Source organism: Canis lupus, chromosome 20 (assembly GCF_048164855.1).
Source record: "Canis lupus baileyi chromosome 20, mCanLup2.hap1, whole genome shotgun sequence".
NCBI lineage: Eukaryota > Metazoa > Chordata > Mammalia > Carnivora > Canidae > Canis > Canis lupus.
This window is the reverse complement of record NC_132857.1, coordinates 26,692,105-26,836,283: the sequence shown is the minus strand read 5'-3', so window position 1 is coordinate 26,836,283 and position 144,179 is coordinate 26,692,105. Positions and strand designations below refer to the sequence as shown.

The 144,179-nt window shown below is 38.8% G+C and overlaps 1 long non-coding RNA gene across 2 annotated transcripts; it reads left to right on the top strand.

The window, feature by feature from the left end:
* Nucleotides 1-36,701: 36,701 nt before the first annotated feature.
* LOC140612075 (uncharacterized) lies at nt 36,702-108,962 on the top strand. Of its 2 annotated transcripts, none has more exons than XR_012013390.1 (4): nt 36,702-36,780; nt 57,592-57,664; nt 99,133-99,442; nt 108,610-108,962. It is a non-coding gene; the product is annotated as an uncharacterized lncRNA (long non-coding RNA). The 2 variants fall into 2 exon arrangements; XR_012013391.1 differs by lacking the exon at nt 108,610-108,962 and adding an exon at nt 100,581-100,791.
* Nucleotides 108,963-144,179: the final 35,217 nt, after the last annotated feature.

Below are 144,179 nucleotides of genomic sequence, written 5' to 3'. Positions count from 1 at the left end.
CAAATTCAGAACACTTGCATGATACAAGATCAACATACCAAAATCAGTTGTATTTCTATATGTTAGCAATGAATAATCCAAAAATGAGATTAAGAATATAATCTTATTTATCACTGCATCAGAAAGGGTATTTAGGGATAAATGAAATGAAAGTATTACAAGACTTGCATGTTGGGGATCCCTGGGTGGCTCAGTGGTTTAGCACCTGTCTTCGGCCCAGGGCATGATCCTAGAGTCATGGTATGGAGTCCCACATCAGGCTCCCCGTGTGTAGCCTGCTTCTTCCTCTGCCTGTGTCTCTGCCTCTCTCTCTCTCTGTGTCTCTCATGAATGAATAAATAAAGTCTTTAAAAAAAAGACTTGCATGTTGAAAACTCCAAAATGCTGTTGAAAAAAATTAAAGAAGATCCAAATAAATTAAATGAAAAACATCCCATGTTCCTGGATCACAACATTTAATATTATTTAGATGGCAGTACTCCCTGAATTAATCTATGGATTCTACTCATTTCCTAACAAAATCTCTGCCCGATTTTTTTAACAGAAATTGACAAAGTGTTTCTAAAATTCATACATAACTGTGAGGGGCACAGAATAAGAAAAAATTTCAAAAAAGAACACAAGAACACACACCTCCTAACTTCAGAATTTACTACAAAACTAGAGTAATGATGATAGTCTGGTGTGACATAAGAAAAAACATAAAGATTGACAAATTACATGAATAAATCCTTACATTTATGGTCAATAGATTTTTGACAAAGAGCACCAACAATTCAATGGGGAAAATGATAGTCTTTTCTACAAATGGTACTGAGGCAATTGGGTACCTAATTGTGAATTCAAAGGAATATAGTTGGAGCCCTTCTTCACACCTTACTTAAAAATCACCTAACTCTGGGAAATGAACAAGGGGTAGTGGAAGGGAAGTGGGTGGGGGGTTGGGGTGACTGGGTGATGGGCAATGAGGGGGGCACTTGGCGGGATGAGCACTGGGTATTATGCTATATGTTGGCAAATTGAACTCCATTAAAAAAATTAAAAAAACAAAACAAAAAAGTTAGCTCATGGAACTAAATGTAGGAGCTAACAATAAAATTCTTAAAGAAATCATGAATAGATATTTGTCACCTTGGTTTAGGCAATGTATCTTTAGTCTGGATATCAAAAGCAGGAAGAAAAAGGGAAAAAATAGATAAATTGTACTTCATCAAAATTAAAACTTTTTGGATATTAAAGGACAGAAGTAAAGTGAAAAGACAATCTACAGAATGTGAGTATTTGATAAAAATTTAACATCCAGAATATATAACAAACTCTTATAACTTAACAATAGATGAAAACAACTCAATTTAAAAGTGGGCTTGAACAGACATTTCTCCATAAAAGATATACAAATGACCAGCAAGCACATGAAATGACATTCAACATCTTTGGCATTAAGAAAGTACTATTTGTCTCAGTCTGTTGAGTGGCTGCTTCTGGCTTGAGTCATGATCTCAGGGTTCTGGAATTGAGCCCCACATAGGACTCTCTGCTCAGCAGTGAGTCTGCTTCTCCCTCCTCCTCTGTCATCTCTCTTGCTTTCAAGTAAATAAATGAAATCTTTAAAAAATGCAAATCAAAACCACAATAAGATACTCCACATCCATCATTATGGCTATAATTTAAAATAAATGGAAAATAACAAGTGTTGGTAAAGGATGTGGAAAATCAGGTGGCTTTAGACATTCCTAGTGGGGATACAAAATGATGCAGTTACTGTGGAAAACAATTCGGCAGTTCTCCAAGAAGGTAAATAAAATTACCATGGGATCAACAATTTCCCAATATATTCAAGAGATATAAAAACCTTTGTTCATACACACACAAACACTCACACACACACACACACACACACACAAAACTCTTGCATGGCTTTTCATGGCACCATTATTCATAACAGCCAGAATGTCAAAACAACCCAAATGTCCATCAACTGATAGATAAATAAAAATGCTATATCCCTACAATGGATTAATGAAGCTCTGACACCCAGATAAATACGGATGAACCTTGAGAACATTATGTTCAGTGGATGAAGCCAGTCACAAAGTACTACATACTATATGATTTTATAGACATGAGATGTTCAAAATAGGCCAGTCTATAGAGCCAGAAAGTACACTGCTTTTTGCCTAGGGATAGGGAAATTTGGAAGTGACTACCAATGGATTTCTTTTTGGAATGATGGAAATAAACTGTGGTGAGGTTGCACACCTCTGTAGATGCACTAAACACCACTGAAGTGTACATTTATCTAGGTGCATTGTATAGTATGTAAATTACAGATCAATGAAGCTGTTAGAAAGAAAAGGAAGGGAGAGGGGAAAAGAAGAGAAAGGGAAGGGAAAGGAGAGGGAGTGAAAACAAAGGGCTCTTGGGTTGATGCTTAGAAATGTACCCCAATGCCTACCTTTAACACCCCCTGTTGACTTGCAATGACCATTCCTCTTTGCCTTCTCACCACCTGAATAGATGGATATGTGAAGAAAATCAGAGTGCCCTTCATGTGCAAGAGCAACATTGGTGACATTACATTTCAGGACGCATTTGCAAAGCCATTAATTTAAGTCAGCCTGGTGCCCTCTGGGAGCCCCCCTGGGTTCCTAAAGGCAGCCCTGCTCTGATTTTCAACTCTCTCTAGTGCCTTAATATTTCCTCTCTCCTGATTGGCACACACCTAACCAAGCTCATCCCAGTCAGTGTTTAGTTTTTACTTTTACATTTTAGTAGCAAAGACATTTGTTATATTTTAACAAATCCCTGGGTGACACAATGTGGAACTTTACTGATGATGTTATAAATTTAAGTATATGAACTGTAGAAACAGGATGACTTTTCTCATAATAAAACATGTTTGATATTGAAAAAGACACGTTAATTTCATGGTTTAACTAGTACCTATTTCAGTAATGTTTTTGTGAAGGAAAATTATGTTGTTATGAGTGAAGCTATGTTACCAGCGAATACTAATTTTCCCAAATCCTGGTTTAATTAGGTAGCTTTATTATAATATCATTTTAGTCTTTCTGTCCTCATTTTACATACAATATTATTTACAGTACAGGCACACCAGCTTGCTAAAGAGACACTTTTCAGCTGTCTTTTGGAGGCAATTAGGGAATATCTTTGGGGCAATGGTCATGTTTAGTTACTCAATTATAATCCTTGCCAGTTTAAGCATTTTACCAAATGGTTTTTTAATGTTTTTGAAGTATTACTTTATTTTTTAAAAAATATTCTGACCATCAAATATAGAATGCTTCATCACAAATATAGAATGCTTCATCATACAGGATATTGTTGTTTTGAAAATGCTTTCACATTCATAGTTCATTTCATTCCTTGTTTGAGGGCCTCCAGGGTGGTGGCCGGGCATGGACTGGGCTCTCATACCTGGGCCCTTCTTTCCCTTGCCTCATCTGACTCTTCAGCCTGGCTGACCACTTGAGCTGCCTTCTCCCTACCATCCTGCTGGGCTATGGCTGAGAAGGACTCCAAACTGGGGAGCCACGTGAGCTAAGTCACTTTGAAGAAGACAGTAATTATAAAATAATTTGCAATATCCAATGCCTAAATTGGGACTCTGACAATTTTATTTCCTTCCTTCTTTCCTCTCTTCCTCCCACCAACAAATACATTTTGAGCAGCTGTGCTGTGTTAGGCAGAGTGCTGTGTGCTGGGGAAATTGCCTGGCTCATCTGCTTTAGACTAGTCTCAGCTTTGGGGCAGGCACCCTGCCATAGGCCAGGTGCCAGCTCACTCAGCAAGAGCCTTGGCTCCTGTAGCTTCCCTCCAGTATAGGCTGTACAGCCACTTGTCCTGCTCTGTCCTAACCTTGGGGCTTGCTGTGAGCCTTGATTGTGACCTTTGATCCCTTCACTCATGGAATCCCTTACTTGGGCTTCAGCCCCACCTGCACCTCCAGCCATGCTTGGTGCAACTATGGCCCTGTCTAGCCCCACTGTGGCCTCTCTGAGGGTGGTCCTTCCCTGACAATGCTTTCTGATCACCTGCATCACTTATTAAAATAGCATGTTCCTGGGCTCCAGGTCATACCTAAACAATCAAGACATCTCTAGGTGAAAACTATGAATCTACGTTTTTCGTAAGCTCAGCAGGTACATTACAGTTTCAGAACCACTGGCTTAGACAGGAAAGAAAAAATACAAAAACAAATAGGAAAACTACTTATAAGTCTGTTATAAGAAATATATGGCTTAGGGAACTATACTTTATATAGCACCTGTATATCCTGGTGCTTGAGAAATCTGCACTCATTTAATCCTCAAAGTATCCCTGGGAGGGGGGGAGATGGATTATACCTGCACACTGTTAAAATGTGTTGTACTGGAAGCCACTGTTAGCCATGGTTCCTAATAGGGGTTCAGGGTAGCCTACAAAACACTGAAGAAAGCAAAGATGATCCTGCAGGGCTACCACACTGCTGCCTGCCTGGGAGATAGGGGACCTGGCATGGTGAGCAGCTCAGCTTTGGGAGTCTCCATCCAGGGTTTCAGGTCTCTCCTGGCTACTGAAATTGCAAAACTGGGATAACATTAACAATGTTAATGCGCTGTAAAATTATGAGCCTGTAATGGCTGGCTTTTCATCTTCTTGCTGGATTTTATTATAGCAGTAACAAGAGCAATTCCATTTAAAAGACTCTTGTCAGGTAACAGTTACAGTAGGTTATAAGTCGGAATGGGAAACAATCTCTATTTTGTACACATTTGGAGTAGCCAGGGGAAGAAATGAGCATCAGGAAATAAAGCTCACTGGTATTGCACCCATGAAATAAAGGTGGATATGAACAGGGGATCAGCTAACTAAGGAGGCAAATAACATGACTCTGTTGAGTCACCCGTCAGCAGAACACAAAATGGGCTTTTTAAAAAAAGCTTGTATTTATTTATTCATGAGAGACATACAGAGAGAGGCAGAGAAATAGGTAGAGGGAGAAGCAGGCTCCCTCTAGGGAGCCTGTTGCCGGGCTGGATCCCAGGACCCCAGGATCACAACGTGTGCCCAAGGCAGACGCTCAATCACTGAGCTACCCAGGTGCCCCCAAAATGAGCTTTTAAGAGGAATTTGGCATTGTAATTTTTGTTACACAAAAATTTCACCTAACACTGGGGCATAGCAGTTGCCAGTCCTGTTAGAAAAGCAAAATTGGCACTAGTAATTTTAAGTAGTCAGGATAGTACCCTTATCTTGAAAGGGGGAAAGGGATTTTCACCACCAAGCAAACAACGAAATAATTTTGTGGAGGTATCTTAGCAGGAGGGATGGTGTCATATTCCTGGAACTTTCTATTGCCTGGCTGATACATAATACCTGTATTCCTTGTGACATGCCATAGCTTTTCTTGATGGCAGTCAACAACCAGTGGCAGCAGCCCTGTGGCTACTTTTACCTTTTGCCTCATTTGCTAGGGACTGGAAGACTGGTTTTATCCTGTGATTATAGTGGGCCATAGCCAAACCTCAGTGAGTGGCAGTCTTGCATGCAAGAGCCATTCATAAGAGCCATATACAGATAACTTGGTCACAGTCTTTGGGGTCAAGCTTATCTTTCAGAAGAGCCTGGGTCACTAATTTCCTTTCTCACCTGCCTGTAGAAGGTTGGTGTCAAGATCCACTGTGTTAGAAGATAATGCAGTATCTGAGACTGTGTCTGGGCTTAATTGAGATAATACTGGAATCGTAAAAAATGCCTGGTTTACGTGATAAACAACAAATTCTGAGTACTATTATTAGAGAGAAGCCATATCATAAAATCTCACCCAAACATTATAAAGAAATTAACTTCAACAGTAAAAACCAGGACAAATTTAGTCAGCAATGCAACCCAGGGAAATCATGCACTTCAAAGTTGTAGCAAGAAAGGAAATGGAAGATTCTGGCACAGTGTGGCTTTCTGTATAACCAAAGCTCTCCCAGGAATTATTGCTAGTGTTTTTCTTTTTAAGTGTTGAACATAGGGAAATATATGATTAAACTATACATCTGTTTAATTATCATGAGCAAGCCATTAATAATAATGTTTGCAAATAGTTTATAACAACATGAAAATGCTAACTTTAGTATGGGACTCAAAATTATATATGCAACATTATTCAAATTTTGATAAGTTAAAAACTATATATTGAAAACCCTGAGAGAAAATAGATTAAGATTATTTTTTAAAATAAACTTTCAAGAACATTTTAGAATAGTTTTAGATTCAGAAAAATGTGCAAAGATACTACACTTTCCATATATCTCACCCAAATTCCATGGTACATTTGTCACAGCTAATGCATCTATATAACACTGTTTTTAAGTGGAGAAGATAACTCAAAATCTCTTGTGGCAGAGTAGTCTATTTTACTTTTGCATGAATTCCACAGGTCTGGTCTTCATTGTTTTGTCAAGTGTAGTTATGTGTCCCATTACAGGATGACCAAGCATCAAGTAGAAATGCAAAAGTTGCATTTTGGTAGTTGAAGGCCCTTCCTAAGGCACAAGAATTATCCTGTGTGCTGGGACCAGCTAAATAAACTTGGACCCCATAGAAAACTTTTTCAGACTCATAGAAGTTGGAGTAGAGTAAATTGGCAGGTTTGTCTTCCTCCCCACCCCCCCCCCACCCCCCGCCCCCCGCCCCGGATTGATTTCAGAGACGGGAAGAGCTCCAGCTTGCCCTTGCAGGAGCTAGGCACAAATGAGGCCAGACCCTCAGTCTAATGGTCCCAGGTGGCCTCAACTCCTGGCCATGTTCAAGATGGTCATTAGAGTGCTACTGCCTTTTAATCTGCTTTGCTAGAAAATGAGACTTTTAGTCTTGGCTTCACAGTAGACACAGATATAGAGGAGTACAGAAATGCCAAGGAGCTAGAATCAGGGGCCTTGAGTTGGTACAAGATAAGTATGAAGCTAATGAAATGAATAATGTTGGACTTGAAATTTATTTCATAGAACTGAGACAGAAAGAGTTTGCAATTTATTCTCTGGCTCACTCATCAAAATGTTTAATTAGGTACTATGTGCTTGGAACCACACAAGAATGGCTTTTAAAGTCAAATTAGCTATGGCCCTTCTCTTACATTGAATAATTTGGAAGTCTGTCCACATTTGATCAAATTTTTTAAAGTCTCACTTTCTTGGTGGAGATACATCCTAAAACTCCCCTTCTGATATATTTGGAATCTATCCTACAGACATGTTCTAAATAAAGGCTGAAATAGATAAAGGCCTTACACTATAGTAAGTAATCTAGGAGGCAGGGGTATTGTTTGAAGGAGTACTACCTTTCCAAGCCAAGTGTGGTAATAATCATGACCAGGAAAACCCATCTAGAAAAATAATGTCTTCTCTGTTTTTTCAACCTGACTTCTAAAGGCCAAATGTGGCCAAATGTGGCCTTTGCTTCATCCTTAATTTCTGGGCTGGCCATAGGAAATCTAAACAGGCCTGACAGTCTAGACTGCAGCTCAGGCTTTGTACCCAACAAATGCACAGTTAAGGGAAAGTCTAATTTGATGCTGACTCATGGATTTTGCCAGGAAAACTATGACTTAGCACCCCACGGGGTCCTCGCCTGCTGGGGACCTGCTGGGGACCTGAGGCATGATGCAGTGATGACTGATCTGCCCAAGGGAGGAGAGAGATGCAGAACATGGGTATTTAAAGAGTATAGAGGGACACCTGGGTGGCCTAGTGGTTGAGTGTCTGCCTTTGGCTCGGGGCCTGATCCTGGAGTCCTGGGATTGAGTCCCACCTTGGGCTCCCTGCATGGAGCCTGCTTCTCCCTCTGCCTACGTCTCTACCTATGTCTCTTATGAATAAATAAATAAATAAACTCTTTAAAAGAAAATAAAGAAAGAGAGTTTAGGAATAAGTTTTGAAAAGTAGGTGAGATCACCAGAAATGATCATGGTTTTATAGAACAAAAATACCAATATGTTTTGCATAGACGTATTGAAATCTAGGAAGGATTGTTGGCCAGAGAAAAGTAAGAATGTAACATATTCATCTTAGTAGTGGTAATGATGGTCATCAACCAACCGTAGCCCACATGCCCCAAGTGCCTGGAATGAGCCAGGCTCATTGTTAGTGTTTCCCATGCATGCATTATCTTGTTGAATTGGTGCAGCTAGTCTGTGATATAGGAATTATAAGCTAGGTCTCCTGGTGGAGGCTGTGTGTTAAGCACACAGAGGTAAAAGTTGTCTTGCCCAAAGTCATCTGTCTTACTCCAAAGTCTCTGTTTCTGAACATTGCATTCATTCATCCATCCATCATTCATCTGTCATCTGTCATCTGTCCATCTACCATTTATCCATCCAGCCAGCCAGCCATCCATCCACATCCACATGTGGAAGGCTGGCAGTATCAGCTGAAAGTGAGCACTAGATGTTTCAGAGTCACTTCTGGGAGCCTCCTGCTTAGCTAGATGATGAAATGGGGCCCAGAAGACCATGATATGGGAAAAGCTTAAGTAGGAGATGAATTATTTCTTGAGATAAATATGAGACTATTTAGAACTTGTCACAGGATATGGGTAAAGGTTATTTCCTCTCTGTAAAGGATTTAAAACTAGATTTTCACCTCATTTGACTAAGTAATATTTTTATCCAACCAAGAGCAAAGAAATGAATGAAAGGAACATTTTATGTTCTGTCTCAGTGCTAAGATTCAGGTTTTTTTTTTTTTTTTTCCTGAGAGTGGCTTAGAATATCTATAGGAGGTAATAGGAGGATTGTTTTTCCTATTTTATTCCTCATTTGGGGCAAAGGAGAAGATGGCTTAGAACAGTGAAACGGTGTAATCTAATGAACCAAATACATTTTAGGTATCACAAAATGCCATCACTTTTCAAATAACTACATCAAGACATCCAATTTAAAAATATGTATCTAAGCACAAGTTTCATTCCAAAAGAACTTTTTTTATAGCCAACTTATAAACTCCTGCAGCAGTGATACCTAATAAAACTGCCAGCAGACCTTTAACTATAGTGGCACAAATGTTGCCCCTGCAATAAAGTGAATGAAAGCATCGTCAAGTCTATCTTTTTACATATACTTTGATGTCCTCAGTCTGTAAGAGGACAGAGGACTTCTTATATTTGTGGAGTCCCTAGAGTTATAAAAACATTTACAAATATATGGCTGTGTACAGAGTATCCCAAATGAAATACTTTTACTCCACAATTCAGTCCTGGCTGGTAACAGAGAGATCAGGGCATACCAAGCCTCTGCATTATTTATTATGGATGTTGCTGCTCTTATAAAAGTGTTAACCATATTAGAAAGCATCTGAGTGGAAAAACTGATTATTTTGTTATTTTGTGCCTTTGTTACATGGCATTCTTCATGTTGGTTATCTGAGACATTTCATGCTGTTAGCAAAGACTATTTTTCCATGTTGACAAGACTTCTGTACAGCTAGATAGTAATCTTATTAAACATTATGAAGCTGGCTTCATTAAAAAGGGGGTAAGCATTCCATTAAACATCCATAGTGGCCTCCCTCATACTGGGTGTTCAGTCTCTGTACAGAATCACATTCTATCATGATAATAGATCAGGCAGATAAATATGAGGATCCAGAAGAAGAGGTGTGCAGTGAACTGATAGGGATGCCAAGAGGAGATGAAGTTGACAGGAAATTCTACCATGGCAAAAATTTGATAGTGGATTTTGTTCTCAGGGCTGGAAAAACCTAATATGTCTTGAGGTCTACCAGACCAGGAAGTAGGTTTGTTTATTCAGCCTAAACTAGAGGGTACATTTGAAGAAAGACTCCAAACTGTAATTAAGAAGGGTAGTTAAGTTCATACCTAGGAATGTTGGATCCTGCACCAGAGGAAGGCAAGGCAAGCCCCTGGACAGGATGTAGATCTTTGAACACCAAGAGCACCAGGCTGGGTGAGGTCCATCTTCAGAGCATTGGGGAAGATGTTCAGGATAAGTCCTGAGAAGAGGAAAAGGAGAATGAAGGCTAGCTCCAATGGGTGCTGATTTGAGGTGAATGTGGCCTGTAGTATACAGTTCATTGGAAACTTCTGCCTCTCCTCATAGTGCAACCTGCCCCACACGTGGGCTCAACTCCAGTAGAAGCTGAAGTGTGTACCTGAGGTCTAAGTAAGAACATCACTGCTGCCCTTGCCAGTGGGCATTCCTGCCCCCTGGACTGTGGTCACTTGGAAGGAAAGACTGTGCATTGCATGTCGGTTTCTCAGTAATTGAGCAAAGCATCTGTCACAGAGTAAGTACTCTTCAGTTGCTGAAACACTAAATAATAAAGTATCTAATGCTATAGAGGCTCAATTACTTCTTGATTTATCCTAAGTTCCTAAAGGGTAGGGATGTCCCTTCTCTTTTGTTCCTAGCATATCATCTAAACATATTTGTATTTGTATATACATGAATGAATACATTTATAAATTAATGAAACTTAAAATGTCTCCCAATGCACATTAAGCTCCTTGAAGCTTCCTTTATATTTGGCCCATTACCTAGCATAATGATGACCCACATATAAGGATTTAGTAAATATTGGCTGAGTGGAGGGAGGAGAAATACTGCATAAGTACTGCAAATACTGACAAATACTGCATAAGTTTATTTTCTGCATTAGGCCTTCTGTTTTTTAAGTTTTTATTTAAACTCCAGCTAGTTAACATACAGCAATATTAATAACTAATAAACTAATATTAATAACTAATAAACTAATATTAGTTTCAGGTGTACAATTTAGTGATTCAACACTTCCATGCAACACTCAGTGCTCATCATGACAAGTGCACTCCTCAATCCCCAACACCTGTTTAACCCATCTCCCCACCCCTCTACCCCTTTGGTAACTATTAGTTTGTTCTCTATAGTTAAGAATCTGTTTCTTGATTTGTCTCTCTCCTCCCTCTTTTTTTGTCCCCCTCTGCTCATCTGTTTTGTTTCTTAAATCCCACATGGGGCAGCCCCGGTAGCTCAGCGGTTTGGTGCCACCTTCAGCCCAGGGTGTGATCCTGGGGACCCAGGATCGAGTCCCACGTCAGGCCCCCTGCATGGAGCCTGCTTCTCCCTCTGCCTGCGTCTCTGCCTTGCTCTCCCTCTCTCTGTATCTGTCACGAATAAATAAATAAAATCTTTTTAAAAATTCCACATGGGAGTGAAATCATAAAGTATTTGTCTCTGACTGGCTTATTTTGCTTAGCATAATATTCTCTAACTCCATACACATTGTTGCAAATATCAAGATTTTTTTTCCCCTGGCTGAGTAATATTCCATTGTGTGTGTCTCTGTGTGTGTTTGTGTGTGTGTACACACAATCACTTCTTCTTTATCCATTCATCAGTCAATGGACATTTAGGCTTTTTCTATGACTTGGCTATTGTAGGTAATGTTGCTGTGAACATCGGAATGCATGTATCTCTTTGAATTAGTATTTTTGTGTTTGGGTAAGTACCTAGTAATGCAATGGATGAATTATAGGGAAGTTCTATTTTTAACTTTTTGAGGAAACTCCATACTATTTTCCATAGTGGCTGTACCAATTTGCATTCCCACCAACAGGGCAAGAGGGTTCCCATTTCTCTACAGCCTTGACAACAACTGTTGTTTCTTGTATTGTTGAGTTTAGACATTCTAATGGGCGTGAGGTAATATGTCATTGTAGTTTTGATTTGTATATCCCTAATGGTAAATGATGTTGAGCATCTTTTCCTCTGCTGTTGGCCATCTGTCTTCTATGCCCTCTTTGAAATATGTCTATTCATGTCTTCTGCCAGTTTTAATTGGATTATTCACTTTAGGGGGTTTGAATTTTATAAGTTCTTTTTTATTATTATTTTAAATTGTTTTTATAAGTTCTTTATGTATTTCGAATACCAGCCCTTTATCAGATATATTCTTTGCAAATATATTCTCCCATTCCATAGATTGCCTTTTAGTTGTGTTGATCATTTCTTTTGCTGTACAGAAGAAGCTATTTATTTTGATGTAGTCCCAATAGCTTATTTTTGCTTTTGTTTCCCTTGTCTCAGGAGATGTATTTAGAAAGAAGTTCCTACAGCTGATGTAACAGAAATTACTGCCTATGTTGTTTTCTAGGATTTCTGAGATTTCAATTCTCACATTCGGTGTTTAACCCACTTTGAATTTGTTTTTGTGCGTGGTGTAAGACATTGATTTCTTTAAACCTGGTCAGTGACTTAGACCATTCATTTAACTTTCTGGATAAGGGTATAAAATAAGATCCTGGAGGAACCCAGAGCTTAAGAAGAGTATAGTAGAGCTTCTAAAATAAAAATGGGAAGACTCCAGGATTCATGTTGGGTGATGTCTTGTCTTCACACTGGTTAACATCCATCCCGAAGCCTTATACTTGACTGCGAGCATCGGGGTTTGATGCTTAGGACAATATCCACACCTCAGAGATATATATGGTTGAGAAATGGCAGCATATGTAAAAAGCCCAGGCCACAGAGCCAGGAGCCTGGGATTTGATCCTAGCCTCATGACCTCAGGTAAAGTCCTTTAACCCTGTGAGCCTTAGATTCCTCACATGAGAAATAGGATGGCAATTCTTACCTTGTTTGTGTATGAAAATTGGCAGTAACATATTCAATTCCTTACATGCAGTTGATATTCAATAATTGGTAACTAGAAAAGTTGATTTATGATTTTGTGAAGTTTTTATCTAGAGTAAATTATTTCTTTTTCATGATTTGCAGAAGGAAATTAGAAATGCATTATCATTTCAGAAGTTCAAAACATACACCAAAGTGTATGTTTCCTTCTCCACTACTCCAGTATGAATTTACCCTAAATGTGTCTAGATTGGCATTAATTACATAAATGCAATATGTGTGTGTGATTTATAAATAGGGTTGTTCTTCACGTATTGTTTTACCTATTTCTTATTTCAATCAAGAATCAGTTGGAAATCACTCTAAGACACATCTTTATAATGGTTGTGTGGTATTACCAGTATGGAATGATCATATTTCATAAACTACTGTCCAGTATTGAAGATAATTTAGGTTGTTTGTAGGATACTGAAGTGAACATCCTTGCACATGCCACTCTGAGCCTCTATGAAGACATTTCCCTAACAGATACAATGGCTTCCCAGTTTACTGGGTCCAAACATCTTCATGTCACAAGGGCAATCTGCCTCCTTAGCTTTGCTGTGCCTAGCTTCACGTAAGGGTTTATCCTCCATGCACAGTTCTTTCTTTATAAACAATGGAGTCAGCTGACATGAATTTTAGTACTAGTTGAACAATTTATGCACCCTTCCAGGCTTGGTTTTAATCATAGTCCATTTTTAATGGACTATGTCTTAAAGCAGTTTTCATTTTACCTCAAAATTAAGTGGAAGGTACAGAGATGTCCCATATACCTCTTCCCCCTATACATGCAGAGTCTTCCTGTTATCAATGCATTTTACCACAGTGAGACATCTGTTACAATTGATGACCTACATGAACACATCATTATCACTGACAGTCCATAGTTTATATTACAGTTCACTCTTGGTGTTGTACATTCTATTGATTTGGACAAATGTATCCAGCATGGCTTCAATTATTTTTAAAATGAGAGGCTCAATGGGAAATAAAAAAAGTGGATTGAAGTTTTTCTCCTTAGAGACACATTAACACCTTTCTGTTGACTCTGCTTCTGGTTTTCTGCTTAAAGGCAGTGCTGCAAAAGGAAATTTCAGGGGTATTTCTCAGAAGGATGCTCATGACAGGAATGAGCATGTCTTGGAGATGAATCTGTGCAGGTGTCTGTGTGGGCACTGAGTGGGCCACCAAGCAGGATGCTCTGCCTGGAAATGTGGCTGCTTTGGAAATTAAACGTAATGGACTCAATAGTCACTTTGCACCTACCATATGGCTGGCTTCATAGTAGGTTCTTGATGTATTATGAGAGCAGGAAACAAATACCTCAAAATCAAGAACTAGGATGTGTGAGTGTGTGTGTGTGTGTGTATTTATGTGTGTATGTGTGTATATGTGTGTGTTGGTGTATGAGTATATATATGTGTATGGACATGTGTGTGTATGTTTAGTTGCATATATGTATGTGCATATTAGTGTAAATATGTATACACCTGTATGTGTGGGCATATACACGTTAAGTGTGGGCATGTATATATGTCTATATCTAAGATGAATGTGGGTATGCATGATATCTGTATATGTGTGCCTGTGTATGTGTGTATGTGCATGTGAGTGTGTTTGGAGATTGACATCTGTCTCAAAGGCCACCATTACAGTAGTAGGTATCACCATGGAAGGAAGATTCTAGTGGAAGAGAGGAATGTTATCATGTGGGTTCCAGGGGTGATAAAAAAAAAAGGGTCCTGTTGGATGTTGGGCCTGGGGAGCCAGACAAGGGTGGGAACATAAGGCTTTCAGGTTGAGGAGGCAGTTGGGCACTCCTGTGGGAGGAATGGTGAAATGGGCACCCAGATCTGAGCTCCATAGAGTGACAGTGTCTCTTTAAGCCTGAGCTTTCCCTTAGGACAAATGAAATCACAAGATTATCTAGTATGAAACCAAATGATAAAAACACAAGTGTTTTGTGAACTGTAAAGTACTGTATAACATAGTTATTAGACAAATTCAAATGGAAGGCAGTGGGTTAGAGGTCAGGGCAGGGTGAGAGGAGAGTGGAATTGGGTTAAGCAAGGCATAGGATAGACTCTGATTCTAGACACAGTTGGCCTCAGGGGTCTGGTCTCGGTGGCCACCCTGGCTGATCAGCAAGCACCAGCCCTGGAGGTACAGGGATGAGTTAGATCTAGTGTGGAATACAGAGGTGAAAATACAACATCCATGTTGTAGGTCTCCACAGGGAAGCTGAGGAAAGGTATTGAGATCAAGCTGGGGCAGGTATGATTCCCTAGGGAAGGCTGTACTTCCACTAGGGCTTAAAGGGCAGCTAGATATAAATCCCCAGGCAAATTAGAGGGAGCGCCAGGGCTGGGGGTTGAGTAGCAGGAACAATCACATGATATCTGGCAAAGATGTGGGTAAACCCTGAGCCCCCTCAAGCAGCCATGGGCTTCCTGTATTCCCAGCTTCTGCACACCCAGCACCCAGCACAGCTTCTTCTGTATTAACATTCAGTGAGTATTGCCAGATATTCACATCTGCCAATGAGGGCTTAGAGATGAGCTCCGGCTGAGGTCTGTCATCCAAGTTCTCTTGTCAGCATCTAACCATGATTCTTTTGCATCCCTATTCTCTGCAGGTGTGGGAAAAGTATCAGTTAGGCTGCCAGGTACTCACAAGACAGAACAGTTGTAGCTTTGTCCTTGGAGGGCTGTGGTTCATTCTCTGCTCTTATGAGTCTCCATGATAGAAGTGTCAAGTTGGCAAAGAAAAAACAAAAATTATTGTTGCACTTATTCTTCAAAGAAGCAAATCTTCAAAACCCTGTCTGAAAAAAAAATGTTTGCTATGCCAATTTCCTTATTTATTTTTATTCCAGATAAAATGTTCCAAAAGAGCACATAGTTCAATTGATGATACTCAGTTGAAGACAGAACAGATTATATTTATTTTAATACATACAAAATGAGTTATATTTCATTTGTCAGTCATTTGCTATTTCCTTCTTTTTCAGATAATTTATTTTTGAGAATAATCACCATTGGTATCTAGTGACATTGATATAGCTGGTAAGATGAGTACACACACACACACACACACACACACATACCTTCCTAAGCAGCCAGCTGAAAGCTTACAAGTCAGTCAAAGATCTGAATGTATACCAAGATCTTGCATCTTTATTTATAGCTTAGATAGTTAGATAGATAGATAGATATAGATAGATAGATAGATAGAGTAGGGAGGGAGGGAGGGAGAGAGAGAGAATTTTAAGTTTCCACAGGTTTTTTTTTAAGATTTTATTTATTTATTCATGAGAGATGGGGAGAGAGAGAGACAGAGACAGAGAGGCAGATATAGGCAGATATAGGCAGAGGGAGAAGCAGGCTCCATTCAGGGACCCCAATGTGGGACTCGATCCCGGAACTCCAGGATCACAACCTGAGCCGACGTCTGATGCTCAACCGCTTAACCACCCAGGCGTCCCATTTTCCACAGGCTTTTAAAGCTATCCACATTCCAGTAAGGAATAGACTGATGAGTACACTTACCCTCCAGGCAGCCTTGACTCAGAGGCAGTGTACTCAATGCTTGACACCATCTGAGTTTGAATTCTGGCCCTGTCATTTGTTGGTTATGTCACCTTGGGCAAATTACTCTGAGTTTCCATTATCTCATGTGCAATTAAAAAAAATGGAAGAAGTTGCTTTCTAAGGTTGGCATGTACTAATGTCCATGTTCTGATTCATTCCAAATTTGTTATGTATCCTTGAGGAGACTTTTGTGTCTCTCTGATGACATACTCAATTTGTAAATATAGTACAAATATATGAGGGAATTTAAATTTGTAAAAAGGGTTAATCATTTATAGAAATTTAATCTGAAAACCCTATGAATGAATGCACAGTTAATGAATAAATATATTAATAAAAACAAAAAAATTACACAGTACGTTAGTCACTGCTTCCTTCATGTAACCTTCTCATTAGTCAATTCATCTGTAAAGAGCTCATTGTTGTTCAAATTTGAATAAAGTCATTGAGCACTGGTAAGAAATGCTTTCAATTACATAATTTCACATCATTCTCTCAACAGCCCAGGTCTGGTCACTGAGTAACTGCCTAAACTGTACACTGTGATATTTGGTCAAATAGGAGGTGTAGTTATCTAGGAATGAAACATATTTCCTTCAGTGTGTTTTAATTTGGCTTTGAGGGTATCCTGAAGGAATAAACCTACCTGTTGGTCAGTAACCTACCTGTTACCATCTTTCTTCCCTTTTGAACTCTAACCCAAGGGCAAGTCTGACATAGGAAAAGATGAGGTAGAGTCCCTAGGGGTCAGTAGGGGCTGACTACTGTCTGAAAGGGACTTTGGTGGGAAGATTGAAAGCCTCAGAACATTCTTCCTGGTATTATCACCCATGGTTTATTATGTGGCTCCATGTTGTGTCAGGAATTTAGAGATATTATCCAAAATAATTTTGATGTGAGCCTGCAATAAAGATACTGTCACCCCATGTGCCAGTGAAGAAAGACTGCCCAGAGTTTAGGTCACTTGGTCATTTGTTGGGCATGGTCAAGGAGGTGGCAGAGATCTGTGTCAGCATAGCTATCTCCAGAGCCTGGCTCCTCCTCCTCCTCCTCCTCCTCCTCCTCCTCCTCCTCCTCTTCCTCCTCCACCTTCTTCTTCTTCTTCTTCTTCTTCTTCTTCTTCTTCTTCTTCTTCTTCTTCTTCTTCAAGTGTGACATAACAATTTTATTTTAAAATGACAATATTTGGATCCCTGGGTGGCGCAGCAGTTTGGCACCTGCCTTTGGCTCAGGGCATGATCCTGGAGACCCGGGATCGAATCCCACGTCGGGCTCCCGGTGCATGGAGCCCGCTTCTCTCTCTGTCTGTGTCTCTGCCTCTCTCTCTCTCTCTGTGACTATCATAAATAAATAAATAAAATTTAAAAAAAATATTAAAAAAATAAAAAAATAAAAAAATAAAAAAATAAATAAATAAAATAAAATGACAATATTTGCAATGCATATGGAATTATATCTGTTGCAATTATTTAAACATAGAGTAAAAAAAAAATTCCCCTTCTCAATTGATAAAGACGAGTGATTGCAGTTTTTCAAAAATCTTTTAGGGAAAACCCAAACCAAAACTTTTGATGAGTATCTGTGAATCTTGCTTATATCTGCCCATAAGGGAAGGGCTGCTAAAAATTGTTTCAAAAGACAAAATTTTCATTTTCAAACATCAAGAATCTTGATTATACATTCAAATAGATTAATATCTCTTTGCTGAGTTTTTTTTTTATTGGTGTTCAATTTGCCAACATATAGAATAACACCCAGTGCTCATCCCATCAAGTGCCCCCCTCAGTGCCTGTCATCCAGTCACCCCCACCCCCTGCCCTCCTCCCTTTCTACCACCCCTTGTTCGTTTCCCAGGGTTAGGAGTCTCTCATGTTCTAGCTCCCTTTCTGATATTTTCTTATTCCTTCTCCCTCCAGCTTACAGTGCTTTCATGTCTTCCACTGTTATGCCTCTGGCTTTTTACCCTTTGGGAATTTAGCTGAGCTCAGAGGCCTCACTTCCTGGTTGGCCTATACACTTCAGGAAGGCCCAAGGACAGACTGTCATTAGAATGAGTGTTCAGCTCCCCCACAGTACCATCTTTGGATGGAGCCCATGCATGTACACATGCTCAAGATGAGATGTATGAGAAACATATTACCCGTTCTGAAACATAATCACCTCACCCTTGGGTAGTCCTTGAGAGTTAGTAAAGCACTTGTGTGTATATTTCACATTTCATCCCTATCACTGCTCCAGAAGGTGGGCATTCTAATTCCATGTCCAGACTGAAGCAGTGCCAGACCTAGGGGGTCAGGCCACAGGAGTGGAGGGCACAGGAGTGGAGGCTCAACCATGTTATACATCTTTGAACCAGATGTCAAGCTCTTTCCTCCCACTAGGATTCCTTCTCCTGCCCCCAGTGTCATGAGGGGCACAGTGAACATTCATTCCAAGACCACAGAGTGAGTAAGGGGTAATGTCTCAGCTAAGGCCAAGTCTCCTGACACTTTATGTTAACTTTAAACCATAAATTCGAATATTACTAGAGATTGAGTTCTATACCAGGCTGTACCACAGCCTGGGACACAGAGAAAGAGCCACAGGCAATGGCCAGAAGAGTGCTGAGGGTCGATGTTCTGGACTCTCAGGTCCCACACTCTGGCCATCTATTTAATATTTCAGGATCTCCACCTTCAAGAGGAGAGTGAAGCTGTTGTGATAAGCAATTGAGGTGATATATGTGAAGTGGCTGGTGGGGGGCCTGGGTCCAAGCAAGTCTTAGTACATTGCCTACTATTGTCCCTGCTCTGACTTGCCCTAGACTCCCTGAAAGGCCCTCCCTGCCATCAGCACATTCATGTTTTTTTCGGCCATGTGTGTTTTTTTGTAATTGCCTTTTTTATTATGAGGACACACTGTATTCATCTGGATTGGACATGGGTGTTCTGCAGTTCCCTGTATTCATCCACTGTCAGAGCATCTGTTAAGGTGGTGACCACCCAAGGGAGCTGAACAGGCCTCCTGAGGCCAGATTAGGAAGCTGAGAGTATGTGCACAGATGTAGTTGCAGCAATATTCGTGTGGTACCAAGGTTGTCTCCACACCATCCACAGGAGGTGGTGCTCTATGCTCCTCTGAAGAATCATCACAATGACACCCACAGTAAGGTCTTACAGGTGCTTAATTGCTGCAACAGTCTGGCATGGTTGCTAAACACCCTGGCAAGGACCCATATTTCTATTTTTCCTCTGAGCCCTTCTGATTTCTTGGTGCTTTAGTCCTTTGGTCTCTGTTTCCCTCTCAGATTTACAGACTATTTGCTGATTAGATGGATTCTCCTAGGCTCCGCAGATCATTAGTGATCCTGGAGGAAGCTTCCCTTCCCGTCCTCCAGCCTGTTTGGCCTGGCAGCTGTGGGTGCTGATTGAAAAACCATAATGGAATGTGTGGCTTATAATTTGGGATGCTGCAGTAAGAGAAAGACTTTTTGTCTGTTTTTAGGTTCATTACTCTTTCCTTTTATGATGGATATCTTTAACCCGTATGAGCAGCAAATATAAGTCTCCTGTTCAAAGTCACTATCCTCATGATAATCAGTTGTGCAAACTTCCTATGATTTTATACTTCTTTTTGTTTCCCTTTGACCTGAAAAAAAAATTCCCCAAATTTAATTAGACTTCAACTCTACTGCATCCATTATCAAGCAGTTTGTAATTTTCTGGATACTCACCTATTGCTCTTCCATAGATGATCCCCAAATCCTTGGGTCTGTTTCCAGTCTCTATTGAAATACAGATGCCAACAACTGTCCACTAACATCAATATATCACACTCACTGTATTCCAAACCAACTTGCTTCTGAGGCTCCCCATTCCTCCAGGAAGAATCCTCTTCTCCAGTAGAGGTTGCTGAGGCTCCTTCCATTCTTCCTCCCATGTCCAATAAGTTATCAATTCCAGGTTTATTTCTTCACAACCTCTTTTCCATCCCCATCACAGATATTCTGACTTTATATTTAGGTCACTGAAGTAGCCTAAGGAAGAATCTTGAGTCATACAAGCTCAAACCAGAGGTTTGTTGGCTTGCTGTTGGCCTTTTTGAACCCTCTCACAGCTTCCCTGAGGGTTATTTTCAAAATTCATTACACTTGTCATATTGTTCCCTTGCAAAATTCTTTCGTGGCTCTCTTTGGTTCATGGATTTAAATTCCAAACCCTCACTCTGGTATGCAAGACATATTACAATTTACTACAAACTCCTCCAACAATATTGTTCAAAGACTTCCAAAAGAATAGTCCATTCTACCTTTCCCAACATATCAACAGTTCTTCAGCTTTGCAACTTTCATGTATTCATCAAATAATTATCAGTCCAATGCTCACTCCCAAGAACTGTGTTAGGTCTTTTGTTTGTTTGTTTTATTTTGGTTTTGTTTTTATTTAAATTCAGTTACCCAACATATAGTTCATCATTAGTTTCAGATGTAGTTTTCAATAATTCATCAGTTGCCTATATATGTTAGGTCTTGCTGGTGACCCCACCTCCTCTCCCCGAGAAACTCATTCACTCACTTATGGTGTTTCTGCATCAGGGTGGCCTCCCCTCTCTTTTGTGGTACCCTTCTCTTGAAACTCTGCAGTGAGACAGGGTGTGCCTGACCCTGTGGAAAACATTTCCCAATATATACGGAGCACTTTGAAGATGCTTTTGCCCTTTCAGCAAGGGATCCCACATTTGGGTAATCTAAAGATGTCATTCAAACTTCAGAGAAATAGTGTTTTCTTAAAAAGTTAGTTTATTTATTTATTTATTCATTCATTTATTATTTAATCTCATGCATACACAAGAGATAGAGAGCACATGACCAGGAGGATGGGCAGAGGGAGAGGGAAAAATAATCTCGAGCAGACTCTGCTGAGAATGGAGCCTGACACAGGGCTTGATCTCACAATTCTGAGATCATCACCTGAGTTGAAACCAAGAGTTTGATGCTCAATGGACTGAGCCACCCAGTTTCCCAAGAGGAATAGTTTTTGTGCAAAGATCCACATTGTTACCTTATTTACCAGCCTTATTCAAAATATTGAAAACATGGAAATAGAATAAATAATAGAAAAAGACGCATATGACTTAATAACTTGATGTCATCAATAACAGAAGATTTCATACACTTTGAAGAATATTGCACATCTGTTCAATTTCTAAGTATAAAAGTTTCTGATACTATAAAGAAATGCCTATCATAAATTATTTGAAAAAATCATACTGAAATCACATATATGTGTATTTATTCAAAAAATTTGTGTTTATTTTGTATATACCATGCATTCTTAAAATTTATGTTTGCATTTAAAAAATTCTAAGTGTTTAACACATAATTTTTAAGTTATATATAGCAAATAAAGACTAAGAGTAAATACATTAAAATATTATCAGTGATTTTCTCTAAAATGTGGATTATGGATGATTTTTTGTTCACTTTTTGTGTCTTCCAAAATTTCATTGGATATATATAGCAACCATGCATTATTTTCACAATGACTTGTAGTTTTTAGCCAAGTCTGTGTGTGCTTTAACATCCAGAAGAAGCTCCATCCTGGCCACACATCAGTGTTAGGTCACAACACAAATGTGTGTCTCTTCCTGTGAACCACAGTAACACTCATTACCTTTGTCATGAGCTGAGCCTACCTATGATATCATCTACTTTATTTGTTTGGTTGATGACTCTTCTCCCCAAGAAAGTTGTGAGTGAAGGAGAGCAGAATATGCAGACCCAAAATGTGCCACTAGGGCATATGGATTATTTTGAACTGAAGATAGTCAAGTCCCAAGAGACTCAGGAATAGGTTTTTATTTGTGTGTGTGTGTGTGTGTGTGTGTGTGTGTGTTTGTGTGTGATTCCCTTACCTTCCCCTTAACTAGCTAAAATAATTTTATAGTGAGACTGTATCAGGAAAAGATTTATTATCAGAGGTATTTTTTTTACATCAGAGCAATTTCTCTGCATAGCAGGGCAAACATTTGTTTACCAGACATTTGCTCTCCTCATTTTCCAGTGAACTGTGGTCCTCCCCTTTGATGGCCAAGAACCCCACACCTTTCTCCCTTCTCCTCAGCTCAGAGTGGCAGATAAGCCTCAACTGTTTGATTGCCTGAGAGCCTCAGATCTTTGGAGCATAGAAAATTCTATTTGCTTTTTTTTCTCTTGTCAATTGGTCTTATGTCAATTTAATTATTAGACCAGCCAAAGAAGCTAGAAGCAAAGAAGGGAAAAGTTTTTCTCGCTTACATGAACAAACAAGGAGCATGGTTTAGATATCACAGTGCTTCTTGAACATCTAACCAATTGTCTTGTAGAAAAAAAAGTCTTGGGTAAATAAATTGTGTTAATAAACATTAATACCCTTTAGTATTACATTACATTACATTACATTACATTACAGTATAATGTATAATATAGAGTATAATAGCCTTATATTACATTACAAGAGCCACATGAATAGCAAGTCACTCTTCAATTTGAAATTAATAAATGATAACAAAGCAAGCTCTTATCAGGTGGCTGTTTACATAGATATATCTAGGAAGGGAAGGAAAACTATGGAGGAATAGTGTTGTTTAAGCACCTACTGTAGCAAGCATGCTGATGGCCACCTGATTTTTTGACTGTGTTGATTCTTCCCAACAGACCTATGGAGTAAGCCATTCTTTTCCCTGTTGAATAGGTGGGTAGATGGATGCTCAGAAGTGTAAGTTCACAATTAGTATCAGTGCTAGCTGGCTATTCAAGTTTAACTCACTCTCTTTCCATCAACTTTTCAGACAATAACATTGGGTTGCCACAGAAGCTTCCAGATACAGTAGGCTGTATTTCCTAACCCTTCTCCTTGTCCAGTCAGGCTTCTGGCCACTCAAGAGGATGCTAAGAATCAGGATGAGAAAATACAAGTTCTAGAGTGTACTAAGATCTCCTGTATTATTAACATTGTTGCTGTGGTTCTTTGAAACCATTGTTGAAAGTGAAGAAGACCACTCACAAGGGAACTGAATATTTATTCAGAGCTTGTAACAAAGCAAGGGAGTCAGCTTCCACCACTTGCAACTGGAAGAAACTCAATGACACTTTATAGCAGAAAGAGGGAAGACTTCAAATGTCCTCTGACTAGAGACTGCTGCCATGAGGAAGATCAGGTGGGCTAACCAGAAGCAGGGCATCCTATGGGATTGGTTGGTCCTGAGCTTGAGGCGGGGCCAAAAAAATAGGGAAATTGTAAGTTACTAATCAAGTTCTGAGTGCTCTGAACTACTTACTGCAGAGGTTGTGTATTAGAGTTCTATTTTCAAATATGGTCTGGCTATTGTCCGTCGGTGTATGCAGTCTGCCATCACTAAAATCTATAAATTAATGAAAGAACATAAATTAGTGAAAGGATAAACAGAGACTTCTTTCAGAAAGTAGGACATGAAATAGATCTTGAAACATACCACATTCAGGATGAGTGAAATCCTAGGCATATGTTTAAATATGCAGAAACAATTTGTAGTTATTCGTACCAAAAGCAAAGAAAACTTTGTAAATCCTGAATATGAGCGTTTTGTAAGTGCTCTCACACTTGCAGAGAAAATTGAAAATGTGACTCCAAGCCTCTGGTATTACTACTTTCAGATAATGTTTGTATTTCTTTATATAATATACCAAGTCTCAAAGATTTGGTTTTCCTCTTCTGTGATTAGAACATCATACAATTTTGAAACTAAACAGACCTGTTTTTGAACACTTACTTCAGAACTTCTACCCAAAGAATCTTCAACAATTTAATTCATCTTTCTGAACAGGGATTTATTTTATTTTATTTAAAGATTTTATTTATTCATGACACACACACACACACACACACACACACACACAGATAGAGAGAGAGAGAGAGAGGCAGAGACACCAGCAGAGGGAGAAGCAGGCTCCATGCAGGGAGCCCGACATGGGACTCGATCCCGAGACTCCAGGATCAGGCCCTGGGCTGAAGGTGGCGCTAAACTGCTGAGCCACCCAAGCTGCCCATGAACAGGGATTTAAATGTCTACCTTCTAGGCTAATGCTTGCAAAGATTAGGAAAAAAAAACAAAAACAAAACAAAACAAAAACAAACAAAAAAGCACAAAAAATGTAGATGTTTACTGCAAAGCCAGTGCAGTGGCTTCTTTGTAGGTCCAAGATAACCAATGAGTTAAATTAGAAAAGAAAGTTATATAATTGCTACTGGTGCTTTTTGCCCTGAGCAGGGTGAAATTCATTGTCCTTTCCTACAAGCTGATAAATTCTATGTATGTCACCTCTTTTTCTGGCCCCATTCAGTATGGCTCCCTATTGCCAGTCCTCTAGCAGTGACACAAAATCACTAAGATCAATTAAGCAAATTCATGTCACACAGGTAAACACTGAGGCTGCACAGATTCAGTCATTTACCTTCCCAGAAGGAACCTTAGAAGGCTTAAAGTTGGTTCCTATTGCAGTGTGGCTGCACAATGAAATCATCAGGGCCTTTCCTAATCAGTTCAGGTTGCTTTGAGAGAATACCACAGACTGGGTAACTTAAACAACAAACATTTGTTTTTCACAGTTCTGGAGTTTGGGAGGTCCAAGATCAAGGTGTGGCAAATCCAGTATCCAGGGAGAGCCTGCTTTCATTTCAGGTCTGTCTGCTTGCTGTGTCTTTACAGAGCAGAGAAAGGAGAGAGAAAGAGAGAGAGGGAGAGAGAGAGAGAGAGAGAACCCTAAGGTATTTTCCTCTTCTTATAAGGATACTAGTTTCATTGTGATGGCTCTACCCTCATGACCTCATCTTAATCTAATTACCTCCCAACGGCCCCACTTCCTAATACCATCACATTGGGAGTTAGGGCTTCAACATTAGTTCTGGGGAACACAAACCTTCAGACATAGCAGGGCCCCAGTGCTAGACCAATTAAATCAGAACTTCTGGAAGTAGAGCCCAGGTTTCTGTACTTATTAACAGATCCTCTGGTGGTTCTAAGATGCAGTCTGGGTTGAGAACATCTACTTTATATGATAGGAGAAAGTATTCATTCCAACACGTGTCCAAACAGAAACAGTGCAAAACCAGAGAGGCAGCAATGGGTGCATAAACCAGAAGGCAGTAAACCCAGGGAAAGTCTTCAGGAGCAGAGAATGCAGCATGCACTGGAGGCTGAACATGTAACAGATACTAAGCAGAGGCTTTAGTTCATTATCCCAATCAACACTGTGAGACTTATCCAATTCTCTGACAGTTGAGACTAGCAGAAGTTACATGAAGCAGGTATGCTGGATCCATGACCTGAACTCGGGTCTGATTCTAAAACCTCCCTCTGAACAACCATGTCATCATACTTCAGGAAAAAAAAAAAAAAATCCATGAAGCCAGCTAGTAGATAGCAAATTCCTGCCACTTGCATACTTCCTCACTCCACCTCAAAGGGAACTTCAATTTTCAGACAAACTAGATCCTAATTGGGCACCTCTGGCTTGGTCTCCTCTCTGGAAAAATTCTGGGTGCTGAGCTTCATTTAGCGAAGGGAAGATACTTGACCATTTCCTCACCAAGAGATTCTATCCTTTCTGAATGACGACCTCATCTCTGTCCCTAGGAGATGAGAGTGGGTGGGAGAATATTTTACTCTCTTTCCATATGAAAGTGTCACCTAGGGAAACGAAGAACACCAATTAGTTTGACTTTTCGGGTTAGAGATGAAGAAACTGAAGCCCAGAAATTTGGGTGCCTTGTACAAGGCCACACAAGCAATGTAGGAGAAAGTCAGTCTTAACGTATGGTTTCCAACCTACACTGTAAGTTGAAGGATTCCAGGCAGTCATTCTAATATAGCTGAGCAGACATTTTTCTTTCTTTCAATGTCATTTGGCTTGACAAATGATGTACTTCCCTAGGTTGTGGGAACAGAGAGCTCACTGGGACAGCTTGTGTGAGTCTGCCTCACCTCTTTTTTTTTAAGATTATATTTATTTATTCATGAAAGAGAGAGACAGAGACATAGGCAGAGGGAGAAGCAGGCTCTCTGTGGGGAACCAGTGTGAGACTTGATACCCATACCTAGGATCACACCATGAGCTGAAGGCAGACTCTCAACCACTGAACCACCCAGGCATCCCTGCCTCACCTCTTTCAGACTGTCCTAAAACACATAACAAAAAGAGGAGAACAGTTCTGGATTTTATTTAACCTCTATGTTCCTGCTAGATCAAAGGTCTGGCAGGAGAAACAATCTCTGGAAACTTCAAATAAGGGGCCTTATTTTCTTCTTTAAGTGGAGATGAAGAAACAAAAAGAGTATGGGCTTTGAAATCATTCAGGGCTTAATGTAACCCTTTGCTTTGCTCTTTAAACGTTCTGTGACCTCTCACATATTACTTATCTCTTCATCTTGACCTTTTATCTGATGGATTCAATGACATAGATCTTTGTACAAACTGGTGCTTACTAAATCTTTGTTCCCACTAAAACAAATATCTTAGTACCAAGGGTGTTAAAGCTTCCATTTTTTTTTGGGGGGGGGGGAGTAGAAAGAGAGAGAGATGGGAGGAGGCATAGAGAAAGAGGGAGATAGAGACTCTTAAGCAGACAGCATGCCTATCATAGACCCCAATACAGAATTTGATCTCACAACCTTGAGATCATGACCTGAGCCAAAATCAGGAGAATACTTAACCAGCTGAGTTGCCCAGGTGCACCAAAACTTCCATTTAAAAAATAAAATAAAATGGGCAGCCCCCATGGCGCAGCGGTTTAGCGCCACCTGCAGCCCAGGGTGTGATCCTGGAGACCCCGGATCCAGTTCTGCGTTGGGCTTCCTGCATGGAGCCCACTTTCTTTGCCTGTAACTCTCTCTCTCTCTCTCTCTCCCTGAATGAATAAATAAATAAATCTTTAAAAAAATAAAAATAAAATAAAATGACATTGACTACTCAGTAGAAAAGAAAATTGATGGGAGAATTTTTTTCCAAAAAATTACTGATTTATTATAAAAAGACATAACTCAGGAACAGCCAGATGGAAGACCGGGGAAAGGGCGGGAGCTTGCTTACTCTCTACAGGCCAGAAGGTTCATTACATAGGGACAATTGATTAAATCATTGGCCCTGGGTGATTGATTCAACCTCTAGTTCTTCTATCCTCTGGAGATCCAGAGGTGGGACCCAAAGTTGTTGTTGGTGGTGGTGGTGGTGTTGTTTTCAGGATATTTCTTTTTTTTTTTTTTTTTTACTTATTTTTTTTAACTGGAGTTCAATTTGCCAACATATAGCATAAAACCCAGTGCTCATCCCATCAAGTGCCCCCTCAGTGCCAGTCACCCAGTCACCCTCCCCTTTGGATGCCTTTTGTTTCTCTATTTCTTTTTTTCCCCAGTCCTCCTACCTTAATAGAAGCGTGAACTCTTCTCACTGTAGCATTCCAGCTGTTCTCTCTTTAAATCTCAGGCCGAATTCGTAGATTTTCAGGATGATTTGAAGGTTATCTAGGTAATTTGGTGGGGACAGGTGACTTGGGGACCCCACTTTTCCACCATCTTGCCCCACCTCCCAATGTTTCTAGCAGCAATGTCCACAATAGCCAAACTGTGGAAGGAACCTCGGTGTCAATCCAAAGATGAATGGATAAAGAAGATGTGGTTTATGTATACAATGGAATATTCCTCAGCCATTAGAAATGACAAATACCCACCATTTGCTTCAACATGGATCGAACTGGAGGGTATTATGATGAGTGAAGTAAGTCAGTCGGAGAAGGACAAACATTATATGGTCTCATTCATTTGGGCAATATAAAAAATAGTGAAAGGGAATAAATAGGAAAGTAGAAAAATGAGTGGGAAATATCAGAGAGGGAGACAGAACATGAGAGACTCCTAACCCTGGGCAACGAACAAAGGGTGGTGCAAAGGGAGGTGGGCAGGGGGTGGGGTGACTCGGTGAGGGGCACTGAGGGGGGCACTTGACAGGATGAGCACTGGGTGTTATTCTATATGTTGGCAAATTGAACACCAAGAAAAATAAATTTATAAAAAAGAAAAGAAAAGACCTGAATAGTCAGGGGAATATTGAAAAAGAAAACCAGAGCTGGGGGCATCACAATGCCAGATTTCAAGTTGTACTACAAAGCTGTGATTATCAAGACAGTATCGTACTGCCACAAAAGCAGACACATAGATCAATGGAACAGAATAGAGAACCCAAAAATGGGCCCTCAACTTTATGGTCAACTAATATTCGACAAAGCAGGAAAGACTATCCATTGGAAAAAGGACAGTCTCTTCAATAAATGGTGCTGGGAAAATTGGACATCCACATGCAGAAGAATGAAACTAGACCACTCTCTTGCACCAGACACAAAGATAAACTCAAAATGGATGAAAGATCTAAATGTGAGACAAGATTCTATCAAAATCCTAGAGGAGAACACAGGCAACACCCATTTTGAACTTGGCCACAGCAACTTCTTGCAAGATTCATCCATGACGGCAAGGGAAACAAAAGCAAAAATGAACTATTGGGACATTAATCAAGATAAAAAACTTCTGCACATGAAAACAAACAGTCAACAAAACTAAAAGACAACCTACAGAATGGGAGAAGATATTTGCAAGTGACCTGTCAGATAAAGGCCTAGTATCGAAGATCTACAAAGACCTTATTAAACTCAACACCAAAGAAACAAACAATCCAATCATGAAATGGGCAAAAGACATGAACAGAAATCTCACAGAGGAAGACATAGACATGGCCAACATGCACATGAGAAAATGCTCCGCATCACTGGCCATCAGGGAAATACAAATCAAAACCACAATGAGATACCACCTCGCACCAGTGAGAATGGGGAAAATTAACTAGACAGGAAACCACAAATGTTGGAGAGAATGTGGAGAAAGAGGAACCCTCCTGCACTGTTGGTGGGAATGTGAACTGGTGCAGCCACTCTGGAAAAATGTGTGGAGGTTCCTCAGAGTTAAAAATAGACCTGCCCTATGATCCAGCAATTGCACTGCTGGGGATTTACCCCAAAGATACAAATGCAATGAAACGCTGGGACACCTGCACCCCGATGTTTCTAGCAGCAATGTCCACAATAGCCAAACTGTGGAAGGAGCCTCGGTGTCCATCGAAAGATGAATGGATAAAGAAAATGTGGTCTATATATACAATGGAATATTACTCAGCCATTAGAATACCCACCATTTGCTTCAACATGGATAGAACTGGATGGTATTATGATGAGTGAAGTAAGTCAATTGGAGAAACATAGTCATTATATGGTCTCATTCATTCGGGGAATATAAAAAATATTGAAAGAGAATAAAGGGGAAAGGAGAGAAAATGAGTGCGAAATATCAGAGAGGTTGACAAAACATAAAAGACAACCTAACTCTGGGAAATAATTAAGGGATAATGGAAGGGGAGATGGGCAAGGGGATGGGGTGACTGGGTGACGGGCACTGAGGGGGACACTTGATGGGATGAGCACTGGTGTCATTCTGTATGTTGGCAAATTGAACTCCAATAAAAAAAATATACAAAGGAAAAAAAAGTTATCCTTTAAAATCATGTATTTGATTTCAGTATGCTTAAATTGCACTGTAAAAGAAAACTCTAAGTAAAATACTATATTTTCAAAATCATTTTTGATAGCTCAGTATATTTGCAACTATGTCTGCTCATAGACACAGTTGCACAGTACATGGTCATCTGTCACCTGGATTATCGCTACAGAGATGCAGCAGTATTCATCTTTAGGGCTCGGATGTGAGACCTCAAGATTTGTTCTGATTTATCAGAGAAAAATCTAGCCTTTCTGTTTCTTTAATGACAATTTTTGTTATATTATATGTATATGTGTTTATCTATAATATATGTAAGCAAGATAAATGTAACTTTTAAAATTTCCCAGTTATTATTTACATCTTGATATTAAAATACAATAAACACAAAGATCATCTTTACACTTTTCTTTTAAAAAGAAAATGTCACCAAATTTCTGAATTGTTGACAACTAATAACTAAATATCAATAGAAGAGCAGAGTAAAAATTTAAATGTTTATATTTTCTTCTATATGCAGAGAAACACCAAAGCTTTCTAGAGAATATTTAGTAAATTTAATATATATTTGATTCAAGACTGACCTTTTTATATTAAAGCTAAAGATAATCTTTGTTAGAAACAGGAAAACAATCTGTATATAAAATACATTTCTACCATGTAAATTCTAAAAAAAAAAAAGTCCTTTATTTTAATGTATTATTTATCAATCTTTTCCTTTGTGGTTAGGGATTTATTTTGTCCTGTTTAAGAAAATTTTTCTTGTTCCTTAAATATTTTCCCATATTTCCTTATATAATCTTTATGGATTTACCTGTCATATACAGGTATGTGACCCATCAGCAATTAACTTTTGTTCTTGATGTAAAGTAGGTAAACATTTGTTATTTTCCATTTGAATATTTAATGGATCCATCTGAAAGGATCATAATTCCCCACTGTCTTGCATTACTACCTTTGTCATTAATTGGGGTGATTATGTGTGACTACATCTGTTTTTGTACTCTTTCTGTATGTGTAGGTTTGCTCTGCTCATCTATGTGTTGTCATTGCACTAATACTGCATTGCTTTTATTACTGTAGATTACTAAAAGCCTTGGGATAATGCAGTGTAAGGCCTCTCATTTTGTTCTTCCTGAAAACTGTCTCTTTTTTATCAGTATTTTCATTTTTGTAATTTCATATAAATTTTGAATCAGATGACAGTTTGGCATTTCATTGACAAGTCTATAAAATAGTATGAATGAAAACTTACATCTTTTAATGTTGAGTTTTCTAATATATGAACATTGCTTATTACCCATGTATTTAGCTCTTCTTTACCTTTTTCTCTCAGTGTTTTTAGTTTTCTTTGTAGAGATCTCACACATCTTTCATTAAATTTATTCCTAAGAATTTGAGTTCTATGCTTTTATAAATGGTATCATCTTTTAAGTTGTCCTTTTTGAATTGTTCTCTGTTAGCATATAGAATTGCAATGGAATGTTACATATTGACATTGTATCCAACATCATTTTGTAATAATCTGCTACTCCAGAAGAATACTGCATTAAAAATCACCCCAAAGTTCATTGGCAACAGATAAATTGGCAAAGTTCTGCATGGAGTTGTGTGATTTACAATTAGCTGAGATTGGTCTTGGATAAGACCAATCTTATCTGCTTTTTGGATAAGAATCTGTAAATTGTTTGGAACAGCTCTCCTCTGTCTTATTGTGGGGCACACTTGTGTCTCCATGCTTGGATGGGGAGACACAACCTATTATGTGTTTTGTGTTTTTTTTCCTTAAGGAGGAAGAGGAAAACTCTTAGAAGGCTGAATAGAAACATGTGAAACCCTGAAAGCCTAAGCATAATCTCACTTCTGCCCATGTTCCATTATCCAAAGTAAGTTATAACTATGTTCAACATCAGTGAATCACGCTCTCCCAATGAGGTATGCAGAAGAAGCAAATATTTGCTAAATATGCCTAATTTATACAGGTGCTAAATTTGCTTATTAATTCAAGTAATCTACATACATATCTTTTTGGATTCTCTGTCTACACAACTGTATCATATTCAAATAATGATATTTATTTTCCTTTCCAATTCTTGCACCTTTTATTTGTCTTCCATTATTATACTGCCTAGGACAATACAGTTGTTGAATAGAAATGGACATTGTCTTGTGCCTTATATCAGGGGTAAATTTTTCAATATTTCATCCATAAGTATAATTTCTGTATTAGGTTTATTATTGTTCTTGTTAATTATAAATGGGTGTTGAATTTTATAAGATTCTTTTCTGTAGTCTTTAAAATGATCATATTTTTTTCTCCTTTTTTTCTATAAATGTGGTGAGCTACATTAACTATTTTCTTAATGTTAAGAAATGTGAATGTGAAGAAATGTGAATTATATATATTATAATATATATATTATATATTTTTATGTTATTAGATTCAGCTTGTGCATATTCTAATATTTTTGCATCTCTGCTCATATATGTTAGTGAGAAGTTAATCTATAATTTGTCTTTCTAATGTCTTTGTCAGACTTTGATATTTAGGTTTTGATGACTGTATAAATTGAGTTTGGCTTCAAAAATCACCTCACAAAGTAGTTCATCCTTTTCCCTTTTCCCATAGAGTTTGTGTAAAACTGATATCTTTTCCTTAAGTATTCAGAAGAATTTACCATTTAGCCATCTGTGCTTAAATTTTCTTTATAGAATTTTTTTAAATTATTGATTTAATTTATTCAATGCATACAGAAATATTCACATTTTCTATTTCTTCTTGGCCACCATTGGTAAGCCTATTTTTAATGCATTTATCCACTTCATCTGAAGTTTTAAAGCTTTGGTGCAAATTTTTTCATAATGCCTTCTAACTGTTTTTTGTGTCTACAGAATCTCTAATGATGTTGTCATTATTAATTCCTAATTTTGGTCACTCTTTCTTCGTTATTTCTCTTTCACTTCCCTGTCTGTCTTTCTGTCTTTAGAAATTTACCTTGGGGCATCGGGGTGGTTAAGAATTTGCCCTTGGCTCAGGTCATGGTCCTGGGATCAAGTTCCATATCAGGCTTCATGCTCATCAGAGAGTCTGCTTCTCCCTCTCCCTCTGCCCATCCTCTCTGCTCATGTTCTAGTTCTCTCTCAAATAAATAAATAAAATCTTAAAAAAAAATAAATTTAGCAGCTTTATTAGTTTTTTTTTTTCTTTTTTTTAGAAGTACCTTTATGCTTTTTTGGTCTTTTTGTTTGTTGGTTTTTTACTTGTTTTCCTTTTCATAAATTTCTTCTCTCATCTTTATTATTTTCTTTCTCCCATTTTATTTGCTTTTTTCTTTTTCTTTTGGTTTTTGAAATTATTGAAATGGGTACTTAGATCAGATTTGCTAGGGCCCTGACATCCTGGCTATGTTGGTAGCTCTGAACTCCAATTCATGGCTCTCTATCCCAGTCAGACTGTGGAAAGACATAGCAAATTGCTTTCTGTTTGGCTGAAAATTTGCAAATGACCTAGAGTAAAATAGGGGTAAATTTGAGGTGTTGATGTGTTTCCCTTCTCTTGGATATTGATTATTCACACCCTGGGTGCTTTTGTGGCTTTAAATGGATAGGCTTTTTTTTTTTTTTTCCTTAGCTTTTATCATTAAAATGAGGTTTAAAGTGGGTACTCTTGGGTGGCTCAGTGGTTGAGCTTTTGCCTTCAGCTGTCTTTGTGCAATCCAGTGTTTAATCCTGCTACCTATCAAGTTATATCCCAAACAGTAAAGACATTGATGAAAATTATCTTTTATTTTCTCTTTTTGATGTCCAGGCACATTTTTAAAAAGAGGTTTATTGAGATTCAATTTACAACATACAATTATCCATTTAAATGTATAACTCATTTTTTTAGTATATTCTTGGTATTATACAACCATTACCACAATCTAATTTTGGTGCTCTGTTTATAGAAGCACATATGTTAAAAGTTATTATGTCTTCATAGGCACCTGGGGTGGGGAACTCACTTGATTAAGCATCTGACTTGATTTCAGCTCAGGTCATGGTCTCCGGGTTAGGAGATGGAGCCCAATGCAGAGTGTGGAGCCTGCTTAAGACTTTCTCTCTCTCCGTATTCTCCTGCCCCATTCTCCTAAGAAAATTATTATGTCTCCATGATGAATTAACACTTTTATGATTATAAGATCTCCTTCTCTGTTGACATTCACATTTTTTCCTAAAGTCATTTTTGTCTAACAGTAGTAGAGAGACTCCAACTTGTTTTGACTGTTGCTTGCCTGGTTTATATTTTTTCACCATTTTACTTGCAACCAAATTTTTTTAAAAAATAAAGTCAATTTCTTATAGATAGCATATATGTATGTTACATATGCAACTGTAATATGTTTTTTAAAAATTAAAAATCGGACAACTTAGTCATTTACATTTAATACCGCTGTTGATAAACTGGCATTCAAGTCTGCATTTGGTTTTTGCTTTCTATATACCTGAGGTCTGTTTTTACCTCTATTACTGCCTTCTTGTAACTTAAATAGATATTTTCTAGTATATCATTTAATTCCCTTGTCATTTATTTTACAATTTATTTTTACTTTCTTAGTTGCCCTGGGTATTGTAATTATTATATTAATTTCTAATAGTCTAGTTCAAGTCATTACCAGTTAGATGTCAATAATATACAAAAGTGCTTCTTCTGTACAGTTTCCTTCTCCCATTCTTTTCCATTATTGTTGCAAATTATAACTATACATTTTGTATCCATCAATTTAGATTTGTAATTATTATTTATGTGGTTAATCTTTAAATCATATGGGAAAAATAGTGTTGTCAGCAACAACAAAGTTTATAGTTTTTTTTTTTTTTTTAATGTGGTTACCTTTGCCAATCCTCTTCATTCCCTTATATGAGCTACTATTTAGTCTTCTTTCATTTCATCCTGAAAAACTCCCATTAGTATTTCTTATAGGGCAGGTCTGCTAGAAAAAACTCAGTTTTTGTATTTATGGAAATGTCTTAATTTTTAACACCTTTTAGAATAGTTTTGCTGTATATAGAATTCCTGGTTGACAGGTTTTATTTTTTTTCTTTCAATACTTTAAATATACTATTTCACTCTCTTTTTGTCTCCATGCTTTCTGGTAGTATGTCAGCTATGAATCTTACTGAGGACTTCTTGTACCTAAATTCTTTCTCTCTTACTACTTCCAAGAGACTCTATCTTTGGATTTCTATTGTTTGATTATAATCATCCAGGTATGAATCTGAATTTATTATACTTAGAGTTCATTAAGCTTCTTGGTTGTGGAGATTAATTCTTTTTATGAACTTTAGGTAACTCTAAACATAATTTACCTAGATAGTGTTTTCTCTTTTCCCCTCCTCTAGTTGCTTGATTCTATCATATGTTGGTATGCTTGATGGTGTCCCACATATCTCTTTGGGTTTGTATGTATATGTATGTATGTGTGTACATATGTATGTATTTTCTATTAATTAGACTGGATAATCTCAATTCACCTTTACTCAAATTTGCTGCTTCTTTCTTCTATCTGTTTTAATATGTTGTTGGACCCCTCAACTAAATTTTTCACTTCATGTATTGTCATTTTCAAATCCAGAATTCGGTTCCCTTTTATAATTCTCTTTATTGCTTAGTGAAATCTTATTCTAATTATTTTCTTTATTTCTTTAGACATGGTTTCATTGAGTTATCTGAACATATTTTCAGTAGATGATTTAAACTATTTGTGCAGTAAATCCAATATTTGATTTTCTTCAGGGACTGTCTCAGTTGATTGATTTTTGTTATACTTTTAAATTTCTTTTCATGTCCTGAAATTTTGTTGTTATTTAAGAGTGAAATTTCAAATAATATAACATGACAACTTTGGAAATAATATTCTCGGGCAGCCTGGGTGGCTCAGCGATTTAGTGCTGCCTTCAGCCCAGGGTGTGATTCTGGAGACCTAGGATCGAGTCCCATGTCAGGCTCCCTGCATGGAGCCTGCTTCTCCCTCTGCCTGTGTCTCTGCCTCTCTCTCTATCTGTGTCTCTCATGAATAAATAAATAAAATCTTTAAAAATAATAATAATATTCTCTTCCCTTCCCAGAGTTTGTTGTGTTGCTGCTTGTTATAGTTGTTGGTATTTATCTAATGATTTCCTTAACTAATTCTGTATAGTCTGTATTTGTGTGTGTGTGTAGTCACTAAAGTGTCTACTTGGTTAGATTGGACAGAAATATCCTTACACGACTAAAGCCAGTATATCTCTGTGTCTTTTCCAGGAGGGGTATACTTTGGGGGGTATACTTTTAACATCTGCACGTCTAAATCTTGTCTTAACTTTCACATCCTATATATGCAGAGCTTCAAGATCATCCAGAGGTGAGAAATTAAGGAATTTTCATGTTCTTGGACATATGTATGAGTCTACATGTGCATTCTACACTTCCAGGCATTTGTTGGAGTTTTTCAATGCCTTACATACATCTCAGACCTTAGCTTTTCTTTGTTGGTTGGATTTTTGTTTAGTCAATTGTTTACCTTGACTATTAGCCATTATTTCATTTAGCCATACCTAAAACTTTTAACAGTGAATATTTCAACAAATGTCACTGTCCCTCAGGAAAATGCTTTTAACATTGGATGACAAACAAAAATAAAGCTTTTCAAGTCAGATCTTCCAGAAAACCACTAGACAGATCAAAAAGCAAGACAGAAGGAAACAAGAAAGGAAAAGACAAGAAAAGACAAGACAAGACAAGAAAAGAAAAGAAAAAGAATTCTGTGAAAATAAAGTTCCTTCTGCTCCTTGTTGTACTAGGAATAAAGGTTGTAATTTCCAAGGTTACCACAGAGCTCGGAATGTGTAATAGGAATGGTGTACTTTAAAATGCTAGCAAGATGCAACTTCTTTTCTTATCCTACTTGGGTTGCTGTAAGTCTTTGGTTGACTTTCCAGAACTCTTGAAAATGTTTCTTTTAATCAGTTTTTTCCATCTTTTTCATTGCTTTTATAGAAGGGCAAATTTTTCAAGGTCCTTAAGCTTCTATTTTAAAACATTTCTCTATTTTTGTATATTTAAGTGTTATAAACTTTGTTATAATTAACATATATTTATATACACATAAATATGGTCATGTATGTTAATATATATAATAATATATATGTATGTCATTATCCTCATTATTTCCTACAAGACTCTTAAAACTAGAGTAAATAATTAGATTACAAAGTCAGCAATCATACTTTGAGAAACACCACTGTATAATTATACAGTACATGTGTGTATACGTATGTAGGTCTGCTCCCAGTTCCTGGCAGAGTTTCTGAAATCTTTGGGATTTTCTAAATGATAAGAGTTCCAAGCACATCTTTTGTTCTAACACTTGTTCTGTAATTCTAATTTCTGACAGAGATCTTGGATCTCTTGGAATTTCCTGAGTGACAGCAGTTTTGTCATCATCACTTTCTCCTCCCTCTTCCTCCTCCTCCTTCTCCTTCTCCTCTTTCCCTCCCCTCCTCCTCCTCCTCCTCCTCCTCCCCCTCCTCCTCCTCCTTCTCCTCCTCCTCCTCCTCCTCCTCCTCCTCCTCCTTCTTCTTCTTCTTCTTCTTCTTCTTCTTCTTCTTCTTCTTCTTCTTCTTCTTTCTTTTTCTTCACTTCTTCATTCTTTTCTCTTTTTAAAATGAGGTGATTTTTTTTAATGAGGTAGATTCCTGGATAGCTTCAGTTACCAGAAAGATCAAGCCATGGGTAGAAGTTTAGAAACTTCAACCCCACCTCCTCATCCTCTATGAAGGAGAGAGGAACAGAAGATTGAGTTAATGATTGATTATACCTGTGTGATGAAACTTCCATACAAATTCAAAAATACAGAGTTCATGGAGCTTCTGAGTTGCTGAACACATGGATGTGCTGGAAGATTGGCATGCCCAAAGGGGGCATAGAAGTTCTGTAGCCCTTTCCCATACCTTGTCCTGTGTATCTCTTTATCAGGCTGTTCATCTGTATCCTATATAATATCATGGGAAACTTGATTTACAGTTGGTCTGTCAGAAGTACTAAGGCTAGTTGGGATTTGTGATTGCCATCTGAAATAGGATGGAACTAAGCCTTTAATTTGTGAAATATAATGCTAATGCAGGGTAGATAGTATAATAACTGAATTGAATTGTAGGATATCCACTTTGTGTCAGAGAATTGGTTGATGCAGAAACAAACTGACACTAATAGTGTCAGAAGTGTTACAGGTGAGCAAAGGAAAGCAGTGAGTTTTTCCTACACAACTGCCTTAAACTAACAAGTAGGTTTGGGATTAGAAAGGAAAATGAATTCTACAATGAATATTTTCTAATTCTTCATTTTTCTTTAGACATGAAATAATTTTGTGTGGGACTCTGAACATCTAACATCTTTATCTAAAATAATGTCATTATCATTTCTTGGAGGAACTTGTGGGAGATTGGATACATCAGACACTGCATGGACTGCAATCCAGGACTCATAATACTCCAGTGATTTTGTGACCTGTTAGTAATTTCCTTGAGCTCTCATTTTCCACAGCAATATAGAAAGAATCTTTCCTTGCTCTAATGAAGTGTTAATTTTTAGAAAAATGAAATGCAGACCAAATTGTCCCCCTGGCTTGAGTTGAGCAAGAGCATAGATAGCATAGATCTATCACAGATGAACTTTGAAAGGTTAGGGGAGTTAGAATGCTGCAAATTTTATTAACAAAGCTCTGCTGGCTGCCATATGAATGCAAAAGTAGCCAGAGTGTCTTTCCTGGAGTACTTTCCTCTGGCTCTGTGTAGAACACTAACAGAGTAAGACAAGCAGAGATTACTCAGCTAATTGACTGGAGGCTGTGAATAGCTGATCAGGCCAAACAATCCTTTATGGTCTAACCAAGGCATGAATAATTGGAGGAGTCTGTGTTGAATGATGATTATCTTGTAGTTTATAGATAGATAGATAGATAGATAGATAGATAGATAGATAGATAGATAATGGTAATGTTTAGGAAACTCTTCCAATGACAGAAAAATAAATGTCTAGAATAATAATAAACAGCATATAATTTCAACAAAGTCAGGAATTCAAAACTTTATGCTAAGCATTGCCTTCTCCAGATTTTATTTTTTAATATGCAAGCTATTTGGGGGAATTTCATATAAAGTTCCTAATATTTCAATATAAATGAAATGGGCTGGCTAGTGGAAGAGCAGGCCTTTTGGAATTAGACTGCCCTAAATTTGTTTCCAGACCTTTAATGTCTGTGTGAAGCTGGTTGACTTGGTTATAAAACTGGTTGGTGGGTGGGTATTTGTGAGCTCTGCAGTGAAGACTTCAAGATCTAGGGTGAATGTTCCTTGTATGCAGGCACTACCCAAAGTGCTGCCCGTCACTTCTGTTCCTGTCCAGATCTATCAAAGGTCATGGAGATTTGACACTTGCTTGCCCTCACATTTTCACAATGTGAAAATTTTCACAGCCTCCATTCACTCAATCTCTTCAAGGGTGAATGAACTCAGAACTCTTTTCTAATAATGGTTATAAAATTCCAGACACCCTGTCCTGTCTGGTGGTACCCATGATGAGCTGTGGTATAGGTGAAGCTATAAAACTTAGTACAGGGGATCCCTGGGTGGCGCAGTGGTTTAGCGCCTGCCTTTGGCCCAGGGCGCGATCCTGGACACCCGGGATCGAGTCCCACGTCGGGCTCCCGGTGCATGGAGCCTGCTTCTCCCTCTGCCTGTGCCTCTGCCTCTCTCTCTCTCTCTCTGTGACTATCATTAAAAAAAAAAAAAACTTAGTACAAACTGGATAAAATCAGGAAGTTGACCTCACAAACCCTGCTTTGCTGTATTTCCCACCTGCTGAAATGGAATGGTGTCTGGAGAACAGGGGCAGATTAAGAACTACTGAGTGGAATGATCCCAGAAGCTGAACCACAAGAGAAATCTTTTGATAGAGTGGAAGCATGATGGGTTTAAAACTTCCTAACTTTTTGGGATACCTTGGGCCACATTCTCTCTGAATAGAATTTTCTTATATATAAAATATACATATATATGTATATATATGATAATTTATTAATATTTCTTTTTTAAAAAGACTTTATTTATTTATTCATGAGAGACACACAGAGAAAGGCAGAGACATAGGCAGAGGGAGAAGGCTTCCTGCGGGAAGCTCGGTGTAGGACTAGATCTGAGGACCCTGGGATCACGCCCTGAGCCAAAGGCAGACACTCAACCACTGAACCATCCAGGTGCCCCTATGAAGATTTCTTTTTATTGAATGGTCTTAGGGTCTGTCTGATTCCTGATAAATATTAAATTGCCTGATAGTTGTGTTTTGGAGACTTTTCTCCATAATATTCTGTACTTTCTCAGCCTCCAGTTCTTCACAGAACTAGGAATCACATGTCTCTCAGCTTCTCCAGTACAAGTTCCATGTGAGTCTGGTCCACTGGCACTGAGTCATCAGCGTGTAGTGATGTGCCTGGAACACAGTAGTTCCTTGAACACTCCTGGGGCAAGGGAGTAAATGAGTGAAAATGATTGCATATGTGCCCTTTAGTTGTTATGAGATTCAGAAGCTGATCCTATATTGACTTTTTGCCTTCCCTAGCCATATCAGGTGGGTAAGAGAAAGAACTGGCAGCTTCACTCATTTTAAGTTTTTTTTAAAAAAGATTTTATTTATTTACTCATGAGAGACACAGAGAGGCAGAGACACAGGCAGAGGGAGAAACAGGCTCACTGCAGGGAGCCTGATGTGGGATTCAATCCCAGGACTCCTGGATCATGCCCTGAGCCAGAGGCAAACACTCAACTGCTGAGCCACCCAGGCGTCCCTTAATACTTTTTCTTAATATTTTGCACCCACCAAAAGCACACAGTTTTCCCCCCACAAATGCATTATGCAAACTATACCCAGTGCCTAATTTGCTCCTGTAGGTGGGGATGCGGTGGGGAAATGAACCCCTCATGTCTGGTCGATATGAGAAGCATGTTAAGATCAGGTATGGAGTTAAGCTCGAATCAGGGTTATCCTGAGTGGCCAGGAACAAGACACAAACCAGAGTGAGAGAGTCCTGAGAGGAGAGGTGGAACCAGAAAAGGAGAACTTTCAGGAGACAAGGTTGGTGTCTATTTCTGCTGTTTATATTGGCCTGGAACATTAGTGTGTGTCCACAGAGCAGGCCCAGCTGTGGCTTGATCCTTTTTTCTGTTGGCTACCATTTTCCTGCCCTGCTCTTTCCAATTTTATCTCCCCTCTTTCTAGTCAACCATGTCTTCTCCAGATTTCCTGCATTGATCCTCATCTATAGTTAGTTTATTCCAAATCCGTTTGAAAAGCCCAAGGTACAGAAAACACTTAAAACAGGATTTCTCAGCCCTGACTGTACATAAGCATTACTGCCACAGCTTTGCAAAAATATCCGTCACTGAGCCACAAGCCAGATCAACTGAATCTTTGTCCTTTATAAGTAGAGCATAAGCATCAGGGTGTTTTTTTGTTTGGGTATTTTTGTTTTATGTTGTTTTGTTTTTGGTGGTGGTGGGGTTCTTTTAGCTCACTAGGTATGTCTAATTTGCAAACTAAGCCAAGGACTCCTATCTTAGAAATCAGTATTTTATTTTATTTTATTTTATTTTATTTTATTTTGATTGGAGAACAGCTAATTTTGCCTTATCATTGCTTGGCCTTACTCTCTACTGGCTTCTGTGAATTCTATACCCATTTTGTGCTTCAGTTCCTATTAACTCCACTATCTTTTTTTTCTCTTCCTTTGAGTGTAACAAAGATCAGTGTCCTGAGAGATTGGGAATAAGATGGTACGTTACTTTTTTAACATACTGTTGAACTGAGTCTGTTAGAATTTTATTGAGGATTTTTGCATCTATGTTCATCAGGGATATTGTACTGTAGTTCTCTTTTTGAGTGGAAGCTTTGTCTGATTTTGGAATCAGGGCAATTCTGGCCTCAGAATGGATTTGGAAATTTTTCTTCCTTTCCTATTTTTTGAAATAGTTTGAGAATAGGCATGAATTCTTCATTAAATGTTTTGTAGAATTCACCTATAAAGCTATCTGGTCCTGGACTATTGATTCTTGGGAGTTTTTTTTTTTTTTTATTATTGATTCAATTGCTTTACTGGTTATCAGTCTGTTCCAATTTTTTATTTCTTCCTGTTTCAGTTTTGGTGGTTTATTTATTTTTTTAAGTTTTATTTATTTATTCATGAGAGACATGGAGAGAGAGGCAGAGACATAGACAGAGGGAGTAGCAGACTCTCTGTGAGGAGCCTGATGTGGGACTTGATCCCAGGACCCCCAGATCATGACCTGAGCCAAAAGCAGATGCTCAACCACTGAGCCACCCAGGTGCCCCAGTTTTGGTGGTTTATATGTTTCTGAGAATTTATCCATTTCTCCTACATTGTTCAGGTTGTTGGCATGTAGTTTTTTTTTATAATTTTCACTTAAAATTGTTTGTTTTCCTATGGTGTCAGTTGTTATTTCTCATTTATTTATGGTTTTATTTATTTGTGTCCTTTCTCTTTTTTTCCTTGATATATATGGCTAGAGGTTTATTAATTTTATTTATTTTTTCAAAGAACCAGTTCCTAGTTTCATGTCTGTTTGTTTTTTCAGTTTCTGTATTATTTATTTCTGCTCTAATCTTTCTTGTTTCCTCCCTTTTCATGGTTTTAGGCTTGCTTTACTGTTCTTTTTTCTAGGTGTTTTAGGTGTAAAGTTGGGTTATTTGAGATTTTTCTTGCTTCTTGAGTTGGGCCTATATTCCTATAAATTTTCCTCTTAGAACCCCATTTGGTACATTCCAGAGGATATGGATCATTGTGTTTCCATTTTCATTTATTTCCATGCATTCTCTTAAAGTTTTTATTTAAACTCCAATTAGTTAACATATAGTGTAGTATTAGTTTCAGGTGTACAATTTAGTGATTCAACACTTCGATACAACACCCAGTGCTCATCCTAATCCCCATCACCTAGTTAACCCATATCCCCACCCACCTCCCTTCTGATAACCCTTAGTTTAGAGTCTGTTTCCTGGTTTGCCTCTCCCTTTCAATCCCCATTATGTTCATTTGTTACATTTCTTAATTTATACATATAAGTGAGAGCATATTGTGTTTATCTTTCTCTGACTTATCTCACTTAATACAATACTCTCTGGCTCCATCTATGTCATTGCAAATGGCAAGATTTCATTCTTTTTTATGGCTGAGTAATATTCTGATATATATATATCACTTCTTTATATATATATATATCACTTCTTATATATATATATCACTTCTTTTTTTAAAATATTTTATTTATTTATTCATGAGACACACACACACACACACAGAGGCAGAGACACAGACAGAGGGAGTAGCAGGCTCCCCTCAGGGCCCAATGTGGGACTTTGCTTGCCTTCTAGGAGCAGCACAGGGAAGTTTGGACTCTATTTCAGCTCCAAACTGTAGGGACCTGGTGTGGTGGGAATCTGCACTGATCTTTTGGGAGAGAGTCTTGCCATCCTGAGGTTGATGCAGGTTTGACTGAGAAGGGCTCAGAGGTGTGGTATTTGGACAAAACATGCTAACAACCAGGGTCTGAATTAGCTGCCCCTCAGTAGATGTCTCTGAACCTATGCTAAAGGGCAGGTAAGGGAAATGGAGCTCATTGGCTCTTTTGTCCCAAGAGAGACCTCTCTGCAAGTGACACCTCACATAGATGAACTCCAGGAAGAGTGAATAATGGTGCCCTGTGCACCTTAGGTGATCATAAGATGGTATCATCTGCCCTGGGATTGCTGGCCCATCTTGTCTCCAGGAGTAAGGCAATGACCTCAGAGCTCTATCCCAGCCAAGCCCACCAACCTCTAAAATTCTATTCTTTCAACACCACTGATTGCAAACACTGATAAAAATCAGCTCCTCTTGTTTCCCCAGCCAATGGCTTTAGGGAAGTGTTCTCTTGGTGTGTATCCCTGTGCACTCCACTCTCTCTTGCCCTTCTTGACCAGGGCTCCCTGCCTTCACAGCACCCATGATCCATTTCTCCCCAAAACCATGTCTCCACAATCTCTACCTTCCTCAATGTGGTTTCTTCTCTCCCTGCAGTTGTGCAGTTTGTTCTATCAGTCCTCAGATTGATTTGATGCGTATTCAGAATGACTTGATAGTTAACTAGCTGTGTATGAGTGATTAAGTAAACCTACTATGCCACCATTTTAGCTTTCCCCCTCTTTCCATGTATTTTTATTTCTTCTTTTATTTCCTGGTTGATCCATTCATTGTTTAGTGGCATATTATTTAACATCCATGTATTTGTGTTCTTCACATATTTTCTTTTGTGGTTGACTTCTAGTTTAGTAACAATGTGGTCAGAATATATGCATGGCATAACTTTGATCTTGATTTTGCTGAAGCTTGTTTTGTGGGCTAATATGTGAACTATTCTAGAGATGTCCCATGAACACTTTAAAATAATGTGTGAACTGCTTTAGGATGAAATGTTCTGAAATATATTTGTTAAGTCCATTGGTTCAGTGCATCATTTAAAGCCATTCTTTCCTTGTTGATTTTCTGTTTAAATGATCTATCTGTTCACTGATACAAGTGGGGTGTTAAAGTTCCCTCCCTATTATTATTGTGTTTGTATCATTTAGTTCCCTTAAGTTTGATATTAACTATTTTATATATTTGGGTGCTTCTATGTTGGATGCATACATATTTACAATTGTTATATCTTCTGGTTGGATTGTCCCCTTTATTATTACCTAGTGTTCTTCTTTGTCTCTTATTACACTCTTTGTTTTAAAGTCTAATTTTGTTCAATATAAGCATTGCTACTTCACCTTTCTTTTGACATTCATTTGCATGATAGATGTTTCACCACTCCTTCACTTTTAATCTACAGGTGTCTTTAGGTCTGAAATAAGTCTCCTATAGGCAGCATATTGATGGATCTTATTTTTTTTATACATTCAGTCACCCTATGTCTTTTGATTTCAATATTTAGTTCATTTACATTCAAAGTAATTATTGATAAATCTATGTTGCATTTTATTATTTGTTTTATAGTTGTTTCTGAAGATTTTCTCTGATCCTTTCTTGTCATTCTTTCATGTTTTGCTGATCTTCTTTAGTGATACATTTGGATTTCTTTCTTTTCATTCTTTTCATGTTTTCTGGTGGTTTTTTATATATAGTTACCATTAGGTTTTTAGGTAACATCTTCTGCATAAAGCAGTCTATATCAAGTTGGTGGTTGTTTAAGTTTGAACCCATTCTTTACACCTCTCCTTCCCACATTTTAGATATATGTTATTATATTTTGCATTCTTTTATTTTGTGAATTAATTGATTGATATTTTGTGGAAATATCCATTTCTACTGCTTTTGTGTTTCCTAATTTTAAACTGTCACTTTTGTTCTCTCCTTTCCACTCAGAAGAGTCCCTTTTAAAATTTCTTGCAGAGATGGTTTAGGGGTGGTAAACTCCTTTAGTTTTTGCTTGTCTGGAAATTCTTTATCTCTCCTTCTATTCTGAATGTTAGCTTTGCTGGATAGAATATTCTTGGTTTCAGATTTTTTCCCATTCAGCACTTTAGGTATATCATGTCAATCCCTTTTGACTTGGAAAATTTTCACTTAAAAGTCTCCTGCTAGCCTTATGGGTTTCCCCCTGTAAGTTACATATCTCTTTTTTTCTTGCTGCTTTTAACTTTTTTTCTTTATCACTATATTTTACCTATTTAATTACAATATCTCTGTGTGTATCTGCTTTTTTATTTTGATGGGAGTTCTCTGTGCCTCCTGGATCTAGATATCTCTTAACTTCCCCAGATTAGGGAAGTTTTCAGCTATTGTATCTTCAGATAAATTTTCTACTCCCTTTTCTCTGTCTTCTTTTGGGACTCCTATCATATGAATGCTATTACATTTGTGGAGTTATTGAGCTTCTTATATCCATTCTCATTTGTGTAATTCTTTTCTCTCTCTTTTGTTCAGCTTAATTACTCTTCATTACTCTGTCTTATAGGTCATTAATTCATTCCTCTGCTTCTTCCAGCCTGCTGTTCACTTCACCATGTGTGTTTCTCATTTCATTTATTGTATCCTTTATCTCTGCTATGTAATTTCTTATCTCTGTTTTAGGGCTCTCAATCATATCTTCCTTCTTCTCAAGTCCAGTGATTATTCTTATGATTACTACATAACATTCTGTTTAGTCATGTTATTTATATCTATTTTGCTTAAATTTATGGCTATGAACTTGTCCTTATTCTTTGTTTTGGGATAAATTTCTCTGTCTTCTCATTTGTGTAAATCTCTTGCCTGTTTTTCTGTGTTAGAAAAGTCAGCTACATCTTATTTTTTTTGAGGGTCAGGGCTTTAGGAAAAAGATGTCCTGTAGTGCCTTCTTGTGTGGTGTTCCCTGTCTCCCAGAGCTTGCACTTCCGGAAGTGTTTCCAATGTGTGCTGCATATGCTGTGCTGTTTTTTCCTGGCCTATTTATCCTTCAGACCAGTCATCTACAGAGACTGTCTTTCTCTACTGTGAGCAGTGTTTGGTCTCGGCCTAAATGCAGTGCATTTTATCTAGATGTGCTCTGGTGTGTTTGTGAAATGAGACCTATCACAACTGCTGCTAGAACCAAGATTCTGCAAAACTCCTATGTTGGGAAACCCAGTGTGAACAGGGGTTTGGGCCAAGCTTCTTAGGAAGGGGGCTTGCCATACTGGGACTCAGGCAAGGGTTACTGGAAGGGGTAGTTCCAGCAGAGCATGGGGAAGGTGGGAATTGGTGTAAGCAAGTCAAGTAGCAACTGTCTGAGCTATGCTGGTTCCCACAGCTGCCCTTCGTTTATGCTGAGGGGTGAAGGAGGGAAATAGTGCTAGCCAGTTCCTTCTCCATGAGTGCTGTCTCTCTGGGATGTGCTCAGAGATAAGCAGCTAACCTCATACTGTATGCCCCAGTTGCTCTTCAGATTCCTGTTTCCATGTGGTGTGTCTTTAGATTGTTTGCCTGCCTTCTCTCTAAGAACAGCCCAGTGTCCTCTGGGATCTATCCCAGCAAAGCCCTCTGAACTGTAAAATTTCAGACCTTAAGTTTCTGTGGTTGCCACAAGTCAGGAAACTCCACCTCTCTTGTTTTACACGCTAATTGCTATGGGGATTTGTGTTCCTGTGCTCCCTTGTGTGTTAGTCTGTTTCTTCCTTTTCTCAGTAATTTCAACTCTTTCCTAGCTGCAGCAGCCACAATCTGTTTCTTCCCTAAACCACGTCTCTGTACTTCCTACCCTCTTTGATGTGGCCTCTCCTCTGTCTTTAGTAGTGGAGTTGGTTCTGCCAGTCTTCAGGTCAATTTCTGTGGTATTTATGATTATTTGATAGTTATCTAATTGTAGTCCTGGGATGAGGCAAGCCAAGGGTCTTTCTACTCTGCCACCATCTTCCAACTCCCCTATTTTGAAAATATTTTAAAATCTCTTTTTTACATTATGTCATTTCATTATTCTATTTTCAAGCTTTTTTTTTGGGGGGGGGGGTTCACCTATTATCTACATTCTGCAGTTAAATCCACAATGATTTTTTTGGCATACTCTATATTATTCAGTTTGGGGATTATCATTTGGTTAATTTCTAAATTTTCCTTATGCCTACTGAGACATCAGTAGCATTCATGCATTGTGGGGCTAATATTCATTAATTATTTTTTTCCGAGACTTAATCATAATTTTCTGGTTTATTTCTTTGTTTTGTTGGTTAGTTTCTGTGTTTTAACTTAAAATATTTTTAATAAAATGTAAAGAGCCTATGTCAAGAAAATAATAGAACTTCACTAATGTATATATGTGAAGAAATCTTTATGGAAGGTAGTATTCAATATTACATACATTACAGTTTTCACTTCCAGAAGTGTTTCCAATGTGTGCTGCATATGCTGTGCTTTTTGCTCAGGGCACAATCCTGGGGTCTGGGGTTGAGTCTTTCATCAGGCTCCTTGTGGGGAGTCTGCTTCGTCCTCTGCCTATGTCTCTGCTGCCTCTCTCTGTGTGTCTCTCATGAATGAATGAATAAAAACTTATATATATATATATATATATATATATATATATATATATATATACACACACCCAGAAATGAAAGTGTTGGATCATATGGTAGGTCTATTTTTAAATTTCTGAGGAACCTCCATAACATTTTTCATAGTGGTTGTACCAATTTACATTCCCACCAACAGTGCACAATGGTTCCCTTTTACAATCTCACCAACTCTTTTTCTTTCTTTCTTTCTTTCTTTCTTTCTTTCTTTCTTTCTTTCTTTCTTTCTTTTCTTTCTTTCTTTCTTTCTTTCTTCTTTCTTTCTTTTCTTTCTCTTTTCCTTCTTCCTTCCTTCCTTCCTTCCTTCCTTCCTTCCTTCCTTCCTTCCTTCCTTCCTTCTTTCTTTCTTTCCATTCTGTCAAATGTGAATTGATGTCTTATTGTGGTTTTGATTTGCATTTCCATGAGGATTAGTGATACTGAGTATCTTTTTGTGTTCTGTTGGCCATTTGTATGTCTTCATTGAAAAATTGTCTATTCAGGTTCTCTGACCATTTTTTAATCAGATTGGTTTTTTTCTGGAATTGTATGAATTTTTTTATATATTTAGGATATTAACCCTTTATCAAATATATCATTGCAATCTTCTCCCATTCAGTATGTTGCCTTTTCATTTTTCTGATGGCTTTCTTAGTTGCGAAAAAACTTTTTATTTTGATGTAGTCCCAATAGTTTGTTTTTCCCTCACCTAAGGAGAAATACTTGAAAAAAAATACTGGTAAGCCTGATGTCAAAGAGTTCACTGCCTCTTTTTTTTTTTTTTTTTCTTTTAGGAGTTTAGGGTTTTAAGTCCTACATTGAGATTGTTAATACATTTTGAGTTTATTTTTGTATATGGTGTAGTGAAGTCATCCACTTTCATTGTTTCTTAGTGTTGCTGTCAAGTTTTCCTGGCACCGTTTATTGAAAGGACTGCATTGTATATTCTTGCTTCTTTTGTTGTACATTCATTAACCATATAAAATTGGGTTTATTTCTGAGTTCTCCATTTTTTTCCATTGGTCTATACATCTCTTTTTGTAGCAGTAGCACATTGTTTTGATTATTATAGCACTGTAATATGGTATGAAATCTGGGAGCCTGATACCTCCAGCTTTGCTCTATTTCACAAGTTAATTTGGTTATTCTGGATCTTTTCTATTTCCATAAAAATTTTAGAAATATTTGTTCTAGTTATGTGAAAAATGCTATTAGCAACTTAGTAGTGATTGAATTTAATCTGTTTTGGATAACATGGACATTTTAACACTTTTATTTGTTTCAATCCCTAAGCATATCTTTTCACATATTTGTACCATCTTCAATTTCTTTCAACAATGAAAATAGTTTCTAGAGTATAGATATTTACCTTACTTGGTTAAATCTATTCCTAGGGATTTTATTTGTTTTAATGGAATTTTAAATAAGATTTTAAAAAATTTCTCCTTGTGGTATTTTGTTGTTAGTGTAGAAATACATGGATTTCCTTATATTAATTTTGTATCCTATAATTTTACTGAAATACATATTAGTTCTAATTTTTTGATAGATTATTTAGGATTATTTATATATCATATTATCTGAAAATAGTGAAAGTTTTCCTTATTTCTTACCAATTTAGGTAAGACATTTAATTTTTTAATAAGTTTTCCTTATTTCTTACCAATTTAGGTAAGGACATTTAATTTTTCTTGTCTGATTAGTATGTCTACAACTTCCAATACTATGTTAATACAAGTGGTGAGAGTGTTATTGACTTGTTATTGATCTTAAAGGAAAAGTTTTGGCCTTTCACCTTTCAGTATGCTGTTAGATGTGAGTTTGTCATATATGAACTTTATTATGTTGAGGTTATGTCCCTCTTTCCTCACATTGCTGAGATTTTATTATGAATGTATATTGAATTTTATCAAATTATTTTTCTGTATCTATTAAGATGATCATAACTTGTATTCTCATTTTGTAATGTGTTATATCACATTTGTTGATTTATGGATATTAAACAATCCCTGCATCCATGGAATAAAGGCCACTCTTTCGTTATGTATTTTCTGTTTTGGTGATCCATTCATTGATGTAAATGGTGTGTTAACATCCCCTATTGTTATTGTATAATTGTCAGTTTCTCCTTTTATATCTGATAATAAATGCTTTATGTCGCTAGATGCTCCTGTGTTGGGTGCATAGATATTTATAATTGTTATATACTTTGTTAGGGATTGATCTCTTTATCATTATGTAATCTTTATCTCTTACTATACTCTTTGTTTTAAAGTGCATTTTGTATCATGTAAATATTGCTACCCAGTTTTCACTTTAATTTTCATGGATTTTGTTTTAATCTTTCACATTCAGTCAATGTGTGTCTTTAGATTGTTTGTTTGTTTTGTTTGTTTGTTTTCTACATCCAGTCACCTTATGTCTTTTGATTGGAAAATTTAGTCCATTTATATTAAAGTAATTATTTACAGGTATGTAATTATTGCCGTTTCATTAATTGTTTCCTGATTATTTTTAAAATCTCTGTTCCTTTCTTCTTCTCTCTCTCTCTATCCTTTTATTCTGATGGTTTTCTTTAGTATTATGTTTGGATATTTTTCTCTATATTTTTTGTGTACCTATTGTATGTTTTATTTTGTGCTTCCCATGAGGTTAATTTATAATACACTATGCATATAGCAGTCTATATTAAGTTGCTAGCCATTCAAATTTGAACACATTTTAAAATTCCTAAATTTTTAGTCTCCCATTCACATTATTTATTATAGTTACATCTTCTCATTTTATTAGTTTCTTAGCTAATTATTATAGATATGATTGATTTTACCACTTTCATCTTTAACCTTCATACTAGCTTAATAAGTGACTGGTCTACTATATTACAGTTTACTTTTACTGATGAGATTTGTTCTTTCATAATTTTCTTACTTCTAGTTATGACCTTTTCTTTTCAGCTTAAAGAAGTTCCTTTAACATTTCTTGTAAGGTCAATTTAGTAATGATTAACACCTTTATTATTATTTTTTTATTTTTCTGGTAAGCTATATCTCATTCAATTTTGAATGATTAACTTTGCTGGGTATAATATTGGTTGTAGGATCTTTCTTTTCAGCATGTTGGTAGTGCTGCTATCTTCTGGCTTACACAGTTTCTGCTGAAAAATAAACTGATATCCCTATGGAGTTTTCACCCCATAGTTTTTCTTACAGATACCTGACTCTCTCCCTCCTCTTTCTCCCCAGTGCCCACTAGATCTTGGGACCATCATCAGTATGCAGCCCATGCCACTGTGGCCATGTTTGTGCAAAAAACAAGATTAGACCCTTGCAGCTGACCTCCATCACTGCAAGTGCACCCCTGCATCTATATATCTTCATGCTACCAATCTCTACCTGCTTCGTGCATGCCCATAATGAGATCCTAAAGCTAGGAAAGTGCATGCTGAAAGCCAAGGTTCTCAGACCTACTTGTGGGCCTAGATCTGGCCTTATCTTCTATTATTAGTATGCATTGATGAGCTCTCTTACAAATAGTCTTTCTAACTCTGCACCTGAACATTTTCCACCTTACTTCCTTTGATGGTGTTTAAAGCTGTGTATATGACTGTGGTGATATCATGCAGCCACAGAAGTACAGACTGATGTTTAAAGTCCCAACAACTGCCATAAGTAGAATCCTAGAAGTAGAGAGAAAGAAGGACAAAATGTGTATTAAATCAAATAATGGCCGAGAACTTCCCAAAATGTTGGGAAGAGATTTGGAGATACATGTTGAAGAAGCTAATTGAATGCCTAAAATTTCAAACTTCTCTAAGATACATAATAAAATCAGTGAAATCTGCAGTGGGTCTGGGATGGCTGTATTGAACTTTGGTTCCTTCAGTAGGCTTCTCTGCAGAGTAGTTCCCTGGTAACTGTAGTTACTCCCACTGTGCAGCTGAAAATGATAGCTTCTGCTCTTTTATTGTTCTTTGCTCTCTATACACCTCAGCTTTGGGTGTTTAGGTGAGATGAAACCAAAGCAATACCTTTATGTGGTGCCCCAAAAGGATGAGGAAACTAGTTGCTCACCCAATTCCCTTTTCTGGTGAGAAGAACTCTTTCTAATTGGGGATTCCCTCTTCATACTGAGCAAAGTTGGCCTGGAATAGGGAGTAATGCAGACAAAATGAGGTTGTCATTCCCTTTTTTGTGTGTGCAGTTATTCTCAGATATTTTTTTGTTTCTTTCACTGTGTTGCTAAAATTTGTGAAGTGGACTCCTGAATATTTACAAGCTGAATATTCATGGATAGTTGTCTTATTGCTAATCTTTGTCAGAGGATGGAGGCTGTGACCTCTGATGCTGCAATTTTGGCAATGATACATCCTATTCATCCCTAAACAAATTCTTGGGCTGCTTCCACATTTTAAGTATTATGAATAATGCTGCTGTGAACAGGGAGGTACCAATATCTCATTAAGACCCCGTTTTCAGTTTTTTTGAATACATATCCACGAATATGTACCCATATATCCATATCACATGGTAATTCCATTTTTTTAAAAAATTTTTATTGGAGTACAATTTGCCAATATGTAGCATAACACCCAGGGCTCATCCTGCCAAATGTCCCCCCATTGCCCATCACCCAGTCACCCCAACCCCCCACCCACCTCCCCTTCCACTACCCCTTGTTCATTTCCCAGAGTTAGGTGTTTCTCATGTTTTGTCACCCTCATTGATATTTTCACTCATTTTCTCTCCTTTCCCTTTATTCCCTTTCACTAATTTTTATATTGCACTGTTGGTGAGAATGTGAACTGGTGCAGCCACTCTGGAAAACTGTGTGGAGGTTCCTCAAAGAGTTAAAAATAGACCTGCCCTACGACCCAGCAATTGCACTGTTGGGGATTTACCCCAAAGATTCAGATGCAGTGAAACGCCGGGACACCTGCACCCCGATGTTTCTAGCAGCAATGGCCACAATAGCCAAACTGTGGAAGGAGCCTCGGTGTCCATCGAAAGATGAGTGGATAAAGAAGATGTGGTTTATGTATACAATGGAATATTCCTCAGCCATTAGAAACGGCAAATACCCACCATTTGCTTCGACGCGGATGGAACTGGAGGTTATTATGCTGAGTGAAATAAGTCAATTGGAAAAGGACAAACTATATGGTAATTCCATTTTTAATTTTTTGAGAACCATACTGTTTTCTATAGCAGCTGTACCATTTTACACTCCCACCAACAGTGCACATGTTCCAATTTCCTCACATCTTCATCAAGAAGTGTTTTTTTGCTGTAATTGTTTTCATATTAACCATCCTAACAGTATGAAGTAAATTATATTGCAATTTTGATTTGTATTTCGCTAATAATTAATCATATGGAGCATCTTTTCACGTGGTTATTGACTATTTGTATATCTTCTTTGGAGAAATTTCTATGCAAGTCCATCTATTTTTGAATTTAAATGTTTAAAATATTTTGTAGTTGACTTTTAAGACTTCTTCATGTATTCTGAATTTTGATCTCTTATCAGATATATGGTTTATGAATATTTTCTCCCATCCTATGCATCATCTTTTTACTCTGTTGATAGGGATTTTTGATGCAAATATTTTAAAACTTACATAAAGTCCAATGTGTCCATTTTATCTTTTGTTATCTTTTGTTGTCTGTGCATATCATTATCAGTAAATTATTGCCAAATCTAATATCATGAAGATTTTTTAAAAAGATTTTATTTATTTATTCATAGAGACACAGAGAGAGAGAGGGGCAGAGGCACAGGCAGAAGGAGAAGCAGGCTCCATGCAGGAAGCCTGACGTGGGACTCGATCCAGGGTCCCCAGGATCAAACCCCAGGCTGCAGGTGGCGCTAAACCGCTGCACCACTGGGGCTGCCCTTATCATGAAGATTTTGATTTTTGTTATCTCCTAACAGTTTTCTGGTTTTAAGTCTAACATTTAAGATCTTGACATATTTTTATTTAATTTCTTATGTAACATTAGGTAGTAGTCCAGTATCATTCTTTTACACGTGGATATAGATTCTCAGCACCGTTTGTTGAGAAGCCTGTCCTTTTAATTGAATTGTCTTGGTGACCTTGTCAAAAATCACTTGACCATACAGACAGGTGTTTATTTCTGCACTCTCTATTCAATTCCATTATCTATATGTCTGTCTTTATGCTAGTCCACACTATTTTTATTACAGTAGCTTTGCAATAAGTTTTGAAAAAAGGAAGTATGAATTCTTTAGGTTTTCTTTTTCAAGATTGTTTTGACTATTTGGAATGATGATATTCCCCATGAATTTTAAGATGAGTTTTCCTATTTCTGTAAATCAAATCGTTGATAAATTAATAATTATTGCATTAAATCTGTAGATCATTTTGTGTATATTGAGATATTAATATTAAGTCTTTCAATCTGTGAACATGAGATGTTTTCCCATTTATTTATGTCTTCTTTAATTTCTTCCTACAGTGTTTTCTAGTTTTCATTGTGCAAGACTTTCATCTCCTTGGCTAAGTCCTTAAGTATCTTACTCATTTTGTGGCTATTATAAATGAAATTGTTTTATTAATTTCACTTTGAGATTGTTCATTGTTAGTGTGAAGAAATTAAACAGATTTTCACGTGTTGATTTTTTTTAATAATAAATTTATTTTTTTATTGGTGTTCAATTTGCCAACATACAGAATAACACCCAGTGCTCATCCCGTCAAGTGTCACGTGTTGATTTTGTATTAAGCTACATTGATGAACTAACTTATCAGTTATAAAGGTTTTTGTGTGATAATTTTATGGTTTTCTATTATAAATTATATTATCTGTGAACAGAAATAATGTTAGTTCTTCCTTTCCTATTTGGATGCCTTTCTATTACTTTTCTTACCTGCTGTCTATGGCTAGGACTTCCAGTATGATATTAAATAAAAAAGGTGAATTTGAGCATATTTGATTTTTTTTTTTAGAAGAAAAGTTTTCAGTCTTTCACTGTTGAGGATGATGTTCACTGTGGAGTTTTCATATATGGATTTTAGTTTACTTCTACTCCTAGTTTGTTGAGTGTTTCGATTATGAAAGGGTGTTGAATTTTGTTAAAGGCTTTTTCTGCATCAATTGAGGTGATCATGTATTTTTAAACTTCAATTTGTGTATATTATGTTTTACAGTGATCAATTTTCCCATGTTGTGACATCTCTGAATTGCAGAAATTAATCCCACTTTCTTAAGATGTATAATCTTTTTAATATGCTGCTGAATTCAGTTTGCTGAATTCAGAATTTTTTTTGAGGACTTGTGAATTAATGTTTATGAGGAATATTGTTCTCTAGTTTCTGTTTCCTGTTGTGTCTTCCTGGTTTCAATATCAGTGTAATACTGGCCTCTGAATGAGTCAGAGCGTTCTCTCCTATACTTCTTTAAGGAAAAAGTTTTCAAATGCATTTGTGTTAGCCCAATGTGTTAGCTCTTTACATGTTTGGTAGAATTTACAGTGAAGCCATTGTTTCCAAAACTTTTTGTTAGGAAACTTTTCATCACTGACTCAGTCTGCACTATTTTTGTAGAACCTCTCTATAGAATTTCTCTTTTTGACCTGAAAATCTTGCTTCAAATATTTTTATTTTATATTATTAACTGTGTAAATGTTTATAAATGGTGCATCATCTTGCTCTATTGAAACTTGTTTATACCTTACTTTCTCTCATTTATTTTTTAATTTAAAGTCTATGTTATCTGATATTAGTATAGCCACCGTGCTGTTTTGGTTATATTTGCATGAAATATCTTTTTCTTTCTTTAACAGTCACCCTAATTTTCTCTGGATTTAAAGTTAGTCTTTTTTAGATGGCATATTTTATACAGCAGTTGGATCAAGTGTTTATTTGTTCTGCAGTTTCTGTCTTTTTATTGGATAGCTTAATTAATTTAAGGTTAAACTGATTACTGATAAGGAGGGACTTCTGTCATTTTGCTATTTGCTTTCTATATTTCTTATAGCTTTTTCTCCCTCACGTTTTGCATAACTGTCTTTTTTTGTGTTTAGTTGATTTCCTTTTTTAAATGAAACAAACTATTCTCATTTATTTTTGCATATATTATTTAGTTATCTTCTATGTAGTTACCATGGGGCTTATATTTAACATTCTAAAGTTATAGCATTCTATTTTGAATTTTTAGCAGATTGACTTCAATAACATAAAAAAGCTCTGCTCTTTTAACAGCTCTATTCAATCCCTTTAGTTGTTGATGTCACAAAATTACATAAATTGTGTTTCCCTAAGCATAAACTAATAATTTACTAAATGCACTGATCTCTTAAATAAAGTAGAAAATAAAATGTGTAGTTCCAAAAATACTAGCTTTTACACTAATATATATTATTAAAATGTTATTTTAAAATTTTATTTGTGTTTTTATATTTAATGTAGTTTTAATGAGCATAAGGATAGTCCCATGTGCTTCTACACATGTTTACAAACACTTATATTTTAATGAAAGAAGATGTTACTTAAATGGGATCATACAGTGTCATTTCAATGAGTTAAGCATATGGAAATTTCCATATGCTTCCACATATTACTTTACAAACACTTGCAACTTTTTAAAAATTTGTTTTTGTTTTAATTCCAGTTAGTTAACATATAGTGTTATGTTAGTTTCAGGTGTATAATATATTGATATATTGATGCAACAATTCCATACATCATCCAGTGTTCATCATAAGTGCACTCCTAATCCCTGTCACCTTTTTCACGCATCCCCTCACTCACCTTCCATCTAGTAACCATCAGATTGTTCTCTATAATTAAGAATATTTTTCTTTCTTTGACTCCCTCTATATATATATTCTCCCTTTGTTTTTTTGTTATTAAATTCCACATATGAGTGAAATAACATGGCATTCATCTTTCTCTGACTTATTTCTCTTAGCATTATATTCTGTAGCTCCATTCATGTCAGTGCAAATAGCAAAATTTCATTCTTTTTTATGCTGGAGTAATATTCCATTTTTATATATACCACATTTTCTTTATCTATTCATCAATTGATGGATATTTGGGCTGCTTCCAGATGTTGGGTATTGTAAACAATGTTGCTATAAACACAGGAGTGAATATTTGAATTAGTGGGGTTTTTTTTGTATTTTTTTTTTGTATTCTTTGAGTAAATATCTACAAACTAGCATATTTTTTTAATGTATTAGTCTCTTCAGTGATGTGGGAAGGGTGAGTTCTATCCTGCCAGTTTTATAATTCTGCAAGTGCTCACTTCCTGTATCTGTCTAATTTTTTAGACATTTAGTGTGGAGTATAACTTTGCTGTTTATATTTTTCATGGCTTTATTGCTTCTTGATCTTAAAGAGTAGGGCACATTGGAAAGCCATGGACTCCTCTACTAGAGATTACACAATCAATGCATAAAATATTTTGTATCAATCATATTGGGACTGAGAAACAAGGAATGGATAGAGAGGCATCTTATTTCATACCAAGTCCTTGGAAAATTGAGCAAGTGATGATATAAAAGTGATAATCTCCCTCTTATGGCCCCCATCAACATTCTTAAGAAGAGGCAAAGATCTTAAAAGATCAGTAGAAAGACTTTTTTCTGTTTCTTTTTCATCATCCCAGCTCAAGATTAAGTACCCAGCTAGTTCCCAGTAAGGAGTTATGGATGTTCTGGAGCACCTCCATTTCATCTAAGGTAAAAGAAATCTTGTTTTATACCTGTAGTTACATATAAAGAATATGCCATGAGGCTTCCTTTTCATTCTAGTGGATTCATTAGGCAGAAAACACAGGTCAACCAGGACTTTATTTTTTTTTAATTTTTATTTATTTATGATAGGCACACAGTGAGAGAGAGAGAGGCAGAGACACAGGCAGAGGGAGAAGCAGGCTCCATGCACGGGTCTCCAGGATCGCGCCCTGGGCCAAAGGCAGGCGCTAAACCGCTGCGCCACCCAGGGATCCCCTCAATTAGGCCTTTTCCTAAGTACATAAAGTAATACATTGACACTGTCGGTGAATTCCCAAATGTCCTCCTCTATCTTCCTTTTCCTGTACTACTCGTCAACTCCCCTCTTCCTTCCTCTTTTTTTTTTTTTTTTATAATTGCTTACATCCCATTTCCCTTATTCTTTTCCCCAACTGGGTCAGTCAATTGCTTTTAATATAGTATGTTTACTCTGTCTTGGACTATACTAATCAATGCAAGAGATAGAGCAGATTATAATAATATTTTACTATATTTGTTTAATACTAGATTTGGAGAAATTGGAGCTCATATGCACCGTTAGTGGGAATGTAAAATGGTACAGCTGCTATGGAAAATATTATGACAGTTCCTCAAAAAACTAAATATAGAATTACCATGTGACCCAATAATTCTACTCATTGATATATATGCAAAAGAGTTGAAAACAGGGTTTTACAGAGATATTTGTACATCTGTGCTAATGGCAGAATTATTCACAATCATGAAAACATCCCAGAAGTCCACTAATGGATGGATAGATAAGCAGAATATTATATATACATACGCTGATTTTATTAAAAAGACAAGGCTGTGAATAAAAAGATTGTGAGATAATTATTGCAGATTAAATGAGATTAGAGAGACATGACCACAAAGACAATGCAGAAACCTTAACTGGATCTTGGTTTGAAAGTAGACTACTATAAAAATCTGTATTTGAAAAATTGAGGAAATTTGGAAAAAGAGGAAGTTTTAGCTTATATTAGATAATGATTTTTTTAGGTATGATACTGGTATTTGGCTATAATAAGAGAATACTTTTATTTTCAGGAAATGCCTAATGAAGTATTTAGGGAAGAAGTGTCATATCTTTAATTTATGCCCACATGTGCACACATGCACATACACAAACATTATCATCACACATGAGAGGCCTTGAACATTCCAATCCACACCAGGATGGATTATTTCCTGATTTCTATACATACCACACTTTTAAGATCTAACCCTTTGTACATACTCCTCTATGTATATGAAATGCCAAAGGTGGCCCAATCCTTCTAAAAGATGCTCAATTATCTTTGAAGACAATGTCAAAGTCTCTCCTGTGAAGTTAGTCCTGCTTTCCACAGTGGATGCTGGTTGCACCTTCCTCTGCAATCCCAACATCTATTGAACTTATTTCTGTTGTAAAATTTACTTCACTTGAAATTTTTCTATCCGTCAACTCCTGCAAAATAAAGGCCATGTTCTATCTACCTGTATAGTCTATATCCTTGCAGAGTTTTCAACCTGCATTATATGCATGGTAATTGTAAATTGGTCAAATGATTCAATAAGTAAGTAAATTTCAAAATTAGAGTTCTGAATGTTCCATGACTTACCAGTAGCAGCATAGGAGGTTGATCGTAAGAAACTCAAACTCTGGGCTCATGGCAACTGTGGCCAATACAATGGGTTCAACATATGCTATTGTCTTTCAGACACAGGATGTATTCATTTCCCAGCCTCACTGTAATTATGCTAGAATTATCTAGCTGGATTGAAGTGATATAAGTCCCGTCTAAGCCTAGTTCTTAAAAAGATCTTCCATGATCCTCAGCTCTTTATATTCTTACTGTAGTGGTCTTGGGCCATGTTTCATGTGGAATGGCTTCAAAATAGAGGAGGACATCCTACATTAAGACTGGCTTGAATGAGATATAAACTGTATAATAGTATAAACTTATACTATTAAGCCACCGAGACTTAGAGGCTGGTTTGTTACTGTAACATTGTATATTTTATCCTAATTACTAACTACTCTGTAGGGCTCCTTTTAGTGAAGTCATTAGAAGACATTATCTAACCCTATCTGCCAAAATGAGGATGTGCAAATAGCTTCCTTTCTGGATAGTTACAGGATTTGTGAGTTCAGGAAAAAGAAACTGGTAATAGATGAGACAGTGGTATTTCATTAGAATTGGACAGAGAGATATAGAAAGTGGAAGTGGGAAGGTGCTAAAATCAAATTTTGTGGTTTCTTCTACTCATTCTTCTTCCAATTTCATTCATTTGATGTACTGAATAATTTCTTGTAATAAATGTAGAGTGTTCCAGGCATAGCACACAAGATCAGGGTACTGAGAGAGAGAGAGAGAGAGAGAGAGAGAGAGTCATTCTTGCAGGCTTTTTAGATGACAATGAGCAGTATTTGGCTGAAAACTCAGTGACTCCTTACCATTTTTCATGTGCCAGATCAAAGGATTAAGCTAACACAAAGTAAAATATTTAAAGGAAAAGAAGATATTACAAATTAACTCACATGATTTGTTGAAGGAAGTGCAATTGCCTTTTCTATTAAGCAAAATAAAATGTTTTATATAAAAGAAAATCTAAATGGAGCTAGAATTCCCACTCTCAGCCCTACATTATGTAATGATACATATGCAGTTACCATAAAAATGAAATATTTAAAAATTAACAAAATTTAAGTAAATGGTTGGTGGATGATAAGAACCAGGCATGTCACTGCTGATTGAGAATTTACAAGTAAACAATGAAAGGATGCTATAAAGACCTATATGATTAGAGTTGAAGACAATATAAACTCATGTTCAGCTTAATACAGATACAAATGGTTACATAGAGAATTATATATAAATATATGCATATAAACAGGTCAGTAGATTCACATGTATTTCCTGGCTCTTTTACTTAAAGGAGACTAGAAGGAATCACATACCAGTAGCAGAGAGCACATCTGGTGCTCAAATCTTTGTTTTTAATACCATTTTCCAAGAAAAAAACCTGGATTTTCCAATATATGTACTTTTTATTTGCTGTTTTTGCTTTATTCCACTAGCTAGGTGTTACATCCTGAATGTTTGTATACCCCCTTGTAATTCATAGATTGAAGCCCTGACCAGTGTGGCTTTGTTTACAAATAGGGCTCCTATGGAAATAACTAAGGCTATACAATTAAGGTTAGTAGGGGCCCTAATCAATAGGATTACATATTCTTATAAGAATGATCACCAGAAAACTTCCTAGTTTGCTCTTTCTCTGCTATGGGAGGACACAGTGATAAGCTGCCATCTGCAAGCCAGGAAGAGGGCTCTCACCAGAATTTCACTTCACTGGCACTCTGATCTTGGACTTTGAGCTTCCAGAACTATGAAAATAAATGTCTATTGATTTTTTAAGATTTTATTTATTTACTTGACACACACACACACACAGAGGGAGAACAAGCAGGGGGAGGTGCAGAGGGAGAGGGAAAAGCAGGCTCTCCTGAGCAGGGAGCCTAACACGAGGATTGATTCCAGAAACCTGGGATCATGACCTGAGCTCAAGGCAGATGCTTAGCCAACTGAGCCACTCAGGTGCCCTTGAATGTCCATTGTTTAAGCCACTCAGCCTGTGGTGTTTTCTGTGGTCTATTTTTTTTTTTTAGCCCATAAAGTAATATACAGTGATTTTAAATATGACGTTGAGTAGAAGTAGTGAGAGGTTATGAGGATATCTCTATTTTACTCATGATCTTAGTGGGAAAGCTTCCATTTCCTTACCAACAAATATGAGGTTAACTTTATGGGTTTCAGTTTGTTTTGGGGGGGACTACTTTTTTTTTATAGATATTCCTAATCAAACTGATAAAGTTCCCTTCTATTCCTAGTTTATGAGAGTTTTTATCATGAATGGTTTTAGGCTTGTATCAAATGTCTTTCTGCAATACTTGATTTGTTCATATGATTTTTATTCTCTAGTCTGTTGATAAGGTAGATTAAGTTGATTTTTCAGATAGTAAAATATCCTTGCATACCTGGAATAGATCCCACTTAGTCATGTTGTATATATATTTTTACACTTTTTTGATATTGTTAGCTAACATTTTGTGAAGAATGTATGTTTACAAAATACATTAGTCTGTCCTTTCTTTTCTTAAAATGTCTTTCTCTTGTTTTGGTATTAGGGTCATAGTGGCATCATCAAATGAGTTAAAGGATATTCTTTCCACTTACATTTTGCGAAAGATATTTGGTAAAACTGGAGTTAATTCTTCCTTAAATATTTGGCAGAATTCAACAGTGACTCTATCTGGTCCCAGTACTTCCTTTTTGAAAATTTTATTAGCTATTGATGAAATTTCTTTAATAGAGATGGGTCTTTACCAATACCAATTATCTATTTCTCCCAGAGTGATTTTAAGTAACTGGTACATTTAATCTAATTTTTCAAACTTGTAGGTGTAGTGCTTCTTGTAGTTTTCCTTTATTAACAGTTTACCTTCCATGGGATGTGTGGTGGTGATCTGGCATTCATTTTTCATAATGATAATTTGCATCTTACTCTGTTTTTCTTGGTTAGTGTGTTTATTGGTTAATTAAGTTAATTGATCCTCTCAAAGAACCAGCTTTTGACTTCATTAATTTTCCTTTATGTTTTCAAGTTCATTGATTTATGCTTTAATTTTTTTCTTTTCTCCTTTTGCCTTATGCATAAATTTCTATAGTTTCCTAAGATGATCTTAGGATGCAGCCAATGCTATAATTTCCATATAAGCACTGCATTTGTTTCAATACTACAAATTTTGATAAATTGTATTTTCATTTTCATTAGTTCACAATACATTTTAAATTTCTTTTTTAAAAAAATATTTATTTATTTATGATAGACACAGAGAGAGAGAGAGAGAGAGAGAGAGAAAGAGAGAGGGAGAGGCAGAGACACAGGCAGAGGGAGAAGCAGGCTCCATGCACCGGGAGCCTGATGCGGGACTCGATCCCGGGTGTCCATGATCGCGCCCTGGGCCAAAGGCAGGCGCCAAAGCACTGCGCCACCCAGGGATCCCCAGTTCCTCTGGTTCTTTTGATAAGTCATGGCATGGTATATCTTTCTCCATTCCTTTATTGTAACCTATTTGAGTTGTTATATTTAATGTGGGTTTCTTGTCAACACACATAGTTATGTCATTTTTTAATCCACTCTAAGTGATTATTGGTAGAAATGGATTAATATCTACTCATTATTAACAACTTTTTTTTCTATTTGTTGTTTGTTCTTTATGTTTTTATGTTCCCCTTTTTTACCTTGCTTTTTAATTGACTGTTTTATATCATCCCGTTTTACCTCCCTGTTTAGCATACCAATTACACTTTTTAAAAAATGAGTAGTTGCTCCAGATTTTTAAGAATCCAAAATTCCTTTAAAATAACAAAGTATCATTCACATGTGTACAGTTACCTAAAACTGATTGCTCTGTTCCATCCTTAGGATACTGTTGCCATTCTTTCCACTTATTTATAGCTATAAATACCTAATGTACAATTACTATTATTACCTAAGGCAGTTATCTTTTAGATCAATTAAAAATAAGAAAAAATAAAGATTTTATTTCAATTGTATTTATTCTTTCTCAGACACTACTCTTTTTGTTATGTAGGTATTAGGTGCTTGAAGAATGATTAATACTTCCTGAAGAACATGTCTGCTGGCAATAAATTAAATTAGATTTGTCTGTGAAAGTATTTATTTCCCTTTCACTTTTGAAGGGTAATTTTGCTGAATAAAGAATTATTGGTGAGGAAGTTGTTTTTCAGGAGTGGGACCAGTAGTGGCCGCGACAGCCTCAGGTCTGGGGGAGTCATGGAGCTTTTTTTTTTTTTTTTAATCTCATGGATATAGCAAATAGACATGTCTTCATGAGGCAGGGGTGGGAAGATGGGCAAAGTGGGTGAAGAGGGCCAAAAGGTGCAAGTTTCAAGTTATAAAAAGTCTCAAGTATGTAATGTACAGCATGGTGACTATAGTTAATGAGACTCTATTGCCTATTTGAAAGTAGCTAGGAGAGTGGATTTTAAAAGTGCTTATAAAAAAATGTATATCTAGGTTTGGTGACAGATGCTCACTGGAATATTGTGATGATCTTCTGTAATACATATAAATATTGACTTATGATGTTGTACTACTAAAACTAATGTTACAAGTCAATGATAACCTCACTTTTTAAATTTATTTTAAAATTTTTATTTATTAATTAAATTAATTTATATGAGAGAGAACAAGCAAGTGAGTGGGGGCAGAGTAGAAGAAGAGGGAGAGAATCTCAAACAGATTCTGCACTGAGTGTGGAGCCCAACAAGGGGCTTGATCCCAGGACCCTGAGATCATGACCTGAGCTGAAACCAAGAGTCAGATGCTTAACTGACTGAGCCACCCAGGTGTCAATGATATTCCATTTACAAAGAGAGGAAAAAAGAAAATTCTAGCCCGATGAGTCAGCCCCTGGCAAGTGTCTTGGGGATGTGGCGCCTTCAACCATGTGCTAGGAGGTCACATCTGGAACAGTGATGGTAACTGCAGCATCCCCAACTGCAGCCTGTAAAGAAGGTTCCGGGCTGTGGGTGTGGACACAATGAGGAGTCTCCTTTACTCATAAAACTGATCCAGAAGTGCAGCTGCTGTTCTGACACCCACATTGACATTCATGGCTTTTCCAGCATCTAGAGGCCACCTTTGTCACCTGGTTTGTGGCCTTTCTTACATCTTCAAAGTCAGCAGCGTGGCATTTTTTACTCTACTCTCTTTTTGTTTGAATGGCTTCTGACAAGAACTGTACTATAGTTGTTTTCCTTATTCCTCTGTGAGGTGTCAGCCCCCTCCCCTGGCCTCTCTAACTACTTAGATGTAGCTCCTCTTCGGAATTTACTCTTCCTGGTACTTCTCTGAGGTTCCTGGTTATCAGTCTGGATGCCATTAATTTTGGAAATTCTTGGCCCTTTTTGTTTTGAATATTTTTAATGTTTTGTTGTCTCTACTTCTGACATTCCAATTATACCTATGTTCCACACTTTGAAATGTCACACAGTTCTTGGATATCCTCTTCTATTTATTTGTTTTGCTTTGTTTTGGTTCTTTTCTCTCTCTCTCTCTTTGTATTTTATTCTGGCCAATGTCTTTTGCTCTATCTTTTAGCTCACTGACTCTTTTCTTGGGCTTAGTGATAAGCCCATCAAAGGCATTCTTTATTTATTTGGCAGTGTTTTTTATTTAGAACATTTCCTTTTAATTATTTTTTGGATTTTCACTTTTCACTTGCATTACTCATCCTTTATTTCACATTGTCTAATTTTTCCACTGGAGTTTTTATCAATTATACATATTTTCAATTCCCTATTTGATAATTCCAACAAAGGTATCATAGCTGAGTCCAGTTCTGATGCTTGCTTTGTGTCTTCAGATTGTGTATATATTTTTTTTTTCCTCATGGCATGCCTTATAATGTTATGTTGAAAGCTGGACATGTTGCATCAGGTACTAGAAACTGAGGTAAAAAGGACTTTAATGTGAGGACTGATGTTAATCTGACTATGAGTCAGGCTGTGTTTTGTCTTTAATACAGCTATAAGTGCCAAAAGCTGCAAAGTCCTTTTCTCTCTCTCTGTTTTTTAATGGTATACTATTTTGACTTTGGACTTTTCTAAATATTTCCTCTTCATGGAAATCTGCATCTGTCAGTTCTTTCAGCTGTAACTCTTTGCTATTATATTGGAGTCCAATTGGTGTGGTAGAAACATATGAAGGAGGGGAAGAATCCTATAATGATTATTGGGCTTATGTCTCTTGGCTACATATGTTCAGTTTTCTTCAGCTTATTTCTATCCTCTGAGGTGAAAACAGGAGGCTAGAAGGAACCAAAATAAAAGCAAAGCTCCTTCCCCAGCTTTGGGGATAATGCTCTGGCAATGCCATTTCCCCTGAATATCAGGCCTTCATTATGGAGAATATTCTGGGCATATTTCACAAGGCTTTTATTTTTTTATTTTTGTGTATATTCCAGATAGTTAATATACAGTGTAATATTAGTTTCAAGTGTATATAATGACTGAACATTTCCATACAACACCAGGCACTAATCACAACTGCACTCCTTAATCCCCATCACCTAGTTAACTCATCTCCCACCCACCTCTGCTCTGTTAACCATCAGCATGGTTAAGAGTCTGTTTCTTGGTCTCTCTCTCTCTCTCTCTTTTTTTTTTGCCTGTTTTGTTTCTTAAATTCCACATATAAGTGAATCCTGTTGTATTTATATTTTATTGACTGACTTATTTTGCTTAGCATTATACTCTTTAGCTTCATCCATGTTTTTTATTAATGGATTTTTTATTGAAGTTTGATTTGCCAACATATAGTATGACACCCAGTGCTCATCCCATCAAGTGCCCTCCTCAGTGCCCATCACCCAGTCACCCCACCCCCCTGCCCACCTCCCCTTCCACTACCCCTTGTTCATTTCCCAGAGTTAGGAGTATATATACTGGAATATTGGGGTATGTAAATATATATATCATTCATGCATTATATATATATATATGTGTGTGTGTGTGTATATATATATATATATATATATATATACACACACACACATGTATATACATTCATACTGCTTCTTTATCCATTCATCAGTTGATGGACACTTGGGCTACTTCCATATCTTGGCAATTATAAATAATGCTGCTATAAACATAGAGATTCAAATATCCCTCTGAATTACTGTTTTTATATTCTTTGCAAAACTACCCATGAGTACAATTGTTGGATGATAGGGTAGCTCTATTTTTAACTTTTTGAGGAACTTCTATACTGTTTCCCACAATGGCTGCACCAGTTTGCATTCTTACCAACAGTACATGAAAGTTCCTTTTTCTCCACATCCTAACCAACACCTGTTGTTTCTTGTGTTGTTGGTTATAGGCTTTTTTTTTTAATTTTTATTTATTTACGATAGTCACACACACACAGAGAGAGAGAGAGAGAGAGAGAGAGAGAGAGGCAGAGACACAGGCAGAGGGAGAAGCAGGCTCCATGCACCGGGAGCCTGACGTGGGATTCGATCCCGGGTCTCCAGGATCGTGCCCTGGGCCAAAGGCAGGCGCTAAACCGCTGCGCCACCCAGGGATCCCTGGTTATAGGCTTTTTGACAGGTGTGAGGTGATATCTCATTGTAGTTTTGGTTTGCATTTCCCTGATGATGAATGATGTTGAGCATCTTTTCTTATGTCTGCTGGCCATCTGTATTCTTCTTTGGAGAAGTGCTTGTTCATTTCTTCTGCTCATTTTTAGTTGTGTTATTATTTTATTTTTGTTTTTTTGGATGCTGAGTTGTGTAAGTTTTTCATATATTTTGGATACCTACCCTTTACTAAATATGTCATTTGCTAATATCTTCTCCCATTCAGTATGTTGCCTTTTAGTTTTGCTGATTGTTTCCTTTGCTGTGCAGAATATTTTTATTTTGATGTAATCCCAATAGTTTATTTTTGCTTTTATTTCCCTTGCCTCAGGAGACAGATCTAGAAAAAAAATTGCTCTGGCCATTGTTGAAGAAGATACAGTCTATGTTCTTTTCTATGATTTTGGTGGTTTCAGGTCTCATATTTAGGTATTTAGACCATGTTGAATTTATTTTTGTGTATGGTGTAGTAAAGTGGTTCAATTTCATACTTTTTAGCACATTGCTATCTATTTTCCCCAATACTGTTTGTTAAAGAGACTTTCCTTTTCCCATTGGATATTTATTACTGCTTTGTTGAAGATTAATTGACCATCTAGTTGTGGCTTCATTTCTGGGTTTTCTATTCTTTTTTTTTTTTTCAAAGATTCCATTTATTTATTTGAGAGAGAGAGAGAGAGAGAGAGAGAGAGGCAGACACAGGCAGAGGGAGAAGCAGGCTCCATGCAGGAAGCCTGACGTGGGACTCGATCCTGGATCTCCAGGATCAGGCCCTGGGCCAAAGGCAGTGCTAAACTGCTGAGCCACCCAGGCTGCCCTGGGTTTTCTGTTCTTTTCTATTGATCTATGTGTCTATTTTTGTTCCAGTCTCATACTGTTTTGATCACTGTGGTTTTGTAATATAATCTGAAGGCCAGAATTATGGTGCTTCCAGCTTTATTTTTCTTTTTCAATATTGCTTTGGCTATTCAAGGTCTTTTGTGGTTCCATACATATTTTGGAATTATTTGTTCTATTTCTGTGAAAAATGCTGATGGTATTTGGACAGGGATTGCATTGAATGTGTAGATTGCTATGGGTAGTATAGACATTTTAACATTTGTTCTTCCAATCCATTAGCATGGAATATTTTCCCATTCCTTTGTTTCCTCTTCAATTTCTTCTATTAGTTTCTTTTATAGTTTTCAAACTACAAGTCCTTTGCCTCTTTGGATAGGTTTATTCCTAGATATCTTATGGTTTTTTGTTTTTTTGAGGTAATTGTAAATGGGTTATTTTCTTAATTTCTCTTTCTGTTGCTTTACTTTTAGTGCATATAAATGCAACATATTTTGGTACATTGATTTTGTATCCTGTGACATTACTGAATTCCTTTATTAGTACTAGCAGTTTTTTAGTGGTATTTTTAGGGTTTTCTATACATAGTATCATGTCATCTGTGGATATTGAAAGTTTTGCTTTTTCCTTACTGGTTTGGGTGCCTTCATTTCCTTTTGTTCTCTTATTACTGTGGCTAGGATTTCCAATACTGTGTTCAATAAAAGTTATGAGAGTGAGTTTCCTTGTTTTGTCCCTGACCTAAGGGGAAAGCTATCAGTTTTTCCCCATTGAGGATGGTATTTGCTATTTTTCATTTATGATCTTTACTATTGAATTATGCTCCTTTTAAGCCTACATTGTCAAAGGCTTTTATCATGAATAGATGTTGTGCTTTGTTAAATGCTTTTTTTGTGTCTATTGAAATTATCATATGGTTCTTTCCCTTATTGATGTGATATATCATCTTGATTGATTTGGAAATACTGAACCACCCTCGAAACCAGAGAATAAATCCCACTTGATCGAAGTGTATGATTTTTTTTTAATGTATTGTTGAGTTCTGTTTGCTGGTATTTTGTTCAAGATTTTTGAATCTATGTTCAACAAGAATATTTGTCTGTAGTTCTCTTTTCTTCTGTGGTGTCTTTATCTGCTTTGGTATTAAATAATTCTGGCCTCAGAATAAATTTGAAAAATTTTCTTCCTTTCCTATTTTTTGAAATAGTTTGTGAAGACTGTATATTAACCCTTCTTTAAATTTTTGATAGAGGGGTATCTGAGTGGCTCAGTCAGTCAAGCATCCGACTCTTGATTTTGGCTCAGGTCATGATCTTGGTGTCCTGAGATTGAGCCCTGCACTGGGCTCCATGCTCATCACAGAGTTTACTTGGGATTCTCTCTCCCTCTGTGCCCCACTTCAACTTGAACTCTCTAAATAAATAAATAAAAATAATATTTTTTTAAAAAATGCTTTATTTATTTATTCATGAGAGAGAGGGGAGAGAGGCAGAGAAATAGGCAAAGGGAGAAGCAGACACCATGCAGGGAGCCCAAAGTAGGACTCAATTCCAGGACTCCAGGATCACGTGCTGAGACGAAGGCAGACACTCGACCACTGAGCCACCCAGGTGTTCCAATAAATAAAATTAAAAAAAATAAAATTTTGGCAGAATTCACCTGTGAAGCCATCTGGCCCTGGACTATTGTTTGTTGGGGAACTATTTTGTTTATTTCTTTGTTTATTATTGAGTCAATTCCTTTTCTGGTTATCAGTTTGTTCACATTTTCTATTTCTTCCTATTTTAGTTTTGGTAGTTTCTAGGACTTTATCCATTCCTTCTAGGTTGTCCAGTTTTTTGATATATAGTTTTTAAAATATTCTCTTATAATTGTTTGTATTTCTATGGTGTTGGTTATTATTTTCCCTCTATTTTTGTGATTTATTATTTATGAGTCCTTTCTCTTTCTTGATGTCTGGCTACAGGCTTATCAATTTTATAGATTATTTCAAAGAACTGGATCCTGGTTTTACTGATGTGTTCTGTTGTCTTTTTAGTTTCCATATCATTTATTCCTGTACCGATTTTCATTATTTCCTTCTTTCTTCTGGTTTTAGGCTTCTCTATTGTTCTTTACCTGGTTCCTTTAGGTATAAAGCTAGGTTGTCTATTTGAGGTTATTTTTTTCTTCTCAAAGTATTACTGTAAATTTCCATCTTAGAACCCCTTCTGCTGCATCCCAAACGTTTTGGACCTTTGTGTTTTCATTTCATTTGTTTCCATTATTGCTTACTTCTTTTATTTTCTGGTTGAACCATTCTTTTTTTACTTGAATGCTATTTGATTTTCATGTATTTGTGGATTTTTTCTTGTGGTTGAATTGTAATTTCATAGCATTGTGGCTAAAAAAGATGCATGGTATGACTTTGATCTTCTTGAATTTATTGAGGCTTGTTTTTTGGGCTAAAATGTGATATATTCTGGAGAATATTCCATGTGAACATGAAAAGAATATGTATTCTGCTGTTTTAGGATGAAATATTTTGAAAATATCTGTTAAATCCATCTGTTCCACTGTGTTATTTAGAGCCATTGTTTCCATGTTGATTTTCTGTTCGGATGATCTCTCCATTGATGTACATAGGGTGTCAAAGTTCCTTACTATTATTGTATTATTATTTATTAGTTCCTTTATGTTTGTTATTAACTGTTTTATGTATTTGAATGCTCCTATATTTGCAATTGTTATATCGTCTTGTTGAATTGTCCCTTTTATTATGATATAGAATCCTTCATCTCTTGTTGTAGTCTTTATTTTAAATTCTATGTTGTCTTATATAAGTATTGTTACCCTACCTTTGTTTTGACATCTATTTATGTGATTGATAGATCTTTCTCCATCCCCTAACTTTTAATCTGCATGTGTCTTTAGGTCCTAAATGAATCTCGTGTAGGCTGCACATACACGGGGCTTGTTTGTTTTCCATTCTGATGCCCTATGTCTTTTGATTTGAGCTTTCCATTTATATTCAAGGTAATTATTCACATATATATTTATTGTCATTTTATTGTTTGTATTGATTGTTCTGATGATTTTCTCTGATCCTTTCTTGTCATTCTCTCTTTCATCATTTACTGATTTTCTTTAGTGATAGATTATTTTTTCTCTTTATTATTTTCATGTTTTTTTTAGTGGTTTTTGAAATATGGTTACCATTAGGTTTGTATATGACCTCTTCTCCATAGTCATCCATATTGAGATGATGGTTATTTAAATTTGAACTCATTCTTTACTCCTCTCCTCCCATGTTTTAGATACATGTTGTCATATTAATTATCCTTTAATTTTGTGAGTTCTTTCACTGCTTTTTACTGTTTTTTTATTCATACCTTTAGACACCCTTTAACTTTGAGATGCAGCTTCTTCTCTATATTTCGCTGTAGAGTGTTCTGCCAGTCTTTGGATTGTTCTCTATTTACTTGGATGCAGATGATATCTAGTTATAATCATGGGATGGAGTGAGCTCAGAGTCCTCCTACACCACAATCTTCCCTTGCATCGACCTCAGCATTTTAAACATATCACCTGATTTGCTTCTAGCTTCATTGGTTTTATTGAGAAATCAGCTGTGAATCTTTTTACGGATACGTTGTACACAAAAAGTTGCTTTTCTCCTGCTGTTTTCTTGTCCCTGTTATCTGACAGTTTGATTATAATGCTTTTGGTGTGAATCTATTTTTTAAAATTTATTTTTATTGGAGTTCAATTTGCCAACATATAGCATAACACCCAGTGCTCATCCCGCCATGTGCTCCGCTCAGTGCCTGTCACCCAGTCACCGCCACCGCCACCAACCTCCCTTTCCACAACCCTTGTTAGTTTCCCAGAGTTAGAAATCTCTCATTTTCTGTCTCCCTCTCTGATATTTCCCACTCATTTTCTCTCCTTTCCCCATTATTCCCTTTCACTATATTTTATATTCCCCAAATGAATGAGACCATATAATGTTTGTCCTTCTCCGATTGACTTATTTCAATCAGCATAATAACCTCCAGTTCCACCCACGTCGAAGCAAATGGTGGGTATTTGTCATTTCTAATGGCTGAGTAATATTCCATTGTTTACATCTTCTTTATCCATTCATCTTTCGATGGACACCGAGGCTCCTTCCACAGTTTGGCTATTGTGGACATTGCTGCTATAAACACCAGGGTACAGGTGTCCCAGAATTTCACTGCATCTGTATGTTTGGGGTAAATCCCCAGCAGTGCAATTGCTGGATCGTAGGGCAGGTCTATTTTTAACTCTTTGAGGAACCTCCACACAGTTTTCCAGAGTGGCTGCACCAGTTCACATTCCCACCAACAGTGCAAGAGGGTTCCCCTTTCTCCACATCCTCTCCAACATTTGTTATTTCCTACCTTGTTAATTTTCCCCGATCTCACTGGTGGAGGTAGTATCTCATTGTGGTTTTGATTTGTATTTCCCTGATGGCCAGTGATGCAGAGCATTTTCTCATGTGCTGGTTGGCTATGTTGTGCTATGACTTCCACTGTGAGATTTCTGTTCACCTGTTTTCTCCATTTCATGATTGGATTGTTTGTTTCTTTGCTGTTTTGTTTAATAAGTTGTTTATAGATCAAGATCATGGATACTAGTCCTTTATCTGATAGGTCATTGGCAAATATGTTCTCCCAATCTGTAGGTTGTCTTTTAGTTTTGTTGACTGTTTCTTTTGCTATGCAGAAGTTTCTTATCTTGATGAAGTCCCAATAATTCATTTTTGCTTTTGTTTCTCTTCCCTTCAATGATGTATCTTGCAAGAAGTTACCGTGGCCAAGTTCAAAAGGGGTGTTGCCTGTGTTCTCCTCTAGGATTTTGATGGAATCTTGTCTCACATTAAGATCTTTCATCCCTTTTGAGTTTATCTTTGTGTATGGTGTAGGAGAATGGTCTAGATTAATTCTTCTGCATGTGGATGTCCAATTTTCCCAGCACTATTTTTGAAGAGACTGTCTTTTTTCCAGTGGATTGTCTTTCCTGCTTTGTTGAATATTAGTTGACCATAAAGTTGAGGGTCCACTTCTGGATAATCAGTTCTGTTCTACTGATCTATGCGTCTGTTTTTGTGCCAGTACCACACTGTCTTGATGACTACAGCTTTGTATTACAACCAGAAATCTGGCATTGTGATGCCCCCAGCTATGGTTTCCTTTTTTAATATTCCCCTGGCTATTCGGGGTCTTTTCGGATCCCACAGAAATCTTATGATGATTTGTTCCAACTCTCTGAAGAAAGTCCATGGTATTTTGATAGGGATTGCACTGAACATGTAAATTGCCCTGAATAGCATTGACATTTTCACAATATTAATTCTTGCAATCCATGAGCATGGACTATTTTTCCATCTCTTTGTGTCTTCCTCAATTTCTTTCAGAAGTGTTCTGTAGTTTTTAGGGTATAGATCCTTTACCTCTTTGGTTAGGTTTATTCCTAAGTATCTTATGCTTTTGGGTGCAATAGTAAATGGGGTTGACTCTTTTCTCTTTCGTCAGTCTCACAGTTATTGTATAGAAATGCCACTGATTTCTGGGTGTTTTTTATTCTGTCACATTGCTGAATTGCTGTATGAGTTCTAGCAATCTTGGGGTGGAGTCTTTTGGGTTTTCTAAGTACAGTATCATGTCATCTGGTAAGAGGGAGAGTTTGACTTCTTTGCCAATGTGAATGCATTTTATTTCTTTTTGTTGCCTGATTGCTGAGGCTAGGACTTCTAGTACTATCTTGAATACCAGTGGTGAGAGTGGACAACCCTATCCTATTCCTGATCTTAGGGGAAAGGCTCCCAGTGTTTCCCCACTGAGAATGACATTTGCTGTGGGTTTTTCGTAGATGGCTTTTAAGGTGTTGAGGAATATTCCATCTATCCCTACACTCTGAAGAGTTTTGATCAGGAATGGATGCTGTATTTTGTCAAATGCTTTCTCTGCATCTATTGAGAAAATCATATGGTTCTTGGGTTTTCTCTTGCTGATATGATCAGTAACATTGATTGCTTTTGAGTGTTGAACCAGCCTTATATCCCAGGGATAAATCCCACTTGGTCATGGTGAATAATCTTCTTAATGTATTGTTGGATCCTTTTGGCTAGTATCTTGTTGTTCATCAGGTATATTAGTCTATAAATCTCCTTTCTGGTGGGGTCTTTGTCTGGTTTTGGAATTAAGGTGATGCTGACTTTATAGAACGAGTTTCGATGTACTCCATCTCTTTCGATCTTTATGAACAGCTTTAGCATAATAGGTACGGTTTCTTCCTTAAACGTTTGAAAGAATTCCCCTGGGAAGCCATCTGGCCCTGGAATTTTGTGTCTTGGGAGGTTTTTGATCACTGCTTCAATTTCATCCCTGGTTATCAGCCTGTTCAGGTTTTCTATTTCTTCCTGTTCTAGTTTTGGTAATTTTTGGTTTTCCAGAAATGTGTCCATTTCTTCTAAATTGCCTAATTTATTGGCATAAAGCTGCTCATTATAAGTTTTTAAAATCATTTCTATTTCCTTGGTAGTGGTGGTGATCTCTCCTTTCTCATTCATGATTTTATTAATTTGAATCTTGTCTCTCTTCTTTTTAATAAAGCTAGATAATAGTTTATCTATCTTATTAATTCTTTTCAAGACACAACTCCTGGTTTTGTTAATCTGTTCCACAATTCTTCTGGTCTCTATTTCATTGAGTTCTGCTCGAATCTTTATTAACTCTCTTCTTCTGCTGGGTGTAGGTTCTATTTGCAGTTTTTTTCTCCAGCTCCTTTAGGTTTAAGGTGAGCTTTTGTATTTGAGTTCTTTCCAGTTTTTTGAGGGAAGCTTATATTGCTATGTATTTCCCCCTCAGGACTGCTTTTGCTGCATCCCAAAGATTTTGAAGGGTTGTATCTTCATTCTCATTAGTTTCCATGAATCTTTTAATTTGCTGGTTGACCCTTTCATCCTTTAGCAGGATGGTCATTAACCTCCACGTGTTTGAAAATCCTTCCAAACTTCTTCTTGTGATTTAGTTCTAATTTCAAAGCATTATGGTCTGAGAATATGCAGGGGATAATCCCAATCTTTTGGTATCAGTTTAGACCTGATTTGTGACCCAGTATATGGTGTATTCTGGAGAAACTTCCAAGTGCACCTGAGGAGAATGTGTATTCAGTTGCGTTTGGATGTAAAGTTCTGTAAATATCTGTGAAATCCATCTGGTCCAGTGTATCATTTACAGTTCTTGTTTCTTTGGAGATGTGGTGCTTAGAAGACCTATTGATTGTAGAAAGCACTACATTCAAGTCACCAAGTATAAGTGTATTATCTAAGTATGTCTTAACTTTGATTATTAATTGATTGATATATTTGGCAGCTCCCACATTGGGGGCATAGATATTGATGATTGTTAAGTCCTCTTGTTGGATAGATCCTTTAAGTATGATATAGTGTCCCTCTTCATCTCTTACTACAGTCTTTGGGATAAACTTTAATTTATCTGATATAAGTATGGCTACCCCTGCTTTCTTTTGAGGACCATTTGAATGGTACATGGTTCTCCAACCTTTTATTTTCAGGCTCTAGGTGTCCTTATGTCCAAAATGAGTCTGTTGTAGACAGCAAATAGATGGGTCCTGCTTTATTATCCAACCTGAAACCCTGCGCCTTTTGATGGGGTCATTAAGCCCATTCACGTTCAGAGTTACTATTGAAAGATATGAATTTAGTGTCAACATACTACCTATTCAGTCCCTGTTTTTGCGGATTTTTTCCTTGGACTTCCTCTTTCTTTTACAGAGTCCCCCTTAGTATTTCTTGCAGAGCTGGCTTGGTGGTCACATATTCTTTCAGTTTCTGCCTATCTTGGAAGCTCTCTATCTCTCCTTCTATTCTGAATGAGAGCCTTGCTGGATGAAGTTTTCTTGGCTGCATGTTCTTCTCATTTAGGGCCTTGAATATATCCTGCCAACCCTTTCTTGCCTGCCAGGTCTCTGTGGAGGGGTCTGCTGTTAATCTGATATTTCTCCCCATAAAGTTAGAGATTTCTTGTCTCTTGCTGCTCTAAGGATTTTCTCTTTATCTTTGGAATTTGCAAGCTTCACTATTAAATGTCGAGGTGTTGAGAAGTTTTTATTGATTTTAGGGGGAAATCTCTCTATCTCCTGGATCTGAATGCCTGTTTCCCTTCCCACATTAGGAGAGTTTTCAGCTGGGATTTGTTCAATACATATTCTGGACCTCTGTCCCTTTCAGTGCCCACAGGAACCCCAATTAAAGATAGATTTTTCCTTCTGAGGCTGTCACTTATTTCCCTTTATCTATCCTCATGATCTTTTAATTGTTCTTTTTTCCTCAGTTTCCCTCCTTGCCATCAACTTGTCTTCTATGTCACTCACCCGTTCTTCTACCTCATTAACCCTCATCATTAGGATCTCCTGTTTGGATTGCATCTCATTCAATTTATTTTTTAATTTCGGCCTGATTAGATCTAAATTCTGCAGTTATGAAGTCTCTTGAATCCTTTATGTTTTGTTCTAGAGCCACCAGTAGCTTTATATTTGTGCTTCTGAGTTGGCTCTCTGAAATTGGATTGTAATACAAATTTTGTAACTCTGTGGGAGTAAGGACTCTTTCTGATTCTTTTAAGATGAGTTTTTCCTTCTAGTCATTTTGCTCAGTGCAGAATGGCCAATAACAAGTTGTACTGGAAAAAGGAGAAAAAGAGAGAAAAAAAGTAAAAAAAAAAAAAAAAAAAGAAAAAAAAAGAAAGAACGAGGGTGGGAAGTAAACAGAAAACAAAAAACAAGGAGGAGTATCTTCTGATTCTATATACTGTAAATCCCTCGACTTCCCCTGAAACTTTCCAGTGCTGTTTGGCCAATAACTTGCTTTTCCCCATCCTTCTAGCTGGTCTTCTGGGGGAGGGGCCTGCTGTGCTGATTCTCTATTGTGTGCACCTGGGGGAGCTGCCCAGCCCCCTGCCAAGTGATGGCTCAGTGGGATTTGTTTATCCTGTGAGGCCCCTGCTCAGTCCCAGGTACAAGGTGACACCAGGAGGAACAACAAAAGTGGCCCCGGCCAGCTATCCAGCCTTAGAGTCAGCCCCTGCAGTAACTACCAGAGCTCTCATTCCCCAGGGGCCTGGATGCTCCGGGGGAGGGGCCTGCTTATCTGCTCAGCTCGGGGCCCACTGGCGGCAGGAGCGTCCTTGCTGTTCTGTATCCTCCCGGCCTCTATCTGTCCCGTGGGGAGCGCCGGATCTTGGGCTGTCCCCTGGCACCCGGGGCTCAGGGGCCTGCACCGCTGGAATCCCACTCCTATGGCGTGCAGCCCCTGCCTCCCCACCCCCCCACGTGGAGCCACTGCTGAGCTGCTCCTGGGGCCCTGCCAGCCGTGCACGCTCCAGGCCTTTAGGGAGCTTGGCCCCCTCATATGTGGCATGCTCTTCCCTGAGGCACAGGTGCTCTGTTAGTGTCCCTGGGAGCCTGAGGGCATCCCTGGCCCTCCTGGGGATCCTGCTCCAACTCCCTGAGAGCAAGCGCCTTTCCCTTCGGGAAGACTGGTGAAGCTCCTGCTTCTCCAGGACTGGGCTTTCCTGTCCTGGAGGCACTCGCCCCACCTTTGCCTGCTCCTCGTGGGGACCCTCCCCCTTGGATGCTTTTTTATTTCTTTATTATTTTTTCCCATCTTCCTACCTTTTTTTAAAATTTTTATTTATTTATGATAGTCACACACACAGAGAGAGAGAGAGAGGCAGAGACACAGGCAGAGGGAGAAGCAGGCTCCATGCACCAGGAGCCCGATGTGGGATTCGATCCCGGGTCTCCAGGATCACGCCCTGGGCCAAAGGCAGGCGCCAAACCGCTGCGCCACCCAGGGATCCTGCCATCTTCCTACCTTGATAGAAGCGCAAACTCTTCTCACTGTAGCATTCCAGCTGTTCTCTCTTTAAGTCTCAGGCTGAATTCGTAGGTTTTCAGGATTATTTGAAAGTTACTTAGGTAAGTTGGTAGGGACAGGTGACTTGGGGACCCTACTCTTTCGCTATCTTGCCGAGAATCCTGGTGTGAATCTATTTAAGAGCATCTTAGAGTTTGTTGAGATATTTGATTTATAGATTTATGTTTTCATGGATCTTTGAAAATATTTACACATTATTTTTTCAAGGATTCTTTCTTCCTCTTTCTCTCTCTTCTCTCCATTTGTAATTCCTATAATTTTTGTATTAGTATATTTGACGGTTTTCCATAGGTCCTCAGGCTCTACTTGCTTTTGATTATTTTTCTATCTTCTAAGATTTCATAATTTCAATAGTCTTATCTTCAAGTTTGCTGGTTATTCTGCCAGCTCAAATCTACTATTGAACTACTCTAGTCAAATTTTCACTTCATTTATTTTTTTCGTTCTTTTTGAGGGGCTCCAGAATTTTTATGTGATTGTTTTATTTTTATGTGATTTAGAGTCTGAATCTAATAGGTCCAGTTTCTGGACTTCCTCAAAGTTTTTTTTTATGTAAATGGTCCATACTCTGATTCTTTGTATTTCTCATAAATTTGTTGTTGTTGGTATTGTTGAATATAATGTGCCAATTCTGGAAATTAAATTCTTCCCCTTTCCCAGAGTTTGCTATTGTGGTGTTTTTTTTATTGCTACAATTATCCATCTGTTCAGTGATTTTTCCAAAGAATATATTCTTTATATTGGCCATATCCCATCCGGTCAATAAGGTATCTTCTGTTATCTCAGTGATCAGCCAATGACATAACAATGGTCTCCTTAAATGGCTGAAGTCAACAATAGAAAAAACAAACAAACAAACAAACAAACAAACAAACAAACAATATTCCCTCAGTCTTTAAAGCTTGGATATGAGCTGGGTACTACTTTAATCATAAGCCAAGCCTCCAATGAATTTTCATGAGCTATTGATTCCCACTCACATGGAGTCAATAGATCTGCCAAGTGTAAGCATGAGGTCTTTAATATCTTTTCCAAGCATGTGTCTAGTCCTGTGCATAGGCATTGCACTCTTTGTTTGTGTGATAGGCCTTGTGAATCTTTATTCTCCCAGTAAACCTTCTCATTGGCTTCCTTGTTCAAGTCCTTTTGGGTTTGTATGCTGCTCATGCTATCCACCATCCTATGTCCCAGGGAGACATAGTGTGTGTATATTTAAACCATTCAAAAAACAGTACCTAGAAATTCACTCTATCCTAAGGGCAGAGGGCAAAATGAAGGCCACACTCTGTGCCACTCCATCAGAAAAGTAAAAGACAATTCAAAGTGCACAACCATAGTATTTTAAAAACATGGTCCATTTTAGCTCCCTGGAACTAGTGATTCACAGTAGGGATGTGTTGCACAATCCTCACAGTAACTAGAACGAAAGAATGGGGGATGATAGGTGGGCAAAAGTGCCACTATGCTCTATGTTGCCCTTTAATTCATTAAATAATCCCTGGTTTCTATTAATTTCAGATTAGATTTTAGAGATAAGGTATCTTCTGTTATCTCAGTGATAATAAGATAATTAGATTTTAGAGATTTTCCAAAAATGTTAATTCTGTTAGTTTTATTGATGTGAATCATAGGATTGAATTGCAGATACTGAGCCATCCTTGCATCTCTGGAATAAGTCCTACATGATCATTATAAAGGATCCTTTTAAAGCATTGTTAAATTTGGTTTCCAAATATTTTGTAGAAGAGTTTGCATGTATGTTTATCACAAATATTGGCCTGTGAGTTTCTTTTTTTGAATTAATTTGAAAGATATCAGTATTAAATCCTTTTTGAACGTTGGATGTTTGTCAGAAATCTTGGCCCATGAGTTTCTTTTTTTTTTTTTTTTTAAGAATTTGAGAGAGATCAGTATCAAATCGTCTTTTTTTATAATAAATTTATATTTTATTGGTGTTCAATTTGCAAATATACAGAATAACACCCAGTGCTCATCCCGTCAAATGCCCCCCTCAGTGCCCATCACACATTCACCCTCACCCCCTGCCCTCCTCTCCTTCAACCACCACTAGTTCGTTTCGAGAGTTAGGAGTCTTCATGTTCTGTCTCCCTTTCTGATATTTCTTACCCATTTCTTCTCCCTTCCCTTCTATTCGCTCTCATTATATATATTCCCTAAATAAATGAGACCATATAACGTTTGTCCTTCTCCGATTGACTCATTTCATTCAGCATAATACCCTCCAGTTCCATCCACATCTAAGCAAATGGTGGGTATTTGTCATTTCTAATGGCTGAGTAATATTCCATTGTATACATAGACCACAACTTCTTTATCCATTCATCTTTCGATGGACACTGAGGCTCCTTCCACAGTTTGGCTACTGTGGACATTGCTGCTAGAAACATCGGGTGCAGGTATCCCTGCGTTTCATTGTATCTGCATCATTGGAGTAAATCCCCAACAGTGCAATTGCTGGGTCATAGGGCAGGTCTATTTTTAACTGTTTGAGGAACCTCCACACAGTTTCCAGAGTGGCTGCACCAGTTCACATTCCCACCAACAGTGCAGGAGGGTTCCCCTTTCTCCTCATCGTCTCAAACATTTGTGGTTTCCTGCCTTGTTAATTTTCCCCATTCTCACTGGTGTGAGGTGGTATCTCATTGTGGTTTTGATTTGTATTTCCCTGGTTGCAGGTGATGCAGAGCATTTCCTCATGTGCATGTTGGCCATGTCTATGTCTTCCTCTGTGAGATTTCTCTTCATGTCTTTTAACCATTTCATGATTGGATTGTTTGTTTCTTTGCTGTTGAGTTTAAGAAGTTCTTTATAGATCTTGGAAACTAGCCTTTATCTGATACGTCATTTGCAAATATCTTCTCCCATTCTGTAGGTTGTCTTTTAGTTCTGTTGACTGTATCCTTTGCTGCGCAAAAGCTTCTTATCTTGATGAAGTCCCAATAGTTCATTTTTGCGTTTGTTTCTTTTGCCTTCGTGGATGTATCTTGCAAGAAGTTACTGTGGCCGAGTTCAAAAAGGGTGTTGCCTGGGTTCTCCTCTAGGATTTTGGTGGAATCTTGTCTCACATTTAGATCTTTCATCCATTTTGAGTTTATCTTTGTGTATCTTTGTGCAAGAGAGTGGTCCAGTTTCATTCTTCTACATGTGGATGTCCAATTTTTCCAGCACCATTTACTGAAGAGACTGTCTTTCTTCCAGTGGATAGTCTTTCCTCCTTTATCGATTATTATTTGACCATAAAGTTGAGGGTCCACTTCTGGATTCTCTATTCTCTTCTATTGATCTATGTGTCTGTTTTTGTGCCAGTACCACACTGGTGGTACTTGATGACCACAGCTTTGTAGTACAACCTGAAATCTGGCATTGTGATACCCCCAGCTATCGTTTTCTTTTTTAAAATTCCCCTGACTATTCGAGGTCTTTTCTGATTCCACACAAATCTTAAAAGAATTTGTTCTAACTCTCTGAAGAAAGTCCGTGGTATATTGATAGGTATTGCTTTGAATGTGTAAATTGCCCTGGGTAGCATTGACATTTTCACAATATTAATTCTGCCAATCCATGAGCATGGAATATTTTTTCATCTCTTTGTGTCTTCCTCAATTTCTTTCAGAAGTGTTCTATAGTTTTTAGGGTATAGATCATTTACCTCTTTAGTTAGGTTCATTCCTAGGTATCTTATGCTTTGGGGTGCAATTGTAAATGGGATTGACTCCTTAATTTCTCTTTCTTCAATTTCATTGTGAGTTTATAGAATGCCACTGATTTCTGGGCATTGATTTTGTATCCTGCCACACTTCCACATTGCTGTATGAGTTCTAGCAATCTTGGGGTGGAGTCTTTTGGATTTTGTATGTAGAGTATCATGTCATCGGTGAAGAGGGCGAGTCTCACTTCTTCTTTGCCAATTTGAATGCCTTTAATGTCTTTTTGTTGTCTGATTGCTGAGGCGAGGAATTCTAGTATTATGTTGAATGGCAGTGGTGAGAGTGGACATCCCTGTCTTGTTCCTGATCTTAAGGGAAAGGCTCCCAGTGCTTCCCCATTGAGAATGATATTTGCTGTGGGTTTTTCGTAGATGGCTTTTAAGATGTTGAGGAATGTTCCCTCTATCCTTACACTCTGAAGAGTTTTGATCAGGAATGGATGCTGTAGGGATCCCTGGGTGGCGCAGCGGTTTAGCGCCTGCCTTTGGCCCAGGGCGCGATCCTGGAGACCCGGGATCAAATCCCACATCGGGCTCCCAGTGCATGGAGTCTGCTTCTCCCTCTGCCTGTGTCTCTGCCTCTCTCTCTTTGTGACTATCATAAATAAATAAATAAAAATTAAAAACAAAAAAGGAATGGATGCTGTATTTTGTCAAATGCTTTCTCTGCATCTAATGAGAGGATCATATGGTTCTTGAGATGCTGATATGGTGAATCACACTGATTGTTTTACAAGTGTTGAACCAGCCTTGTGTCCCGGGGATAAATCTTACTTGGTCATGGTGAATAATTTTTTTAATGTACTGTTCGATCCTATTGGCTATTATCTTGTTGAGAATTTTTGCATCCATTTTGATCAGGGATATTGATCTATAATTCTCCTTTTTGGTGGGGTCTTTGTCTGGTTTTGGAATTAAGGTGATGCTGGCCTCATAGAAGGAATTTGGAAGTACTCAATATCTTTCTGTCTTTCCAAACAGCTTTAATAGAATAGGTATGGTTTCTTCTTTAAATATTTGATAGAATTCCCCAGGGAAGCCATCTGGCCCTGGATTTTTGTGTCTTGGGAGGTTTTTGATGACTGCTTCAATTTCCTCCCTGGTTATTGGCCTGTTCAGGTTTTCTATTTTTTCCTGATCTAGTTTTAGTAATTTGTGGCTTTCCAGAAATGCGTCCATTTCTTCTAGATTGCCTAATTTATTGGGGTATAGCTGTTCATAATATGTTTTTAAAATAGTTTGTATATCCTTGGTGTTGGTAGTGATCTCTCCTTTCTCATTCATGATTTTACTAATTTGAGTCTTCTCTATCTTCTTTTTAATAAGGCTGGCTAATGGTTTATCTATCTTATTAATTCTTTCAAAGAACCAACTCCTGGTTCTGTTGATCTGTTCCACAGTTCTTCTGGTCTCAATTCCATTGAGCTCTGCTCGAATCTTTATTAACTCTTCTTCTGCTGGGTGTAGGATCTATTTGCTGTTTTTTCTCTAGCTCCTTTATGTGTAAGGTTAGCTTTCGTATTTGAGTTCTTTCCAGTTTTTGGATGGATGCTTGTATTGCGATGGATTTCCCCCTCAGGACTGCTTTTGCTGTATCCCAAAGATTCTGTATGGTTGTATCTTCATTCTCATTAGTTTCCATGAATATTTTAATTCTTCCTTAATTTCCTGGTTGACCCTTTCATCTTTTAGCAGGATGGTCATTAACCTCCACGTGTTTGAAATCCTTCCATGCTTCTTATTGTGATTTAGTTCTAATTTCAAGGCATTATGGTCTGAGAATATGCAGGGGACGATCCCAATCTTTTGGTATCAGTTCAGACCCGATTTGTGACCCAGTATGTGGTCTATTCTGGAGAAAGTTCATGTGCACTTGATAAGAATGTGTATTCAGTTGAGTTTGGATATAAAGTTCTGTAGATATCTGTGAAATCCATCTGGTCCAGTTTATCATTTAAAGCTCTTGTTTCTTTGGAGATGTTGTGCTTAGAAGACCTATCACGTGTAGAAAGTGCTAGATTGAAGTCACCAAGTATAAGTGTATTATTATCTAAGTATGGCTTAACTTTGGTTATTAATTGACATATTTGGCAGCTCCCACATTCGGGGCATATATATTGAAGACTGTTAAGTCTCTTCTTGGATAAATCCTTTAAGTATGATATAGGGCCCCTCTTCATCTCTCACTACAGTCTTCAGGGTAAATTTTAGTTTATCTGATATAAGGATTGCTACCCCTGCTTTCTTTCAGGGCCATTTGAATGGTAAATGGTTCTCCAAACTTTTATTTTCAGGCTCTTGGTGTCCTTCCGTCTAAAATGAGTCTCTTGTAGACAGCAAATAGATGGGTCCTGCTTTTTTATCCAGTGTGACACCCTGCGCCTTTTGATGGGGACATTAAGCCCATTCACGTTCAGAGTTACTATAGAAAGATATGAGTTTAGTGTCATCATGATATCTATTCAGTCCCTGGTTTTGTGGATTGTTCCATTGGACTTCTTAAAGGAGAATTTTAGGAGTCCCCCTTAAAATTTCTTGCAGAGCTGGTTTGTAGGTCACTTATTCTTTCAGTTCCTGCTTGTCTTGGAAGCTCTTTATCTCTCCTTCCATTCTGAATGAGAGCCTTGCTGGATAAAGTATTCTTGGTTGCATGTTTTTCTCATTTAAGACCCTGAATATATCCTGCCAACCCATTCTGGCCTGTCAGGTCTCTGTGGAGAGGTCTGCTGTTACCCTAATACTTCTCCCCATAAAACTCAGGGATTTCTTGTCCCTTGCTGCTTTAAGGATTTTCTCTTTATCTTTGCAATTTGAAAGTTTCACTATTAAATGTTGAAATATTGAACGGTTTTTATTGATTTTAGGGGGGAATCTCTCTATTTCCTGGATCTGAATGCCTGTTTCACTTCCCAGATTAGGAAAGTTTTTGCTATGATTTGTTCAAATACATATTCTGGCCCTCTGTCCCTTTCGGTGCCCTCGGGAACCCCAATTAAATGTAGGTTTTTCTTTCTCATCCAGTCTTTTATTTCCCTTAATCTATCCTCATGGTTTTTTAATTGTTTGTCTCTTTTTCCCTCAGTTTCCCTCTTTGCCATCAACTTGTCTTCTATGTCACTCACTCGTTCTTCCACCTCGTTAACCCTCGTCGTTAGGACTTCTAGTTTGGATTGCATCTCATTCAATTGATTTTTAATTTCTGCCTGATTAGATCTAAATTCTGCAGTTATGAAGTCTCTTGAGTCCTTTATGCTTTTTTCTAGATCCACCAGTAGCTGTATAATTGTGCTTCTGAATTGGCTTTCTGACATTGAATTGTAATCCAGATTTTGTAACTGTGTGGGAGAGAGGACTGTTCCTGATTCTTTTGAAGTGAGGTTTTCCTTCTAGTCATTTTGCTCAGTGCAGAGTGGCCAAAAACAAGTTGCACTGGAAAAAGGAGAAAAAGAGAGGAGAGAAAGAAGGAAAGAAAAGAGAAAAAGAAAAAAGAGAGAAGGAAAAAAAGAAAAAAAGGAGAAGAAATGAGAAGAAAAAGAAAGAAAGGAAAAAAAGGGGTGGGGGAAGCAAACAAATCAAAATGCAAAAAATAAAAAATAAAAAATAAAAAAAATAAAATAACAGGGGGAGTATCCTCTCTTTCTGTATACTGTAAGTCCCTTGACTTCCCCTGGAACTTTCCTGTGATGCTTGGTCAATAATTTGTTTTTCCCGTGTCCGTGTAGCTGGTCTTCTGGGGGAGGGGCCTGTTGTGCTGATTTTCAGGTGTTAGCACTTGGGGGAGCTGCTCTGCCCCCTGCCTGGTGCAGGGCTCAGTGAGTGATGTTTACCCTGTTTATCTTGTGAGGCCACTGTGAGGCTCAGTGGGGGTTGTTTACCCTGTGAGGCCGGCCCCAGGAGGAACAACCGCAGTGGCTGCGGCCAGCTCTGGAGCTCTGGAGTCAGCTCCCGCAGTAACTACAGAGCTCTCTCTCTGCAGGGCCTGGAGGCTTCAGGGCGGGGTGGCTGATCTGCTCAGCTTGGGGCAGGAGCGTCCTTGCTGTCCTGGGCCCTCCCAGCCTCTGCCTGTCCCAGGGGGAGGCCGGATCCTGGGCTGTGTCGCGGCGCCCATTGGTCCGGGGCCTGCGCTGTTGGATTTGCGCTCCCGCCCCGCAGCCCCCTCCGGAGCTGCCAACCGAGCCCCGGAGCTGCTCCTGGTCCAGCTGCCCGCACTGCAGCCCTTAGGGAGCTCGGCGCACTCCCCCGGGGGCGCAGGTGTCTGTTAGTGTCCCCGGGAGCCCGAGGGCACCCCCGCCCTCGTGGGTCCTGCTCTAACTCCCTGCGAGGCCTTTCCGCCTGGGAAGGTTGGTGCAGCTCCTGCTTCTCTGTCCTGGGGACGCTCGCCCCGGCCTCAGCCCAGCTCCTCGCAGGCCCCTCCCCCTTGGATGTCTTTTGTTTCTTTATTTCTTTTTCCCCGTCTTCCTACCTTGATAAAAGTGCGAACTCTTCTCACTGCAGCATTCCAGCTGTTCTCTCTTTAAATCTCAGGCCGAATTCTCAAATCGTCTTTGAATGTTGGGTAGAATGCACCAGTAAACAAGTTAAGCCATTTAGTCCTAGAGTTTTATTTATTGAGATTTTTTAAAAAGATTTTATTTATTTATTTATTTATTTATTTATTTATTTATTTATTCAAGAGGGACACAGATTGGGGGAGAGAGAGAGCGAGAGAGAGGCAGAGACACAGGCAGCGGAAGAAGCAGGCTCCATGCAGGAAGCCCGATGCAGGACTTGGTCCCGGTTCTCCAGGAGCAGGCCCTGGGCTGACGGTGGTGACAAACTGCTGAGCCACCCATGCTGCCCTATTGGGATAGTTTTGATTACTGATTCAATTTTCTTACTAGTAATGCTCTACTCAGTTTTTCTATTTATCCCTAACTCAGTCATGGGCGGTTGTATGTTTTAGGAATTTATCTATTCTTTTTTTGTCTACTTTGTAGGTGTTTTACTTTTCATAATAATCTGTTATCTTTTGTATTTATGTAGTATCAGTTGTATGTTCTTATTTTACTTGAGTCTTCTTTTTTCCTTTTTAGTCTCACTAAATGTTTATCAATATTGTTATCCTTTCAAGCAACAAGCTCTTAGTTTAATTTGATATTTTCTTTTTAGTCTATTTTTCATTTATTTCCACTAAGATTTTTATTATTTTCTTCCTTCTATTAATTTTGGGCTATTTGTTCTTTTATAGTTCTCCTAGGTGTAAAGTTTGGTTGTTTATTTGAGATTTTCCTTTTTTTCTGAGGTAGGCTTGTATTGCCATGAACTTCCTTCTTATAATTGATTTTGCTGTATTCCATAGATTTTGGTATTTCCATTTTCTTTTGTCTCAAGCTATTTTTTTGATTTTCCCTTTGATTTCTTCATTGACCTACTTGTTTGGTAGCATGCTGTTTAATCTCCATATATTTGTGGTTTTTTCACTTTCTTCCTATAATTGATTTCTAATTTCATGCCATGATGGTTGGAAAAAATGCTTGATATAATTTCAATCTTCTTAAATTTACTGAGACTTTTTTTTGTGGCCTAACATATCATCTATCCAGGTGAATGCTCCATGCCCACTTGAAAAGAATGTGTATTCTGATGCTTTTGGATGGAATGTTCTGAATATATCTATTAAGTCCACCTGATCTAATGTGTCAAGACCGCTATTTCTCTATTAATTTTCTGTCTGAATAATCTATCAATTGATGTAAGTGAGATGTTAGAGTCCCCTACTATTATTGTATTGCTGTTAATTTCTGTCTCTAGGTCTGTTAATATTTACTTTATATATTTAGGTGCTCCTTTGTTGAGTGTGTAAATATTCTTTTAAAAATATTTTTGTATTTATTCATGAGAGACACAGAGAGAAAGAGGCAGAAACATAGGCAGGGGGAGAAGCAGGCTCCCCACAAGGAGCCTGATGCAGACTCAATCTTGGATCCTGGGATCATACCCTAAGCGGAAGGCAGACACTCAACTCCAGAGCCACCCAGGCTTCCCAAGTGTGTAAATATTTATAAATGGTATATTCTTTTCTTGGATTACTCATTTATAATTATGTGTGTCTATCTTTTATAACAGTCTTTGTGATAAAGTCTATTTTGCCTGATATGAATATAGCTACCTCAGCTTTCTTTTCATTTTCATTTGCATGGAAAATCTTTTCCCATCCCATCACATTCAGTCTGTATTTTTGAAAGTGAAGTGAGTCTCTTGTAGGCAACATATAGATGAGTCTTATTTTTTTTGTGTGTTTTTTTTATCTGTTTAGCTATTTTTTTATTATAGAATTTAGCTCATTTACACTTAAAGTAATTTTTGGTAAGCATAAATATATTGACATTTTGTTCATTGTTTTCCGAATGTTTTTGTAGTTCCTCTTTATTATTCTCTTCTCTTGCTCTCTTCCTTGTGGTTTAATATTTTTTATTTGTTATGTGTAGATTCCTTTCTCATTATCTTTCGTGTATCTATCCTAGGCTTTTACTTTGTTTTTCCATGAAGCCCACATAAAACAGTCTTTCTATATATCAAATTACTTTAAGTTAGTCACAACTTAAATTTGAATACATCCTAAAAACTACACTTTTACTCTCCTCCCTGTATATTACTTTTTGTCATATTTACCTCATTTTAGTTTGTGTATCCCTTAAATAATTATTGTACTTATATTTAATTTTACTAATTTTGTTCATTCACAGGTGTCTTAAAAGGAGTATCTTAGATCCCCACAGTCCCTGGGTCTCCTGGATGTAAACTGCATTGGTTTCTAAAGCCAGATATTTTGAAGGCCATTACTCTCTTTTGCCTATCCCAAAGGTTGGAGTGCCTCACATGGGCACAAAACCTTCACTCTTAAGGGAGAGCCTAAGGGGCCTATGAAGTTCCTATATGTTGTATGACAGCACAATAGTGTGGGTTTTTGGTAAGACCTCATCTCTGCCTCTCCTACCCATCTCAAAATGGTCCTTCAATCTCTTATTATAGAGAAAGCTGTTTGGCTAGTTTTTATTTATTTTTAGTAGGAATTTTTCCAGATGAAGCTTTAAATTTGTAAATATGTTCATGGGAGGGAATGAGTTCAATATCTTCCTGCACTGCTATCTTGAACCACACCCTCCCTTTCTCTTCTGCTATTTTTTTCTCTTTCAACTTTATGTGATGACTTTTACTCTGATCTGTCTATAATATTATAATTTTTATCAATATTTTAAGAGTTAATCACAAATTTCTTGTCCAAGGAGTCATGTTTTATTCAGCTTTGAATATTGTTGCTTTACCTTTCTACATTGTCCCATTTCTGATATTCCTATTAGGTATATACTGGAAGATCTTGATATATCCTTCATGTTCTTTAATTTTCTTATCTTTCTCACAAGTGTTCTAATGAATCTCCCATAATTTATTTAACGTGTCCAAATTAGATGCTATTTTATCCATTAATATTTTAATAACTATATTTTTCAATATAAGATTTACTAATTTGCTTTGTCTGTCTTTTTTAACCAGTTGATAGACTATTTACTGATTACATTTATTATTGTGATTATTAAAAGGAGGTCTGGTACTTGTAAACATTGGAAAATACTGAAAAAGTATAAGGAAGAAAATTAAATATTAGGAACTCTATTTTCCAGGTACTCCTGGTTTCATTTGATTTATATTTTCCTGTCTTGATTCTGCATAGATGTGTGTAAAAATTTTGAAGTACTATTCATTATTAATATTAATATTTGGACATACTAAGTTTTATTTTGCATTTTGTTAATTTATGTAAAAATATTACTGCATTTATTGACAATTAACATATCCTCAAGTTGTACAACCTGATGTTCTTCCTTTGTGTCATTTCCTGAGGCAAATCCAAGTCTTGTTATGAATCTTCCAGGCCACTGGATAAAATTGCATGAGTTATGAAATGCACAAAACTAGAGGGCACAATTTATACTTTTTTTTTTTTGCATTATGCCAAATTCCTTAGTTAATGACTTCTTTAACATCTGGAAATGTACCATTGCTGCCAGCAGAATCTCCAAAGAAGAGGAAAAGCTTCTACTTATTGAAAATCTGACACTCTAAAAGATTTTAATTTAGATTACATTCAGAAAACCCCTACCTTGACATCCCACTATTTTAGAGTTTCTCTCCCTGGATAAAGACTGTACTTCTTGTGATATATCTGCTGAGAATCACTGGATTTTCCCATGCAAGCACTTTGGTCTCCCCATCTCCATTTCTGCCTCAAAATTTGCTTCAAGCCTGTGTGCTTCTGGGTGCCAGTATATTTCATAGCTAACTCCATGAAGAGAGCTCTGTTAGAGTAGGTAAGTAACATGGGAATGCACACAAATATAATCACTCTTCTTAACAGGACCTCCATGTGATCCTGTGGAATGGAGCTGGCCAGGGGAGATCTCCTTGGGGTATGGACCAAGAGCTGCTTCTGCAAGGGCAGGATATAGCACAGACAAGTCTAGGGCAGGATTTTTTTTAAGATTTTATTTATTTATTTATAGGCAGAGGGAGAAGCAGGCTCCTCACTGGGACCCTGATGTGGGACTCAATCCGGGATCTCTGGGATCACTACCTGAGACAAAGGCAGATGCTCAACCACTGACCCACACAGGTGCCCCTAGAGCAGGATTTAAACAAAAACAAAGGCTTTTTTTCTGTTTCTCCCCAAAGGTCAATGGGGATTCTCTCCCACACATCTTTGTGCTATTTCAAGTTCAGAATCATAGCTTTGCATACAAGGGCATTGACAGTTTATTTGTATCATTCTTCCCTCTGATGATAAGAGCAGCTTGCTTGCCTGGGGCTATTATCTGATTGGTCAGGGGTTGATCATCTCAGTGGGAAAAGTATAAATTTGTAGGGAACAGAAGCCTCTGTGCAATGTTGAGAGAAGCAAACCATTACAAATGTTATTTAGCAGAGAGAAAAAGTTACATTTATTTACTTTGAAAAAAAGATGTATATAAGCAGAAAAAAAAGGAAATTTTTCATTTCTAATACTAGTAAATTAGAGTAAATTTATGCATGCAGTTAATTGTTGATGGCCTCTTGCAGCCTCAACCTAAGTGGTCTGGGCAGTGCTAATAGTGAAATACTCATCAGGCTGCTTCAAACCATACTTTTCCAAAGTGAGCTCTTAAGTCTAGCATAGAATTCACAACTCACAAATTGAAAAGTTCCCCTTCATCCTTTGCTCTCTTGATGCCACACATCAGCCAATGGTGCTTCCACACACCATAGCCCTCCTCCTCTCCCTTCAGACCATCTGCAAAAGAGGCTTTGGAATCAGATAAACTATGGTCAACCTGCATTCTCAATTCTTGGGAGAAGTTAGTTTGCCTTTTTAATTCCCAGTTTCTCTTTTGTAAATATGGGGATTTCAATACCTCGAATATCTCTTGATACCATAGTTTAAGAGACAAACATAGAGCAGGGGCTGAATTAATGATATCCATTGATGAATTATTATTATTAATTATTATTATTATTTCAATAGCAAAATCCAACCTTTATTCCACTTCCTGCAGCATGTCTTCCCAGATCCTGTGATCCCTCATTATCTCAATCAGTCACAAAATGGAACCCTCATAAAAAGCCTGATTGTCCCAATAATTGCAGAGTGCTTTATTAGGAGCTCTGAGTGAGAGAACATGGTGGGGACGTAGTGTCCATCTCCATTCTGTTTGGGAAGATGAGCCAGATACAAATAGAGCACAAAACATACAAGATCCCATCATAGTACAGAACAAGTGGCCTGGAAGCTGGGCACTGCAGCTGGAAGGGGAGAGAGAGGATACTGAACGGCCAGCTTCTATAAAGTTGTGGCCCCAAAACTACTCTTGAGTTTCTCTGTTTTCACCTGCATTTTATGTTTCAGAGAAGAGGCCTAAGGCTGATTGAATTTGAATGTAGTTGTGACTGTTAATCTCTGGATGCTCATAAAATTTTTTACCCTCATAATTGCAATTCAAAAATGCATCTCATTTGATTTGTCTGCTCTGGCTCCCCTACAGCTCATTCTTGAATATTAGACAAGTGGGTCTCATTAAAATATAAATTACTTTGTTACCTATTTATAAACTTGCGATTATTCCCATGGCATTTAGAATCGAATCCATATTCCTCTCTGCATCTGGTAGGATGCCATGCACTTTGGCTTCTGATGGCTTTTCTGACTTCCTTTCCTGCCCTCCCTGACAACTCACTTTCTCTGACTTATGTCAACATAAGAATTAGTTTGTTCTGCTGGCTTTTTGCCACCATATAGTGCAGCACTACCTGTCCCCTCTGCTTAGACATCTCAACCCCAAGATCTCAGCCCCATCTCAACCCCAAGATCTCAACCCCATCTCGACCCCAAGATCTCAACCCCATCTCAACCTTTGCCAGGCCTGGTCCAAACTCCAATGCCACAATTTGGAGACCTCTGCCCAGCATCTTCATCCTCATTGCTACCCCTCTTTATTGAATACGGGCCATTTAACTAGAAATTTTTTTAAGCTAGAAAAGACATTTTAATGAGTCATGTCCCTGTTTATACCTTCTGTTATTTCTATGAACTACACATTTCTAAGGCTAAGTCTCCTTTTTTAGTCCTCAGCTTCTGGCATCTGTGGCATCTTTAATCTGTCTCTTCCTCTATTTCCGGAAATTACTTTCATCTTTGTTCTTGACTTATTTTAATTTTTCATAATGTCAATTATGCACTTTTCTGCCCCCAATGCATCTTTTAATTCTACTATTCAATGCTTAACTTCCTTGAATTCTTCCAGATAACTCTCTTCTTTCCTTTCTTTTTTTAAAATATTTTATTTATTTATTTATTCATGAGAGACAGACAGAGAGAGAGAGATAAGTAGAGACACAAGCAGAGGGAGAAGCAGGCTCCATGCAGGGAGCCTGACATGGGACTCGATCTCGGGACTCCAGGATCACACCCTGGGCCGAAGGCAGGCGCTAGACCACTGAGCCACCCAGGGATCCCCTCTTCTTTCCTTTCCTATTCAGCTTCTCCTGGCTACTTATCTTCTGGCTACATTTTTAAAGAAGCTATTTGCTTGCACTCTGTTGAGGACACCAAATGATAGTGTCTAAACTTTCTATTTCTCAGAGTGACTCATTTTAGGATATACCTTCATATAGCTTATTTTTCATGCTCTTCAGGTTTATTGATCTTGGATCTGTGAGTTTATAGATTTCATTAAATTTGGAAGTTTTTGAGCCATTATCCCTCCAAATATTTTTTTCTTCCCTTCGTCCCATCACATATCAGACATCACACAACACACACCTTCTCTCTTTTGTTGGCTCCAATGCTCTGTATATTAGGTTGCTTGAAACTGTTCCTTAGTTCACTGACTTTTTTTATTTTGTTTCTGTTTCATTTTGCAATTTATAGTACTAACTCTTCATTTTCAATAATCTTTGTGTGTGTGTGCCATATTTAATGCTGTTAATCTCATCCAATCTATTTTCCACTTTAAATATTGTAGTGTTAAACTCAGAAAGTACCTGCTCTCCTTTCTTTGTTGCTAGTACTCAGTTTCTCAGAGCTGGGGGTGGAGGAAAATTTATGCACACGATTATCAGTATGATTTCTAGTTTCCAGAAGACAGTCATATGGAGCCTTTCTTCTAGATGTAAATGCAACCTTTCCTTATTTCTATGTGTTGCTTCCCTAAACTCACGGAAAATGTAAAATATTTGCACTGCTTATAGCCAAACCTATGGCCCCCAGATATGAAGTCTCTGGAGTCCTTTATGATTTTTTCTAGAGCCACCAGTAGCTGTATAATAGTGCTTCTGAATTGGCTTTCTGAGATTGAATTGTAATCCAAATTTTCTAACTCTGTGGGAGAGAGGACTGTTTCTTATTCTTTCTTTTGAGGTGAGGTTTTCCTTCTAGTCATTTTGCTCAGTGCAGAGTGGCCAGAAAGAAGTTGTATTGGGAAAAGGAGAAAAAGAGAGGAGAGAAAGAAGGAAAGAAAAGAGAAAAAGAAAAAAGAAAAAAGGAAGAAAAAAGAAAAAAAAGAAAAGAAAAAGAGAAAGAAAAAGAAACAAAAGAAAAAAAAAGGTGGGGGAAGCAAACAGAAACCAAAAAGCAAAAAACAAACAAACAAACACGGGGGAGTATCCTCTGATTCTGTATAATTTAAGTCCCTTGACTTCCCCTGGAACTTGTCCGTCCTGCTGGTCTTCTGGGGGAGGGGCCTGTTGTGCTGGTTTTCAGGTGTTAGCACTTGGGGGAGCTGCTCTGCCCCTGCCTGGTGCAGGGCTCAGTGGGGGTTGTTCACCCCATGAGGCCCCAGGAGGAACAACCGCAGTGGCGGGGCCAGCTCTGGAGCCCTGGAGTCAGCTCCCGCAGTAGCTCCGGAGCTCTCCGTCTGCAGGGCCTGGAGGCGCCGGGGCGGGGCCGCTGATCTGCTCAGCTCCGGGGCAGGAGCGTCCTTGCGGTCCTGGGCCCTCCCGGCCTCTGCCTGTCCCGGGGGAGGCCGGATCCTGGGCTGTGTCCCGGTGCCCTGTGCTCCGGGGCCTGCGCTGTTGGATTCGCTCCTGCCCCGCAGCCCCCTCCGCGGAGCCGCCCCCGAGCCCCCCGAGCTGCTCCCGCCCCGCAGCCCCCTCCGCGGAGCCGCCCCCGAGCCCCCCGAGCTGCTCCCGCCCCGCAGCCCCCTCCGCGGAGCCGTCCCCGAGCCCCTCCGAGCTGCTCCGGGTCCGCCGGGCACGCTGCAGCCCTTAGGGAGCTCGGCGCACTCTCCCGGGGCGCAGGTGCCTGTTAGTGTCCCCGGGAGCCCGAGGGCATCCCCGCCCTCCTGGGTCCTGCTCCACCTCCCTGGAGCCCCTTTCCGCCCGGGAAGGTTGGTGCAGCTCCTGCTCCTCCGGGACGGGGCTCTCCTGTCCTGGGGACACTCGCCCCGGCCTCAGCCTGGCTCCTCGCGGGGCCCCTCCCCCTTGGAGGCCTTTTGTTTCTTTATTTCTTTTTCCCCGTCTTCCTACCTCGATAGAAGCGCGAACTCTTCTCACTGTAGCATTCCAGCTGGTCTCTCTTTAAATCTCTGGCCGAATTCGTAGGTTTTCAGGATGATTTGAAGGTTATCTAGGTAATTTGGTGGGGACAGGTGACTTGGGGACCCTACTCTTCCGCCCTCTTGCCCCTCCTCCCGGCCCCAGATATAGAGACTCTACCTCCTAGGATGCAATGCCCCAGAGTCCCACCCTTGCCCAAGTCTATAGTCCACATCTAGAGTCCCTAATAGATTCATTCATTTGGGGAATATAAATAATAGTGAAAGGGAATAGAAGGGAAGGGAGAAGAAATGTGTGGGAAATATCAGAAAGGGAGACAGAACATGAAGACTCCTAACTCTGGGAAACGAACTAGGGGTGGTGGAATGGGAGGAGGGCGGGGGTGGGGGTGAATGGGTGACAGGTTCTGAGGGGGGCACTTGACGGGATGAGCACTGGGTGTTATTCTGTATGTTGGCAAATTGAACACCAATAAAAAATAAGTTTATTATTAAAAAAAAGACTCTCACTGGGGATGAGGTGAAAGAAAGGACTGATTTTCAGTGTTGTAGTTTTTATTTTATTTTATTTATTTTACTTTATTTATTTATTCATGAGAGACACAGATAGAGGTGGGGGGCGCACAGACACAGGCAGAGGGAGAAGCAGGCTCCATTTCACGCAGGGAGCTTGACGTGGGACTCAATCCCGGGTCTCCAAGACCACACCCGGGACTGAAGGTGGCGCTAAGCCTCTGAGCCACCCAGCTTAATAGTGTTGTAGTTTCTGTATCATTCCTGTTCTTGAACTATCATTTAGAAGGAAGTTAGTAGAGGCAAGATCAAGAATGCAAATGTCATTCTAAATCGAAAAAAAATCGTGTTTTTTTTTTTGTTTGTTTTTGTTTTTTGCTAAGTTTCCTTTTTAAAAATTTTAGGCACAAGATACTCTTATTTTGATGTCTTTTCACCTTTGGCTACTGTATTTTCATTCTTCTTTCCCCTTATTACTATTTGTTGAAATGTCTATCTATACTTACATACTCCACTCCTTTTCCTCCCATATACACTCCTACTCACTGAAATACTTCCCAAAGGGGACTCTGGCTTTCTGTTTTTTTTTTTTTATTTTTTTTTTATTTTTTTTTTGAAGTTCAATTTGCCAACATATAGTATAGTATAACACCCAGTACTCATCCTGTCAAGTGCCCTCCTTATTGCCTGACACACAGTTACCCCATCCCCCTGCCCACTGCCCCTTCCACTACTTTGTATCTTTCCCAGAGTTAGAAGTCTCTCATGTTTTGTCACCCTCTCTAATTTTTCTCACCAATTTTCCCTCCTTTCCCTCATAATCCCTTTCACTATCTCTTATATTCCCCATATGAGTGAAATCATATGATGATTGTCCTTCTCCAATTGACTTACTTCACTCAGCATGATACCCTCCAGTTCCTGTTTGTTAATATGTGTCATGTCCTCTCCTCTGTCCTTAACCTACTTACTTTCATTCCATGTAAATGGGTCCTCATTTCTTCTTTACCTTCTTGACTCACCTCTTTGCACATCCCTCCACTGGCTGATCTTCAGCAATCATCCCCCAAAGATTGCTCCTACATTCTCATTTATGCACCTCCATACTCTCTCCTTGGAGAGAACACCAACACACCATTGCCTTTTTGTAGGTAGCTCTTCTACATTGAACTATTCCTCACCTACCTGCAGTGCTCATCCCTTCCCCAGTCTTCACTCCCTCCTGAGTTCACAGAGAGACACTTCCAGCCCTGTAGTGGTTAGATGGAACCATGTGACTAGTTCTGGGCAAAGTAATGTGAGCAAAAGTGACAGAGTTCACTATTGGGCCAAAGTATTTAAAATCCAAATTTTAAAAAATAAACTTTAAAAATTAAATAGTTTTAGATTTATAAACATTTGTGAAACTAGTACGGAGAGTTCCCGTATACTTCATATCTAGTTTCCCCTATTCTTAACATCATTCATTAGTATGGTACCTTTGTCACAGTTAATAAATCAATATTGACACATTATTATTAAGTAAAGCCCGTAGTTTATTCAGATTTTCTTAGTTTTTACCTAATGTCCTTTTTTCTGCTTCAGGAATTCATCCAGGATAAAATGTTAGATTTAGTCATGTTTCCTCAGATTCCTGTGGCTCTGACAGTTTCTCAGACTTTCCTTTAGTTTTCAATAATCTTGATAGTTTGAGAGGTACAAGTTACATATTTTGTAAAGAGTACCTCAATTAGGATTTATCTGATGATTTTCTCATGATGGAGTAGTATACTATGTCTGGGGAAGCGGATAGGATGGCATTTTCATCACACCATAACAAGAATACTTGCTATTAGCATCGCTCATAACTGTTGATGTTGGCCTTGGTCACCTGGTTGAGGTGGTGTCTCTCAGGTTTCCATCATTTTCCCTTCATTTCCATGCTGTACCCTTTGGGAGTAGGTCAGTATGTGCAGTCCATGTAAAGGAGTGGAGCATTATTCTTCACGTCCTTGAAGGCACACAGTCCAGTATTTTCCATGCTTTATTTTCCCCTGTTACTATGGGAAAGAAATTAAATTTTGTTGCACCATGACATTGAAGTTTATTTGTTATTACAGCAAATTTACTCAACCCTGATTAATACGCCAATTTTTCCGTCTGTCTGAATGGTTGTCCCAGTGGTACTTCCTACTCCCAACCTTCTGAAACAAATTTTGTCAAACTCTCCAGAAATTCTTCCAAACTTCCTTTTAAAAATAAATCACTATTATTCTGAATGTTCAGATTCAGAAGCTTAATATTTCTTTAGCCTACAGAAAATAGTCCAGAGTTTATAAAATAACTTCATGAATAATACATTTGTCTCATTCATATTCTGCATTAGTAGAAATTAGTTGTAACAAGCAACAGTAAATGTCTGTACAGATTAAGAAGAAAAGAAAGGCTGTTAGATAGCTCCTCACAAAGTCACCGGGAAAGATGGAGAACCAGGCTTCCAAAAGAAGCAGAAAATTAGGTGGGCTAGAAAACAGTGAACAAACTTAGGTTACAACTCTGAATAGAAGCCTGCCTGGACATTTGATGCCAACACTGGTGAATTTTGCAAACCTCCAGTGATACTCTGATGTCCATGCCACAGGCTCTGATAGATTCTTCACATCATGGTTGCCATGAGGAATGTTTTGGCTCTTCCAAACTTGCATCATTCCTGCAACCTTCAAAGACCCAGGTGAGAGCACTGGCAGAGCCAAGCCTGGGTCACATACCCACACTCAGTTTCTAGAGGATAGGCTGGGGATATATCTGATTCTGCCATCAGCCAAGAGCCACACATTTGAAATTCTCTGCACTATAGAGAGGAATATAGGAAATGACACATATCTGTCTGTACAATATTCACTTAACTGCTGAGGTTCTTGGGAATCAGGAGCTGCATACCAGCTCAAAGCTACATGGTTACTGGTAGACTTGACCTGAGATCTTGGGAGTCCAGAGCTAAAGTATTTTTATTTCAACCTTGGTTCTTTTCCCAGCATTCTTACCTTCCTTCCCCTCCCCCACCTCGATAGCCAAGCTCAGTTTAGGGTTCTTCTTACCTTCTATCTAAGACAATTCTATCTAGTTCTAAAAAAATCAGTGATTTTCCAATTACATAGTTAATAGAGTCAAAACACCTCCTGATGTTCACTAAGGTTCACAACCTGGCCCCACCCTCCATTCGCCTTCATCTTACTTCATTTTTCACTCTTTTTAAAGTGCAATTCCTTTCACCATGTACTGCCCACTGGGGATTTTTTTTAGAAATACAGATTTATGACTGACTCCTGGTCTGGATCAGAATATATGGTAAAGGAGCCTGAGCCCTGTAATGACAGCAGCATCTTAGATGATTCTTACTAAAATTGGTGAATCTGGACTTAGCTTGTAGTCATACCTAAACCATCCCTGTTGCTGAATGCCTTAAACCTTTATATCTCTAAACATTTGCTGTAACCTTAATCCAGAACACAGAGTGAAATGTCTATTTTTTTTCATTGTCTTTGACTTGAAATCACACCCATCCTTCCGAGCATACTCTCCATGCCAGCTCTCCTGTGAAACCTGCGATGCCCAGGTGAACTGAAGTTCTCTGAAAGCTCTTATTTGCGGTGGTCAGTGGTCTTTTTACCACTCCCCACCCCTTGCTCCTCTAATATCCACGTGGAGAGAAACTTTTCTTATTCGTCAGATTAGCCTATAATAATTGCTCAAAATGTTTTCTTTTTTTGGGGGGGGGGGAGGAGCGGAAGTGAACTGTATTGAAGTAGCTAGTGATGAGAACAAGGAACAAGTGCAGAAAGGTCTCCATGCCAGAGTGAAGCATAGTCCCTGCTTGTTAGTCCCAGCTCTTCTAAGATCACAAAGAAGTTAAATCACATAGCTGCATTTCACAACGGATGTGCAGCCTGTAGTGCTATCAGATCCTCTCCTGTTTTACCAGGAAAGTGAATACCAACCCCCCAATCACACTCACATATATACACCATGAGGCAGAGGAAACTTGTGGACATGTTGTCACTCTCTGCTTTGATTAACTACTTCATTTATGTGAATCTGAAACTATTTTTATTTTAGGTTTACATTTGTCATGTCTCCACTCCACCCACTCTATAAATAACCTGCCAGGGAGAACTTCTGCATCAAAAGCCAGCCCACTGCAATCACTTCCAGAGTGCTTCATCCCACACTTCAAATGAAAGCACAGATCTGCTAGGGCCTCCTTTTATGGAGTAGAGCCCACGAAGCTGAGCTGAGAACCCAGCTCAGAGGCACCCATCAGTGATGCAGTCCATAACGCTGGAACATAGATGGTCAGCTTCCCAAATTAGCCAAACCAAATGCTACTACACTTGGCATGGAAAAAAGGAGTGCCAGAAGTTCTCTGGTAAGTGTCGATTCCATGATGCCATGGTCTGCAATAAATACACAAGGTGAAAAGGCCAGTTCTGGATCTTAGTGATCTCCCAAGAGACATGCAGCATGGAGGAAAGACAGGCTTTAAAAACAAGTAGACCAAGAGACTGTTGGCGTGAGCAAGTGACTTAGCCTCTCTGAGCCTCAATTCTTCATTTATAAAGTGTAGAAACTGTCATCTTCATGGACATTGTGAAATTTTTAATATTTAATAATACTTATTTTTATTACTACTTAACAGATGAAAACAGAAATGTTCTGCTTTTAATTTGAAAGTACCTAGAACTGGAGGGTCTTATGCTGAGTGAAATAAGTCAGAGAAAGACAATTATTTTATGGTTTCACTCATATGTGGAATATAAGAAACAGCCCAGAGGATCAGAAGGGAATATAAGAAACAGCACAAAGGATCAGAAGGGAAAACTGAATGGGAAGTCATCAGAGAGGGAGAAAAACCATGAACTCTTTATTTTATTTTATTTTATTTTATTTTATTTTATTTTATTTTATTTTATTATTTTATTTTATTTATTTTATTATTTTATTTATTTTATTTTTTAAGCTTTTTAATTTATTTTCATTATTTTTTAATAATAAATTTATTTTTTACTGGTGTTCAATTTGCCAATATACAGAATAACACCCAGTGCTCATCCCGTCAAGTGCCCCCTCAGTGCCCCTCACCCAGTCACCCCCACCCCCCGCGCTCCTCCCCTTCCACCACCCCTAGTTCGTTTCCCAGAGTTAGGAGTCTTTATGTTCTGTCTCCCTTTTTGATATTTCCTACCCATTTCTTCTCCCTTCCCTTCTTAACTACAGAAAACAAACTGAGGGTTGGTGGAGGGGATGTTCGTAGGGGGATGAGGTAATTGGGTGATAGGTATTAAGGAGGCCATGTGATGTGATGAGCATTGAGTGTTATAGGTAACTGATAAATTATTGAACACTACATCTGAAACTAATGATGTACTATATGTTGGCTAATTTAAATTTAAATTGAATTTAAAATTTAAGATAATCTGGCAAAGATTTGAGAACCCCAGAGGACTTTTGATAGGCAGCCTCCAACTTCAAACACTTTTATATCCTTGTTTCCTCCTTTTCCATAGCTCTTCTTTTAGCTTCTGAAAATGATGAAGAAGTTGCTGTAATTATACACTTCGCTGAGGAATACTCTTGGCAATATACTGGCAGACATAATTCAAAGCCTCAAATATGAAAAGAGGAAGTAAATAGGTGGGAAAGGACTGCTAAGGATTGCCAGACATTGAGCTGAGCATATTAAGCAGCTATAGATGTGTGTGGCTCATGTAACAGTCCTAGCAGGTAATTTTTACCACCTTATTTCCAGATGAAGGCACTGAAGTCCCTTATGGCAACATTGTTGATAAATATTTTTTTCAAGTGTGTGCAAAGTATAGATGTATAAAAATCATAACTAGCACAAGAATAATATTGAAGGATGTGACAACTACTGGTGATGAGACCCTATATGAGATACTTTCAGTAAGGTTGTTGACCATAAGTGCTTCTGGATTCTGAGGGGAAGAGAAAACACTATGTACTTTGGAATCCAGAAGATACTCATGATGAGGGCTGATCTGAGCTGGCCTGAAGGCAGGTGCATATGGAGATAGGGCTTGATGGGGGTAGAGTGTGGAAATTCTGTGGTTCTATATCCCCTGCCTTATTTAATTTGATAGGTTCCCTGGAAGTAGAGCCAAAGATTTGGTTAGGCTTGGTTTGGAAGGTGGCCTCAGGAAGAGAGAATGCATGAGGAGAGAGGATATGAGGCTATTAGTGAGGTGGCTGCTAAGGGCTGCAGGAATGATTTTATTGGAAGCCCTGAGAAGCATACAGAATGCTTTCTGGAATCCACCACTTTGGAAGCCAAGACAAAAAGCACTAAAACCACTGGCCTGGTTCCCATTGAGTGAATGTAACCCTCAGTGTTAGTAGCCCCCTCCTTTGGACTCACTTCTCACCCTTCCAGAGAGCCCCTAAATCTTGAGAAGACTCTGGATACAAAGTGAAGGCAGTATAATTCAGGAAGTGAGTTTGAGCTCCCAGGGAGCCATTTACTACAGCTGTGTCTGAATTCAATGAGGCTCTGAGGCGTGTGACCGGGATACCACAGTGTCTGCCTAGTGATTTAACAGAAAAGTTAGCAATCCCTAAATAATTAAGATCAGCCTTCCACTTACTACTCAGTGCTTTCTATGGGGATGCCTGTCACACCCAGCAGAGCACCTGGAGAGTTGTTGACATTTGATAAATTGCTGTTGGACAAAGTCCTGTTGATGTCTCCCAGATTGTCATACAGAAAAAAAAAAGCAAAATATCCTTTATGATCCCAACAGACAGAACTAGGACAAATGAATTGTAGTTCCTCAAGGCAATTTTTTTCACCAAGAGATGGTTCAATGAAACAGCAAGTCCCATCTTTGCTGGGGAGGGACTCAAGCTGAGACTGTGTGACAGTCTGGCAAGGATGTTATGGGATAGCTTGCTGCAAAGAGGAAGGGGAAAGAGATGATTTATCAGGCCCCTCTGCCTATAAATATCTTAATTGTGAGTCAAAAGAACAAAAATCTTATAATGAAAGGCACATAATAAAATCAATAGTGGCTGGAACTCCATAGGAACAGCTGGTAAGCAAGCTCTGGTGATACAATAGCTATGGCAGATTGTGTGTTCTATTTTGAATTAACTATATTGCTCTCAGTTGAGGAATCTGCAGCTTTGTCCTACATCAAGAGAGGAAGATGAAGATGCTACTACTGCTAAGATGATGATGATGATGATGATGATGGTGGAAGGAAGGAAGGAAGGAAGGAAGGAAGGAAGGAAGGAAGGAAGGAAGGAAGGAAAGGAGGGAAAAGAGGCTCCTATACATGCACATGCCACAGCTTTGGGGGACCTCTGGGCTTTACATTACCCTAATACTTCTGCCTCAGTTTTTTCATCATGCTAATTCCAACTCCTTCCATGGTCAGCTCAAGTGTCACATCCTGGTGGCAGCCTCCGACAGTTATCCCTGAATGACTATACTCTTCTTTGGGCTCCTTTGTTCATTATATGCTGCTTGAAACCCACCACACACAATGTAGCTCAGACTACATTGCAGTATTTAGTAGATTTCTTGATTACCTACCTCATTCAGCTGTGAGCTTCCACAGATCAGAGACACAGCCTTATTTTTTCCTCTGTGTTCACAGGGCTTAAAAAAAGCCGTAAGACTCACTATTTGTAGAAAAAAATGAAAGAGTGGGGTAAACACTGCATTAAACTTCATGACCATTGAGCAGGAAAGGCACTCTTATCTCATTACATGCAGATGGGAAATTCTGCCCCAGAAGGTGAGCCCTCTCTACCCAGGTCCTATGGCTCTTCTATTGAGGTGGGGCTGTCTGCAGTCATCAGAAATTGTCTGGAACATCTGTCAGTGTCCTTGTAGGCAATCAACTCACAGAAAAACCAAGATGAGGGGAAGAGATTTTCCCTGAATATAGTCATCCCAGAGGCCTGTTAAGTTTCCATGCCCCATTCTATGGTAGAAGTTAATTGGTCCTTGCTAGCTCAGCCCATGGAGTGTGGCATGCACTGGCCATTGAGGGCAGCTGACTTTTGTCTGACAGAGCCAGACCCATCAGGGGACCATGGAGGCTAGTATCTGCATCAAAGACCTTACTGAGCATCCCTGTGTAGAGAAGCACCTGTGTTTCTCCTCCTCACCTGTGTAGCTCCTGTTGTTTCAGGCTAGAGGGGAGAAGAATGCTCCAGTCCATATAGAGGATATGTGCAGCCATGTCTTCCTTGATGACCCTGGACTCTGTCTTGGCATTCACTTGGAGACTATGGAAATTTGATTTAAATTTGATGCAGTATGTCACAGGGTGCAGAGTATCTAGAAAACTGTTTCCTCACAACTTAGGCAAACTAAGATAGGAAAGAAGACCTGGTTTCAAGCTTACATACCTGAGGTAAACCACCTCTCAACTCCTAAAACAAAGACACTATTCAACTTGTTAGGATCTGTTTTCTTAAGTGAGGACAACATTTACATCACAGAGTCAACCATAAGAATTAGAAATAATACACCAGTGCCTATCACACAGTAGATGCCAAATGAATGATAATTCCCGCTGTTACTTGGATATAGAACATAAACTTAAAAAAAAAAAGAACATAAACTTCATATGGGAGGTTAGCTGAAGTTATGTTCTATTGGCACATAAACATATACAAATTGCAATGTAGAAGTGGCACTTTGGGACTTCTGCCTCAAGCCAAGAAGAGTAACAGGGGCCAGTTTTATCCTTCCATGAAAAACAACAGCAACAAATGGACCAAATATACAAAGTAATGTTCAAGACCTAAGACACTAAGCAAAAGAGGACAGGAATCCATGGCAAATGCAAAACAAATGAGATAAGCCCTACAATCGTTCTAGTTTATTGCCTTGAAAGAGTTTCCAGGTGTGGGGGAGAAAGGAGGAAGGGAGATGGAGTGGAGAAATCTCCCTAAGATGAGGTGATATTTCTGTGAGTCCAGGGGGACCAAGCAGCTGGAGTTCATGGGGCAGTGTGTCATAGAAAGATATAACGATAGGTATGTGTTCCTGATTGCTTGATTATTCAGAAGGATGCTGATCCACATTTTCATGTGAGGAAACTAGTCAAGAACAGTGAAAGAAACACAAAGATGAGAGGACATAGTACCAGCAACCACCTAAGGAGTAATGTATGTTCCCACTGGCCAAATTAGAAATCATAATTCATCGGTCAGTGAGTAAGCACTCAAAAAGGTGGTGTCTTAGCCCTAGACAGCACTGCTCCAGTTCTGACAACTCTTAAAAACAGAGTAGATGGGCACTGAGGGGGGCACTTGATGGGATGAGCACTGGGTGTTAGTCTATATGTTAGCAAATTGAACACCAATAAAAAATAAATTTATAAAAAAAAACAGAGTAGAAAAGATCAAACTGTTTTCAAGTAACTTACACACACACACACGAACAGCAACAGTGACAGGAACACTAATAATTTTCACGTTTTTAGAATCCAAAAAAGTTAAATCTGTAATATCTGGTATCCAATAAAAAATTTCCCAGTATATAAACAATCAAGTAAATACAAACCTATAATAGTGACAAAAAAATTAATGAAGCAAAACTGACCTAGAACTAATACAGATATCAGAATTAACAGACAAGTTTACCAAGCAGTTATCATAATTGTATTTCATATGGTAAGAAGGTTAAGTATAGATATGGAAGATATTACAAATACCTAAATTAAATTTCTAGAAATTTCTAGTTTAAAAACTACAGTTAAAAATATGCCTACCCTATGACCCAGCAATTGCACTGCTGGGGATTTACCCCAAAGATACAAATGCAATGAAACGCCGGGACACCTGCACCCCGATGTTTATAGCAGCAATGGCCACGATACCCAAACTGTGGAAGGAGCCTCGATGTCCAACGAAAGAGGAATGGATAAAGAAGATGTGGTTTATGTATACAATGGAATATTACTCAGCTATTAGAAATGACAAATACCCACCATTTGCTTCAACGTGGATGCAACTGGAGGGTATTATGCTGAGTGAAGTAAGTCAGTCGGAGAAGGACAAACATTATATGTTCTCATTCATTTGGGGAATATAAATAATAGTGAAAGGGAATATAAGGGAAGGGAGAAGAAATGTGTGGGAAATATCAGAAAGGGAGACAGGACGTAAAGACTGCTAACTCTGGGAAACGAACGAGGGGTGGTAGAAGGGGAGGAGGGCGGGGGGTGGGAGTGAATGGGTGACGGGCATTGGGGGTTATTCTGTATGCTAGTAAATTGAACACCAGTAAAAAATAAATAAAAAAAAACTACAGTGTTTAAAATGAAAAATTGACTGAATGAGATTAATAGCATTAAATATGAAAGAAAAAAAGATTGTTGAACATGGAGAAATAATACTAGAAACTGCAAATTGAAACAAAATTTAAGAATATAAAAGATGAGCACCGTGTGTTATTCTGTATGTTGGTAAATTGAACACCAATAAAAAATAAATTTATTAAAAAAATAAAAATAAAATAGATCTTGAAAAAAATAAAAATAAATAAATCTAAAAAAAAAGAATATAAAAGATGTCAGTAATCTGGGAGACAGCTTCAAGCTCCCTAATATATGTGGAATTGAAGTCAGTGAAAGAGAAAAGGTATGTAATGTGTGATTGGAAAAAGGAAGGGATACATATTTAAAGGGAGAATGGTTGAAATTTTTCCAAATTCGATAAACTATTTCAACCCTTATATCCAAGATCAATAAACCCCAAGAACATGAAAACTAAACTGCACGAAGGCACATCATAATTTGATTCCTTATAACCAGCAATGAAAAACAGCAACTGGTGGTGGGGGGTGGGGAAAGACACCTTATCAGCAGAGAAAAAAAATACTAAGGTTAGCAGTAGATTCCTCATTGAGAGTTATGCAATCAAGAAGACAGGTCTTTATCTTTTTTCTTTTTCATGTTTTTATTTAAACTCCAGTTAGTTAATGTACAGTAATATTAGTTTTAGATGTACAATATAGTGATTTATGACTTACATACAACACCCAGTGCTCGTCACAAATGTCCTCCTTAATTCGCATCTCCTATTTAACCCATCTTCCACCTATCTCCCCTCCAGAAACTTTAACTTTGTTCTCTATAGTTATTAATCTATTTTCTGCTTTGCCTTTATCTTCCCCCCACACTCATCTGCTTTATTAAATTCCACATGAGTGAAATCATGATATTTGTCTTTCTGTGACTTATTTCACTTAGTAACTCCATCTATCTCTTTGCCAGTGGCAAGATTTCATTCTTTTTAAAGACAGAGTAATAATCCATTTTATTTATATATCACATCTTCTTTATCCATTTATCTGTTTATCAGACAGTGAACATTTAGGCTCTTTTCATAGTTTGACTATTGTTGATAATGCATGTATTCCTTCAAATCAGTGTTTTAATATTTTTTGTGTAAAGAACTAGTAATATAATTTCTGAATCATGGAGTAGTTCTATTTTTAACTTTTTGAGGAAATCTCCATACTATTTTCCAGAGTGGCTGCACCAGTTTGCATTACCACCAAGAGTATGAGAGGATCCTCCTTTCTCTGCATTCTTGCCAACACCTGTTGATTCCTGTGTTGTTAATTTTAGCAATTCTGATTGGTGTGAGATGATATCTCATTATAGTTTCAATTTGATTTGTATTTCCCTTATCAATGATTTCTATGTGTCTGTTAGCCATATGTATTTATTCTTTGGAAGAATGATGTCTATTCATGTATTCTGCTTATTTTTTAACTGGATTATTTGTGGGTTTTGGGTGTTGAGTTTGTTAAGTTTTGTATAGATTTTGGATACTCTTTGTGAGACATGTCATTTGCAAATATCTCCTCCCACTCCATAGGTTGCCTTTTAGTGTATTTTTTCCTTCTCTGTACAGAAGCTTTTTTTCTTGATGTAGTTCCAATAGTTTGTTTTTTTCTTTTGTTTCCCTTGCCCCAGGAGACGTATCTAGTAAGAAGTTGCTATGGCTGATGTCAAAGAGGTTACTGGCTTGTTCTTCTCTAGGATTTTGATGATTTCCTATTTCACATTTTGGTCTTTCATCCATTTTTAATTTATTTTTATATATGGTATAAAAAAGTGGTCCAAGTTCATTCTCTTGAACGTTGTTTTCCAGCATTTCCAACACCATTTGTTGAAGAAAATGTCTTTTTTCCCTCAATGGATATTGTCTCCTGCTTTATCAAAGATTAGTTGACCATATAGTTATGGATTCATTTCTGAGTCTTCTGTTCCATTGTTCTGTGTGTCTGTTACTGTGTCAGTACCATATGATCTCGTTCACTACAGCTTTGTGATATAACTTGAAGTCTAGCTTTACTTTTCTTTTTCAAGATTGCTTTGACACTTCGGGGTCTTTTGTGGTCCCATATAAGTTTTAGGATTGTTTGTTCTAAAAGAAGATGTATCTTTAAATAATTAAGTGCTTAGCAAAGATATCTTGTAAAAATTAACATAAAATAAAAACTTTTTCAGATACATGCAGCCAAAAAGTATCCATTAGCAGTAGCTACTACATAGGAAATGTTCAGATAAGCCTTTCGGGTAGAAGGGAAACATACTAGAAAAGCGCATAACTCTCTACACAAAGATTAAGAACACTGGAAGTAGTAACTACATGAGTAAAAGTATGAGATTCTTTTCCTGCTTTTTAAATCTCTTTAAAAGATAACTGTTAAAATAAAAATAATATCCATGCATTTTGGGGTAAGCGATATATGTAAAAGTAAAATGCATCACAAAAGTAGCACAAAGTCCAGGTGAGAGGAATCAAGATGCACTCTTGGTTACCACACATGAAATGTTACAATATTACTTAATGGTAGACCATGATGGAGTGAAGATTTATACTATAATCCCTAAAACAACTGTTAAAGAACAGAATAAGGAATTATATATAGCTGATGAGCCAAAAAGCAAGATAATATGGAATCACAAAAATATTAAATCCAAAAGAAAGCAGAAAAAGAAGGAAAAGTGAGTCAAAAACAAAAATAGAAAATAAAAATAGATGTGGCAAAAATAAAAACAATGCAGCATGCTAGATTTAAAGCTAAACAAATCAGCAATCACATTAAATGGGGGTGTCCATGTACCCCAATTAAAAGGCAGAAGTGGGTATTGGAATTAAGACTCAACTACATGCTACTTATAGCTGACAGGAATAAGTCAAAAGAAATATATAAGCAAAGATATGATATGCTGATACCAAAAGGAATAAATCAGGAATGGCTCACTCTGGGTTTTGTATTAATATTCTTCATCCTGCTTCTTTGGTGGAATGCTGCCCAGCACTCCAGGCCCAGTTTCATGCTTCAAGAAACTTGTCCAAGAAAGTCGTCCTGAAGACTTAGATCATCCCATACTCCCCTTGTCCTGCTTGCCTACCCTTAGGTGTACACTTTTCAAGCTTTGCTGAAGTTGCCCCTACCATGATTTGTGTAGGTCCACAACAGTTTAAAATACTCCAGCCTGTAGCTGACATAACTCACCTTGATGTTTTATCCCATTCTAGAACCTCCAGGCCCCTACTTTGATCTTGCCACCATCACCAATTCACAATGGATCTCCATGCCAGGGCTTCATCTGCATTCATCATATGAAGTTCACTCCCTCTCCAATCATGCAGCCAAGATCTCTGTAGCTATGTTTTTCCTAGTTTCTACTAATTTGCAAGTTTCCATGTACTGTACCCATTTTCTGACCTAGCTCTGGCCCATGTCACTTATCAAAGTTAGTAGCTTGTTTGCATCTCCAAACCCTGGGACCTGGTGATCTTTGCCTGGACACATTGCTATCTCCTTTGGGGTATTAAATGTGCTTCACCCCAGGCACATACCAAATGGGGCCCTATTACTGTCTAGCCAAATAAAGGAAGATAAAATTACAGTCCTGAGAATAGTGCTCATATTGAACTATGATAGAAGACAAAGTAATTTATTATGGCTACTGCCCCAGGGCTTGTAAAAATATTCTCTCTGTGGGTGTGTTTCTGCCATTGTAGGTCTCTAAGGTGTGTGCAGGCAGAAAAGATAGTAAGTCCCAAGGGAAAAATTCATCAAAAGATATATATCCATATTGAAGGAAAATGCAGGAAACTGGTTCTCTTGTGTAGGAGAAAATTAGCATATAGATACAGAGTCTCAGGTATGAGCAATTTATCCCCCTAACACAGGCTAAATGCCACAGGTGAGGACCAGAGTAAGGCACAGTAAAGCAACCAGGCTTAAACCGACTTGAGGGGTAAGAGTGTAGGAATTGCTAGCTAGTGGAATATGCTTGCCAAGAATGGCCAAACCCAGGAATTGTCCTGCCCCTTCATGCTATCCTAAGATATTTGCTTGTGGACTTCCAATTAGGCCCCCATGTATATGGAGGAAGCTTCTCATATCCTGGAATTAGTGTTTTGGTACTGGTAGATACAAATAGAGCAGGTCCTGGTGCTGGTCATCAGTCACTCGGGAGTTTATTGAAAAAAAGATTCTGAGAATCAAAATCGTCATAGATGGGGGCAAGGAAAACTTCCTTTTCACAAGCCTCACACGTACATCTGATAACCACCAAACTGGCTGAGATTAGAGTTAGAAGCCATGGAGCCAATGTTATTTAAGTCAAATTCACATTCTTGTGCTGGTCCAGCTAGGGTAGACAAATAACTCTAATAATGAAGTATTTGATCATTTTCCTCTTACATGCAGATCACTGAGGTAAAAAGTCTACATGAAGCAGGAACATGATAGAGTTGAAGAAATAATTCCACTAGTCATCATCAATATCAGGATTATTCTGTCCAAATGCCATCTTTGATGAGTGTCCATTGGCCCTAGAAATAAGGCCCTGAGCTGTCATTGCCTGGACAGACAGAACCCAGGGTGCCAGTGAAGAGTTTCTTTAGGAGAATCTGGATCATAATAGAGCAAAAAATTCCAAGTGTCAGAGATAGGCAGGAAGAAATAACAGCATGCATTAGAATTAATTCATTTAGGGAGGAGGGGCAAGATGGCAGAAGAGTAGGGTCTCCAAAACACCTGTCCCCACCAAATTACCTAGATAACCTGCAAATCATCCTGAAAATCTACAAATTCGGCCTGAGATTTAAAGAGAGAACACCTGGAATGCTACAGTGAGAAGAGTTTGCGCTTCTATCAAGGTAGGAAGACGGGGAAAAAGAAATAAAGAAACAAAAGGCCTCCAAGGGGGAGGGGCCCGCGAGGAGCCGGGCTGAGGCCGGGGCGAGTGTCCCCAGGACAGGAGATACCCGTCCCGGAGAAGCAGGAGCTGCACCGAACTTCCCGGGGGGAAAAGGGGCTCCAGGGAGGTGGAGCAGGACCCAGGAGGGCGGGGATGCCCTCGGGCTCCCGGGGACACTAACAGGCACCTGCGCCCCGGGAGAGTGCGCCGAGCTCCCTAAGGGCTGCAGCGCGCACGGGGGACCCGGAGCAGCTCGGGGGGCTCGGGGGCGGCTCCGCGGAGGGGGCTGCGGGGCGGGAGCAGCTTGGGGGGGCTCGGGGGCGGCTCCGCGGAGGGGGCTGCGGGGCGGGAGCGAATCCAACAGCTCAGGCGCCGGAGCACAGGGCGCGGGGACACAGTCCAGGATCCGGCCTCCCCCGGGACAGGCAGAGGCCGGGAGGGCCCAGATCAGCGAGGACGCTCCTGCCCCGAGCTGAGCAGATCAGCGGCCCCACCCCGGAGCCTCCAGGCCCTGCAGACGGAGAGCTCCGTGGTTACTGCGGGAGCTGACTCCAGGGCTTCAGAGCTGGCCCCGCCACTGCGGTTGTTCCTCCTGGGGCCTCACGGGGTAAACAACCCCCACTGAGCCTCACAGTGGCCTCACCAGATAAACAGGATAAACATCACTCATTGAGCCCTGGACCAGGCAGGGGCAGAGCAGCTCCCCCAAGTGCTAACACCTGAAAATCAGCACAACAGGCCCCTCCCCCAGAAGACCAACTAGATGGACAAGTTCCAAAAGGAAGTCAAGGGACTTAAGTATACAGAATCAGAAGATACTCCCCCGTGGTTTTTGTTTTGTTTTGTTTTGTTTTTGCTTTTTGATTTATTTGCTTCCCCCCTTTTTTCCTTTCTTTCTATTTCTTTCCCTTTTTCTTTTCTTTTTTCCTTTTTTTCTTCCTTTTTTCTTTTTCTCTTTTCTTTCCTTCTTTCTCTCCTCTCTTTTTCTCCTTTTCCCAATAGAACTTCTTTCTGGCCACTCTGCACTGAGCAAAATGACTAGAAGGAAAACCTCACCTCAAAAGAAAGAATCAGAAACAGTCCTCTCTCCCACAGAGTTACAAAATTTGGATTACAATTCAATGTCAGAAAGCCAATTCAGAAGCAATATTATACAGCTACTGCTGGCTCTAGAAAAAAGCATAAAGGAAACAAGAGACTTCATGACTGCAGAATTTAGATCCAATCAGGCATAAATTAAAAATCAATTGAATGAGATGCAATCCAATCTAGAAGTCCTAACGACGAGGGTTAAGGAGGTGGAAGAACGAGTGAGTGAGATAGAAGACAAGTTGATGGCAAAGAGGGAAACTGAGGAAAAAAGAGACAAACAATTAAAAGACCATGAAGATAGATTAAGGGAAATAAACGACAGCCTGAGGAAGAAAAACCTACGTTTCATTGGGGTTCCCAAGGGCACCGAAAGGGACAGAGGGCCAGAATATGTATTTGACCAAATCATAGCTGAAAACTTTCCTAATCTGAGAAGGGAAAAAGGCATTCAGATCCAGGAGATAGAGAGATTCCCCCCCTAAAATCAATAAAAACCGTTCAACACCTCAACATTTAATAGTTAAGCTTCCAAATTCCAAAGATAAAGAGAAGATCCTTAAAGCAGCAAGAGACAAGAAATCCCTGACTTTTATGGGGAGGAGAATTAGGGTAGCAGACCTCTCCACAGAGACCTGGCGGGCCAGAAAGGGCTGGCAGGATATATTCAGGGTCCTAATGAGAAGAACATGCAACCAACAATACTTTATCCAGCAAGGCTCTAATTCAAAATGGAAGGAGAGATAAACAAGTTCCAAGACAGGCAGGAACTGGCCTCCAAACCAGCTCTGAAGAAATTTTAAGGGGGACTCTTAAAATTCCCCTTTAAGAAGAAGTTCAGTGGAACAATCCACAAAACCAGGGACTGAATAGATATCCTGATGACACTAAACTCATACCTTTAAATACTAACTCTGAACGTGAACGGGTTTAATGACCCCATCAAAAGGCGCAGGGTTTTCAACTGGATAAAAAAGCAGGTCCCATCTATTTGCTGTCTACAAGAGACTCATTTTAGACAGAAGGACACCTACAGCCTGAAAATAAAAGGTTGGAAAACCATTTACCATTCAAATTGTCCTCAAAAGAAAGCAGGGGTAGCCATCCTTATATCAGATAAACTAAAATTTACCCCGAAGACTGTAGTGAGAGATGAACAGGGACACTATATCATACTTAAAGGATCTATCCAAGAAGAGGACTTAACAATCCTCAATATATATGTCCTGAATATGGGAGCTGCCAAATATATAAATCAATTAATAACCAAAGTGAAGAAATACTTAGATAATAATACACTTATACTTGGTGACTTCAATCTAGCTCTTTCTATACTCGATAGATCTAAGCACAACATCTCCAAAGAAACGAGAGCTTTAAATGATATACTGGACCAGATGGATTTCACAGATATCTACAGAAATTTACATCCAAACACAACTAAATAAACATTCTTCTCAAATGCACGTGGAACTTTCTCCAGAATAGGCCACATACTGGGTTACAAATCAGGTCTGAACCGATACCAAAAGGTTGGGATTGTCCCCTGCATATTCTCAAACCATAATGCCTTGAAATTAGAACTAAATCACAACAAGAAGTTTGGAAGGCCCTCAAACGCGTGGAGGTTAAGGACCATCCAGCTAAAAGATGAAAGGGTCAACCAGGAAATTAAGGAAGAATTTAAAAGTTTCATGGGAATTAATGAGAATGAAGATACAACCATTCAAAATCTTTGGGATAAAGGAAAAGCAGTCCTAAGGGGGAAATACATCACAATACAAACATCAAATCAAAAACTGGAAAGAACTCAAATACAAAAGCTAACCTTACACATAAAGGAGCTAGAGAAAAAACAGCAAATAGATCCTACACCCAGCAGAAGAAGAGAGTTAATAAAGATTCGAGCAGAACTTAACGAAAACGAGACCAGAAGAAATGTGGAACAGATCAACAGAACCAGGAGTTGGTTCTTTGAAAGAATTAATAAGATAGATAAACCATTAGCCAGCCTTATTATAAAGAAGAGAGAGAAGACTCAAATTAGTGAAATCATGAATGAGAAAGGAGAGATCACTACCAACACCAAGGAAATACAAACGATTTTAAAAACATATTATGAACAGCTATACACCAATAAATTAGGCAATCTAGAAGAAATGGACGCATTCCTGGAAAGCCACAAACTACCAAAACTGGAACAGGAAGAAATAGAAAACCTGAACAGGCCAATAACCAGGGAGGAAATTGAAGCAGTCATCAAAAACCTCCCAAGACACAAGAGTCCAGGGCCAGATGGCTTCCCAGGGGAATTCTATCAAACGTTTAAAGAAGAAATCATACCTATTCTACTAAAGCTGTTCTGAAAGATAGAAAGAGATGGAGTACTTCCAAATTCGTTCCATGAGGCCAGCATCACCTTAATTCCAAAACCAGACAAACCCCACCAAAAAGGAGAATTGCAGACCAATATCCCTGATGAACATGGATGCTCAACTTCTCAACAAGATACTAGCCAATAGGATCCAACAATACATTAAGAAAATTATTCACCATGACCAAGTAGGATTTATCCCCGGGATGCAAGGCTGGTTCGACACTCGTAAAACAATCAGTGTGATTCATCATATCAGCAAGAGAAAAACCAAGGACCATATGATCCTCTCATTAGATGCAGAGAAAGCATTTGACAAAATACAGCATCCATTCCTGATCAAAACTCTTCAGAGTGTAGGGATAGAGGGAACTTTCCTCAACATCTGAAAGCCATCTACGAAAAGCCCACAGCAAATATCATTCTCAATGGGGAAGCACTGGGAGTCTTTCCTCTAAGATCACAAACAAGACAGGGATGTCCACTCCCCACTGCTATTCAACATAATACTGGAAGTCCTAGCCTCAGCAATCAGACAACAAAAAGACATTAAAGGCATTCAAATTGGCAAAGAAGAAGTCAAACTCTCCCTCTTCACTGATGACATGATACTCTACATACAAAATCCGAAAGCCTCCACCCCAAGATTGCTAGAACTCAAACAGCAGTTTGGTAGCATGGCAGGATAAAAAATCAATGCCCAGAAATCAATGGCATTTCTGTACACTAACAATGAGACTGAAAAGAGAAATTAAGGAGTCAATCCCATTTACAATTGCACCCAAAAGCATAAGATACCTAGGAATAAACCTCCCCAAAGAGGTAAAGGATCTATACCCTAAAAACTATAGAACACTTCTGAAAGAAATTGAAGAAGACACAAAGAGATGGAAAAATATTATATGCTCATGGATTGGCAGAATTAATATTGTGAAAATGTCAATGTTATCCAGGGCAATTTACACATTTAATGCAATCCCTATCAAAATACCATGGACTTTCTTCAGAGAGTTAGAACAAATTGTTTTAAGATTTGTGTGGAATCAGAAAAGACCCCAAATAGCCAGGGGAATTTTAACAAAGAAACCATATCTGGGGGCATCACAATGCCAGATTTCAGGTTGTACTACAAAGCTGTGGTCATCAAGACAGTGTGGTACTGGCACAAAAACAGACACATAGATCACTGGAACAGAATAGAGAACGCAGAAGTGGACCCTGAACTTTATGGTCAACTAATATTCAATAAAGGAGGAAAGACTCTCCACTGGAAGAAAGAGAGGCTCTTCAGTAGATGGTGCTGGCAAAAATTGGACATCCACATGCAGAAGAATGAAACTAGACCACTCTCTTGCACCAGACACAAAGATAAACTCAAAATGGATGAAAGATCTCAATGTGAGACAAGATTCCATCAAAATCCTAGAGGAAAACACAGGCAACGCCCTTTTTGAACTCAGCCATAGTAACTTCTTGCAAGATACATCCACGAAGGCAAAAGAAACAAAAGCAAAAATGAACTACTGGGACTTCATCAATATAAGAAGCTTTTGCACAGCAAAGGATACAGTCAACAAAACTAAAAGACAACCTACAGAATGGGAGAAGATATTTGCAAATGACGCATCATATAAAGGGCTAGTTTCCAAGATCTATAATGAACTTATTAAACTCAACACCAAAGAAACAAACAATCCAATCATGAAATGGGCAGAAGACATGAAGAGAAACCTCACAGAGGAAGGTATAGACATGGCCAACATGCACATGAGAAAATGCTCCGCATCCCTTGCCATCAGGGAAATATAAATCAAAACCACAATGAGATACCACCTCACACCAGTGAGAATGGGGAAAATTAACAAGGCAGGAAACCACAAATGTTGGAGAGGATGTGGAGAAAAGGGAACCCTCTTACACTGTTGGTGGGATTATGAACTGGTGCAGCCACTCTGGAAAACTGTGTGGAGGTTCCTCAAAGAGTTAAAAATAGACCTGTCCTACGACCCAGCAATTGCACTGTTGGGGATTTACCCCAAAGATACAGATGCAAGGAAACGCCGGGACACCTGCACCCCGATGTTTATAGCAGTAATATCCAGAATAGCCAAACTGTGGAAGGAGCCTCGGTGTCCATCGAAAGATGAATGGATAAAGAAGATGTGGTCTATGTATACAATGGAATATTACTCAGCCATTAGAAACGACAAATACCCACCATTTGCTTCAACGTGGATGGAACTGGAGGGTATTATGCTGAGTGAAGTAAGTCAATCAGAGAAGGACAAACATTATATGTTCTCATTTATTTGGGGAATATAAATAATAGTGAAAGGGAATATAAGGGATGAGAGAAGAAATGTGTGGGTAATATCAGAAAGGGAGACAGAACATAAAGACTCCTAACTCTGGGAAATGAACTAGGGGTGGTGGAAGGGGAGGAGGGCGTGGAATGTGGTGAATGGGTGAAGGGCACTGAGGTAGGCACTTGACAGGATGAGCACTGGGCATTATTCTGTATGTTGGTAAATTGAACACCAATAAAAATTTAATTGATTAAAAAAAAGAAATAGAAAAAAAGAATTAATTCATTTATCCATCATCTGCTCATCTGTCTATCAACTCATCCATTGAAACATTATTCACTTACTCAAGGATTCAACCAATAGAAGTCACTACAATTTGCTCAGTAGTAAGGTGCACAGTCAAATAAACCCTGATCTCTGCCTTCAATGAATGGTCTTATGTAGGAATGTTGAGTAAATATCAGAAAAGGCATCCTGCATCTGCCCTTGACCCTACAAATGTGCATTCTTTCCTTGAAGGATCCATATGCAGCCTGAGGATCCTTCAAAAACAAGCAGTAGGACAGCTGCCACCAATGGTTAGAGTTATAAGGCAAAGTGGAGTTGACTCCCATACTTAGTTCAGAGGAGAGAAGAAGGGGTATTGAACTTTATTGGGCATTGTACCCATTAAACACATATTATTTCACTTAATAATCAAAATAACCTTATCCATTCATCTTATTATCCCTATTTAGCTGGTAAAGAAAGTAAGGTTTGAAAGATTATGTTATTGATAGAGAATGATTTATTTGGGCTGAAACTGGGTTTGATACCAGACGTGTCTAGAGGCAGGGTGAGAGTTCCTTTTATCAGGCCAAGCTTTGCCCCATTATATGTCCAAAGTTGTCAGGACAGAGTTTGATGAATGTGACAGAAGGCTGCCATGCCAACATGGCATGTGGGTGGGAGAGCCTGCAGGCTGTGTCTGTAATGAGAGCAGGGGTGGGAAGCTGCTCAGTGGATCTGTGGAGCCTTCTTCCCTGCCGTGCGAGGTGTGGGAGCAAAAGCCCCTCTACTCACACTGCAGGCTTGAAATTAACAGATAACAGGTAAGGGTGAACTTTGGGCCAGAAAAGGAGTTCAACTGACATTAAGTTTATGTATGGATAGAAGTAATTAGAAATATCAAATAGCAACATAAGCAAGTCATTTTCCTGTACAAATAATATATGTCTTAGTTTTTTAACTTTCTGGATTCTCTAGGCTGCTACATTAAAACATTGGCTTAAGATGTACATGAAGCCATAGCACATAGATCCCCAAGACTAGAGCAATGACATTGGCAAAAATGAGAGTAATCTTAATGGAAAGGTTTAAGAAATCATGGCCTCTGCCAGGTGCTTCTACAAAGGAATGTGCTGGAATGGTGACAGATGGAACACCCAGGAGCCTGGTGATATTTTTCACTTTCCATGTGGATAATCTGGCAGCAAGGAGGAACAGCTGGTTTGGGCTAAGAGGCAACTTTAATTTTTCTTCCTTTTACTCCAAGATTTAGAGTTTGCTGGAAAGTTAGAGGTGCCTTGGTTGACTTCATTCTATAAACAGTGTATTATGATATTTGCCTATTCTCCAGAAGCAAAAGAAATGGGAAGTTCATCATGTGGGCTGATTATTCCTTTCCATTGTCACAGAAGTCTCATAGGTTTGGAAAATTTTTACCTCAGGAAAAATGTAGAATGGTATTTTCTTTTTTTAAAGATTTTATTTATTTATTTATTCATGAGAGACACGGAGAGAGATAGAGAGAGAGGAAGAGACACAGGCAGAGGGAGAAGCAGGCTCCATGCAGGAAGCCTGACATGGGACTTGATCCTGGATCTCCAGGATCAGGCCCTGGGCTGAAGGCAGCGCTAAATCGCTGAGCCACCTGGGCTGCCCTAGAATGGTATTTTCATAAGACTTTTTCCTTTGTATAAAATCTAGCTGGGCAAATAGTGGGTTTCCATTTTGTTCCAAGATTTGTAGATTAGCTTATTGAATTTTCACAATAATTCTGTGTTTAGGATTTATTATTCAAATCAAAGTACTTCCCTCCTTTCTTCCCTACTCAAACAAGAAGCTGAACAGACCAAAACCTAGAAAAATCAAGTCAAGTCAGCTTTCTTAGGAAAGAGAGATTTTACCCAAAGGTAGCTTTCAAGTTTGGGGGGAAAAGTGTGCTTTCTGGAGGCAGAACAATTATTTGATCTTTGCAGGTCCTATTTAGGCCCTCTTCTCCATTTGACTCCTCACACTTTTCACTTATAGGAAAGCTCCTTCACACTCTTGTCTTAGCTCAGCAGTCATGAAATCACTACACAGACCCAGGCCTAAGAGGTGACTGTTAGAACTTTAGGAGGCCTATATTCCCTCTGGTGGGCCAGACCCTTTGGAAAGGTGGCAGTGTGGTAGTAATACAGAAGTCATCGGGAGAGTGTTGTGTATACATGATGGGGGTGAACTGTTGTGGGGTGAGTGCTGGTGACTAGAGTGGGAAAAGTTGGAGTGATAGCAGAAGACGTTCCCCTTCTTCTATCAAACATGTAGTATAAACCTTGCTCCATAATAGATGCTTATAATAAATGAATCATCAATAAGTTTCTAAGTGCATGGATGATAAATGAGTGAATGAATGAACCTATTTTTATATTTCTATGTCACTTCCTGTCTTCCCAAAGTACATTTCTTTTTATTTTTCCTATTTGTTTTTGGAGGAAAGGCAGAAGTGTGGGTTTGAGTCTTGGTATCTGTCTTGGAGCGTATCAGAAATTGATCCCTTTAAAACTTGCTCCAACTGATCTCAATTTTCATGTTGTGTTTGAATGCCCATGATATATAATTCTGTGGGGGGAAAATCCCTCAACTTGAAACACACTGAGGCTGTCGTTGTTTTCTTTCTTTCTTTCTTTCTTTCTTTCTTTCTTTCTTTCTTTCTTTCTTTCTTTTCTTTCTTTCTTTCTTTCTTTCTTCTTTCTTTTTCTTCTTCTTCTTCTTCTTCTTCTTCTTCTTCTTCTTCTTCTTCTTCTTCTTCTTCTTCTTCTTCTTCTTCTTTCTTCTTCTTCATCTTTACATAGTCAGAAAGTTAACATCCTAATCTCAAGAATTTTGGACCTACCGTATACCAGCTTGAGTAGTGATATGCATTCCAGTGGCGACATAGATGTGTGAAGCGCTATGAAAACATAGTATACTCTGTGAACTTCCTATAAGTATCTACCACAATATTTAAGTGAGGTTATTGTACTTAGGGTTAAAAATCCTTCTTGCAGACTTGTTTCTGCCAAGATAGAGTAACTGGGCTTGGATTTATTTCCCTTCCTGGAACATCTTTTAAAACTACAAGGAAAATATATGGAACAATTACTTTTAAGACAATGGACAATAAGGCATTGAAGGGCAGTGATTCCTGAGAAATGGGATGGGGGCAATATAATAACAACAATGCAAGCCCTAAGATTATCCCAGATTACTGGAGAAAAGGTTTAGACCAAAATGGAGGAAGGGGGAACCAAAACCAATCTGGTAGCCTCCCTAATTGATCAAACAGAACTAAGAGTCAAGAGTAGGTAAGGCAGCCTGAGTTCACAGGGCAATGTACCAAAGAAGAAACACATAAAGGGAAGTACAGAGATCTTTAGAGGCTATCTTCCAGTATTAAATTCAATAATGATCAGTGAATGCATGCATATGAAGAAACTAACCAGGGCCTGGGGAAAAAACATCTGAAAAGAGCAGTGAGAAGAGGACCTAGAGCTTAAACAATGTTCAATATAGCTTTTGTTCCAAAAACCAGTGTAAGAAAATATTGTGATTAATGGTGTATGAGTTAGAGTACTAAGAAGGTTCTTGCCTCAATAGTGATAAAAACTAGGTGCAGACAACACTATGTGGGAGCTAAAAACAAGCCAAAAAATAATCAGAATGTCTCCAGTTAATTTAACTGTGTCCCAGGGTAGTAGGAAGGGTGGAGAAAACTCAAGAATGCAAACATGTCCACTACTCAAAATGACAAAATTTGCAATGTTTGCCATCCAATAAAAAATTCTAGACTTGCAAAGAATCAGGAAATCACACCTCATAAAGAGAACAAAAACCAATCAATCAAAACTGACTTATAGTTTCTGGTTCCAGGACAAGATGGATTAGGCACAATTCTTCCTACTTCTTCCTTAAGAATAGCTAAAAATACCAGGCATTATAAATATGACAGATACTAAAAAGACTCAAAAGTGGAGAGAGGGAGACAGATTAGCTAAGTGGAGAGTTGCTTGGGTATTCTTTTGCTCAATATATTACAGGCTGTGTGCTGAGAAAACTGGTATCTGAGAAATGCCAAAGAGCACAAACAAAAATGCCTCCCTCCATTGGGATGATGCCTAAAAAGACAAGGCAGGTAGCTAGGACATCCATCCCCACCTGAGAGCACTAAGGGCCATCCCCCCACCATGACGTCAGTGTATACCAAATGAAAAGCAATAACAAGTTACTTTCTCCCAGCAAGTGTGGTATCAGCAGTGTTGCGCACGCTGCGGCAACATGATCAGGGTCCTGAGGATAAGGGGATGAGGAAAATAAAAGAACAGTAAAGAGATGGGAACAGGAGGGACACAGTGGATGATGTCCAAGCAGTGCCAGCTTTATTCAAGGTCTTACAACATTTTATAGCATGAGTAAAACAAAGCCAAGAAGGTGTTTATTTTTAGCAGGTTTGTGAAACTCTCCAAAGTTTCCCTTTCTCAGCATGTAAGACAGACTCACGGGTGCCAGAAGACCTTGGTAAATAGATAAGCTTGTTGCTCCAGATGTGCATACTTCAAAGGAATATTAGGTATGGTAAACAGACCAGCAAGGACAGACAGACCCTTATTTACATTTATGACCAAGTCAGAATAAGTTTTATTTATTGTGTTATGTGAGCGATCATGTACAAGCAAGCCCTGAGAACCACTGCTCAAGCCCTTTCTCAAGCGTCTACCAACTATTCACCCTTTAGGCTCTCGAGCCTTTTGAGTGAATGAGGGACGCAAGTCCGGGCCTGGTTTGGTTCAGTTCCTCTAGCTAGTTTGTGGCCGCCCACAAGCAGAGACCTAATGGGGAACCAGAACACTTAAATTTGTCCAGAAGTAATAAGAATCCTCTCTCTCCATCAAAGTTTAGAGTAGGCAAAGTAGAAAACCTAGAATTTCACCCTCACCTAAGCAGGACCCAGGTAATGCCCACGTTCCCCATTGGTATGGCATCAGAAGATGACTAAATCTATTTAAATAAAATCTAGGGTTCCATATAATATTATCCAAAGTCTGCAGGATTCAACTGAAATCACTTATAATCTCAAGAACCAGAAATATCTCAACTTGAGTGATAAAACAATCAACATATGCTAACACCAAGATGATACAGATGTCGAAATTGACAAAAATTTTATTTTTTATTTTTCATTTTTTTATTTTCTTATTTATTTGTTTATGTATTTATTTTTAATAATAAATTCATTTTTTATTGGTGTTCAATTTGCCAACATACAGAATAACTCCCAGTGTTCATCCTGTCAAGTGCCCCTGTCAGTGCCCGCCAACCAGTCACCCCCACCCCCCGCCCTCCTCCCCTTCCAACACCCCTAGTTCATTTCCCAGAGTTAGGAGTCTCCTATGTTCTGTCTCCCTTTTGATGTTTCCTACCCATTTCTTCTCCCTTGCCCTCTATTCCCTTTCACTATTATTTATATTCCCCAAATGAATGAGACCATATAATGTTTGTCCTTCTCCGATTGACTTATTTCACTCAGCATAATACCCTCCAGTTCCATCCACGTTGAAGCAAATGGTGGGTATTTGTCATTTCTAATGGCTGAGGAATATTCCATTGTATACATAAACCACATCTTCTTTATCCATTCATCTTTCGATGGACACTGAGGCTCCTTCCACAGTTTGGCTATTGTGGACATTGCTGCTATAAACATCGGGGTGCAGGTGTCCCAGCGTTTCATTGCATCTGTATGTTTGGGGTAAATCCCCAGTAGTGCAATTGCTGGGTCATAGGGAAGACCTATTTTTAACTCTTTGAGGTACCTCCACAGAGTTTTCAGAGTGGCTGCACCAGTTCACATTCCCACCAACAGTGTAGGAGGGTTCCCTTTTCTCTGCATCCTCTCCAACATTTGTGGTTTCCTGCCTTATTACTTTTCCCCATTCTCACTGGTGTGAGGTGGTATCTCATTGTGGTTTTGATTTGTATTTCCCTGATGGCAAGGGATGCGGAGCATTTTCTCATGTGCATGTTGGCCATGTCTATGTCTTCCTCTGTGAGATTTCTGTTCATGTCTTTTGCCCATTTCATGATTGGATTGTTTGTTTCTTTGCTGTTGAGTTTAATAAGTCATTTGCAAATATCTTCTCCTATTCTGTAGGTTGTCTTTTAGTTTTGTTGACTGTTTCCTTTGCTGTGCAAAAGCTTCTTATCTTGATGAAGTCCAATAGTTCATTTTTGCTTTTGTTTCTTTTGCCTTTGTGGATGTATCAAAATCAATGCCCAGAAGTCAGTGGCATTTCTATACACTAACAATGAGACTGAAGAAAGAGAGACTAAGGAGTCAATCCCATTTACAATTACACCCAAAAGCATAAGATACCTAGGAATAAACCTAACTAAAGAGGTAAAGGATCTATACCCTAAAAAGTATAGAACACTTCTGAAAGAAATTGAAGAAGACACAAAGAGATGGAAAAATATTCCATGCTCATGGGTTGCAAGAATTAATATTGTGAAAATGTCAATGTTATCCAGGGCAATTTACACGTTTAAGGCAGTCCCAATCCAAATACCATGGACTTTCTTCAGAGAGTTAGAACAAATTATTTTAAGATTTGTGTGGAATCAGAAAAGACCCTGAATAGTCAGGGGAATTTTTAAAAAGAAAACCATAGCTGGGGGCATCACAATGCCAGATTTCAGGTTGTACTACAAAGCTGTGGTCATCAAGACAGTGTGGTACTGGCACAAAAACAGACACATAGATCAATGGAACAGAATAGAGAACCAAGAAGTGGACCCTCAACTTTATAGTCAACTAATATTCGATAAAGGAGGAAAAACTATCCACTGGAAGAAAGACAGTCTCTTCTATAAATGGTGCTGGGAAAATGACATCCACATGCAGAAGAATGAAACTAAACCACTCTCTTTCACCATACACAAAGATAAACTCAAAATGGATAAAAGATCTTAATGTGAGACAAGAATCCATCAAAATCCTAGAGGAGAACACAGGCAACACCCTTTTTGAACTTGGCCATAGTAACCTCTTGCAAGATACATCCACAAAGGCAAAAGAAACAAAATTGACAAAAATTTTAAAGTAGTCATCGTAAAAATGCTTTAGCAAACAATTATGAACATGTTGATAACAAATAAAATAGAAGTCTCAGAAAAGAAAAAAGAGAAGATATAAAGCATTACAAAATGGAAATTTTAGAATTTAAAAACAAGCAGTCATAACAAAAAGGCTTAAGTGAGTTCAACAGGAGAACGAAGATGACCCAGAAAGAATCAGGGAATTTGAAGAGAGAAAAGTAGAAATTATAACCTGAACAAAAGAAGGAGAATAGTGTGACAAGTTAAGAGAAGTTCAAATACCTGTGAGATTATAACAAAAGACCTAATTCTTCATCATTAGTTCCATAGAAGGAGGAAGGAGAGGGAAAGAGTGTGGAGCTAGAAATAAACACAAAAACATAATTATTGCAATATTTCCAAATTTGCAAAAAAAATTGACCTAGTTATTCAAAAAGATAAGTAAAACTGAAATAGTTCAAACCCAAAGAAATTCACATTAAGAAACATCTAATCAAATATGTGAAAACTAAGCACATACATACACAGCATTTGCAGAGCAAGAGAGAAAACGTTGAATAGCGCTAGGTTTTTCATCAGAGAATCATGGAGGCCAAAGGAGGTAACACATATTTTTTCTCAAGTGCTGAAAGGAAGGAAAAAAAAACCTGTCAATCCAGAATACTTTTGAATTTCTGAAATCGCATTCAAGAATAAAGATTAAATCAATAAATTTGAAAACAGAAAAACATAAAATTAATCAATTATACAAAAGAATGAATAAAATTGAAAAATCTGTAACAAGACCATGTGTGTATGTGAAAGAAAGCATGAGGAGAAAGGAAAAAAAGGGAGCAAGAGGAAAAGAGAACACACATATTACTAAATTACCAATATCAAAAATGAGTCTTAAAATATGAATGTCACTAGGTTTGATGGAATCACTGTTTCCTAAGTCAATTCTCCTTTTATGTAATTATTTTCTCTCTTTGTTCAGCTTGACTACTTTTCATTACTCTATCTTCTAGGTCACTAATTCATTCCTCTGCCTCTTCCATCCAGCATGTTTCTCAGTTCGTTTATTGAGCCCATATGTCTGCTATCTTATTCTTTATATCTGTATTAATTGTCTCACTCGTGTCTTCCACTCTTTTCTCAAGTCAAGTGAATATTCTTATGATCATTGCTTTAAATTCTCTGTCAGGCATGTTATATACATCTGTTTTGCTTAGATCTCTGGCTATGGCCTTGTCCTGTTCTTGTATTTAGCTTACATTTCTCTGTCTCCTCATTGTGTCTGCCTCTCTGGGTCTGTTTCTGTGTTGTAAGAAAGTCAGGTGTGACTTCCGCTCTTGAAAGTAGTTTGTTGGATAGCCTGGGTGGCTCAGAAGTTCAGTGCCACCTTCAGTCCAGGGCCTGGTCCTGGAGATATGCGATCGAGTCCCTCATTGGGCTCCCTGCATGGAGCCTGATTCTCCCTCTGCCTGTGTCTCTGCCTCTCTCTCTCTCTCTCTCTCTCTCTCTCTCACACACACACACACAGACACACACACACTCTGTCTTTCATAAATAAGTAAATAAAATATTAAAAAAGAAAGTAATTTGTTTATGAAGAAAAGGTCCTAGATTGCCATGCAGTGCACTGCCTCTGTTCACGAGAAGATGGCACTTCAGCAGAGTATTCTCTGTGTGTTGCTCATGCCCTGAAATTGTGTCTTCCTTTATGGGCAGTCATCTGCACTAATTCTCAGCCTGTTGTGGGCAGTGCTTGGTCTCTGATGTGTTAGTGGGTGGGACTCAATCAGGTCAGCTCTGAGGGGCGAAACCTGCCTGGAAACATGGGAACAGGGTGGTGGAGTTAGCAAAATGTTCACTGGGCCCCTAGTCTTATGCTGGATTGCCTGAAGTGCTGCCGTGACTGGATGCTGCACACCAGAGTGACAAGGGCACATGGATGGGCATAGTGCTTGAGGGGAGATATGATTATGTGAGGGCAACACAGGAAATTCATCAGTTCTGTACCTTGACTGTTATTGTGCTTATAGGAATCTTCAAATATGACAAAATAGCATCGCATCAATGCCAAGCTTTAGGCCCTGATATTAAGTTATGATTATGTAAATTTCATAGCATATATAATTTATGAATGTTATTGGAGTCACATAAGAAGAGGGAAAATTGAGAGGAAAGATTATAGAACTTCTCTGCTATATATGTCACTTTCCGTGAATCTAAAATGATTTTAAAATAAAGTTTCAAAATGGCAGATAAAAAAACTGACAGGAATAACAATCATAAGAATTAAGTAAAAAAAAGAATTAAGTAAAAAGAACATGAAATCAATTGTGATAACTATAACATATATTTTTAAAAACTAGAGAATCTGGGAGGCGGGGCAAGAGGGCGGGAGAGTAGGGTCCCCAAGTCACCTGTCCCCACCAAATTACCTAGATAACCTTCAAATCATCCTGAGAATCTACGAATTCGGCCTGAGATTTAAAGAGAGACCAGCTGGAATGCTACAGTGAGAATAGTTCGCGCTTCTATCAAGGTAGGAAGACGGGGAGAAAGAAATAGAGACACAAAAGGCCTCCAAGGGGAGGGGCCCAGGCGGAGCCGGGCTGAGGCCGGGGCGAGTGTCCCCAGGACAGGAGAGCCCCTTCCGGGAGAAGCAGGAGCTGCACCGACCTTCCCGGGCGGAAAGGGGCTCGCAGGGAGGTGGAGCAGGACCCAGGAGGGCGGGGATGCCCTCGGGCTCCCGGGGACACTAACAGACACCTGCACCCCGGGAGAGTGCGCCGAGCTCCCTAAGGGCTGCAGCGCGCACGGGGGACCCGGAGCAGCTCGGGGGGGCTCGGGGGCGGCTCCGCGGAGGGGGCTGCGGGGCGGGAGCAGCTCGGGGGGCTCGGGGGCGGCTCCGCGGAGTGGGCTGAGGGGGGGGAGCAGCTCGGGGGGCTCGGGGGCGGCTCCGGGGAGGGGGCGGCGGGGCGGGAGCAGCTCGGGGGGAGGCTCGGGCGCGGCTCCGCGGAGGGGGCTGCGGGGCGGGAGCAGCTCGGGGGGCTCGGGGGCGGCTCCGCGGAGGGGGCTGCGGGGCGGGAGCAGCTCGGGGGGCTCCGGGGCGGCTCCGGGGAGGGGGCGGGGGGCGGGAGCAGCTCGGGGGGAGGCTCAGGGGCGGCTCCCGGGAGGGGGCGGCGGGGCGGGAGCAGCTCGGGTGGAGGCTCGGGGGCGGCTCCGCGGAGGGGGCTGCGGGGCGGGAGCAGCTCGGGGGGGGTCTCGGGGGCGGCTCCGCGGAGGGGGCTGCGGGGCGGGAGCAGCTCGGGGGGAGGCTCAGGGGCGGCTCCCGGGAGGGGGCGGCGGGGCGGGAGCAGCTCGGGTGGAGGCTCGGGGGCGGCTCCGCGGAGGGGGCTGCGGGGCGGGAGCAGCTCGGGGGGGCTCGGGGGCGGCTCCGGGGAGGGGGCTGCGGGGCGGGAGCAGCTCGGGGGGGGTCTCGGGGGCGGCTCCGCGGAGGGGGCTGCGGGGAGGGAGCAGCTCGGGAGGGGCTCGGGGGCGGCTCCGCGGAGGGGGCTGCGGGGCGGGAGCGAATCCAACAGCGCAGGCCTCGGAGCACAGGGCGCCAGGACACAGCCCAGGATCCGGCCTCCCCCTGGACAGGCAGAGGCCGGGAGGGCCCAGGACAGCGAGGACGCTCCTGCCTCGAGCTGAGCAGATCAGCGGCCCCGCCCCGGAGCCTCCAGGTCCTGCAGCAACCACTGCGGTTGTTCCTCCTGGGGCCTCACGGTGTAAACAACCCCCCTGAGCCCTGCACCAGGCAGGGGGCAGAGCAGCTCCCCAAGTACTAACACATGAAAATCAGCACAGAAGGCCCCTCCCCCAGAAGACCAGCTGGACAGACAGGGGAAAAACAAATTATTGACCAAGCAGCACTGGAAACTTCCAGGGGAAGAAGAGGGATTTACAGAATACAGAATCAGAGGATACTCCCCTTTGTTTTTTGTTTTTTGATTTCTGTTCGCTCCCCCGTTTTTCTTTTTTTCTTTTCTTCTCTTTTTTATTCTCTCTCTTTTTTCTTTTTTTCTTTTTCTTTTCTTCTTTCTCTTCTCTCTTTTTCTCCTTTTCCCAATACAGCTTCTTTTTGGCCACTCAGCAATGAGCAAGATGACTAGAAGGAAAACCTCACCTCAAAAGAAAGAATCACAAACAGTCCTCTCTCCCAGAGAATTACAAAATTTGGATTACAATTCAATGTCAGAAAGCCAATTCAGAAGCACTATTCTAAAGCTACTGGTGGCTCTAGAAAAAAACAAAAAGGACTCAAGAAACTTCAGGACTGCAGAATTTAGATCTAATCAAGCAGAAATTAAGAATCAATTAAATGAGATGCAATCCAAACTAAAGGTCCTAACGACGAGGGTTAACGAGGTGGAAGAACCAGTGAGTGACATAGAAGACAAGTTGATGGCAAAGAGGGAAACTGAGGGAAAAAGAGACAAACAAAAGATCATGAGAATACGTTAAGGGAAATAATTGACAGTCTGAGGAAGAATAATCTCCATTTTTTTAAATTTATTTTTTATTGGTGTTCAATTTACTAACATACAGAATAACCCCCAGTGCCCGTCACCCATTCACCCCCACCCCCCGCCCTTCTCCCCTTCCACCACCCCTAGTTCGTTTCCCAGAGTTAGCAGTCTTTACGTTCTGTCTCCCTTTCTGATATTTCCCACACATTTCTTCTCCCTTCCCTTATATTCCCTTTCACTATTATTTATATTCCTCAAATGAACTTCATCAAGATAAGAAGCTTTTGCACAGCAAAGGATACAGTCAACAAAACTCAAAGAAAACCTACAGAATGGGAGAAGATATTTGCAAATGACGTATCAGATAAAGGGCTAGTTTCCAAGATCTATAAAGAACTTATTAAACTCAACAGCAAAGAAACAAACAATCCAATCATGAAATGGGCAAAAGACATGAACAGAAATCTCACAGAGGAAGACATAGACATGGCCAACATGCATATGAGAATAATCTCCATTTAACGGAGGTTCCCGATGGTGCCAAAAGGGCCAGAGGGCCAAAATATGTATTTGAACGAATCCTAGCTGAAAACTTTCCTAATCTGGGAAGGAAAACAGGCATTCAGATCCAGGAAATAGAGAGATCCCTCCCTAAAATCAATAAAAACCATTCAACACCTCCGCATTTAATAGTGAAGCTTGCAAATTCCAAAGATAAAGAGAAGATCCTTAAAGCAGCAAGAGACAAGAGATCCCTAATTTATATGGAGAGAAATATCAGATTAACAGCAGAACTCTCTACAAAGACATGGCAGGCCAGAAAGAGCTGGCAGGATATACTCAGGGTCCTAAATAAGAAGAACATGCAGCCAAGAATACTTTATCCAGCAAGGCTCTCATTCAGAATAGAAGGAGAGATAAAGAGCTTCCAAGACAGGCAGGAACTGAAAGAATATGTGACCACCAAGCCAGCTCTACAAGAAATTTTAAGGGGGACTCTTAATATTCCTCTTTAAGAAGAAGTCCAATGGAACAATCCACAAAAACAGGGACTGAATAGGTATTATGATGACACTAAACTCATATCTTTCAGTAGTAACTCTGAACGTGAATGGGCTTAATGACCCCATCAAAAGGCTCAGGGTTTCAGTCTGGATTAAAAAACAGGACCCATTTATTTGCTGTCTACAAGAGACTGATTTAAGACAGAAGGACACCTACAGCCTGAAAATAAAAGGTTGGAGAACCATTTATCATTCATATGGTCCCCAAAACAAAGCAGGGGTAGCCATCATTATATCAGATAAACTAAAATTTTTCCTGAAAACTGTAGTGAGAGATGAAGAGGGACACTAATCATACTTAAAGGATCTACCCAAGAAGAGGAGTTTTTAAAAATCATCTACATATATGCCCTGAACGTGGGAGCTGCAAAATATATCAATCAATTAATAAAAAAAGTTACGGCATACTTAGATAATAATACACTTATACTTGGTGACTTCAGTCTAGCACTTTTACTCTCCATAGGTCTTTTAAACACAACACCTCCAAAGAAACGAGAACTTTAAATGATACACTGGACCAGATGGATTTCACAGATATCTACAGAACTTTACGTCCAAACTCAACTGAATACACATTCTTCTCAAGTGCACATGGAACTTTCTCCAGAATAGACCACATACTGGGTCACAAATCAGGTCTGAACAGAAACCAAAAGATTGGGATCATCCCCTGCATATTCTCAGACCATAATGCCTTGAAATTAGAACTAAATCACAACAAGAAGTTTGGAAGGACTTCAAACACATGGAGGTTAATAACCATCCTGCTTAAAGATGAAAGGGTCAACCAGGAAATTAAGGAAGAATGAAAAATATTCTTGGAAACTAATGAGAATGAAGATACAACCGTTCAAAATCTTTGGGATACAGCAAAAGCAGTCCTGAGGGGGAAATCCATTGCAATACAAGCAGCCATCCAAAAACTGGAAAGAACTCAAATACAAAAGCTAACCTTACACCTAAAGTAGCTAGAGAAAAAACAGCAAATAGATCCTACACAAAGCAAAAGAAGAGAGTTAATAAAGATTTGAGCAGAACTCAATGAAATCGAGACCAGAAGAACTGTGGAACAGATCAAGAAAACCATGAGTTGGTTCCTTGAAAGAATTAATAAGATAGAAAAACCATTAGCCAGCCTTATTAAAAAGAAGAGAGAGATGACTCAAATTAATAAAATCATGAATGAGAAAGGAGAGATCACTACCAACACCAAGGAAATACAAACGATTTTAAAAACATATTATGAACAGCTATACACCCATAAATTAGGCAATCTAGAAGAAATGGACGCATTTCTGGAAAACCACAAACTCCCAAAACTGGAACTGAAAGAAACAGAAAACCTGAACAGGCCAATAACCAGGGAGGAAATTGAACCAGTCATCAAAAACCTCCCAAGACACAAGAGTCCAGGGCCAGATGGCTTCCCAGGGGAATTCTATCAAACGTTTAAAAAGAAACCATACCTATTCACCTAAAGCTTTTTGGAAAGATAGAACGAGAAGGAGTACTTCCAAATTCATTCTATGAGGCCAGCATCACCTTAATTTAAAAACCAGACAAAGACCCCACCAAAAAGGAGAATTATAGACCAATATTCCTGATGAACATGGATGCAAAACTTCTCAACAAGATACTTGCCAATAGGATCCAAGAATACATTAATTGTAAATGGGATTGACTCTTTAATTTCTCTTTCTTCAGTCTCATTGTTAGTGTATAGAAATGCCACTGACTTCTGGGCATTGATTTTGTATCCTGCCACGCTACCGAATTGCTGTATGAGTTCTAGCAATCTTGGGGTGGAGACTTTTGGGTTTTCTATGTAGAGTATCATGTCATCGGCGAAGAGGGAGAGTTTGACTTCTTCTTTGCCAATTTGAATGCCTTTAATGTCTTTTTGTTGTCTGATTGCTGAGGCTAGGACTTCCAGTACTATGTTGAACAGTAGTGGTGAGAGTGGACATCCCTGTCTTGTTCCTGATCTTAGGGGAAAGGCTCCCAGTGCTTCCCCATTGAGAATGATATTTGCTGTGGGCTTTTCATAGATGGCTTTTAAGATGTCGAGGAATGTTCCCTCTATCCCTACACTCTGAAGAGTTTTGATCAGGAATGGATGCTGTATTTTGTCAAATGCTTTCTCTGCATCCAATGAGAGGATCATATGGTTCTTGGTTTTTCTCTTGCTGATATGATGAATCACATTGATTGTTTTACGGGTGTTGAACCAGCCTTGTGTCCCAGGGATAAATCCTACTTGGTCATGGTGAATAATTTTTTTAATGTACTGTTGGATCCTATTGGCCAGTATCTTGTTGAGAATTTTTGCATCCATGTTCATCAGGGATATTGGTCTGTAATTCTCCTTTTTGGTGGGGTCTTTGTCTGGTTTTGGAATTAAGGTGTTGCTTCAATGTGGATGGAACTGGAGGGTATTATGCTGAGTGAAGTAAGTCAGTCGGAGAAAGACAAACATTATATGTTCTCATTCATTTGGGGAATATAAATAATAGTGAAAGGGAATATAAGGGAAGGGGGAAGAAATGTGTGGGAAATATCAGAAAGGGAGACAGAACGCAAAGACTGCTAACTCTGGGAAACGAACTAGGGGTGGTAGAAGGGGAGGAGGGCGGGGGGTGGGGGTGAATGGGTGACGGGCACTGGGGGTTATTCTGTATGTTAGTAAATTGAACACCAATAAAAAATAAATTAAAAAAAAAAGAAGATTATTCACCATGACAAGGTAGGATTTATCCCTGGGATGCAAGGCTTGTTCAACACCCGTAAAACAATCAATGTGATTCACCATATCAAGAGAAAAACCAAGAACCATATGATCCTCTCAATAGATGCAGAGAAAGCATTTGACAAAATACAGCATCCATTCCTGATCAAAACTCTTCAGAGTGTAGGGATAGAGGCAACATTCCTCAACATCTTAAAAAACATCTATGAAAAGCCCACAGCAAATATCATTCTCAATGGGGAAACAATGGGAGCCATTCCCCTAATATCAGGAATAAGACAGGGATGTCCAATCTCACCACTGCTATTCAACGTAGTACTAGAAGTCCTAGCCTCAGCAATCAGACAACAAAAAGAAATAAAAGGCATTCAAATTGGCAAAGAAGAATTCCATCTCTCCCTTTTTGCCAATGACATGATATTCTACATAGAAAACCCAAAAAACTCCACCCCAAGATTGCTAGAACTCATACAGCAATTTGGCAGTGTGGCAGGATACAAAATCAATGCCCAGAAGTCAGTGGCATTTCTATACACTAACAATGAGACTGAAGAAAGAGAAATTAAGGTGTCAATCCCATTTACAACTGCACCCAAAAGCATAAGATACCTAGGAAAAAAGCTAACCAAAGAGGTAAAGGATCTATACCCTAAAAACTATAGAACACTTCTGAAAGAAATTGAGGAAGACACAAAGAGATGGAAAAATATTCCATGATCATGGATTGGTAGAATGAATATTGTGAAAATGTTACCTTTACCCAGGGCAATTTACACATTTAATGCAATCCCAATCAAAATACCATGGACTTTCTTCAGAGAAATGGAACAAATTATTTTAAGATTTCTGTGGAATCAGAAGAGACCCCAAATAGTCAGGGGAATACTAAAAAAGGAAACAATACCTGGGGGCATCACAATGCCAGGTTTCAGGTTGTACTACAAAGCTGTGGTCATCAAGACAGTGTGGTACTGGCACAAAAACAGACACATAGATCAGTGGAACAGAATCCAGAATCCAGAAATGGACCCTCAACTTTATGGTCAACTAATATTCAACAAAGGAGGAAACACTATCCACTGTATAAAACACAGTCTCTTCAATAAATGGTGCTGGGAAAATTGGACATCCACATGCAGAAGAATGAAACTAGACCACTCTCTTGCACCAGACACAAAGATAAACTCAAAATGGATGAAAGATCTAAATGTGAGACAAGATTCCATCAAAATCCTAGAGGAGAACTCAGGCAACACCCTTTTTGAACTCGGCCACAGTAACTTCTTGCAAGATACATCCACAAAGGCAAAAGAAACAAAAGCAAAAATGAACTATTGGGACTTCATCAAGGTAAGAAGCTTTTGCGCAGCAAAGGATACAGTCAACAAAACTAAAAGACAACCTACAGAGTGGGAGAAGATATTTGCAAATGATGTATCAGATAAAGGGCTAGTTTCCAAGATCTATAAAGAACTTATTAAACTCAACAGCAAAGAAACAAACAATCCAATCATGAAATGGACAAAAGACATGAAGAGATATCTCACAGAGGAAGACATAGACATGGCCAACACGCACATGATAAAATGCTCTGCATCACTTGCCATCAGGGAAATACAAATCAAAACCACAATGAGATACCACCTCACACCAGTGAGAATGGGGAAAATTAACACGGCAGGAAACCACAAATGTTGGAGAGGATGTGGAGAAAGGGGATCTCTCATGCACTGTTGGTGGGAATGTGAACTGGTGCAGCCACTCTGGAAAACTCTGTGGAGGTTCCTCAAAGAGTTAAAAACAGATCTGCCCTATGACCCAGCAATTGCACTGCTGGGGATTTACCCCAAAGATACAGATGCAATGAAACGTCCGGACACCTGCACCCCGATGTTTCTAGCAGCAATGTCCACGATAGCCAAACTGTGGAAGGAGCCTCGGTGTCCATCGAAAGATGAATGGATAAAGAAGATGTGGTCTATGTATACAATGGAATATTCCTCAGCCATTTAAACGACAAATACCCACCATTTGCTTCAACGTGGATGGAACTGGAGGGTATTATGCTGAGTGAAATAATCCATCAGAGCATGACAAACATTACATTGTCTCATTCATTTGGGGAATATAAAAAATAGTGAAAGGGAATAAAGAGGAAAGGAGCGAAAAATAAGTGGAAAATATCAGAAAGGGATACAGAACATTAAAGACTTCTAACTGGGAAATGAACTAGGGTTGGTGGAATGGGTGGTGGGCGGGGGAATGGGGGTGAGTGGGTGACAGGCACTGAGGGGGGCACTTGACGGGATGAGCTCGAGTGTTATTCTGTATGTTGGGAAATAGAACACCAATAAAAAATAAATTTATTATTAAAAAAATAAATTAGAAAACCAAACCAAACAAAACTAAAATATATATATAACTTTAATTGTGCATACAGATTGTTTATACCCCCCACCTTAGTTTTACCAAGTAGAAGTATCTGAGATTTCTTAGACTCATCCATCATTCTTGCTTCCAAATGCATGTCCTAAGTATTTCGAATCTAAAGGACCTTTGAATTCTTATCGTTTCTACCCTCCATTACAACTGCCCTAGTTGGGCCTCCTCATCTCTCAGGTAGGCTAAGGTAAAAGTCAGATTACAGTTCTCCTGACCTTGCATGCTCGATTCTGCCTATGAGCATCACATAATCTCCTGCCCAGGCTTAAATATGCAATTGGTCCTGTGGTCTTCATGCTAAAAATTCCCAGCTCCACTCTTGGGTATAGAGTCTAGTATAAGGCCCTCTCTCCTGCTCTCTGAATCTGGGCAGCAGTGGGAAATGGTGGGCAGAGTGCTGAAAGCTGCAGAATACATAGCTCCAGGGATTGAAGTGAGCAGGCAGTACTCTAGGGAGTGCACACCCAGCCTGCCTCCAGTCTGCTTCTATGAAAACAGCAAAACATGAGAAAGGAAAATGCCTTTTGGTAATTTCCAAATCAAAGTTTAATTCATTTATACCCATTCACCTTTAGAAATAAAGAGCATAAAGCATCATTTGCTAATGCTCTGATATTTCTGGCACATTTAAAATGTAAAAATGAATGCCTTTATTGATTTTTCTTCATCACAAAATAAGCCATATAACACAAATAAATCAACCTTTCCAGGTGGAGCCCATTTTTAGTGGGAAAACATACTGGCTGACAGAACAAATCAATTATAGGTCCCTACTGGGCTCCAAGTTATTTCTGAACTTAGTAGAACTTATGGGCTGAAGGTTCTGATGCCGTGAGAGCCCTTCTTCAATTGTGATTCCATCTTTTGAGCTCTGTTTAAACTATAGTTCAGTTGTGGATAACAGCCCCTCCAGATACTGCAGCCTTGGAAGCTGACACTCTCAGGGAGTTCTCTGGAGAGGTGGACTTGTGTTCTGGATCAGAGCATGAAGTGAAATGTAAGAGACGATGTTATACAGTTCTTACCATAGAGATCCTTGGACAGCTGGGGCAATTGGTAGACATGACTATCCTGGGCCTAGATCTGATTAATTCCTCTTTTTTAATGCCTACATCCTCTACTCTTGACTAATTAAACAATTATCCATCCTGTATCAGACAGACTTCCATCTGAGAAGCAAAAAATACCACATGTGATATAAAATTTGGAATTTGTTATAAGGACTCGAGCAGGCTACTGCCTCAGTTAGTGAGCCTGAGGCTACCTGTCTATGGGTCAGACAGGCAGAGCAGTGGTAGAAAAACAAGAAACTGGATATAGACAAAGTCAAGGGTTAAGGAAAACTAATTCAGGAAGAACACATTGGAACACACGTCTGCCTCTACCACCTCCAATCTTAATGCTGTAGATTATCTGCAAAAGAACTTGGCTCCCTTTGCCATGGAATTGCCTCTTACCTGGACCATACCTTGGAGAAACTGAAGGAAGAGAGCCTCTAGGAACCAGATATATCATGTGGTCTCATGTGGGTCTCAGTGCTATCCCATGCCAACCAGGTGAGCCAAAGGATCAGTGACAGCATGCATACATTGCATACCCAGTCTCTATCTATAGAGCATAGAAGTGGGGGGTTCACTTCCAGCTTAGTTAAGTTGAGACAAATCACTCCCACCTCACATAACTCAGGTTATCAGGTTGTCCTTGTGCCTTTTCACCTCCATGCCTTTGTTTATGGCTGGAATGATCAGAAATAGTCATTAAAGTGATAGGAATTGATAAAAAGTTCTCCTTAACCATCTCCATATTGTCTGGTTTGAAATCTACCCCTAATTGATCACATATCCCCTTTCATAAATAATTTTCTCATGAGCACTGACCCTGCTATTTCCCTGCTATCCATAGTCCACCCATTAGGAAATCTAGAGGTGCTCAGGGTATAAAGATAGATATTTGTGAGTCTAGGTACACAACAGTAAAAGAAAATCACTCTGAGTTCTGAAACTCTTGCAACCAGAGACAAGGTAACCAGAGATTTTCAAAGGAAAAAAAAAGAGAAGGTGTGTTGCTAGTGCCCAGTGGTCAGGGTTACCTCAAGACCTAAGCTACTTCTGCCAAAGGCACTGCCCATGTAAGGTAGATAGAAGACACAGCCTCTTGTCTTCCTTTCCCTGGCTGTTTGTTCACTAGGGGCTGCCTACTCTAATAGACAGGAATCTGAAGAAAAGTAAACAAACAAACAAAAAAAAGATCTGAGGGCAAACAGGTACTGCCTGGCTTCTAATAGCATTCTACTCTGTGCTAAATGCAGCACTAACTGTATCCAGGAAGAGATGTCATGGCTTCTGCTCTCAAGAACCTTGAAAGTGTGAACACTAGTTTTTGAAGATAGGAGGCAAAGGAAAGGAAACATAGGGAGGTGTCTGTCTCAGTCTGGAAGAAGGCAGGGGCAGGGGTATCCCTAATCCCAGACTTCTTTATCAACTTGAGAAAACTGAACATCCCCCTATATCAGGAAATCTGACCTATGAATGCACCAAATAATACTTTATTGAGCAGTTAGTATGTGTCAAGTATCGTGTTCCTTATAATCATCCACCTGAGGCAAGTTATAATAATAGCTTTATTATTACGATGTTGGAAGTCCCCAAGAACATCATCAGGCCCCATAATTTTCTTAAATTTACAGAATTGAAGGATACCTGGGTGGCTCAGCGATTGAGCATCTGCCTTCAGCTCAGGGTGTGATCCTGGAGTCCAGGGATCGAGTCCCCCATCAGCCCCCCAGGCTCCCTGTGAGGAGCTTGCTTTTCCCTCTGTCTGTATCTCTGCCTTTCTCTCTCTGTGTCTCTCATAAATAAATAAGTAAAATCTTTTAAAAATTACAAAACTGAGAAAACCATTATACCCATAATTTTTATTATTATTTTTTTTTACAGTGAAAGGAAACAGGTTAAAAATCCACAAAGAGGACATATACACGGGAAAAATCCAGGAGAAACCAAACACAAGGTTCTAGGCTTTCTCTCTCACTGGAGTCACACAAGGACATACTTAGTTACCCCAGCAATGATATGTGGGTGAGTTTTCCTGGTATTCCCAAAAAAGGAACCCCCCCCCCCGGAGCCTTGGTGTTGAAGCTCCTGTTGGAGGTTAATTATATAGACATGTAGTGCTCCTAAGACTAACCTTGCTGACCTTAGCAATCTTCAGCTCCAGCAGAAGTAAATATATAGCATGGCCCAGGGCTTCAAGGATACAAAACACTCTTATCAGACAGCATATTCCAAGGGCTTAGAGGTTATCTCCCAGGAATGTCAAGCTAATCAAAGGACAATCCTGAATAGACCTTTTTTGGGATGTGCAGGGTTGGAACAATCATGCCTGTTGACCTAAGTCATTGGTGGATAATCAGGAATTCCCATTTTGGTTCAGTTCTCACCTGAGCTCTAATTATTGCTACATTCCCCTATGCTGGTCCACTCCTGATGGACTTGAGATTTGTATTTAGCTCCCCTCACTATAATCACAGAATTATGAGTCTCAAATCCAATGTATGATAACATCGTATTTAGGGACACTGCCTTGGACTGGAATCCATTTATTTACTCATTTGGTCATTATTGACTAAACACATAGGATGTACCAAGAATTATAAGCACCCTGGTTACAACAGTAAATTTAATAAACCCCTAGCAGAGAGCATGGTCTGGTGGAGCAGCACATGTGAATAAGGAAATATAATATAACTGATAGTGTACTGAGTTAAGTGCTATCATCACAATATTCATGTCTACTCAGAACCTAAGAATGTGATCTTATTTAGAAATAGAGTCTTTAGGGCCCACACTGATTTAGTGTGGGCTCTAATCTAATAACTGGCATCCTTATAAGAAAAAGGAAGTTTGAACACAGAAATGGACACAGAAGGAAGACAATGAAGACACAGTGAACTCCATGTGATAATGAAGGCAGATCGGAGTGATGTATCTATAGGTCATGGAATGCCATCAACCATCAGAACTTGAAAGAGACAAGAAAGAATCCTCTCCTCCCTAGAGGCTGCAGAAAGAGAATGGTCCAACCAACACCTTGATTTTGGACCTCTAGCCTCCAGAAATGTGAGAATAAATTTCTGTTGTTCCAAGTCACCAAGTTTGTAGTATTTTGTTACAGGAAACCTTGATAATGAAAACAGATAGCATAGAGTTAAAAGAAAGGGCATTTGAATCCACAGGAGAAATTCTGAAGATTCAAATCAGAAGACCAGAGATAAATTCCAGAGGGAGTGACAACTTCTAGAAGGAAGTTTACTGCTGTGGAGGTTGTATGGAAAAGTATACATGGAGAGAGTTCCAGGCACAGGAAAGAGTATGTGTTCAGGGCATAAAGGCGAGAGAAAGGGTGACTCACTAGAGGAACAGAAAGAAAATAAAGAGAATTATATCCTAAATTGTGAAACAAATAAGTGCATGGCAAGATTGGGAAGATTAGAACCTTACATGGGCAGTAGTTGATCTGTGCACACTATCCCATGTAAGCAGAAATTTCAAAATCAGGAATAAATCTCACACGTTTGCTGTCACTATTTATCTATGATTCACATTTTACCCCCACATCAGTGGAGAGTTGGCTAGTGAGGAAGGGCTTGGGAAGTCAATATAATTATCAGAAAATGCAATGACTTTCATACCTTTCTACAATGTTGGTACTCTATTGAAACCTAATTCCACTATGACCATATTGATTGCCATTCCAGTAGACAGCATTGTAGTGTTTCCAGGCTGGCACCAAAACCCTTTAAAATGTGAAAACTGTTAGTAACAGGTGGAAGAGCTTACCTTTTACCAAATGAACAATGTCAAACTGTATCAAAAAAAGAAATCTGCAGTGCTGCTCATGAACTCATCTCTCACTTTCCATTTCCTTTCCCATGTTGTCAATTTAGACTTGGGTTAGAATTTATGATTTGCTAATTCTATCATGATATTACTTTTGAACATTATTTTATTTTATTTTATTTTTTTAATAAAATAATTTTTTATTGGTGTTCAATTTACCAACATACAGAATAACAACCAGTGCTCATCCCCTCAAGTGCCCCCAGAGTGCCCGTCACCCACTCCCCCCACCCCCCGTCCTCCTCCACCCCTAGTTCGTTTCCCAGAGTTAGGAGTCTCTATGTTCTGTCTCCCTTTCTGATATTTCCCACACATTTCTTCTCCCTTCCCTTATATTCCCTTTCACTATTTTTTATATTCCCCAAATAAATGAGAACATACACTGTTTGTCCTTCTCCGATTGACTTACTTCACTCAGCATAATACCTTCCAGTTCCAACCACGTAGAAGTAAATGGTGGGTATTTGTCGTTTCTAATGGCTGAGTAATATTCCATTGTATAGATAAACCACATCTTCTTTATCCATTCATCTTTCGATGGACACCGAGGCTCTTTCCACAGTTTGGCTATTGTGGACATTCCTGCTATAAACATCGGGGTGCAGGTGTCCTGGCGTTTCATTACATCTGAATCTTTGGGGTAAATCCCCAACAGTGCAATTGCTGGGTCATAGGGCAGGTCTATTTTTAACTCTTTGAGGAACCTCCACACAGTTTTCCAGAGTGGCTGCACCAGTTCACATTCCCACCAACAGTGTAAGAGGGTTCCCTTTTCTCCGCATCCTCTCCAACATTTGTGGTTTCCTGCCTTGTTAATTTTCCCCATTCTCACTGGTGTGAGGTGGTATCTCATTGTGGTTTTGATTTGTATTTCCCTGATGGCAAGTGATGCAGAGCATTTTCTCATGTGCATGTTGGCCATGTCTATGTCTTCCTCTGTGAGATTTCTGTTCGTGTCTTTTGCCCATTTCATGATTGGATTGTTTGTTTCTTTGGTGTTGAGTTTAATAAGCTCTTTATAGATCTTGGAAACTAGCCCTTTATCTGATACATCATTTGCAAATATCTTCTCCCACTCTGTAGGTTGTCTTTTAGTTTTGTTGACTGTATCCTTTGCTGTGCAAAAGCTTCTTATATTGATGAAGTCCCAGTACTTCATTTTTGCTTTTGTTTCTTTTGCCTTTGTGGATGTATCTTGCAAGAAGTTACTGTGGCCAAGTTCAAAAAGGGTGTTGCCTGTGTTTTCCTCTAGGATCTTGATGGAATCTTGTCTCACATTTAGATCTTTTGCCCATTTTGAGTTTATCTTTGTGTCTGGTGCAAGAGAGTGGTCTAGTTTCATTCTTCTGCATGTGGATGTCCAATTTTCCCAGCACCATCTATTGAAGAGACTGTCTTTCTTCCAATGGATAGTCTTTCCTCCTTTATCGAATATTAGTTGACCATAAAGTTCAGGGTCCACTTCTGGGTTCTCTATTCTGTTCCATTGATCTATGCGTCTGTTTTTGTGCCAGTACCACACTGTCTTGATGACCACAGCTTTGTAGTACAACCTGAAATCTGGCATTGTGATGACCCCAGATATGCTTTTCTTTTTTAAAAATCCCCTGGCTCGGGAATCCCTGGGTGGCCCAGTGGTTTGGCTCCTGCCTTTGGCCCAGGGCGCGATCTTGGAGACCCGGGATCGGGTCCCACGTCGGGCTCCCGGTGCATGGAGCCTGCTTTTCCCTCTGCCTGTGTCTCTGCCTCTCTCTCTCTCTTTGTGACTATCATAAAAAAAAAATTTCCCCTGGCTATTCGGGGTCTTTTCTGATTCCACACAACTCTTAAAATAATTAGTTCTAACTCTCTGAAGAAAGTCCATGGAATTTTGATAGGGATTGCATTAAACGTGTAAATTGCTCTGGGTAACATTGACATTTTCACAATATTAATTCTTCCAATCCATGAGCATGGAATATTTTTCCACCTCTTTGTGTCTTCCTCAATTTCTTTCAGAAGTGTTCTATAGTTTTTAGGGTATAGATCCTTTACCTCTTTGGTTAGGTTTATTCCTAGGTATCTTATGTTTTTGGGTGCACTTGTAAATGGGATTGACACCTTAATCTCTCTTTCTTCAGTCTCATTGTTAGTGTACAGAAATGCCATTGATTTCTGGGCATTGATTTTGTATCCTGCCACCTCTTTGGTTAGGCTTATTCCTAGGTATCTTATGCTTTTGGGTGCAATTGTAAATGGGATTGACTCCTTAATCTCTCTTTCTTCAGTCTCATTGTTAGTGTACAGAAATGCCATTGATTTCTGGGCATTGATTTTGTATCCTGCCACCCTACCAAATTGTTCTATGAGTTCTAGCAATCTTGGGGTGGAGGCTGTTGGGTTTTCTAGGTAGAGTATCATGCCATCAGCGAAGAGGGAGAGTTTGACTTCTTCTTTGCCAATTTGAAGGTCTTTAATGCCTTTTTGTTGTCTGATTGCTGAGGCTAGGACTTCCAGTACTATGTTGAATAGCAGTGGTGAGAGTGGACATCCCTGTCTTGTTCCTGATCTTAGGCGAAAGGCTCCCAGTGCTTCCCCATTGAGAATGATATTTGCTGTGGGCTTTTCGTAGATGGCTTTTAAGATGTCGAGGAAAGTTCCCTCTATCCCTACACTCTGATTAGTTTTGATCAGGAATGGATGCTGTATTTTATCAAATGCCTTATCTGCATCTAATGAGAGGATCATATGGTTCTTGGTTTTTCTCTTGCTGATATGATGAATCACATTGATTGTTTTACAAGTGTTGAACTAGGCTTGCATCCTGGGGATAAATCCTACTTGGTCATGGTGAATAATTTTCTTAATGTGTTGTTGGATCCTATTGGCTACTACCTTGTTGAGAATTTTCGTAGCCATGTTCATCAGGAATATTGGTCTGTAATTCTCATTTTGGTGGGGTCTTTGTCTGGTTTTGGAATTAAGGTGATGCTGGCTTGTTTTTAGCTCCCACATAGTGTTGTCTGCACCTAGTTTTTATCACTATTAAGGCAAGAACCTTCTTAGTACTCTAACTCATACACCATTAATCACAATATTTTCTTACACTGGTTTTTTGGAACAAAAGCTATATTGAACATTGTTTAAGCTCTAGGTCCTCTTCTCACTGCTCTTTTCAGATGTTTTTTCCCCAGGCCCTGGTTAGTTTCTTCATATGCATGCATTCACTGATCATTATTGAATTTAATACTGGAAGATAGCCTCTAAAGATCTCTGTACTTCCCTTTATGTGTTTCTTCTTTGGTACATTGCCCTGTGAACTCAGGCTGCCTTACCTACTCTTGACTCTTAGTTCTGTTTGATCAATTAGGGAGGCTACCAGATTGGTTTTGGTTCCCCCTTCCTCCATTTTGGCCTAAACCTTTTCTCCAGTAATCTGGGATAATCTTAGGGCTTGCATTGTTGTTATTATATTGCCCCCATCCCATTTCTCAGGAATCACTGCCCTTCGATGCCTTATTGTCCATTGTCTTAAAAGTAATTGTTCCATATATTTTCCTTGTAGTTTTAAAAGATGTTCCAGGAAGGGAAATAAATCCAAGCCCAGTTACTCTATCTTGGCAGAAACAAGTCTGCAAGAAGGATTTTTAACCCTAAGTACAATAACCTCACTTAAATATTGTGGTAGATACTTATAGGAAGTTCACAGAGTATACTATGTTTTCATAGCGCTTCACACATCTATGTCGCCACTGGAATGCATATCACTACTCAAGCTGGTATACGGTAGGTCCAAAATTCTTGAGATTAGGATGTTAACTTTCTGACTATGTAAAGATGATGATGAAGAAGAAGAAGAAGAAGAAGAAGAAGAAGAAGAAGAAGAAGAAGAAGAAAAAGAAAGAAAAAAAAAAGAAAGAAAGAAAGAAAGAAAGAAAGAAAGAAAGAAAGAAAGAAAGAAAGAAGAAAGAAAACAACGACAGCCTCAGTGTGTTTCAAGTTGAGGGATTTTCCCCCCACAGAATTATATATCATGGGCATTCAAACACAACATGAAAATTGAGATCAGTTGGAGCAAGTTTTAAAGGGATCAATTTCTGATATGCTGCAAGACAGATACCAAGACTCAAACCCACACTTCTGCCTTTCCTCCAAAAACAAATAGGAAAAATAAAAAGAAATGTACTTTGGGAAGACAGGAAGTGACATAGAAATATAAAAATAGGTTCATTCATTCACTCATTTATCATCCATGCACTTAGAAACTTATTGATGATTCATTTATTATAAGCATCTATTATGGAGCAAGGTTTATACTACATGTTTGATAGAAGAAGGGGAATGTCTTCTGCTATCACTCCAACTTTTCCCACTCTAGTCACCAGCACTCACCCCACCAACAGTTCACCCCCATCATGTATACACAACACTCTCCCGATGACTTCTGTATTACTACCACACTGCCACCTTTCCAAAGGGTCTGGCCCACCAGAGGGAATATAGGCCTCCTAAAGTTCTAACAGTCACCTCTTAGGCCTGGGTCTGTGTAGTGATTTCATGACTGCTGAGCTAAGACAAGAGTGTGAAGGAGCTTTCCTATAAGTGAAAAGTGTGAGGAGTCAAATGGAGAAGAGGGCCTAAATAGGACCTGCAAAGATCAAATAATTGTTCTGCCTCCAGAAAGCACACTTTTCCCCCCAAACTTGAAAGCTACCTTTGGGTAAAATCTCTCTTTCCTAAGAAAGCTGACTTGACTTGATTTTTCTAGGTTTTGGTCTGTTCAGCTTCTTGTTTGAGTAGGGAAGACAGGAGGGAAGTACTTTGATTTGAATAATAAATCCTAAACACAGAATTATTGTGAAAATTCAGTAAGCTAATCTACAAATCTTGGAACAAAATGGAAACCCACTATTTGCCCAGCTAGATTTTATACAAAGGAAAAAGTCTTATGAAAATACCATTCTAGGGCAGCCCAGGTGGCTCAGCGATTTAGCGCTGCCTTCAGCCCAGGGCCTGATCCTGGAGATCCAGGATCAAGTCTCATGTCAGGCTTCCTGCATGGAGCCTGCTTCTCCCTCTGCCTGTGTCTCTTCCTCTCTCTCTATCTCTCTCCGTGT